The sequence below is a fragment of the Ursus americanus genome, chromosome 15, assembly GCF_024610735.1.
Source record: "Ursus americanus isolate L20-20 chromosome 15, mUrsAme1.1.p, whole genome shotgun sequence".
Taxonomy (NCBI): domain Eukaryota; kingdom Metazoa; phylum Chordata; class Mammalia; order Carnivora; family Ursidae; genus Ursus; species Ursus americanus.
The window spans coordinates 31,259,578-31,403,756 of record NC_142141.1 but is presented as its reverse complement, the minus strand read 5'-3'; the positions used below and the strand labels follow the sequence as shown (position 1 = coordinate 31,403,756).

The following is a 144,179-nucleotide window of genomic DNA, read 5'->3' as shown; positions in this document are numbered from 1 at the left end:
GATAGGCACGATGGATACTTATAGAAGTCTGAACTTTCAAATTGGAGAATTTACATTATTTCAAATACATATGGAACTTTACAAAAATTGACCCTGTGTAGACTACAAAATGGGTTCAGTAAACACAAATAGAAAATATTATACAGACCATGTTTTTTATCATCAATGCTATATAAAATGGAATTAATAACCAACCCTATATATATAGATATATCAATAACCAAAATATATAATCTAATAACCAAACCTATATATATATAAATATAAAATATTTTGGGCACCTGGGTTACTCAGTTGGTTAAGCATCTGCCTTCAGCTCCGGTCATGGTCCCAGGGTCCTGAGATTGAGTCCAGAGTCAGGCTCCCTGCTTGGTAGGGAGCCTGCTTCTCCCTCTGCCCCTCCTCCCACCCATTCTCTCAATCTCTCTCTCTGTCTCAAATAATAAATAAATAAAATCTTTTTAAAAAATTTCAAAATGTATTAGCTATTCTCGAATTTAAGAAGAAATAATCTAATAGAGTTAACACAAATATATTAAAATAAAGAAAATCATAGATGTATTTTAGTGAACTACAAAGCACCAAAATAGTAGAATCAAAAGGTCATTCTTTAAATGTATTGATAAAATATATTTGCTCTACAAAAATGGTGAAGAAATAAAGAAAAAACAAAAAACAAGAAACAAAAGCCCAAACCCAAAGGATTGTTAGGAATGAAACAAGGAAAATTTGAGACCAAAGAGACTGAACAAACCAGTGAATTCTGTGGAAACCTTACAGAAAAATTTTCAAAAACAGGCAATTTTCTAGACAAATATAATGTTATAATGTAACAAATACAATTTACCTACAAACCCACTAAAGTATTCAAATCAGTAGTTTTCAAATGTCTTATCAGAAAAAGCATCCTACCCAGGGAGTTTTAGACATAACGTAGGTCAGAGAGTTCCCGGTCTCTGTTCCTGGAGAACAGGGGAAGCTCTCCAGCTTATTTCATGTGGTTATACTGGGTGCTTCCTTAAAGACCCCCAGCTTCTCCCTTCACTCCCGGCTCCATCTCACATCTCTCTCTCTCTGTCTTTTAATTTGTAATTTGTCTCCTATAACCCTGAATTCCCATATTAAAAATGGCCTGGCAAGTTGGAGTTTTCATTTCAATTAAGCAATATTAATGGGGTGGTGTATTGCATGGTGAGCCCTAGGATTGTCTTTGGAATGGAAAGACATCTACAAAGCAGATTGGCTGCTAGCGAGTTTCAATTAAAGCCTCACTCAGTCTTGGGTGAAAACACAGTTGACAACTTACAAACTCCTAAATCATGAAGTCATCTCTGTATGTTCCTCCTCCTTGCCTTTTCCCAAATATTTTGGACTCTTTTGTGGACAGAGCTTTAAACATAAAACAAATGACAAAGACCCATGAGATAAACAGTGGCAAACTAATTGCAGCTGTGTAGCACGAAGCCGCACAATCCAGAGAAGAAGCAGGGCTGTGATTTAAGTGACCAGGTTTGTGCATGTAGTTTTGCTACTGAGTTACCTGAGGCAAATCGCTTGGCCTCTCTGTGCTTCAGTGTAAACAGAGCTGCTGCTGCTTCTCCTATTGGTTTTGCAATATTGCTGAAAAGTAAAGGGAATAGAATTAAGTAATTGATTTGAAATCCTTTTGCAGAGTATAATATGAACAGAGTGGGGTTACTGGTATCATCGTCAAGATCATTAATGTACAGCGTTTAACATATTTAAGCAGAGGATATTTCTATTTTAAAAACGAAGTTTGAGGCAAATTTCGAATGGAAGATGGGCATAACTCTGCAAGGAAGAGAATTTTGGGGGGCAGTATTACATCTTTTCTGGTTTGCTTGTCTGATAGTGTATAATTCATAACACTGGGCCTTCAAACCTTTAACTGCAATTAACATACATTGTGACCCAGTAAAGACACACAGACATATTGCTATATATGTCTCTCTATATATCAATATCTTATACAATGTATGAATAAAAGCTCTCTCAAGCAGTATTTACCTCTTCTATACTGGGTGCAGTCTGATATTTTCTATTCTACTTTACTATATTCCAGTTAATTCTATTTAATTTTTAAAAGCTGCATTTCACGACCTTAGCTTGAAAACTGGTGTTTTAAATATATCATTTCTCATATCCATATCTTTTTTGAAGACAACTCCAATGAAAACAACCTATTAATGCTAATGGGATGGGCCAAGCAAAAGCCAAATATTTCTTCTGTTGGATTCCAGAACAACAAGTACTAAAAATTTATGTTCTGTAGTTGAGGAGTTCTGATTGTGCTTCATCCAGACTTTTAAAATTGTAGCACAGAAAGTTGGTGAAAAAAAAAAAAAAGCCACTAGACTTTCCAGTTTCCTTCCAGTGACCTTTAGTAGGAAGAATGACTGAAGGGAATTCTTAAGGATGAGCTCTCAACTAAGATGGGAGGGCATTCTACTCTGTTATATTTTAGAGTGTGAGCTTATTAAGTCCAGCTGAAATTTTTGGACTATCATCACTGTCTTTTTTAAAAAGGGAAATTACCAACCAAAACTTAAAATTAGGCCACTGAAAGCCGGGATACCTCCACATTTTTTCTTAGTCACCTTCATCTCCAGTATATACAAGTGGTGAGACTCAGAATAGTTCCTAATAGCAGAAAATATTAACTTTTTATAAAGTGAGAGGATTTCATTTGCTTAGAATTAAATTTTTTATTGTATATTATATTTCACAAGTAATTTTAACATATATTGAGCCAGAAAGCAGTATAATCTGCTTTTTAAAATCTTGAGGAATCACAGTATAAACATACAAAATTATCAAATAATTGAAACGAGAGGTATGTACTCTTCTCTCTTAGAAGAAAAACCCTTATAAAATGCGTTTGATTTGCTTTGAGCATTTTTGAAAGATCATGATAATGTACAATTATTATGTTCCCTTTCTGTGCTAAATACCAGGCTGTTTGTTTTACACGTTGTTTTATCCTTGCAACGGTCATAATGTGAAAGGTAATAACAGGTGGGAAAGTCGAGGCTTTGATAATGAATCAGTTAGAGGTAAGTCCATGATGCGGACTCTGGCCTGCCCCTCTGAAGCCTCAGCCCTTGACTTCAGAGAGCACACAGTTTTCAGAAACCCAAGCATTAGTGTAGCAGATGAGTCCCAAATATTATGATCACAGACATTTTTCCTGAGCTGTAGACCCACAGCCGAGGAGCAGGCATCTACCTCAGCGTGTCCTGAACTAAACGCCTCACTGGCAGCTTGTACTGGCTCCTTCCCCCGCCCCCAAAGTGAGTCTGACCTCCTGGTAACCTCCTTTTTCATCTTCTCCATGAATAGCCCCCCTCAATCCACCTAAGCCGGCAACCTGGGAGACCCCTCAATGCTCATTTCTCTACACATCTCCATTCCACTCACACCCAGTTGTCTCCTGAATTATATTGGCCTCCTTGGTAGCTCTGGACTCCTTCCACTTCTCTCAAGACTACCTGCTCAAACAGGTTCATTCTCATCAGTGAGTTCCTGGCTATTATTCTAGTCTTCTCACTTATTTCTTTTTCTTTTTTTCCTACTTTTTTTTTTTTAATTATGTTCAGTTAGCCAACATATAGTACATCATTAGTTTTTGATGTAGTGTTCAACGATTCATTAGTTGATAAGGGAGGGTGGTGAGGGAATGGGGGTAACCAGATAATGGGTGTTAAGGAGGGCACTGTTGTGATGACCACTGGGTGTTAAATGCAACTGACAAATCGTTGACTTCTTCTCACTTTCTTTCTTTTTTTTTAATAATTTTTTTATTATATTATGTTAGTCACCATACAGCACATCCCCGGTTTCTGATGTAAAGTTCGATGATTCATTAGTTGCGTATAACCAGTGCATCATGCAATACGTGCTCTCCTTACTACCCATCTTCTCACTTTCTGGTTCCAGTTTTCATTCTGCTCCTATTTGCTCTCTACACAGCAGCTAGAGCTCTTCATATTCTTCACATTATCTCCGATCACATCTTTCTTGCTTAACATCCTTCTGCGGCTCCTCATTTTCAGAATAAAGCCTATGATCCTTGACCTGATATGCAAAGCCACTTATCTGTAATTTTATCTCTCTCCATTCCCTCAACTCCCTCTGTACCTAGCCTTTCTAAATTACTACCAATTCCTTGAGCAGAGGCACTCCCTCCTCCAAACCTTTGCTTCTAAGTCAGCTTAAAATGTTCCCCTCCAGAGCGCTCTGCTTTAGGAAATCCTTGCAAGTCCTCTTAAAGTCCTAGCCATACATATATAATAGTTATTCTTATATGTGTTATAATCGTCCATCTTCCTATCTGGATTAGACCAGACCTCCTTTAGGGAAGATGGTATTTTTTATTTATCTTTGCCTCGCTAGAGTTCAGCATAATACCTGGCACATAAAAGAGGCAAACTAATATGTTGTGTGAAGCACAATAATGCAGAGTATTTTTCATGTGTGAGCTTCTCCAGCACACTAAAAAGTAGTGAATGACTTGAAAAGATTAAATTAACTTCCAAAATATGTCTAATTTACTTACAGGACTTTTGATTCTAAGAAAATCACTTATTTTCAAAAGTGGACCTCCTATCCTGGGAAGGAAGATTTGATTTAAAACTAGAATAACTATCATTATTTACCTTGTTTTGAGAAATAGGTGGTAAGAGAAGAAAGGCCAAGGAAAAAGAAATACATTGGGAATTCACTTTAATATGAAGAAAGAATGGAATCTTTATAGAAGGAGTCTGGCAAGATCTCCATGTAGGAAGATATGAAGCAGTAGAACAAGGACAGATCAGGAGTTCACAGAACATGAATGAAACTCTGAGCCCCAGGGGCAACTGGGTGTAACTCTCATCAGTAACATGGGAATGAAAAAGCTGCCCATCTGGCATTATTTGCCTGTGATGAGGCTGAGAGGAAAAAAAAACTATTGGAGGCCATTTTGTAAACTACACAGTGCTATCAAATATAAGATTTGTGACCCTTAGGTTAAAAGATAAACTGTTTTGTGGAGCTTTCCTGAATGCTCACCAGGAGTACAGTATCATTGGGTGAGAGGTTCTCATTACATGTTGTCTTCATCTCTCCCCTCTGCAGAGTTAGCTTCCCAAGCGTAGGGACCACACCTTACCACCTCATAGCTCCAGAGCCCAATATGATATCCGGGATATAGCAAGTGCTCTGTACATGTTTGCTGAATGACTTATCAAAATTACTGTGAGGTGATTGAAGAACATTCATGACAAGTCATCTTTATGGAAAGACTTGGGCATAGTTTTGGTATGACTACAGATGTTTTGACTGTTTTAGTTAACATTTCAGAGAATTAGAGGAAGAAAAATAGTTAAAGGTTAATCAAATTCATGAAAGAACCATGAGATTACTCCAAAGAATTCCCTTTTTCTGTCCTCAGAACCTGATCATTTATTTTCATATTCACCATCACTTCATTCCTCTTTAAAATGATACAGAGCATACTTTTTTAAAAATTAAACTTTTTTATGGAGAATTTTCTTTATAGAAAAGTTGCAAAGATATAATATAAAGAGTTTTCATATATCCGTCACCCTATCTCATGCTTCCCTAATGTTAATATCTGATATAACCCATTTATTTTTTATTTAAAATGAAGTAGAAGGTGATTTGAGCAGTTCTTTGGTGGGAATGTCTGAAGAATTATATGATACTCACTAGAAGCTATAGAAGAGAACATTTTAGTTACAGTGCCAGACTTAGGAATCACTGAGTCAATCATAGATAATTATAGTATATAGAAACATCTGAACTTAGAACTTTGATTCTGTAGATAAATAACAAGTCTGAAAGTAACCTTTCTGGATATGTTGCTTGATTCAAAGTTGTTCTAATAGTAATGGATCAAATAGATATTACTCTTTGGAAAGTGCTGAAGAAAATTTGAATAATTCTATTCACTGTACTTTAGAAAAGAATTGAAACAATTGTATATCTGTATCTAGATGTATATCAGTATGTACACACACATTAAAGATCATGATTAAAATGAAAAGTTGAAATATACAGTTTTATTGATAGGAAAATCTACAAGTTCACACAGTGGCAACTTGTAAGAATATTTAGTTTGGCTGAGTGTATGTAGATTTATACTTATGGCACCGTTAATTTTCTTGAAATATAATAATTTTTTATTTATTGTAAAGTGTTATTTGGCTTCCTTGCAATGAGTGATATAAAACAATAAATTATCCAAGCAAGAATTAGTGTGTGTAAGTAGTTGTTCATAATATATAAAGACCGTAAAATGTTTCGTATGAAATAAATACGTAGGGCTCTGTAAACAGATTTTTCCTAATTTTTTTTTTTTTACCTTTTAGTATACTCCACATATATTCTTTTCTCTTTACTACATTCTTGCTGCATTATACAAGGTATATAATATTACCTGTGGGTTTAATACTCAAATATTTTAGGTTAGGCTGCTTCTAGAGTCAAGACATATAATTTAATAAAGGAGACCTGGTGAATGTATTCAAATTCCCTGGCGTTTTCCCCTTCCTTCTGATACACTTAAAAATATGAAGATGTCAGGTGAGTTACTCAATGAACTAAGGTTTTCGAGTGGCTGTCAGTATGTGTCACAGGCCTGAGAACAGCATCAATTGAGTTTTGTACCAAGATATACATCTACTACTCAAGGGAGAGAGGCTGCTTGCCCTGGATTCACTGTATGATCTTAAGTGAGTCACCTCACATTCTTGAACCTCAGTCAACCCATTTGGAGAATTAGGTGAAAGCTAAGCCTTAGTGAGAAACAGATGCTACATCTGAGATGAGTTTTCTTGTGTAAACAAGTAATTCCAAAGTTTAATTCCAAAGAAAGTCACTGTGTGGATGGCCATGATACATCTGAGGTAGACAGTTGGGTTAAGGCTTTGGAATAAAGGTTTCTGAATAGAAATTATAGCATCATAATTTTGCATTTGGGTTTCTTAAAACCATTTTTATCTAATTTTTATTCCACATTATCCTTTTAAAATACAGACTCCCATGATTTTTTATACAAAATTTATTTAATGCTTTCGGATCATTTTTATATAGTAAATTACACTTCTTACAGGTCAATTAAGTTGTCAAGGTAGGGGGAAATATAACTCAAAATAGTCCAGTTATTACCTAGTAAGAGTCAATGAAAGTTAAGACCTCTTCTCTTTGGGATAAAAATTAACAACCAAGGGATTTAAAGACATGTGGTTTTTAAGGCAACAGCTAAGTGTGCATTTTGGTTTAATTCCCAGTAGGTTACATGTCATTTTGGTAAATTCTTACATTCTAAAACACTTTGCTAAAAATGAGATAGATAACTTAATAAATCGAAGAGAATTCCTCAAAGGAAAGAAAAGTTCTCCAGAGAGTTGCTTGTTGAAGTTGTGTGCGTGCTTTCTTCCCTCTACAATTGCTACTTTTGCTGATTGAAATAGCTGTGAACATCAAAGTAAGATCTGTGGTTCCAGAAACTCTCCAAGCTTGCCATAGCTCTAAACTTATATTTCCTGTGTTGACTTCATGTATTGCTGTCATCCGTACACATTTCAAAGCTTCAGGTTAAATGTGCTGTGGTTTCCCATTGCCTAACTCTTTGTATTTTAGAGTGGGAATAAGTAACATGTGAATCAGCAAGCTAATGGATACTGTTGAGAATTCAGTGTTGGCTAGTTTATGATTCTCTGGTTTGTTTTTTGGCAGCTATGGCAATCTTGCTTGACATTAGCTAAGGGAGCAGTAGCTTGGCCTTTCAGTGGAAAACAATCCAGGAATTTCAGAGGAGAGGAACTAAAGAACAGGAGGCCTGGAGCGATTATCTTCTAAAGAGAGATGAAAGGCCCTGCTGTCCCTGTGCTTTTCCCTGTTGCCTGCACAGAACTCTTTTGACTCCAGTGTGAGAAGAACCTGTGGTAGAATTTGGGCGTGGGTTTCTTTAGTAGCTAAGCCTCATTGAGTGAGACACAGAATCACTGTTGGCTAGAGTGTGATTGTCCACAGAAGACTGAGAATGTGATGGGCATAAATCTAAAAAGCTGAGGGAGGGGAAATGAGGGAAAACCTATATTTAGACTTAATATCTAGAGAAAATATCTACTGGAAACATCCAATTCACTGAACATCTTGGGAAAGCAGGCTAGATGAAAGTAGTAAAAGATCCACTATTTTGACATTTAAAACTATTTTGAATGAGTTCTTGTCATGAATAATCTTATACAGGTCTCCTTTGGAGAAGTTGAATTTACAAATATTTTCCTCTCTAAACTTTTTTTGTGAGTGGTGTGAGAGCTAAATGCCAAAAAAAAAAAAAAAAGAAAAAAAAATTATCTATCATGATTTTCATACATATATGCATATATACATATCTATCTATATACATACATTTTCACGTATCTATATATGTATGTGTATAACACCCTGAAATGTACACACAATATCCTTCTGGACTACTGCCAAAGAATATTATTTCAAAGTGTACGAAGGAGGAGTACCTTTTGTTCCATAAAAGGCCAATTCTAGGAACTGCAACTCTGACCTCTCTGCGTTTCTGGAGTTGAAGGTGAGATTGATGAACATAAAGCAGGACATACACATGGAAGCTTATATGAATTGGACCTAGATGGAAATAGTTTGTTTTGTTTTCATCTGACACAGAGTTCAGATCCTACCAAAGTTTTGTGTGGTAAGCATGTTTAAAGAATAAGGGAATTACATAACAGTAAGAAAAGTTGGGGAGGATAAATTGATGTGCTAACGTAGGCTCTGAAGGATTATAAGATAGGAATTAATATTAAGTGTCTATCATTCAACTCCAGTGAATAAAATTGCTTTTCTCAGGCCACCTTCAGTGGGATTGGTTTTTATACTTGATCAGGGTAAAAGCCGAAGAGTCCAAAAAGTTTGTAGAATATATGATTTGTAAGGGTTGTTCTTGAATAAAATTTTACAGAAAACAAGTCTTTAGAAGGTGTTTATTCAGCTATCTCCTGTTTTAAGGTAGACTGCAAAAAAAATTAAATTTCTACTGGAATTCTTGGCAGAAGCTTAAGATAGTTTCATATAAAGTTTTGAAACATGCCTCCTTAGTTGTGTATCTATTTTTGAGGAAAAACTTTTTGCCTGCACAAAGCTCTAAAGTCAACATTTGGTATGTATATTATTTATGCTCTGATGTTCAGAGTGTATACAAAACTGAGCGTGTAAACTAGAATACATTTTAATTTGATAAAATGCCAATCACAAAGGGGTTGTTGATCTTAAAATAATCAATGAGTTTAATCTGTTAAATGTGACTGAAAAACTTTTTGTTGTGGTGTATAGTACCTAAATAGTTTTATATTTCCAAGTTCTACTATTTTTAATATTGATTTTCATATTTAGAGATTTTCTCTGAAGAATTCAGAGCTCTTTGATTAGTATCTCATCCAGCAATTTCTAAGGTAGAGAATTTCAAGAGAAACATGGGAGGATAAGCTAAGAGATTTGTCCTTTAAGAAAAATAGAATCTTTTAAAATCAATGCCTTACTCTAACTTTTCTTCTTCCTCAGTATTAATAGTGAGCGCCTTTATGCTTCTTGGAGTTAAGAAACAGTAGGAAAAGTGTTTTGCTCATTTAATAACTGCTCCACCTTAGCACTAAATTGAGATGGATTCTTTTACCTCCATTCAGTGGTTCGATGAATATTTCTCTACCTCAGAGAAGAGCTGGGAGCATGAGGTGATTGGTGGTTTAACTGGTATAGTTAATTTCATGATACTGTTTTTCCTTCTACTTTTTTTCAAGGGAATGAACCACTGTGGGCAAGTTGGCCTGGTCTTTATCCACTTCCTCAGCAACTGTCTTATTTTAGATAAAAGGCAGGGGTTTTCTTTAGAAACATAAAGTGTCAGGCATTAACAGGGTTTTTATTATTTACATTCTGAGCTTCATTATGGTTGATGCTGTCTCATTTTTTCCATTATAAACCCCTTCTTCTCAAGGGGCTGTAACTCCCCCAATAAAAAGAATGGCTTCAGGCAAACACTGGAAGCATTTGCTCTCAGCTTAGGAGGACTTTTGTTTTTTCAGGTCTTGAAAATGAAAATCCATTAAATTCTTTTTAAATTATGGGAGTGTTAAAGTGAGGGAAAAAAAAACACCCCAGAAATTACTGCTTTCATATGTGTCTCTTTACTACCTGAGTTCAGAATTTGTTTTGAACAGCTGCAGGCCCCCTCTGATTATATTAACAGCCCTTCCTTTATTATCTGAGATAGTTCAGTAATGTACAGGTGTACCCTGTCCATTGGCTTCCTCAGAGATGTTTGCTGGAGATGGTTTGTTGAGTAGTTTGTGTGGGTCATTTCTCTTTCCCTGATAGATGACCCAGTGTCTCCCAGAAGAAAGCATTTCATTCAGAACATGGTCAGCTTTCCTCAGGGAAACACCACAGTGAGCTGCCATACTGAGGGCAATGCACGAATCGTGGACCATTCACTCTGAAGATGGTGGTGTGTTAAAAACAGTTTAAAAATGTCCCTCAGTTGTGCTCCTAGAGAAGTACTGATCTAGAGACTGTGATGGACTCAGGTTGTGGGCTGTAGATAAATGTAGGCTGAAGGTGAGGTCCTAGAGATACATTTCAGAGACTCACAAGAAACTTAAAGTCTTTCCATGGCATGATTTTGAGACTCCGGTTATGCCAGAATGGTCCTAAGTTTCAGGATATGGCTGGGGCTGACCTCTGTAGCTAAGCTATACCTAAGAGTCTCCAGCATCTTTAATATTCTTTTCTTCCTCTGCTTTCAAGCCCACTACTATCTCATAATGAATATTTTAAAAAAGGATTTCCAGTAGTTCAGTGCTTCTGGAATACACACGCACACACACACACACATGCACGCACACAGAGTAATCCATTAAGTTACCTGTAGCTACTTCTGTCCCAAGATATCTTAAACTATAATTTTTAGTATGTGCTGCATTTTGGAATGTTCTGAAAAGATTGCTTTTGGGAATAGATTAGAGGCAGAATTATAAAGCACCGACAATAGTGTTGTTAAACTTGGTTGTTCATATAGGAAAAAAAGAAATTAGATTCCTATGTTACATCATACAAAGGAAGATACAGATAGAATAAACACTTAATTTTTTTTCTAAAAGTTTTTATAAGCAAATACAGGGGAGAGTATCTTAGAGAAGATATAAGACTACAAAATCATCATGTAAAATGCCAAATTTGTTTCAAAGTGAGCAAATTCTAAAAAAAAAAAAGCACACACCTCACAAAGTTATTATTATTATGCATTTTTTTAGACGCATATAACTAGAAAGATGCTATTACCTAGGATATGTAAATAATTCCTCCAAATCAACATAAAAATAACAAAACAACTGAAAAATATGCAAGGGATATAATAGGCAACTCGTAGGAGAAGAACAAGCAATAAACTTAAGAACTAATGTAGTACTTCACAAATAACCAGAGTAGGCATAAAAGAGAGATACCATTCTAAAACTATTAGATTGTCAAAAATTGAAAAAAAAAATTTTTTTTACTAAATATCAGTGAAGATGGCAGAGATGAGAACTGTCATATGCTACTAATTGGTAAAAAAAAAAACAAATATTTGGACAGATTTTGACAATATCTAGTAGTGCTGAAATGTGCATATCCTTTGAAACCCACACATTTCACTTCTTAACATGCTCTTGAGAAACTCTTGCACTTATGTCTAAGGAGATGTGTACAGGAATGTTTATTGCAATGATGCTTGTGTTGGTGAACAACTGGAATCAATCTAACTGATCATTTGTTGTTTTAAAAATTTATCTGTGTTGGTATTTATTTCTTATAACTGTATTGTAGAGTATTCTGTGGTATGAGTATATCTCAATTAATTTATCCATTCTTCTTTCAATTGATTTATCCAGTGGGGAAGGGGGATAGGATCAAGATCACAGGAATCACCATTGTTTTACTGTTGTTTCTTAAAAAGAAAGGATTTGAGAAAAGTATGAAAGAATGTTAAGATTTAATAAAGCTGGATAATAGGGTGGGTTGAGAGACTTCTTGAGGGCTTCTCATTCCTAAGATATTTATTATCTAATATCATTCAAACTATATCCTCTTCTTGAAAGTCTATCTAAGCGTTTAACTATGACTCTTGGGTAACTTTGTGTGACTTAGTAACTCTCCAATTATACTGTGTCTATTTGCATATACTATAGCAATTTGGACTTGATGATTCATTACTTTCTAAGTCTTTTAGTAAAGAATAATAGAGCTAGAAAAACCTACTTTTTCCTGTTGATACAACGATGAGATTGAGACCTAGAATATTTTCATGCATATGTGCCTTGCCTATCAAGCTAGATAATAACTATTTTCAGAATGAGGGAACTGCTGTTGTTTTTTCTTTCCTTTATGTTCTAGGTCTCTCATGCTTTCCACAGTGTTATGCACATTATGCAACAAAAATGGTTGAATAAGTGGCTAGAGAGGACCAGTTCTGAGAGGCAAAGTCTTGGGTGGTGAGGGTGCGGAGCGCTACCAGAGGAAAACCCTAAGTCAGGCATGATGTCATAGGATTGGGGAAAGGGGAAAAGATATATGAAGAAAGAAGAGCCATGGAATAGAACTTTGACCTGAGGCTTAAAGCATTTTAGGAAAATTAGACAGGGAGACTGTTAAGGGAGACTTTCTCTAATATTAGCTCTTCAGTTTCTGCCATCCATTCAGCCCTGGATTAATCGTTAAGCAAAATATGCAGGTGCACCAAGGGAAGGGGAATACTAGAGTTTCTTCTCACTCCAGCTTTTATGCCCTTTGCTCTTTCACTGCTTCTCTTGACATTAGTCCATTTTTTGTATTACCTTCATCTGCCATATTTTTCTGTAATCTGTTATTATTAAACATTTTCTTTGTCATGGTGAGTGACTAAACGTTTGGGTTGAAGCTGTTATCAGATACCATATTTATTTCTATCTCATGGCTTGAGAGTTTCACTTACATCCAGTGTAAACATAGCTGGTGAGTCTGGCTAGCATTTAACTTACCAGCTGATTCGTATATATGATCCTTAAGCTCTTCATTTTGAGCCATGGCTAAGGGGGCACCGTTGTTGGACTGTGCTGAGGGCCACAGTTGGTGTTAATGGAGATGCATTTATTGATAATTCATCTCAGGTGTTTGGAAAACCAGGCAATTATGCTGGGGCTGGAAATATGTGCTGGAAAAGACTCACCCTTGCTCCTTTCCGAGTTTATTATATCCTAGGAGCCAGACTGATATGAGGAGTCACAGTTTGATATATTCACATTGCTGTAGTCTGTTTAGTCAGTACTCAGTCATGGATCAGGCTACGCGTGGTAGCAATATTGACCCAAATGTCTTCTTTCCACCAGACAGAGTTGATGCCGCAGCACATCAGAAAGTGAAACTTAACAAAAAAAAGTTTTGTTGAGGGAAAAAAAAACCCTACAATATACACTAGGCCACAGTTATTTACAAACATATATATTTCAACTTTTCTATTTGGAGCAGCAGTTCTCAAACCATAATTGTCTAATTCCATTTTCTGTCATGTATGCATCCTCCTTGCAACCGAAGGTAATTATCTCTGAGTACATGAACCTAAAATTTGGATTAGGAGTGCCTAAAATCACTCTGGAAGTGCTGAAACCACAATATAAGAAGGAATGAGCACAATACCAGTGTGGGTTGTTAGGCATAAACACCAAGATCGGAATAGAAACATGAATCAGTAGCTGTAAATAAGATGTTTTAACTTTGTTACAACTGATAAAAGTCCATCAGTTTTCATCTAATTTCATTGTTTGAAAGAACAGTTCAGAATTTTTTATCTTTAAAGCTAGGCCTGGGTTATGATGATGAGTGTGGAGGACAGGTCTTTTTTTGGGGTTTCTTGGAAACCAACATCTTTATTTTTAAATGTAAACACTTTATCCAAATACACAAAGTCTTGGGTTGTAATAAAAGGTCAGTCTGATTGTTTTAAGTCATCCCAAATACTTTCCATTTATCGGGAGAGGTCAGGGTAAGTGTGATCCTTGCAGAATGAGGAAAATGGGGCTCAGAGTTATTCCGTGACTTGCCCAAGATTGCACAGCTTTTTAGTGATAGAGTGAGGAATGAGCCTTACGTTTTTCAGATGTGCCTAAGGAAAACCATATAGGAAGCCTGGGGCCTAGAGGCAGGGCTCTGGGCCATTCACATCTTAGTATTGGTTGGGGCCAGTTATAAATAAAGTCAACAGCAAAAAATTTGATGTAGGGGATTCAATACAGAACATTAGCTATGGGTTAGAAGAACTTGAAATAGCAACTTGAGGAAGTTGAGGCAACTCCAAGGTAAGCACCTGCAGAAATCCACCCTTACACACAGGGCTGGAGGGGAGATGGGAGGAGGAGCTGAGGCCATGTGGTAGGAGTGGGAACCTTGTAGGAGGGAGCCTTTAATGGGGGACAGAAAGCAGGACTACTGAAGATGTTTCTGGGAGATAGAGTGGGGGGAAATATTAGATTCTTCTTCCAATAGCCTACAGAACGAGCTCAGTGGTAAGCCAGTTTGCAAGAAAGTGCAAGTCCATCCCCCTTGGAACATAGCAGAGCATGAAGAGATCAAGGGCTGGGTCTGAGGGAAATGACCCACATGCCTTTTCCAATGGAGTATCTCTGTGTCTAATGTCACATGTGTGCTTTGTATCTTAAGGATGTTTTACTGAAGAAGGGATTCTATATTCAAAAAAACAAGAGTTTAAAATTCGCTAGACTAAACCAACTCACTTTCAAGAAAAATACATCTCTAGTATAGAATTTCTATATACCAAAGTGCTTTTGCTTGTGTTGCTTCTTAGAATGATGAAATTGTTTATATTTTAGAACGAAGAAATTGAAGTTCAGAGTAATTAATAGACTTCCCCGTAAGACATGGCTAGAAAGCTCATCAGCCAGGACCAGAAATCTGAGTCTTGGGCTTCAAATTTGCTAGAGCCACCATTTCTAAATTGTGTACAAAGGTATTTTGGGGTGCTGCAGCAGATATGCGGGGACAAAATTTTTAAATTTCAAGGGAAATACAATAACCTCTTTTGGATACTACATGAACTATTAACAGTTTAAACATTAGATTACTATGTTCCATTTGTTCATGTCATATCTTTGTGAGGCTGAGTTTTCTATGATAAAAAGCAAGGACTGTGTGAAAATCATTTCAGAACAAGAAATGCCATAGCAGTGTTCTCTCTGATTCTAAGGTTTGAGATGTTGTGCTGTGCTCAACAGGCACTGTGTTGTTAGGATATAAGTGCTTATGAATTGTTAGACCCTAACTACCGAATAAATAGAACTGTTAGGTATTTCTTTTAGCTTAGGGTGTGCTGTGAAAAAATTACTGTGTTATTAAGTACACCGTAAACTGAGAAAGCATCTCTGCTGTGGTGATATTATCCCATTAGTACCCCAAAGCATCAACAGTAATAAATTGAGATTGTGGGTGGAGAGAACTCTCAATTGCCTGGACTGTTCTTCCAGAATCTATAGCCTATGACCACCACCTTTGTTTGCTTTTATATGAAGAGTGACATGGGCTAAGGTGGAGTTTAGCAATTAAAGGCCAGGGTCATCCTTATAAAGAAAAGAAAGCTATGTGCATCCTAGACTGCTCTTAACTTGTGCCTCAAATCAGTGAGTGGAAATTCTGGAAGATGACTTACTAGTTTATCAAACTCTCCAAGACCACATGCAATACCAGCATGGCACATCATTTCTAACACCTTCTATCACTGCTTGCTCTTATCTCAACCAGTCTTTGCTGTGTACTCACTTGGGAAGCTTAACTGCGCAATAAGATTGCCATCTCTTTAATTGTCACTCAGATATTAGTTTTTTTTCCTTTCAAAATGTAATTCCTGAAATGATTTTTATATCTTGAACACGTCTTCCTTATCTCTCTGTATAGACCTCTAAAATGTCTGTATATATTATAATGAGAATTACACCTGACAATAAGTTCTCCAAGAACCATAGACATCTTAAAAGGTCAAAGAAAATAGGGATTGAAATTTGTAAGTGATGTTATTTTAACCAAAAATGAGTGAAACTGACATCTCGTGACATTATAGAATAGTGGGATATTTTGTACCTTGGAAACTAGAGAAATGAAAATCTCAAGATCAAAAGATGAGAGATAGAAATCTGAAAGAGTTCAATATTCTACAAATGTATGAAAAAGTTCTCTTGTGGTGAGTTAGGATGGAACTAGAATTCCTAATAATTGCAATGCAAATACTCTGCTTGAAGATATTTAAATGTGTACGGTACAGGTGCTATGACTTTATAAGTTTGAAAACATTGTCAGCCCTCATTATTAATCAGAATCTTTCATGGAACTTTAAAGAAAATGCAGAGGTCAGGGTTCTGCAGCAGACCTACTGAAGTCCCTGAGCTAAGGCTCTTGAATCCATATTTTAAAAAATACTTGATGGACAGCTACTGAATTAAGAGATTACTGAATTAGATGCAGCCTGGTTTAGAACTGAAGACCAGTAGCATTGGTATCACCTGGGAGCTTCTCATTAGAATCTAGGACTCAGCAAGATTCCTAGTGATTTGTTTTCAAGTTGCAGAAGCGTGGTCTGGGTGAGACAAACCGTACTGGGATTCAGAGTTCTTGTAAACCATAGCTCTGTTACTTACCAGCTTATACAAGCCATTTATCCTCTGTGAGTCTATTTCTCCAGCTAAAGGAACAGATAATTATACCTATCCAGCTTACCCTAGGACTGTTGTAAGCATATGAAATGGAATATGGAAAATATGTGGAAGTACTTCAAAAGATTAAAAGTGCACTGTTTATATAAATTGATACTCTAATGTGGTCAATAGAACCACAGATTTATAGAGCTCCTTGGCTCTTCAATTTATTCCACCTCTATATTTTGAGCCACATCCTTGATTGCTACATGGTTAACCCCCACTCACATTTGTTTAGCCTCCTACTAAAAATGCCCAAAGGTAGCATTACTTTTTTGCTTACATTTTTAAGTCATAAGGGAGTAAGAAATTCAAGTGAAAGAATAGCTCGTTTAGTATCCGTGGAGTGTCTGGTAATACGCTGCATGTATGAATGTAGCTCCATGTATGGAATTTTGCAAATTAAGGATTTCAGTAAAGCCACCTTGGCATTATGAGTCCTATAGTCTCTTGTGTCATAGATAATTAATGTTTGAGTCATGGTTTCTTGATTAATGGGTCATCTTGTGATAAGCTGCTCCATGCCATTAGGTGATTTTAGTACGGGAGCTCTGTCATTTGTGTCTAGGAAAATAAGCTAAATAAGCTACAAGAGTATAATCGTTAGAACTTGTCTGGATCCTGTTCTCCAACCTCCTTTGCTCTGTTGTGACACCTGATGCTATTTGGAATCCCCTGACTTTTTGTGCCACGTTTTTACTCCCAGCTCCTCCCAACCTTCACCTATCCCTCCCCCAATACACACCTAGATGTCCTTCTTTATGAGGCCTAGCACTCCCTAAATATAAGCCTAGATTTGTCTCTAACTCCAGTCCTCACTTCCGACTAGTGAGCCAGCTGTGATCCCCAGATTCTCTTCTGTTATGTCCTTGTGTGGGTCAGAGTATCTCTGCTTGTATTTGATGTTCTACAGTATGTTTCTGGGTACCTGCTGTGCTGGATGCTGATTCTAATAAAGCTTTTTTTTTTTTTTTTTTTGTCTTTTCTCCCATACCCTTGTTTTTCTTTTTTCTCTTTCTTCTCTCTCTCTCTCTGGTTTCTTGTTTGTTTTGTTTTTGTATTTTCCCCACCTGAAGTTGTATAGTACATTCCTTCATGTAAACTCAGCTTATCCTTTCTGTGGTTTCTCCCCTCCTTTAGCTTATTCACTTCTAAGTCTTTTTTTTTTTTTCTTCTGTGCTCATTTACCATCTTTTGCGCTTAGGTTCACTGTGTTTCCCTTCCAGCTAATGTCTGTCTCTAATTTAAGGTTGTGTATTTTCTGGTCATCTGTTACTATGGGCAGACATTGAGCAAATAAAGTGTTTGACCTCACCATTGATGAGTTTCTCACTGTCATTTCCTGGATGGTGGGGGGCACGATTGAACTCCATTAAGAGTTTGTTGTCATTCTGGAGGGTATAGGTCCTTGAGAGCAACTAGAAAGTCAGTAATGAGGAAATAAAACCAATCCAGGTTACATGATGTTTTCTTTGAAGATTTCTTGTCAAAAAAGTAGGACCAATGAGTCAGTCATCCTATAGGACTTTGAGAAACTGCAAAACTGTTTTTTGTTTATACCTCCGTATGGTCTTTATTACATGTAGGTTTACATGTAGGATACACATATGGCATTTCTAGCAGAGATTTCATTTATATATGTACAAACTCAGATTATAGTTTACAAATCTTACTTTTTAAGTTACATAGCCATGGGCTGACAGCAACCAGTGGTGTCAGCTTACAACTCAAATGGTAACAAATTATTATTTATATCATTTGATTTAAATTTCTATTGGCAAAATTTCATGAGGTCCTTGTTTTACATGTTATTTTCTGACTTCTTAGTGCTTAGAGGGAGTAGGAAATCCAAGCAACAATCATAATAAGTATCAAGTATTGAAAGACTTGAGAATTGAAATGAAAATAATTGAATAAAAGGCAGGTACATGCCTAGAATCCCACAAGGTTTTGGTCACTTGCATTTGTATTTCATTTTAAAGTGTGAGTACCTTTTGTGCAGCTATTTCCCAGAAATGTTTTAATACTAAAAATGTGCCAACTAGTCATACTCTGAAATTCTTACTGTCTGTCTATGACCTTGCAGGCCATCTTTCATGTGTATGGGGATTTTTCTTTCTGTTGTTGTGTTGTTGTTGTTGTTGTTGTTCTCTTCTTCCTTCTTCCCTTCCTCCTTTTTCTTTTTTTCTTCTCCTTCTCTTTTTCTTCCTTCTTTCTTCTTATTTTCTTGACTCAATTGGTGTAGCTCATTTCAACCATCTCTGTCTCCTGGTAATCATATCCTGGTATAGTTCTCTACCACATGGAACAGAGATAACTTGTGTAACCTATAGAATATTGTGGAAATAATGGAATGTGACTTCTGAAGCTAGGCAATAAGACATTGTGGCTTTCCTCTTCTGAAGCTAGGTGAAAAGACATTGTGGTTTCCTGCTTTCTTATATGACTTGCTTTGGGGGAAGCCAAATTTTGTGAGGACGCTCAAGAAGCCCTACAGAAAAACCTGTGTACAAAGACTTGATGCTTCCTGCTGACAATCAGCAAGGAACTGAGGCCTCTTGCCAGTAAGAATGAAAGAGGGAGCAATTTTGGAAGCCGATCCCCCAGCCCCAGCTAAGCACTCAGAAAACTGCAAACCTGGCTGTCATCTTGCCTGTAATCTCATGAGAGAACTTGAGCCAGAACTGCTCAGTGAAGCCACCCCTGAATTTCTGGCCCACCAAAACTGTAAGAAAATAAATTTCTGTTATTTAAAGCAGACAGGTTTAGGAGTAATTCATTATATGGCAATATATAACTATTGCATATGTACTCTACCACCAATGGGAAGATCTCTGATCCAAATGATATTAAACTAATACAAGTCCCAAATCAACCTGCTAAAGAAATTAGGTTTAGTTTATATTTTTATGTGTCTCAAATAAAATCACTTTTCTTTAATTTTATATTTGAAGATAATTTAAGTTAAAAATAAATGATAATGTTATAAATTGAATAGGGGAAGAATTTAAAAGCCTTAAATACAGAGGCTATTATTTGAAGACTTTAATAATGGAAATAGTTATTCTCTCTCTAAATAACCAGAAATTAATAATCTCCATTTGGGTTGCCAATTTTTATATATATTAAAGAAACTAGAATAACATAATTAAGTGCCACTTGCCAATATTTTCCAGTTCTGTGTAAAGTTAACTGAACATATAAAACATATTTTCTCCTGCTGTTGACTTTTTATTGTCCTGGGCCTGTAGTAAATGTAAGGCTGCTTTGCTTAAGGGTATAATTTTGTGCAGGAAACCACAATAAGGTCTGGGAATAATTGCCACAAAGACTAAGATTAAAAGATAAAGTTAGCAAAAATCTTTTGACATTTCTATCAAAGTCTGTGCTCTAGAAGAAAAATTCCAATGATTTCTTCAATGATGAAATCATTATTAGAGGAAATGCTGTTGCAGATTTCATTTTGTTGTATACTCCAGCAACTTTTCTACCTTCATATTTGTTCTTACATTAGAAAAAAAATAGAATATTAAATGTTTTTGGAGCCAACTCCCATTTAATTTTAAAATGAAGTAGCATGTCCCTAAGAGAGAAAAAAATTTAGATTTCCAGTTTTCTGTAGCTTTAAATATTTTTATCATGCTTGCCCATTCCCCCTGGTCCTCTCACAAAATCAATCACCTCTTTCCAATTTTCTTGATAACATTATGGGAAGTAAAATAAATTTGGTCCAAATAGTGTGTTTTCATTATGGAAAGATTCTGGTTCTTTCCTGGGGTGTCACAGAGTGGCCCTGAAGGCAGCCCTGCATTGTTTTTTTGTGATCCTAGACCTCCCTAAATTGAAGTCCATGGGGTCCAGAGAGAGCATATACATCTCAAGAGTACATCTTTTTGCATTTTACTCTAGAATGCTGAAGTTAGTATAAGGATTTTTGTAATGTACCTAAAAGTGGTCTGTAGTTAATAGCTTTAACTCAACTGTGCTGGAGATCTTTGAGGAATTCTGCTATGATCATTTCCCCATCTGTATCTTCAGCTCAGTATAACCCCTTTGTCAAAGTGGGAAATGTATTCTTCCCGCACTGTTCTAGACAGCTTGCTCCTTACCCCTTATGTGCCTGGTCTTGGGACTTTCCTAGAACACCATCAACACTTTTATTTGGAGGTTTTATTAGAAAGATCCGCAGGGAGGCAAGATCCAAAGACAACTCCTGTGGCTAGTTTCTTATCAGAAAACCGTCCCTGGATATGGCAAAACATGTAAATGTGAGAGAAATAGGAGGGAAGAGAGTCTGATTTCACAATAAAAACAAAGCATTGTTCTTTCCCCCAAATATTTATTGGGCATATTACAGGCATGGAGCTCATGCCACATGCAGAGAGGCATTTTAAGACTTATTTTAAGTAGACCTTCAACTTCCTGAACTAATACAGACACAAATGGTAAATAAGAATGCAGTATATTAAGGCATTTTTTGTTTGTTTTTCCAGAGGAGCCCTCAGCCTTTATTGTGAAATTATTACTAGAAAGATAGCATGCTGTTAGTATGCAAAGTCAATGACAAAGATCCAAATTATTGGGAGGCTTTGATTCATGTGGTTTCTATTTCAACATGTGAATCCATAGTTATTTGAATAGATCTGCAAGTAAATGATGACTTGATCACCATCTTGAAAATTCACTTTCCTTGTTCTGACTTTGTACGGAACGAAGTTGGTGTTGAATAGAGAAATAGCAAACAGTAATTTCAGCTGGTTGAAATCCAAAGCTCTGTTTTCCACAGACACATAAAACTAGTTGCGAGTAGCCAACATTCTGGCCTGTACTGCAGTCTGGGTGTGCTGTGTCGGCTTCTGTTACTACATCCCGTCTGCAAACCAGGTGCACAAAACATCGTAAGGAAGTGAAGTCTGGTTGCTGGTAATTAATGGAGTTATTTGGTGAATGAAAGTCAAAGCAGTAGCAATATATTATGCTGGAAAGTGTTAGAGAAGTTTTCCTGAAGCTAGAACAGAATCTTCCAAATGAAAGCTTCTAATCTCGGCGAACTGGGATATTCTTACACTTATTAAAATTCGATTTCTGATTATCAACTATTGCTTAAAGAAGAAGGGAGGGGGAAAAAAGACTTTTATGGGGTGGAAAAATGTTCTCTATGAAGCAAATATGGCAAAGCTACTCATTGTGATGAGCTGTGAAAATAATGGCCCACTAAACATCTTACTGTGGTTAGGGGCTAAATTTAAGGCTGTGTCACATCTCACTTCTCAAACTGTGTCCTCTGGTTAAGCATGGTTCATGATTGGTGCTGGAATCCAAATTTTATGTTCTCCCATATTTGATACAGTCTCTAGATACAATCATTTAAGTGATGTTTAATTGATGGAAATATGACTGCTTACTTGGAAAAAATAGAAAGGAGCAGTAGTAGAAGTCATAGATGACAGATAATCATGATGTATGCTGAATAACAATAAATAAATAATTTTTATTTTATAATAAAAAGGGAAATATCCTACAAACTAATGAGAATTTTTGGAGGGTTTATAGATCATATGTTCATATAATAACTTTAAGCTCCTTATTTCAAAGAAAATTGAGGAATAATAATCCCATTAATGCAAGAAAGTTATCCTATTTGCATCCAAAGTCAAATTGCTAAAGAGGGAATAAAAGTAAAAGCAAAGCAAAACAACAAAATAACTTTCTTACCTACTAGAAAACTGTCATCTTTTTCTATATATTAAATATGGAGTCAAATTTCCAGCTGTTTTGGATAGACATCAATCAATTAACTAGTACTCACAGTCACTACTAGGTCTTCAACTTTGGACCAGACTGAGCTACTGTGATTTGTAACAGAATCATCTGGGCAGTTTATAAATGCAGATGGTGATAAGGCACTAGAATCTTGTTCTAACCCAGTTTGAGTTTCTCTATTCTGGAAGCGTTATCCTAAAGAAGTGAAATACCTTAGTCTTTCTGCAAAGTGGGAGGAGGTTAGTGTGTAGTTCAGGAGACTAGACCTTTACACAGAAAATAAAAGCAGCAAGTAATTGATGACAATTGTAATTTTCCTCAGATAGCAAATATTACTTGTGTTTGCATTGGAGCAGTATGTTGATGATTAAAATTCGGTTCATCAGTTAGAAATGACATATCACTTGCCTAGACTACTGACACTGATCTTTTTTCTTGGTGGTAGACTCTTTTTGAATTTGATGGGTATTTGAAAATTTTGCAAAAAGAATATGTTTTAAGTTATTGTATGTAATTGAAAAAAAAGATTCCAACTATGTACCTTCAAATTATACATATAAAATATATACAACCAAAATAGTATACATATCTACTTTAAACATATTTTCTTAGAGAAAGTGGAGGCATAGTTCTTTGGTTTCATTGACTGATGACAAGTGAAGCCACAAATGTTGATAAAATTACTCATGGGAAGGGTTTAGAAAACAAAGAAGAATGAAAGAAGGGCAACACTGAAAGACACAAAAAATTAGGGGGGAGAATGGAAGAAGAAAAGCTCATGAGGGAGAATAAGAAGCAATAGCCAAAGAGAAAATATGCCAAGAGTATTATGACAGGAATGGGGGGAATTATCAAGGACAGAGTGAGCAGTATTGCTAAGTGTTATTGAGGTCAGGTAAGGTAAAGAGGGCACCTATGTGGTTGTCTATTTAAGAAAAGTAGAAGTAAACTTCTCAGGACTTTAGGAAGCCATGGATCTATAAGACTAGAATTTATGGTTTTTTATTTTTTGTATGGATTTTGAAGTTCTCTGGGATAATAGCAAGGCTTAGTATGTAAAAGGTGCCTGATCAGGAGTCATCTATCCCAGGTGAGTGAGTTTTTAGGCAGTGATAGGTGATCGTACTAAGTAAAAGTGGCAGATTGGTTCTGACATGCAGGATTAAGCCCAGAGGTGCCACAGTTGTGCTCTCACATTTTACAATGATCATCATAGAAAAATGCTATTAAATAAATATGCCATGTAACATTTGTCAGAAAGAAAATTAAAAAATAGGGTATTTCAAATTATCTGTTATTAAGTGACTTGAATAGTGACTTAATTTAGAAATGTTTTAAGATGTAAAGATCTAAAGAAGTGGCTGTTAATACTGGCTACACATTATAGTCATTCAGGGAAGTGAAAAAAGAAAACCAAAAAACCAAAAAAACCAAATTCCTGGCAACAACCCAATCCAATTGGATTTTAAAAGCCCCCTAAGACTTCTGGCTTCAGCTCTGACATATAAAGAGCTGAGAAGTCATCATTCCTGTCCTTACATCAAGAAAAAATCAGAAAAAAAATTAAAAAATCACTGATTTTTGTTGAACCTGTGAGAAGACTGAAGTCATAGGGAAAACCACTCTCCCCAAATGTAGACAGACTGATGAATCCAGAGAGTTACAGCCAAGCAGGATAAAAAAAACAAAAAACAAAAAAAAAACAAAAAAACCAACAAACAAATATATACCTAGGAATATCCTATTCAAACTGCAGAAAATCAAAGGTTAAGAGAAAATTTTGAGGGAATGAAAAAGTCAGAGGGAATGAAACCCCTTACCTATAGAGAAACAGGATAAGAATTACAGCAGACTTCTCATCAGAAATCATGCAAGCAAAGAGAAAGTGGAATGACTTATTTGAAGTGTTGAAATAAAAACTCACTAACCCAGAATGCTATATCCAGCAAAATTATCCCTCAGTAGTGAAGGAGAAATGAAAATCCCTTAACTATTTTATTTTTTAAATTATTTTTTCAAAAGTTTTATTTATTTGAGAGAGTGAGCATGCACAGAGTGAAGGAGCAGAGGGAGAGGGAGAAGCAGATTCCCGACTGAGCAGGGAGACCAATATGGGGCTCGATCCCAGGACCCGGAGACCACGACCTGAGCTGAAGGCAGGCACTTAACTGACTGAGCTACGCAGGTGCCCCTTACATGTTTTAAATTCATAGCCTCTTAAGTGTTTTTAATTGAGAACCACAGGTTGAAATAAAGGTGGCTTAGATTGGGTGAATATATAGAATGATTCTTAGAGTTTTAGTCAAAAATTATTAACTTAAGATATTCTACAGTCCTTCCTCTTTCACTAACCACTAAGGATGACTCTGGCTTTATGAATCCAGTTTTTTTTTTTTTTCCTTCCCTTCTTGTTTAAAATTTTTTTTTAAATTTTTATTTAAAAATTAAAAAAAAAAATTCCGGGCCTTGTGTCCTCAGGACCTGCAACTGAGAGCCATGAGTCAGTCAGTCCTATGCCACTGGAGCTGCTGTAGTACTGGAATGGAGCCTGTTAGCTACAGCCAGACTAACAAGCCATCAACAGTGCCTCCTCCCCTTTCCTTTAGGAGCTTCCTACCTAACAGAAAGAAAGAGAAGGCGGAGAACAAGGCTGACTGAAGACTCAGAGAAGAATTTTTAACATGTTTTCTTTCTTTCACATTTTTTTGAGAGAAGTTAGAATAAAATTATAGGCAGCATTTGAGGGAAACTTATGGACAAAGAAAGGGGGTTTTAAAATAAATGTTTCTTTGGCATATATCACCTAATGGTGTTTGAATGATGTTAGCACATAAGTTGAGTTACCTTTTATTGCCTTGTGTTTTGTCTCTGCTCTGCACCTAGACTGGTGGGTTATGGATTCAAAAAGTAGTAGAGACATCTCCCACAAGGACTCTCATAAGATTTTCTTCAAGTTTGTTGAAACCATAATAAGCTCATTAAGATTTCTATAATCATACAGTTGATATGGATGGAAGTTTTTTAAGTATGAATTGTGATAGGTTCGGGGGGGGGTTCTACTTGCTTTGACAAGGGCATGGCAAAAATCTCTCTTGGGAATGGCTGCTTCACACTACTTGATATATGGTCTGCAGCATATAGAGTGCTAGATTAATTTGACCACAGAAAGATGTCAATAGATTACTCAAAGTATTTCTAGAAAAATGGACAGTTTTGACAAATTATCTTACAAGAGGGAACATATTATTTTATCTGGATCCACTTTTTGTACAAGTTTTTCTGAAAGCTAAAAATGTGCCTTGAGCTTCAGTGGGTCAAAAATAGAATAATTTCAGCAACCAGTCAAGCATTGTTTCTTTCTGTTCCCTCTTTATTCTCCTTTATTCAAATTTATTTTTCTCCCAATGAGAAGATAGTGGCTGGGTTGTAGGATTATGGAAGGCATTGGACGTATTTACCTTCAGGATTTGTAACTGATTTGGTCTTCTGTTTGCTTCTCGTTTGGAGGAAGAGATCGGGGAGACAAAAAACTGAACTCATTACCTGGTGATAAAGCTTTCTCTTTGGCTTTTTCTTTGCCTTAGCCATAGAATGCAGAAGTCCTGCACAGGCTAGTAAGCCAGTGACAGGCTGAGAGATTGGGTCTTCTGGCAGAGTGGTGTAGTGCTAGAGTGAAATATACTGTGGTCATTGAGCCCTTAATCCAGATGAAACTTCTTTTCCCATCACTCAGTGTGTAGGGTTGGAGGAATTTGGAAAATCTGGCCATTTGCTCATTCCTTCTGCATAGGATTAAATCATGAATATCGATAACAACATTTTAAAAGTACACAACAAACACACACATACACAACCTTATTTAATCTTTAAAAACTGTTAAATTATATAATTGATATAAGCCAAAGGATATCTATGTAAGTCATGTAAATTATAATTATAAAATGCTCAGGTATGAAACCAAAGTCACTGAAGACTTATGTGCCACTCTCTTGTCACAATCCCTTGCTTTCCCAACAACCACTGTGCTGAACATCGTTTATCATTACCTTGTTATAAAAAATAGTTTCCTACTGTGTATGAATCCCTAAACAGTTGAGCTTTATAAAAATGTTATCATATATATAGTCTTCTGGGAATTATTTTATCAATATTAAAATTCTACAATTCATTTGTGGTTTTGCATGTAGTTGTAAATTCATTCTATAGAATTTTACTGAGTATAACATAATTTATTCATTTTTCTGGTGATGCTGAAGCACATTTCAGTTTCTTTTGTTCTGCAATTATAAATAATTCTGCTCTGAAGTTTCTTGTATATATCTTCTGGTGAACTTATGCAAACATTTCTCTAGGAGTGGAGTTACTATGGCATAAAAGGCATAAAAATGTTTAAAGCATAAAAATCTTTCATTTACATGGTAATGCCCAATTATTTTGAAAAATGATCATAACAATTTACTTTCCCACAAGTAATGTATATGAGTTCCTGTTGATCCACATTATCCTCTAATACTTGGTAGTATCAGAATTCTTAGTTTTTCCAAGGTAGTGGATATAAAATGATATCTCACTGTAGTTTTAGTTTGAATTTATGTGATTACTACTGATGCTGTGCATTTTCTTTTTTATTTATTCACATTTATAGTCCCTTTTTTGTGGGATGTCTTTTATTTGCTGATTTTTCTATTGCTTATCTTTTACTTACCAATTTATAGTCTCTTATATTATAACTATACTATTCCTTTGGTGGTTTTGTGCTACAAGTAACTTGTCTCAGTTTAGTCTATATTTTTACTTTATGTTTTTTAACCAAATTTTTCCCCAGTTTCATTGAGAATTAATTACCATACATCAGTGTATAAGTTTAAGTTATACAGCATGATGGTTTGATTCATGTATATTGTGAAATGATTACCACAGTAGGTTCAGCTGATATCCATTTTCTCATGTAGATACAATAAACAGAAAAGGAAGAAGGAAAGAAAAAAATAAAACCATTCTCCTTTTGATGAGAACTCTTAGGATTTACTTTCTCTCTATTTTTAAAGATTTTATTTATTTATTTGAGGGAGAGAAAGTGCACGCAAGCAAGAGAAGAGGCAAGGTCGGGGGGAGGGAGAGGGAGAGAATCTCAAGTAGACTCCATGCTGAGTGCAGAGCCCAACACGGGGCTGGATCTCATCACACTGAGATCATGACCTGAGCTGAAATTGAGCCAGATGCTTAACCTACTGAGCCACCCAGCTATCCCAGGACTTACTCTCTTTAACAACTTTCCTATATGCCATACAACAACATTAGCTATAGTCATCATGTTGTACATTACAACCCTAGCATTTATTTATCTTATAACTACAATGTTGTATCTATGACCACCTTCCTTTAATTCTCCCTCTCCTCACCCTCCACCTCTGGTAACCACAAGTCTGATCTCCTTTTCTGTGAGGATTTTCTTTTTCTCTTTTAGATTTCACATATAAGTGAGATTGTACAGTATTTGCCTCTCTCTAACTTATTTCACTCAGCATAATGTTTTCAGGGTCCCTCCATGCTGTTACAAATGGTAGGTATTCCTTACTTTATATGGCTGAATTGAATTCTATTTATGTATATATATTACAATTTGTTTATCCATTTATCCATCTGTGGACGTTCAGGTTGCTTCCATGTCTTGGCTATTGTAAAATATGCTGCTGTGAACATGGCGGGTGCGGATACCTTTTTGAGTTAGTGTTTTCATTTCCTTTGGATATATTTCCAGAAGGGGAATGGACCATACGGTAGTTCCATTTTTAATTTTTTGAGGATCCTTCATCCTATATTCCATAGTAGCTGTACATTTACAACTGCACCAACAGTACACAGGGTTCTCTCTTCATATCATTTTTTATCTCTTATCTTTTTTTATGATTGCCATTCTAACATGCGTGAGTGATATCTCACTCACTATATTTCCCTAATGAGTAGTGATGTTGAACATCTTACATATACCTGTTGGCCTTTCATGTGTCTTCTTTGGAGAAATGTCAGTTCAGGTCCTTTGCTCATTTTTAAATTGGGTTATTTTTAATTTTAATTTTGTGTGTATGTGTTTTTGGGTTGTATGAGTTCTTTATATATTTTGGATATTAATCCCTTATCAAGTATGTGGTTTGCAAGTATTTTTTTCCCATTCTTTAGGTTCTCTTTTCAGTTTTTGATGGTTTCTTTTGCTGTATTAACAAATTCGTAATTTTAATATAATCTAATTAATCAACCTACTTATTAAAATCATCCTTTTTTCTTGCGCTTAATTTAATACACTCTTTCCTACTTCAAGGTCATGGGTATTCTACTTTGGTTTCTTAAATATTAAAGTTTTCCTTCCGCATGTCTTTAATCCATTAGAAATTTTTATAACTAGCATAAGGTAATAATTAAATTTTAGTCTTCCTTTGTGGTCTTATCATTGGTAGTCCCAGACTTGTTTTGTTTTGTTTTATTTTGTTTTTTTAAAGGCTCAACCTTTCTTCAGGGAGTTATAACCCATTTCTTTCATTTGTCTCATATTCTCATACCCTTATATATCCTTATATGGGTTTGTTTTTGGCCTCTAAGTTTAGTTACATTAGTCAATTGTCTATTCGATGCCCTCTCATACTGTCTTAATTATTACAGCTTTACAATAAGCACTGATGTTTGGGGGCTTATCACACCATCTTCTTATCCTTCTTCAGCAATACTTTGATTATTTTTAGTTCTTCCACATAAACTTAGAATCAACTTACCAAATTCCTTGTAAAACCCTGTTACAATTTAGATTCAAATTAAATAAATCGAAAAAGTCAATTTGAGAAGTGACATCTTTAAAACATTGAGGATTCCTACTTACGGTGTGGATGGTGTTTGTTTACATGAAATTGCTGACTTTAAAGTATGTTCGGTAGAGTGGACTTGATATACCAAACATTCAAGAAAGAAATGTCAATTCTACACAAACTCTTTGAGACCATGGAAGAGGAGTGAAAACTTCTAGTTTCATTTTGTAAAGTCAGAATCTTTTTTTCTTAAATATTTTGTTTATTTATTTGTCAGAGATAGAGCACAAGGCGAAGAAGCAGGCTCCCTGCTGAGCAAGGAGCCCAATGACTCGATCCCAGGACCCTGGGATCATGACCTAAGCTGAAGGCAGATGCTTAACTGACTGGGCCACCCAGGTGCCCAAGTCAGAACCTTATAACAAAACCAGACAAGGACACTACAGGAAAAGAAAACCATAGACTGGTATTTCTCATGAAAACAGATACAAAGATCCTCAGTAAAATATAATCAAATTAGAATCAACAATTTGAAGGAAATGTTGTGACACCAAGGTTGAGTGGAATTTCTCCTGGAAAAGCAAAGCTGGTTCAGTGTGCAAAATCAATGCAATCAGGTTATCAGTAATTAAAGAAGAAAATCCATATGATCATATTTATACAGAAGAAGATTTTGACAAAATTCAACATCCATTCATGATACAATTCTTGACAAACTAGAAATAAAAGATTACTTTCTCAACCCAATAAAAAAGATCTCCCCACCTCCCCACCCTGCAAATAGATTAACATAATACTTTATTGTGAAAGACTGAATTCTTTTCTCTGAAGATTGGGAGAGAGGAAAATATGCTCACTCTCATCTAACTTCAATTTTACATTATGTTGGAGGTCCTAACCAGTGTGAGGGAAGTAAATAGGTAAATAAATAAATGCCATACAAATTGGAGAGAAAGGAGTACAATGTACTCTATTTATAGATGGCATGATTGTCAATGAAGAGTGTGCACAACCTACAAAAAGGTATCAGACGTAAAAATTGAGTTTAAAACTGAGGGCATCAGAGGGAGGGAGGGTGGGGGACTGGGATAGGCCGGTGATGGGTATTAAGGAGGGCACATATTGCATGGAGCACTGGGTGTTATACGCAAATAATGAATCATGGAACATTACATCAAAAACTAAGAATGTACTGTATGGTGACTAACATAACATAATGAAAAATTATTATTAAAAAAATTGAGTTTAGCAAGGTCAGAGGATACTAGGTAAAAATGTAAAAATCAATTGTATTGCTACATACTAGTACAAACAATTTGAAATTTAGCAAAAATCTAGAGTGGAGTTTAATGATTGGATGCTTATTAATTTAGTAAAGTTAACTTATTTTTCCATGTATAGGATGTCATTAAGAAACCTGGTCAGGATTTGATTTGGATTTTCAGAGCCCTTCAAAGAAAATAATTTATTCATTGGTTTGGACTTCTCATGGTTCAACATAGTCTTAGTGTTATTTTAAATCTCTGATGATGCACTCACAACTCAGCAGTTGTTATATGCAACACAGATTGACAAGAACTGTTATTTTCAACGATAGATCTGAAATAGCTTTGGTTGAGTTCAAATAATTTGTGGACAGAAAAGGCATGTGATCTGCATCATGGCATCTCATCACCCAAAAACATATGCTTAATAAGTTATAAGGAAGGGACAAAAAAAAATGAAAGATTTCCTGAACAAGCCTGTTGAAGGTGACAGTTGAAAAGACCTTCAGATCTCTTGGCACCCAACGTGTCACTGTGAATTTCATTTAAAAAATGTCTGTCTTTCTGAATTGCTTACAGGGTGAATTTATTAATAGATAATAACTTGCAAGTGAAGCATAGATGTGGTCTGGATATGGTTCAGCTTTTATTTACTTTTAACTTAAATGTTAAATTTTCTTCAAAACATTGACTCGAAACATGGTGGATTCCTATCTCCTTAATATAGATATTTTGGGCTGTGTTTTACAAGGCACATTATATAATATGGCACTGCTATGTTCATAAGCTGCCAAGGTGTTTCTTCCTAGCTGCCTTGATGATAGAAGTACCATTATGTGTGTCTCCACCAGAGCTACAAGGCATTGAACATTTTTTCTCTGCCACATGTCTGCAAGGCCCTCAAAAGAGGAAATAATTATTTTCAGGCCACCACAGTGACCTAAGTAAAAACATCTGGTATTTCTGCAACCAGTATCGTAGAAAGGTAGACTTACTAAAAGAGACCCATTTGCTGGTTAAGTAGTTATTTTAGAGGGCCATTATATATTCCATAAGGATATGATTTTTATTTTTCCCTATTTTTCTATATAAATTATTCATTTGTTCAAATATTTGTCAAATATTCTTCAGATGTTTGAGAAGGTGGTATGTGTCAGACAGTGAACCAAGATACCTAAATAGTTGTATAGGAAGCAAAGTGAAGCAAAATTATATGGAATTATTTCTAAGAACTAGTCAGTCCAGAAGAAACAAAAATCTTCAAATACAGAGGCAATAAAATACTCAGACTAGCTCTCTGTATACAAGTAAGGTTACCTTTTCATTCTGCTGTCTGAGATAGAATCTATATAAAAAAGACAGTTGTCATCACATGGCCTAAAACTGTCACTGTCCTATGACTGTATGTCATGTACAATTTTATTTCCTCCTACTTTGTTTCAGATAAGAATATATAAAACATTTAAAAAGTGAAATGTTGCCAGAAAAGTGAAAGGATATGTTTGTTAGCTCCTGCTGCTCTGTTCTGTCAAAATAACTTTAAAATGCACTTGAGCTGCAAGAAAGTGAGATTGACCTTAAATGATTGTGTCAGATTGTTGTTACCCTCTGGAGAGGTAGCATCATTTCAGAAACAAGAGAAAGTGAGGATTCAGTAAGTGAAGTCTAAGAACTTTATGTCAGCATTGGTATTCATGTCCTTGAGTTCTATTTACCCAAAGGAAAAACACGGTCAAAAAGCCCAGAAACATTTTGTGGGCAGCTTGTATAGTTCAAAACCAGTTTATTTGCTTTGGTGGCTAATTCTTTGTAAGCAAATTCTCGTGTTTTTCCAGCCACAGTAGCCACACCATTGTTCAGAGAACTACACTTTCTGTATTATGATATTAATAACTAGGAGTGAATAGTTACCACAAATGTGGAAAAGAGGGAAAAACTTAAAACAAACATATTTCTTTTATATGAATGATGCCATTGGAAAAAGAATTTTATAAAATCAGAGGCAAGACTTAGGACACATAAATGGCATCTATTAGGTTTTACAAGCTTGTTTTGAACTCACAATTTAAGTTTGGGGGTCTAGTTAGCAGAGTGCATTTTTTAAAACCTACAATCTGGTGATCTTGGTTCAGATAAAATAGAAATATATATAAGTCCTTATGGGTTTTTACAGATGGATTTAAGTATTTGGACCATCTAGTAGATTTAAGTGAAAATATCACTTTGATATTATTTCTTTAGACTGAAGGCTCTTGTGTGGCCAAAGGGGATGCATCTAAACTTCCCGAAGCCTTGTAATAGCTATGGGAACATATTCATGTTGGGTTCAGTAAAACGGTATTTGAATCAGCTTGAGTGGTGCCTTAGATTTCCCGTAACCCAACACCAGTTTTGCATTTCTTAAAACACAGAATATGAGGTCACTGTATCAAATTATATGGTTTCATTGATAATGAGAAGAAATTTTAGGACTCTAAAAACATCTTACCTAGGCTTATCTTATCTAAGCTTAGATAATTATGTATTTCTTTTACCTCATGCCAGGGAACACTGCAGGGAGTGGAGAAGGAGGGGTAGCAAAGAGACAAACGGGAGAGGCAACACACTATGGGGTAATCAGTATGATGGAGTATAATGGGAGTTTGGGAGTGAGATTCAGCTTGTAGTTATAGGGTGGTCAGCACCCTATACCAGTTCTTGTTTTGGAAAGATACTCTGTCTCTGTGAACACAGAAACCTCAAATTTGACATTAGATATTATGGAATGTAACTTGCAAGATCATGGAAAGCCATAAGGGGGGTTAACCGAAGAGGGAACGAACCATGAGAGACTGTGGACTCTGGGAAACAAACTGAGGGCTCAGAGGGGAGAGGGTGGGGGATTGGGATAGGCCGGTGATGGGTATTAAGGAGGGCACGTATTGCATGGTGCACTGGGTGTTATACGCAAATAATGAATCATGGACCATTACATCAAAAGCTAAGGATATACTGTATGGTGACTAACATAACATAATAAAAAATTATTATAAAATAAAGGATGTTGCTTGATCCTAAGCTTGAAACATAGTTTGTTCCCAATAATGTCTGGCTTCTCTGCTTCCTACTACAGCACTTATTGTTCAGTAGGGGAATTATATATTAAGCATACTGGATTTTGAGGTCCTTGAGGAATGAACCATGTCTCATTCATATTTATACTTTCAGCACCTTATCACCCCTGGTGATGATGGAGTTCAAAAATATTAAATGGAAACAACAGAATTTTTATGTACAGGAAGCCCATGAGGGGGAGATATTTCAAAAATAAGCATGTTAAAAGTTACCTGAATATTATTGGTAGTGCCACAGTAGTAACTAGTGCTGGTGGAAGAAGAAATGGTTTTCACATGTGGTGTAGGATTCGAATTCAGAGGAGTATGGTTCAGAAGAGTCGCTAGAGATGTTCATTAGTTCCCAGTTAACGGCTCTGTAAGAATCAAAGATGCACTTGATTGTTCAGATCCTGCTTGCTCCCTGCAAACGGAGGCAGGCAATGGAGTACCCAGAGGTTTTCCAGCCTTCCTTATAGTTTAGGGCAAGAATTTGAATGTTGGGATTAGGAGGATAGAATTTGAAACATTTCTGCCTCTCGTGTGCAGAACTGATCTTTTATGTCTAGTAAAATGTGTAGAGCATAAAGTTGAAAATACTATATACATACCCTTCCAAAAGAGTTGGTTTCTAATATTAAACTCTGTAGACATAGATGAATAAGAATGTCTAAAACCTGGGAAATGGCACACTATTTCAAGGGGAAGCAAATAGAAAACCAAAACAAAATGGGAAGTTCTAAGAAATAATCTTACACTCTGTGTTTTATGGAGGGGAAGGGCTCACCAAGAAAGTTGCTTTGGCTTCAGGAGAGAAACTTCATTTTCTTATATAGAATGATATGATCATACCTGGATAAGTAAAAATACTTAATTTGGTGTCTGCATAATTCTGTTGACTTGATTCTTTTGTTTCTTTTCTGGAAATTATTTATTTTTTACTACCCTTATTGAAATGGTGAATTAAACATTTTCTTCTTTATTTAAACTATGAAGTGGAAAAACCCAAATGGGATTATCTCAAATAGTTAATATATATTTATGAAAATAGTCATCCTAAAAATATATATAAAATTTATACTGGCAAAAATATAACTGTTCACAAATGTTAAAGGTGTAAAGAACAAACAAAAGATTCTGATGACTGCACCATTAATTTCATTTTAACATAGGTCTTTAATAAGAAAAATACCCATTGGCTTCTTGGACTCTGTGGATATTGTTAAGACATACAAAGATTATATGAAAATATTACCTTTAAATAATTGTTTTCTACATGATTTTTATCTGTTCAAAGAATAATGAGGAAAAGTGGTAAAGTAGAATTATGATTGTGTGAAAAGGGGAAGGAGGAAATGATTGTCAGCATCTGCCATAGTGGGTTAATGTCAATATTAAAAAAGATGATTTTTTGATATGTAGAGTCCAAGAAATCATGGACCCAGAAACTGATGGAGGAATTAATAACAGAACTGCATATTTAAAGACCTGGAGGCACAGAGGTCACGGCACATTCAGGAACCTGAAATAAGTTCACCATGGCCGGAACCTATGTTTAATTTAACAAAACATTAAGGGTGTTTCTATAGTGGATGTAGAGCAGGCAATTATAGCTGATCTGTGGTCATGATTTTTAACTGTTCCTGTGATCTGTAACTACAGATCTGTTAAATAATGATTAGTAAATCTAATTTTAAATTGCCTATCAAACAATTTGAAGAAATTTAAGGGCAAGTTAATGTTATGGGAGCATTACTCTAATTAGAAGCAAATATTCTTATAGATCCAGCTCAAATGATAAGAAAAATTGGAGTTAAATAAGAAACATACCATTCTACTTTGTTTCTACAGAATCAGCTACAATCCTAAAAGATATATAGCAACACTTTCCAAATAACATGGGTTTGGTTTTCAAAATTCTTGGTACCCTCAGAAAAACAGTAGGATCTTGCTGTAATACTCTTCATGATTTGATAGAATTCACATAATGCTATTTGATTATTCTTTATTCATTAATTTAAGAAACAGTTACTGAGGACATATCTTGTGCCAAGAATGACCTACAAACCTATGGAATACTCATCTTTATTAACTAACTTTTACTTTCATGAGTATTAATGGTAACAGTGAGTTACCATTTCACACCACCAGGTCACTAAAATATTCTTTTAAAGTTCTAAAAATACAACGTTTTGGTGAGAATGTGTTGGAATGGGAACATCATGCAAGTGTAACGATTACCATTACTGTGAAAAACCATTTCATATTACCTGGTAAGGTAATAAATGCACACATACCATCAATTCTCCTAGGTTGGTGTGTATACTAGACGAGTGTTATAGGAGCAAAAACTACAAAACAAAAATAAGCAAACAAAACCTAGATTCTTTAATACTAGAATAATTAATTACTGATATCTTTATAAAACTGGAAAAATAAATATGAATTAACTGCAGCCAATTTTCAACATGGATGAGTCTCAAACCCACATATGGGAAATATTTACGAAATACATACAGTTTGGCTTCTTTCATATAAGGTTCAAAAGTAAGCGAAACTAAACAGTAAGTTGTTTAAGAGTTCACCCATATGTGATAAAACTAGTAATGAAAAACCAGGCATTGATTATTCCAGCATCCTCTTCCCTTAGTATCCTTCTTCTCCCTTTGATGGTACTATTTATTTGGCTTTCTGCTTCTCCACTTTTTCTTTACCTAATATCACCTGTTTCAAATCTTACCCTGTTTTGGGTGAATAGCCAAATTTGAATACCTTTTCTCCATAATCCAGAATTTACCCAGTCTTTTCTGTAACATATTACTGTATTATCACATTATATTTTGTGCAAGATAATTTACTTGTCCATGATTCCTTTTATTTTGCTACCATCTCAGAGATTATAAGTCCTTAATTGTTTACAACCTCACGGCCTTTAGTAAAGCACCTAAAATATGTACAATTACACTTTTTAATAGAATTGTGTATTTTGACTAAAGTTCACTTTATTATAAAACCCTTAAAGTCCTATAATGAGGTTATAGGAAGGAAGAACACTTCGCTCTGTATTTTCAAATTTTAAACAAAATATAGAGGAGGATTGTTTTAGGGGCAAAGCTATAAAAATGGATTTAGGAAAAAAGATTCACAATGTGTGTGTGTCTGTGCATGTGTGCACATATGTGTGCACACACGCACAGATACTTGAGTTTTTTGAAGTAATAAATATATCTAATTTTCAGTATAAAATCATGTAACAATAGAAACATGTCCAAGCCTCTGTTTCCAAATTACTCTCACCATGCAATGAGTGTACTTTTTAACAAAGCTTTATTTTCAAGCTCATTGATAAAATTTTACTTTGGAGAAATGGACTGTTTAGATTTTCAACAACTGCATCCCATCTTTCCATGTCAGATTGGGTTGCACAGTTACTGTTTTGAACCTTGTGATGAAGCTAAAGCTTGGTCTAGGAATAGAAGTACTTCTATTATTGTTTGCTTGTGCTTCTGTGAGTAAGGTTATGTTTATTCTGAATATTTATGGAAATCTTTTAAAGTCAGTTGTCCATCTCATCTGTAATCTCATCTGTAATTCCAACACATGAGAAGAAATATCCATATGAAAAGAGGTGAGAAGAAAAACCTCAAGGGCGCCTGGGTGGCACAGCGGTTGAGCATCTGCCTTCGGCGCAGGGCGTGATCCCAGCATTGTGGGATCGAGCCCCACGACGGGCTCCTCTGCTATGAGCCTGCTTCTTCCTCTCCCACTCCCCCTGCTTGTGTTCCCTCTCTCACTGGCTGTCTCTATCTCTGTCAAATAAATAAATAAAATCTTAAAAAAAAAAAAAAGTTCTGTCTAAAAGGGCATGGGCTTCGATGTGCATTCATTAGGAGCTATTCTTAAAAAAAAAAAAAAAATGGGGCACCTGGGTGGCACAGCGGTTGAGCGTCTGCCTTCGGCTCAGGGCGTGATCCCGGCGTTCTGGGATCGAGCCCCACATCAGGCTCCTCTGCTGGGAGCCTGCTTCTTCGTCTCCCACTCCCCCTGCTTGTGTTCCCTCTCTCGCTGGCTGTCTCTATCTCTGTCGAATAAATAAATAAAATCTTTAAAAAAAAAAAAAAAAAGAAAAAGAAAAACCTCAGAAAAATGAAAGTGATCAGTCTTGGAATTGTGAATTTCATTTTTTTAAATGAATTTTTGTTATTACTTTGAAGCCAGGCTTGCAAAATTTAGGGGTCAAGTCAGTTTTTTATTTGAATCAAATACCAGTGAGGACCTTTAAGGTTTTCTTCTCAGAATGCAATTGGTTTTGCATTTATTGAGCATTTTCTGTAATCCAGAAGCTGTGCTAGGAGCTTTGTATGCATTGTTTCAGATCTTTGTAATAGCCTTTGAGGGAAGAATTACAATCCCTGTTTTACCATAAGAAAACTTCCTTCAAATTCAGCTAAATGACTAAGCCAAAATTTGAATGCAGGTTATGTCAGACTCCAATACTCATATTGTATTGACTACACTGAGATTGTCCAGGCCAGTTCTTTAATAAACCTGTGAAATCGTTTATGAAAAAATGTGTTGTTACTATACCTTGGGCATGGAGGGGGTCAGTAATGAGAAGAGGCAGGGAATGATAATGATTTTCATCATTGTCCAGTCAATAATACTACTGGAAGGATTGGAAGGTAGTTCTTTCTCAAACTTGGTAAGTTTGGTTTTAGGCTGACCTGCATAACAACACATGTAAAATATTTTCTACAAGTGTTTATTTTTTATGCTCCTGTATCTTTGAAAACTATTGTATATGTATGCATACACTATCACATATACTTATTGAATCTGTAATTCTGCATAGGTGGCAACAAATCTGTTGCATATTTCATGCTCAATTAAAAAGAAATCTTACAACTTTTCTATGTATTATGGAAAGATCGACATCTGTCCTCCATTTAATTAGGTCCATCCTGATTATGTTAAATGTGTTCTGGCTCCCGTTAAGAAAATTACCTAAATATACATGAAGGAGAACTTTGTTAAAAATGAATTGTCAGCAAGAAACGGGAGATTTAAACAAAGAAACTCCAAGTAAAGCTTAACAAAAAAAATTATCTCAAACCTGAATGCTCAGACTGAATAATAACCCTGCCCCTTCATCTCTCATGACTGATCCATACGAAAATACAAATGCAACTTGAAACCAATAGTTTTGGAGCTTCAAGAGTTTGGTTAATTTTTCCTTCCTGTTACTTTTCACTTTGGAGCACCTTTTGGCTTCTGAAATCTGACTGGAGCCAGGAGGGGAAATGCCAAAATACTATGGGGAAAGGCTTGTTCTTGGGGTAATTTAGACCTGATTTGAGAAAGCCAACTCCTGCTATAAATTTTATGTTAAAAAAGTTCTGTCTGTGAAATTTCTAGTGGGCTGAACAGATGCAAGAATTTCAGATAATAATTAGATAATGTAAAAGTAGAGAATTGTCAGAATTCATGGGAGAGCTTGAGTTTAAGCTTTGGATCCTTAAGCTTGGGTTCTCTTTTTTTGTTTGTTTGTTTTCCTATTAATTGTGTGATTTTTTCCTCAAAATTTTTCTCTGAATTTCTACCTTAAAAATATGCAGCAGTAAGATCTCCCTGTGCCCCATCACTAGGGATATACAAGCATTTGAAGGGGGTGGAAATTCCTTTTATCATTTATTTGTTCATTTGCCCCACAAATGTTTGCTTGCCAACTGTATGTCAGGAGCTAGTCTAAGTTTTGGGGATATAACTGTGAACGAAAGGAATCTGTTCTTATGGACCCTAAGTGCCAGTAGAGAATAAACACAGACATATACAATATGTTAGATTGTATTAAGTGCCATGCATTAGAATGAATCCATGTACAAAAATATTTTATGTAGAATAGTTAGGAATGGACTTTCTGAAAAGTGACCTTTAAGCAGAGACCTGATTGAAATGAGTGAGTTAGCCATATAGGTACCCTGGGGGAAGAGTCCCACAAAGGAGGACCAGCAAGCACAAAGGTCCCCAAGTGCCCTCATGCCTGTGTATTGGAAAAGCAGTGAGAACAATGTGGTAGAGATGAGTGAGTATGGAGGAAATGGTAAAAGGCATGTTCAGAGTTTTAGCAAGAAAAAATTCTCAATTACTGAGTCTAGATCACAGGCTGGCAAGTGAAAGAAATTCACTGAAAATAGTGGCTGTTCCACCATGATTTAGGAGTATACCTGGAAGGGCTCTGCTACATGAGTGTAGAATATCAGACTGTTCCCTTTACCAAATTTGTCAGAAGAGAATTACAAAGGAGGAAACCTAAATGCACGAGAAGAGGTAGAAGCCTGTTGAAACAAGAGAAGGAGGCGATTGAGGGGGGAAAAAAATTCCCCTAATTAGGCTATGCATTTTTAACAGTTCAGTCAAAATCCCAAAATGATGCTTCCTATTTCTCTTCTTCCTTACCCCCTCTCTTGCTTTTCCTTGCTTCCAAAAGTTTACATGCTATATGATTTCATTATATCACATTCTTGAAATGACAAAACCATAGAAATTGAAAACAGATTAATGGTTGCCAGATGTTAAGGACGGGGGTGAGAAGGAAGTGGGTGTGGCCATGAACAGCAATATAAGGGATGCTTGTGGTAATGAGAACGTCCTATATGTTGACTCTCTTCACACCAGTATCCTGGTTGTGATATTGTATTATAGTTTTGCAAGATGTTACCATTGGGGGAAATTAGCTCAAGGATTCACAGGCTCTTGCTCTATTATTTTTTACAACTGCATGTGAAATCTATAAGTATCTCAAAATAAAAGTTTAAGAGTTTAAAAAATAATGACCACCGTGATCATAGAGGACAGCGCGAGGCATCTGAACTCCGTCACTCACATCACAGTTCCCCCCTCATCTTTCCACCACAGCTGTCATGGTGCCATATGTTCTATGCATGTGTAGTCCTTAGTGTAGTAAAGCACATGTATCCCTCGGTGCAATAAAGCAACCTTGTGAATACTTGAAATTCACTGGTACTCACAGCAAAATGTGGTGTGGTTAGTTGAGAGCAGAAAAACTACTCAGATGAAACCAAACAGTTTTTAGAGGAACAAGATGAGTTGATTTGAAAACTCATGTAAAATAAAAAGGGCCATGAAACATTTTGGAACATTTCTGGTAAAGAAGGTAAGTAGATTATTCTCCTTTTTTCCTCTCTGTTTGACAGGACACCAGAGTATGTAAGATTACAAATTCCAGCAAATCTTCTCCAACACTTAGTGTTACCAGAATTTCTAATTTTTCCTAATTTGATGGATGTGAAGTGGTTTCTTTATTTTCATAGAAATTTGTAGGAGTTCTTGATATTTTCTGCATATTAACCTTTCTCAGTATTATGTGCTGAAAATAACAGTTCCCAATCTGAAATTCATTTTTTAAAGATTTTATTTATTTATTTGAGATAGAGTGAGACACAGAGAGAGCGAGCACACTCAAGCAGGGCAGAGGGGCAGAGGGAGGGACAGAGGGAGAAGCAGACTCCCTAGTGATCAGGGAGCCCAATATGGGGCTCAAACTCAGGACCGCAAGAGCATGACCTGAGCCAAAGGCAGACATAACCAGCTGAGCCACCCAGGCACCTCCCCCCCAATCTGAACTTTACATGAAATAGTTTTATACTGTAAGATCATGTCTTTCTTAACATTTTGTTAAAACTGGCCTGAAACTATCTGGCATTATAAACTCATCACTTAAATTGTGTGTTGCAGCTGTAGGAATAGATAAACTTTAACAGAGGAAACCAAGTAGTAAAAAAATAGACCCATACACATATTTGAATTTGGTTTATTAGTAAAGTTACTGTATGTCCCAGTTTGCCTGGGACAGTTTTTGCTTATGCTTATTGTCTGAGCATTATTAGTAACAATTCCCCCTTTAATTTTGAAAGCTTTTTGTTTTGGATGAAAAAATATATATGGTCATCCTATATATATGATAAGGGTGGACCTAAAAATAAATAGGGATACCAATTGCTGTCCATATAAAATTTTATCCATATCTTACACTATAACAAAAATATATTTCACATGAATTTAAAATCTAAATATGAAAGAAATCTTTAAAACTTTTAGAAAAAATTATCAGAAAAGCTTTATAACATTAAGATGGGGAAGAATCTCTTTAAAATGACATGAAAACACAAACCATGTTAAAATGAAAAGTTTTTCTTTTGGAGAGCAACTTGACAATATGTGGGAAAGTTCAAAGATGATAAAACCCTAGAGTCCATCTCTAATTACACACTGAAGAGGACTTTTGACTTTGGGCACCAAGGGACTTGTATGAGATGTTTCACTGCATCAGTGGTTATAAAAATTTAGAAACAATCTCTGTGTGCATCAGTTTGAGGATAGATGAATAAATGAATAGTGTTATTTTCCTAAAATGGAATGCCATTCAGGAGTTAAAACAAATGTACCAAGTTAAAATTCTCAAGAAATCATAGAAAGATCTTGGCCTTTTTCTCTCCAAATTGATGGAGTCACCTCATACCAAGGCTGCTGAAGACAAATGCAAATTTCATCAATGATTATTTTTTGAAAGTAGAAGAAGAGGGACACTATATACTTTTATATTTTAAGATTTACTCACAAACTCAGAATTAAAAAAAAAACCAAACAAACACCCAGCGTATAGTATATTGTGTTTTAGCTGCCCAGGGATATCTTAGATACAATGAACAGTGAGGTTTTTGAAAAAATTGTTCAAGGATACATTCTAGAACTGAAACACTTCCAAAATTGTTATCCTATCCTGTGTTAAACTCATACATATTAATACAAATATACTAGTTTATGTAATACTTTAGAGACTCCAGAAAAGAAACATTGCACATATAAGGTAAATTAAATATATTTTATGTTTTCTTGGGTCAGATTGTTATACCATATGACTATCTCTAAGATTTGTTTTAATCTAAGTTTGTTTTTACACAAAAAGGCTGTATATTCCCTATATCCTATTTCTGACTTGGGTTGTTGAAATATTTTCTTGAATCCATTAAACTAATAAATCCCATAAACTAATATTTAGCCTTGTCTCATGGAGGTTTGGGTGTCTATCTCCACTGGACTTGAAGAATGTTTCTACTTTTCATCTTTGGTTTCACTACTGGCCACCACTTTCCCACAATGTTAAAACAGTATATCAAGAGGCCAAAGGGATATCAGTCCTAAAACAAATCACTTGCTCCCTGAAACTTGCAATTTTATGTTAATGTTAAAGCCAGTCCAAGGACTGAGACTCAGGATCTGGACATAAATAGTACCCAAGGTGGAGGGCAGCGTATTCTTTGGTCCACTCTCATTTTGCTTCTTCATCTCTGAGCTGAACATCTGTCTCCTAAATCCCATTTCTTTTTGCCTCTTCTCTTGCCTCACAAATGGCAAAGTAGTTAATGGGAGAGTGTCAGGGCGGGGATGATGGTGATAAGGATTTTATCTGAATAATTAGGAACCTATTTTTGTCTACTTCATATTTTATCGAGAACCTGGATTTTGTTGATACTATGAGTTGCCCTGTTTGAGACTTCTTCAAGTAATTTCCTTAAAAAAGTCTTTCACAGAAATAACCATATTTTATAATCTGTATTTCTTCAGAGTCATGCAGGGTGTGCTCATCAGAATATAAACTGGCAAATACCGGCATGCCACATAACAATGTGGAAGCCCTCTGACTTGTGAGAAGCACTGTACCTCATTTCTTTGACTGGCTTTTGCTATGTGGTAATTGTTAGGGAAACATCTGGTTACTGTCACATATTTGAGTATCCGATCTCATTGCATGACATTTTGTTCTGTGACATTTAGTTCCCACTTAGGACTTGGAATTGAAACCTAAAATTAAGTTCCATTTCCAACATAATAATAGGGAATTGTCCTGGATAATGATGTTTGAGGCTCTCCGTAATGGAATTTCAACATAGCACATTGGGGAAAAAATAATAGCAAATTGTTATCAGTGATTTTCTTTATAAAAATACAAATACTTAGAAACCATTTGGAGGGGCTGCTTTGGAATTTTTCTTAGTTTTGAAAATAGTATCCTTTGCTTTCTGGACTCATGGTAAACTGAAATGGACTCTCTTACAGTGAAGCTCATATACTTAAACATCTCTCACTTTATACTTTTTTTTTTCCTGTAAGGAAAGATTTAGGAATGTTCCTTTAAAAATGTCTGAATATACTTTTCTGACCTTTAGGTTTTCCACAACAGAACTGCATCTATCATAGGTTCTCCCTTTTGGTTCTTTCATAAAATAAAAAAGGAAAGGTTTTTAGGCAATTGCCATTTTGCTTCTGCACGATTTTGGCACTTAGCCTAGTGCCCAAGGGCCTGTAGTTCATATCCTGGAACTTGATTGGTAAACCCATTCTTAATCACTTATGCTGTTGGCTCTGACCAAGCTAGTCCTAAAAATTGCTGCTTTCCTCATCAATTTGTTCCTAGGAAGTGTTGTGTGTGTGTCCTTAGGTTTCTCCAGTGGACTTATTAAACTCACATGTATTTAAGTTAAAAACTGAAGCAGCCATCATTCAGAAGAAGGGCTAGTTGTTTTGCTACACTTTTTATCAAATAGACCCTACCTTAAAAACAAACAAATTATACTTAACAGGAAGTCTTAGAACTAGTTCCAAAGGAAGCAGAGTCTGTGATGGAGATTTGCATGTAGGAAGTTTATGGGGGAGTGCTCTTAGAAGGAACACCTGTGAGAGGTGAAGTAAACAGCTCTAGGCAGAGGGAGAAAAAAAGTTGATCTGAGATGAAGTCACAACAGATGTCTCAGCTGATGCCACAGGGATGACCCATCAAATAAGTGATAACTCTTATTCCCAACTGAGCAAGGGGACAATGCTTTTATACCTGACATTGAGCTGTCTTTGGATGTGGCTGACACAGCAGGGGCCAGGAGAAGCATGCAGCTTGCCTTTAGCACCTAGGGAATGAGTGCCTGAGTCCTGAAAAGGGGATTTGGGCAGTGTACCACCCGTTAAGTATTCAGGATTCTAAAAGCTAACCAGTTTATGCTTGGAAACAAAGAGGATAGATAGGCATAATTTCCCTCATTTCCCAGTTTATTTGCAAAAGGATTAAACATGTAACAGAAAGCAGGTGGCTACACAGTGAAGAATATGAAAAATATTTTTGTGTGTTTTTTTGTACCCCCTATTCACTGTGGGTTGGATAGTTATCACTTTCACTTTCAAGAAAAGTTAGGCTTTGTATTAGTTTTGAAGAAAAGCTGAAATATTGCTAGAACATAGCTATACTAAAGCATCTGTAATTTTACTGGAAACCCTGTGCTCATAGTGTTTATTCTTCCAAGTGAAGATCTTAAAACATCAGTCCCTCCTGGTTCTCAAACCAGACTTTCCATAGGCGATGGCACCTCCATATCTGAAGTAGGAAAGCTTATGTTCTTTTTATAGAATCTGTGCCTCCTTCATTCTGATGACTCAGAAAGCCCATTTTTTTCAGAGGAGAAAATTACACTTCAAAACCCAAGTATGTTCTCATGAGCTGGTAATCAACAGTGAGCTGAGAGAAGCATGACTTTCATATCCACTGCTGATCTAGTCAGTGGTCAGAAAAAGATTTTCTGGAGAAGAAATAATACATGAATTAAACCTGAAATCTGTGTAATGAAGTGATCTTCTTCAGTAAATGTGGAGATTTTGAAAGTGACCCAGTCATTATTTTAGCACATTAGGAAATGTTGTATAAATATTAACAGTTGACCAATGAAAGGGCAGAAAGTCAACATGGATTGAGCGCTTACTGCTTGCCAGTCACTGTACAAAAGAGGTGACAAATATGAATATTCAGTCCTTACCACTGTCCCAAATGTTAGGAATTATTATTCAGGTGTTTTTTTTTTCGTTCATTTTTATCTTAAATGGGATAACTTTTGTAAATTTACACTGCCGGAGAGTAAGAAAGCTAGGATTAGAAATGACCTCTGATTCAAAAGTATATGCTAATTCTCTCAAAAAAACATCCATTAAGAGCGATGTGTCACTAAAGGAAACCCCTTCACTATCCTTAGAGTACATTGAAGCAAAACAAAACATTGGGCTGTAAATGGTGTGGTTCTCATTTTTCTTTCTTTCTTGGCAAAGTGCCTATATAACGGAGGGAAGAACGAGTTTGAAATCAGGAGACCTGCTTTCGTTACCTCACGCTGAGCTCTGGTAAAGACACTGAACCTTACTTATCATTTATAAAAGTAGGGTATAAAAGCAGAATGAGAGAACTCAACCTTTCAGCTAATTTACTGCATTTGATACAGGAGACAAATCTTGAACAAGATTTCCAGTGATGGAGCTATGTTGTATCCTGGAACCAAACTGTGATATTCTGAATGTTGAGCGCTCCTGTGGTTACATGCAGCACTGACTTAGCAATGGGTTATCCTGTAGTCATTTTATTTCCGTAGCAGATGTCTATTTTGATGCTGGCTTCTTGCTTATTTGATTACTAGTTGTACATAAGATGGAAGTTCAGATGGCAAATGATCAAAGGAGGAGGAATAAACAAATTAGGAGAAACGGTTTGGCAAATGTGACTATATTTACAGAAGATCCTTGTAGTTTTGGGTACATAACACAAACATTTCCTTGTTTTATACATTGTTGGTTCTGGATGGATTTACTAAGGTTTTTGAAGAAGGAGGGACCCTTATTAGCTACCCATTTTATGGTTGCACCACTGTAGGATCATAGGAACCGATTCAGTGATGTATTTGGACTCAAAAGCTAATTGTGTAATTCTACTGGGAAAATTAAGACTACAAAGATGGGAGCTAGGATTGTAAATGAGTGTGAGCACACGTACCTATCTCTGGTGTAAACTGCTATGGATGGGATGGGACAGAAAGTCACTTGCATCAAATCATGCCCTTGAAAGGAGGTAGGAACGGAGAACATTTGATTTCTAAGATGAAGAATATTAATATAAATATGATCTCCTAATGTTCTCCGAAGTGAGCAATATTCATTAGATGTATAAATTTTAATATATTAGCCAATTCCATTATCTTATAGTCATGTCTCTTTTATAGTCTAATTATAAATATTTCACATAAAATAATTGAGGTGTTAATTCCTAAAATTGTCATTAATTATCAGGAATTAATGGGGGCTACCATATGTATATTTATATTTGTATGTCCTAACTTGCTTGTTTTTTGTTCCTCCTCTAGTAAACAAGGAAGGTCAAGATTTAAAAATAGCAGAACTCCCAAAAGCATGTGTGTGCCTCACTAAGTTTGCTGGCTTACATCAGATTCATCTAACGAGCATTTTGAGACTTGGGTCAAGTGTCATTTTTTGGAATCTATCATATTTGGGGGCATTGAGCAAACTACAAAATTTGGGGGGAAAGTATGATATTGTGGGGATATTCCAAAAATCTACAGGTTAAGTAAAAATTTACTGAGCAAAACTGTACTTTAGACTTTGCAGTGACATGGCTTAGGAGTTGGTTAAGGTTGTTTGATATGAACGTTGGTGTCAAATAATTCTGTGTATTAACATGAAAGCATTATGATTGCAGATATGTCAGACATCCTCCTAACTGAGGAGTTCTGTGAGTCTTATGTTACAGACTCTGTATTAGTTTCCCAAGGCTACTGTAACAAAGTCCACAAAGTGGGAGGATTAAACAACAGAATTTCATTGTCTCACTGTACGGAAGTTTAGAGAGTCTGAAATGAAGGCATTGGCAGGGTTGGTTCCTTCTGAGGGCTGTGAGTGCAGAGCTTTTGGTGGTTTGCTGGTGATCATTGGAGTTGCTTTGTTTGTAGATTCCTCATCCCAATCTCTGTCTTTGTGTTCATACAGTGTTCTCCCTGTGTGTATGTCTGCGTCCAGGACACAAGTCATGCTAGATTAGGGGTCCACTCTAGTTTGACGTTGTCTTAACTAATTATATCTACAAAGGCCGTATTTCCTAATAAGACTGCATTCTGAGATACGGAGGGGTCAGGACTACAACCCCTAACTGGTCCTATGTTCCAATTTTGTTTTTCTTTTCTTAAAAGTAGGAGTGAATGATTTCAATGATTAGGAAGCACTAGTTTTATCACTGGGGAATATTTCTAACCGTAGAAATAGAAATGAAAACATAAATAAAACCAGAAAGGTGAAAATAACAATTCCAGGCTCCCAGTATTAGAGGCCTCCAATCTCTACTAACATTACTGTGGAGTCTACTCTTTTGAAGCAGCCGAACGCAGATATGGGTCTAAATAAAGTCTATCATTTCTTGTGAGTTTAATAATGATAAAGATTTCATGTAGTTATTAAATATCACCTGGAGTTAAGAATGAGGAGAAAGAGAAAATGTTGCAGTTGATATGTGGTGATTTGATGATTTCTTAGGAGGTTTTAGAGGATGGAATGCAGAACTTTTCTAAGGTAAGATGAGAAGGAAAATTGTCCAATCTGACTTTAAAAATACTTAAAAAATTCTATTAAAAATACTATTAAATTTCATTTGTTTCCTGCATGAGGGTAAGCTTGCATTATAAAATTCACTTTACACTTTATAGCAATTTATCAGGAAAACAAATAAGATACTATGTATCTTATTTGCAATGTCATTTTTCAGTGTTTTTCTTTTGTTAGTTGGAAAGCTCCCTAAAAACAGATTTTTTCTTCTCATATCAGTTTTACAGATATTGGCTTAAATACTATTAATGTCAGAACATATTGATCATGTCACTGAAAAAAAATTGGTATCAAAAAGTCTGGTGGTTAAATACCAGATGTTAAAATATTTTTTTGTTGTTGTTGAATTGAATTGATAAGCGACCTCTAGCCCGAATGCCTCCTGTAACCATAAAAAGCAGTCTTTTTTTGATTTATAATACCTAGGAAACACTGATTTTAATTTACTGCTCCTTGAAAGACCTGGGAATATTTGCATTGTCAGCAGCTAAAATTGAGCACAGAAATGATAACTAATTTAGAAAATTGTGAGATTATTTAGTCATTTAAGATGTGTATAAGATAATTAAAAACAAACTTGAGGAGGGTTAAGACCTTACTGTAGTTGGTTGATCTACAGCTGGGGTCACCGCCTAAGTTGTATGAAGGCATATGTTCAATTTACAGTTGTAATGAGGAACATGGGATGTTTTGATTCTTCATTTGCTGTGTTCATCTCTAGAGGATGCAATTGCCTATATTAAAAAATGAACATAGGCTCTTTTGTGGAGGCTAATAAAAATGTGTAAGATAATACATGCCACATGCATATATGGTTGACATATGGCTCTTCTCTTTGAGTGTAGAATTGTTGCCCTGAGCTGATATCATGGAGCAGCCACGTGGAAATATTCATTATTGGCCACTTAGGAATGAGACCAATTCCTTTGATCTCACTAGTTCAATCATGATTATTCCATCTTAACTAATACATGGTGTTTGTAAAGGTGTTTTCAGTAGATTATTCACTTGCAGGGGCATTTTGCGTTTTATTCTAATCAGCCAAAAACAGAAATGCATGTTATAAAGTTTTCTTTTGTCTCATAGTGAATGTATACAAGACATAGTAAAAGACATAAAGCAGATTTTTTTTTCTTTCTTTTTATTCTACATTTAAAAAAATGAATGGCATTTGAGTTGCAGATTTTTTCTACTTGTTGATAAACTTGAAAATACTGGTGCATACTTTTGAGGTAAAGAAATACTTTTGATGTCATTATGGTTATAGGTTGATATTTAGTAGGATTACCTTTTGATTTAGTGAAAGCTTGCATTCATCTCAATTATTATTCCATAAAGTTTGCAGAATTATAGTGATCCTGGCTACAGTCAGGGCCCTTCTCTTGGCTTTAAAACAAAATAAAACAGAACAAATGCAATCTTTCCCTTATAAAAAATGCACAAAAGGAAAACATCTTGAGATGTCTCTGATTTGAACAAATTAGGAGTAGGCTAATTAGAATTAGCGAAAAAGGTAAGACTAAATGATATGTGTTTTGAAAAAGGTATGTGTTGAAGTCGGTGGTCTCATTTACATAGGTATAACTAAGAACTGTATCTGTTTTTACATCTGTCCAGCACTGCCCCTCCCTTGGTACACTGTTCTTTCTTCCAGTTGCGTGGGCTGCCAGATTGGGATGCTGTCCAGGTCTGGCCAATAACAGTCACGCCCAGGATGTTTCCATTTGGGGATCTTGAGAGAAAGGTTTTGGGTTTTAGAGTAGGAAAAATGTAAATTGGTAGCAAGCAGTAGCCGTGCAAATAAAGCCAGTGTGAGGTAAGAGGAAATGAGTGCTGGGAGGAGGCGGAGTTTAGTTGCTTCGTGACCCATTTTTGGTGGAACACAGACCTGCCCATTTCTTTCCAGTATCCTTCCAAAATACTCCTCTTTTTTCTTAACTGCTTTGTGTAAGTTGCAAAAGTCCTTTTGAGTGAAATAGTTAAGAATTCTTAATCAACATGGTATTTGCATTAAATGGGTTACTTCTAATGCACTAGGTATTGTAAGTATTTCATGGTTTCCTACAGATATTTTTATTTAAACAAAGTTTGGACCAGCTAGAGCCTTCACTGATAAGGAAAAGGTAAATTTTATTTTTGCTGAATAATCATAAATCCTGAATTAACAGCATCCAAATTATTGGAACTGTGCAACATTAATGCTGATCAGTTTAGATAGTGCCCATAACCTGGCTTGGGCCCTGGACCCAGCTTGCATAACTATATACTTTGCTCTCTCTACTTTTCAAATCAAATTCATTGGACTACTCTCTCCCCTTGAAATCAGAGTTTGCAGCCTCCTGGCTTTCCTCCAAAAGTCTTTCATTGTTTCACAAGCCATCCTTGTTTTCAATTCATCCTTCTTTATCCACTGTGTAAACTAGGTGGACCTGAATACTTAGGAAAAATCTAAAGCATTTGGTTGTTATTAGAGTAAGGATAGCTGACTCACACATGTAAAGCATTAAAGAAAACTTACAAATGTTTGAGTGATTTTTTTCTCTTTTGTTGTTGTTTGGGACTGTGGGGCATTTAACCACATCCTGCCATGCATAGAACACTTGCACTTCTCTTTTTATTACCAGGTATAGTTAGGTATAGGCTAATAAAACAAACAAGGAAAATACTTTTATTTTCTTTTCCCAGCATTTTTATTGATTTATTTAAATGTAACATACTATACACTGTTCAGCCTTTTGGGAGGTAGGAGGAGGGAGAGATTCTATATCTTTATGAGGAGTCTCTTCGGAACCAGCACTCAGATAGACACACATTTGTGGCTGACACACCATGACATCATGGCCAGGGGCCACACTTCCCGCAGAGGTTGAGCTCCCAAAATCGTGATGATTTTTTTTTTAACATACAGTATTCAGGGCTGGAAGTGCTTTTCTTCAGTAGCACAATCCAGCTGCAAAGGGGACCAGAATTCTATCTCAATATCAAGCAAAGATGCTGTTTTTAAATGCAGGAGAATCTCCTTACCAAACTGTTTCTGTCCTTATCTCTGTGTGTGTGTGTGTGTATGGTGTGGGGGGGGGGGCGGTGAAGGAGATGTTTTCTATTTTTGGCTTCTGCAAGCTTTGATATATTTTGCTAGAAGCTGTTTTAGTGTTTGGAGTCCGATAATGATGCCTGTTTACACATAGTCTCCTTGGTAATCTAAATGGCTATGTGAAATACGAATCCAGTTTGTGCCCTGTTTGCTGTTTGTGCAGTCATCTAATCCTGTATTTGTCTCACCAAACATTTAATTTTGGTTTTGGGTGGTCTGTGTTCATGTGTCAGGTGCAATTATTATTTTAAAATAAAAGAACAAAGATAATCTAGTTCTGATAGCAATATGTTACATTATAGGCCTCAGACTCAGTTACCAATTACATTTTCACATACAGATTCCAACCACAAAAATTAAACATTTTTAGAATCTGATTTGTTAAGAAGCAAGTTGGAAGCCAAATGCCATGAAATGCAACTTTAGCCATAAGCCAAAACTCTCTGCCTCAAGTGCATATCTTTTGAAATCCCAACTTTTTTAAGGAATGAAGAAAATAAGACCTTTTATGGGATGACTTTATGGGAAAGTTTCTTAATAAAACTAATTCTTAAATAAGAGATTAACTGGAAGTGCTGGTTAAGCATTGACACAAGTTATAGGAGAAGATCACAAAACACCAGCCTTTCTAGAGGTTAAACTTTAGTAAAAAGACACATTTAGTGAGTCTTTCCCTTATACCAAAATACTGTGTCCAAAAGATAAAAATAAACAGACCTTTTCAAAACAAGAAATATGAAGATAAAACTGCAGCATCAATATAATCTTATAGTTATCACTTAAAGTAGTTAAAACAAATAGTATTTTTCTACACTTTTTAAAAAAATCACTACAGACACTGCAAATAAGGCTTATGTATTTATTTACTGGAATACAATGTGATGATGACTGGTATACTCTTATGTATTGTTTTCTATACCTGCTCTAACAAAATGAATTTTGATATGGTTACATGATGGAATCTTCCAAAGCTCTTTAAATTGACAGAAAATAAGTTTTATTTGGTTTTGTAAAGACTAGATCATACAGCTCGAACAGGTTTCAGTATATGGTTACACATATACCAGGATATATTTGCTCAGTTTAAGCCCCTGGGAGAGTTACACTTCAGAGTCCTTGATAATTCCTTTGGGGGAGATGCACTATGTGGGACTTATAAAGGATTCTTATATATGCAGACAGCCTCTTCATCACTTACCGCTGTGACATATGGCAAAAAATAGTTGGTAAATAATGAGGCTGGGCTACTAAAATTTATTTAACAGTTTTCCTTCTTTTAGTATATTCTTGGAGCCCCATTGGTGTATTGAAAGAGAAGAATTTGGCCTTCTGGTCCCTTTCTTATGAAAGGAAGCCCTAGGAGTGATAGATGTTTTGAAACGATGGCAGGTATCTCTCATCAAGCACTGTCATATTTATTGTTGATGGTTCTTATTGCAAAAGTGATTTTAAGTTAACTGATAGCACATGGGGCTCTCACCCTGCTTCCCTATCTCCTCTCCTGTTCTTGAAGTGTTTGCCAAGTTTTAAAAACACTTTGTCATGAACATGCATGTGGTGTGCTGAAGAAAAAGAAAAGGTAAATCAGAGGGCAGCTGCTGAGGATACTCTTTAAAACCCCAAAAGATATTTAACATCCTATTAAATAAATAACTTAGAACGAAATAGAAAGGGATGAAGGCAGAATGCACAAGCATACCATACAATTTGTTGTGTTAGAACAGTTTTACACTAACATGTTTACATTTTTTAAATCTTATCCAACTCTTCCATGATGCCACGCCCACAGCGCCTTCGGTTGTGCATATGATGTGACCCAAGTGCTTTCCAGTAAATGCTTGCATGTCTTACTGCTCATTGAATCATCAGGCTTGCATGAGCAATGAAAGTCTTTGATATGAGTTCGTATTCCATAAATAACTTTCCCAAAGATCATTCAATAGATTGTTCCATGTCCCTTAAGTTCTATCTCAGAGGTTAGAAAACAAGAATAGAAACAAAAACTTCACCAAAAACCCAGCCACTTGGTTGTTCACTTAGGACTAACTTTCATCCCATTTAATCTGCCTGTATCTCGATTATAAGGCATGACACAACTAATTAAAAGAACATCATATGTCAGCAGTGAGTACAAAACCTTCAAAGACTTCCTTTCTTTCAAGCAAGCAGACGTCTGCAATATGTCTCTGCCTTTGAGCTACTGTCTTCATGAAGAATTCCAACTAGTCCTGGCAAAAGAACCTTTGGTTCTACTGCAGCCACGAGCATTGCCTTCCTCTACGAGTGTACCACCATTGGAAGAAAATGCGCTGAGGTGTTTTTCCTTCGTGTTTTCTGTCCTCTCCTGGGAGCTCCTTTTCCATTCAATGCCACGTACATTTGCCTCCCATTGTGCTGCCAGTTAAAGGATGCATATGTGTTATATCCATTTTCCTCTATCCTCTCCTTCAGCTTACAGTCATTGTTAAATTCTTTCTGCAAGGGAAAAATAAAATCTTTTATTCCTGTGATGATGATACTTACTTCCATTTGACACAAACCATCCAGAGAACTCCAGTTCAAGAGTTTCCTTTGCTGTTGCCATTTGTACGTAAGTTGTGCCCTTCAACAGAAGAGTCAACAACAGAAGAGGAAACTCGTAGCCACAAAATAGATTCTGTGTTTGAGGGCTCATGATTCATTTTAATTGATCATCATAACCACAAGTTAGGGCCCTTTTAAAAAGCTGGTGTGTTTTGAATATGACATGGCTTAAGTGTCTAGATTGATGTCAAGAAGTAAACATTCCACTAACAGTATTTGTGATGATCCAATGATAAAGAATAGTGTTATAATCCTTTTTTTTCCCCCAGAGTAATGACCAGGGGTCTCATGGGAAAAACAGAATTACAGAAAAAAACATGGGCTTATCAAGTTTGCAAACTTTACCTATAAATCCATGATAAATGCACCCATATTGGTAAGAAAGCAGATCATATTGCAAAATCATAATGGTTCTAGATAACCAAGAGGCCAGGGAAGGGTAGGGGGATGTCTTCCTTTTTTACAAATACTAGATTTCTCCATTTTGTAGATTACATACAATTATCCATAACTTTGAATTTTAATAGATTTACTCTGAGGTCTAGAAATGATTGAGAACTAGGACATGGAATGCCTTGCTTTGTGAATTATCATATCAAAGAAATTACAAACATGGTGACTATCAGTGCCTTTATTGTTTAAACCTGAGACTTTGATCCTGGAAAATTCCACTCTATAGCCATAGTCCTTTGGCTTTGTTTCAGGTGGCCATGTGTTTTTAAGGTGGTCTTTGGGACAAGAATTGATGTTTCCTTCCTTCCATAAATCCAGTATCTCACTCTGGAGTTACCGATGAAGAGTAACCGCTAATCTTAAAACTCTGGCTTTAGAAATGTCCCTCTTCTCTTATATCCACACTAAAGCAGATATAAAGCTAAGGAATAGGGGCTTTTGCTCTTCTGGTTCTACCTTTTCCAATCCAAACCAAGGGTATTGTAGGCATCTTTCAGTTGGCCTCTTCTGGGCAGTTCAAATATTTTTCTCACCTTGGGATTTAATTTTTTTTTTTTTTTTTACTGAATTCTCAATATCCTGAAAGTGTGTATTTTTAAGTGTCTCGGTTTCTGTGAACTAGATCATCATTTTGAACATTATCAGAACCATCAAAAACATAGTTTGTCTAAAACTATATGGCTTCAAAGGAGAGATGATTTTTTACATGAATTATATTCATTCTAATAAAGGGGGTACAGTTTAGAGACCATGGGAGGATTGGGGCTTTTTGAGATATTTTATATTTGCAACAGAGCTGTATATAGAAAAGTAGCAGTGGATACTTACTTTTCCTCCCCATAATAAATTTATAGAACAATGTCTCTTTTTTTAAGATGTATTTATTGATTTGAGAGAGAGAGCGTGAGAGCTCATGTATGAGTAGGCATGGGGGCAAAGGGAGGGGATGAGAGAGAGAATCTCAAGCAGACTCCCACTGAGTGCAGAGCCTGATGCCAAGCTTGATCTCATTACCCTGAGATCATGACCTGATTTGAAAACAAGAGTCATTTGCTCAACTGACTGAACCACCCAGGTGCCCCTAGAACAATGTCTCTTAAAGTGAGGTACACCTATAGCAGACTCCTAATCGCAGATATTTTTTTTTATATATATTTACATCTTAGCTCAAATGTATCAGAATCTCTGGAGGAGGGACCTAGAAATCTATGTGTTTACAGCATTTAGGTGAATCACAAGTAAGAAAGTTTAAAAAAAAAAAAAGGTCTTGGGGCTCTGCTCTGGATGGATCTGAGTGCTGAGTATATAGTGTGGGACAAGGCAGCCCCTGTCCAGCTTAAGCTCACAATATATTGGGGGAAGACAGTCAACAATAAACACATTCATGAGAGAATTTCTGATAAATCTCATCACAGGTAACTAAAAGGGGGGTGTTATGATAGAAAGCAATGGGCATCTAGTTTAGATACAGAAATGGGATGAAATAATTCACGCATTGTAGAGTTCAACAAGAAGCATAGGCTCAGTGTTTGAGCTGTTTTGGGATAGAAGAAAAAGCTTATTAAATATTTGTATGACGCTGTTCATTTCAGAATTCTCCATTTCTTCCTGATGTCACTTTTTTTAAAGAGTATTCTTTATCAATTAAAAGTTATTTCAATTTTTTTGCAATTAAAATTGTTTACCTTTTTTCTCTCATTCTAAATTTGTGTGATCTGGCTTTACTTTAAAGCTTTAGTTTTGACTAAGTGTATTAGTATTTCTGCAAAGAATATGAATCGGGTCCTCTTACCCAGTGATTCTGGTAATAGTAGATTAAGGAGAGATTCAGGCATGTTTGTTCAAGTAAATAAATAAAAAATGCCTCAAAAGTGATTATGCTGTAAACCTCTGAATGGTACCACTTTTTAAAATGGCCCATTACTCTTCTGGGCTCATGAGCAGAACTGTGCATAATGGAAAATTTTAAATTCCTTTAACTACCTCCCTCCTCCTGACACGCAAAAGGCAGTTACCCTAGACAAAGGAATTGGCCCACAGTGCGCGTGCCCAGCTCCCCAGTTAGGAGTGGACCTGATACAATGAAATACAAAACTATTCTGTAATCAGACCAGTGGCTCCTTATTTATTTATTTATTTTTATTATGTTATGTTAGTCATACAGTACATCATTAACTTTTGATATAGTATTCCATGATTCATTGTTTGCTTAAGTTTGGTTATCAAAGTGTTGGATCAGGAACACCTGGAACCTTGTTAGAAATGCAAATTCTTAGATCTTGTCACAGCTTTAATGTATCAAAAAATTTAGAAGTGTGTTTTAATCTTCCCAGTGATTGTGATCAAGTTTGAGAGCTGTTGGCTCTAGGCAGGCAGTGCAATTGTTCTTATGCTAATCAACAAAATAAGGTTATTTACACATGTTGAAGTGATATTCCTCAATACTTGCTATGAAACATAGAGAAGTATGTACCCAAAGCATTGGCTGGATACCAGCTGCATCAATGAATTAATGACTATTGTCTAGGTAAATAAAATTATGAAATTGACTGAAGGCACAGAAATGGTGGATTTCTTAATCTGCCTCCCCATCTCATATTTTAACAGAATACAAAATACCAAGCCCCTGTTTTATCTTCAGCTCTAAAACACACACAGTGTATGGTTTCCTACTCAATTTAAGATCTTTGTTTTCAATGATTCTTCTCCAAGTTGTCTGTAGCACCCGTGCCAATCTGACCAGATGCTTCCGTGAGAGTCTGACCCGTTAACAGTTCATAACATTGACTGACGAATGCCAGCAACAGCCTGTGTGGTAGACTGATGGGTGAACAACAGAGGAAATTACTGAGTTCCAAGAGCTGCTTTGCCAGCCCTGAAACTCTGGTGACCAGTCCACTGTGGCTCTGTTTACTAGCAATAGAATGATAACAAAGCTCTTCAATGTCTGAGGGAAACATTCCAAAACTCTGGTAATGATTTACTGCAGTGGACTTGGAAAACTAAAGCAGAATACTTACTGAGCCATAGAGTTTCCCCTTCTTGTTCATGGCTAAATAATAGTTGCTGTTAATGGCTTTGACGGCAACAACTCCGATTTCCACTGAAGTTATCTCTAGGATACCTAAAACATACAATAAAAAATTTTTTTAAAAAAAGCTAAACTTAAAGGGTCACATACATTAAGGTGAAAGAAAAAAACAGAAGAACTATTGAGTTTTAATTTCTGACAGTTCTAAAATTAGTAGGTTTAAAAAACTGGGGGCACCTGGGTGGCTCAGTCAGTTAAGCAGCGACTCTTGATTTCAGCTAAGGTCATGATCTCAGGGTGGTGAGATCGAGCCCCATGTCAGGCTCTGCACTCAGTGGGGAGTTTGCTTGAGAGTTTCTTTCTCCTTCTCCCTCTTCCCCTTCCCCCCATTCTCTCTCTCTCTTTCAAATAAGTAAATCTTTAAAAAAATTCTAAAAAATTAAAAATTGGAAAAAAAAAAAAAAGCAAATCTCTTTCGATGTGCCTAAAAACCCAGCAAGTATATTGAAACAAGTAATAAGTCTTGAAAAGAATTCTCTTATATTTTACTCTGAGCATATAAGGAAAAATATTGTTTTAATTAAAACGCTTCCTTTGCTAACTCTGCATTTTCAACCCCATAAATATTGAAATAACTCTGTCTTAGCCTAGATTACACAAAAACTTATCAGAGCACACATCTGTACTATGGTACTAAATTAAATCCATAGCATATGTCAATAATATGTCAGATTTGCCTCAATCTGTAAAAACAGTGGTAAACTATTTCTCCTTTGTAGGACACTTAGATAAACTAAATCTCTTGGCTACATTTAACTGATAAATTCGGTTTTGGAAAATGTGTTGACATTCTGCGATACAGAAAGACTAATCCCAACATCCACATTGTCTTTAAAATAGCAAAATCACTGCTCTGGGTTGGGAGAATATCCAGTATCCATCAGCATTTTTAAAGCCTTTTTTTCCCTAGAAAAAATGGAAACCTGAGGGAATTTGTAACTGATAGACAAGAGAACTGTTTCCCTAATGCACATGTTTTTGTTGGTACATCTAAAGGTAATTTTCTCTGAAAGGTCTGTAGGTAACTCTAGGGAAAGCATTCAGTACTTTACCTTGTCTTCAAGATACAAACAAATACATCTATTTATTTACATATTTAAAAATACTTTCTTGAGTTTATTTCTTTAATTCTCACAACAGTCCTCGAAGAAGGTATTGCTATTCTTAATTACAGATGAAAAACAGAGGATATGAGATTATATAACTCACACATAAGATGCTAAAGTGACAGAGGCCAGTAATGATGGATCCAACACCTAAGCTTCCAGCTTTCAGACTGTTCTGCTCTCTATCTCTGACTATTTGCCTCTCCATCCTATCTCCCCACCCTTTCCCATTCTCCCAATGGGATCCTGTTGGAAAACTATCTGACAAAATGACACATCAAGATAATAGTCTTTAACAGGCATGCCACAGAGGAAAATGTCAAAGTATCAAGGAGGGGAATCTAATATGTTTTATGTCACAAGCAGAAGGTACAGAGCAAGTCAGGAGGTTGAAATCTTGGACAAAATATTTAGGACAGTATTTACTTTGCCTAAGAAACAAGCACTGTCAGTAAATTGCAAGCTGTTACCTATGTATGCTTTTGTAACCAAAAATTGTTAGGATGAAAAGATTGAAGGATGATTTTAGCAAAAAATAAAGCAGGATTTTTGAAGGTAACAAAAGGAAAAACATGATACAAATGTTGCTAAATCTTTGACCAATCATTTCTGAGAGTGCATTGCACATGATATATCATATTTAGGTTGAAAACTCCTGGGTTTTTCTGCTTTGCACAAAATAGGAACTCAAGATTCAAAGAATTCATCAATCAATTAACCATTTTCCCACCCAGCAACCAGTTAAGACTAGTGTGAAAAAGTTCACTATGCTTCAAAATAGAAAGTGGGAAGACCTAGATGATTTTAGGTTTTTTCAGATTCTGAAAAGAATTTTTTGGGTATGTCAGTAAAGTATAATATGATAATTTCGTGGTAATGAACAATGACTGTCTTTATTATAAACATCTGTTACTGTGAAAGTAACTTTCTGAGGGGCTCAGTGTAGAGGACTTGTTCATTTTTTTTTATAAAGAATCTCTCCTGTGTTCTCTGTTATTTGGGTTAGGGTTACTGTAAAGATGATCAAGTTTGCTTATAAAAGTATTTTTGAAAAAGAGGACCAGAATTTTACTTGATGTTTGTTGGACTAATAACTTAGCATTCTATATTTGTGTATTTTGATGCAAAATTAAATTCCAACTGAAAGATGACCTAGGGGAAAGTAAGTGAAAGGAATACAGATTTCTCTGTATTTCTTACAGTTTTTGTGAATCTACAATTATATCAAAAGTTATAAAGTACTGTTTTGTTACTCGAAGAAACTAACACCTGAAGATTATATCATTAATGAAAGGGAACATAAATTCTATTTCTCTTTCATGTAAGTCAGATTTTTTTCTAAATTTGAAAACGTATTCTTGTAGTGAAATTCTATTACTTACATGAGGTTTTAACCACATCAGTTTTGATGTCTCTTAAAAGATGAATATGCCAGCTGGTATTCTAAATCTATTTAAGAGCTTTTGGACAGTTTAATTCAAACACATAGGAAGACCTATGGGGAAAAGGGCACTCTTTTAGGAAATGGAAACATAAAGCCAAGTAAGTTACGGCTTTCCTTGAGCAAAATCTATGCTGTATTGGGAGTAAAAGACAAATACACAGAGAATTACAATAAAACATATTAAGTGATAGTAAGAGCTAAAATAGAAAACAAAAGAGGCAAAAATAAAAGTAGTTCATATTGGCTGGGGCTCCAAGGTGGAGTTACTATTTGGACATGAGACTTGAATTGGGTTTTGAAGGTTGAATAAGAAGCATCTAGGGGAGAGATGAACAAAAGCATTAAGGTGAAACAGTCCGTGTTTTCAGAAAAATCATGTTTGATTTACCAACTAGGGAACAAGGAACAAGGCCGGAAATCATGAGAAGTGAGGTTAGGGAGTTAAGTAAGACTCAAAGTATCGACCATCTTGTATGGACTCCTAGAATTTTGACAAATAGGAAGTATTTTATCTAAAAATATATAACTTTAAAAAAATATGAGAAAAGGCCAATGTTTGGCAAATTTATTTTAAGTAAATAATAGCAATCTGTAAAATTTATTTTGAATTATCTTTGACATTACAAGTGATTGCAAAATAAATCAGCTCCTGTTAATGGGCACATTCCACCATAGTAATGGGGAGGATTTTGCAAACTGATGAAATCCAAGTGGAAATAACCTAGAAGTCACAATTTTCATGTAAATCATCTTTTCTTTTAACTTGCCAAGGCATGAGTTATGTTTTGATGAATCATTGAGTAGTTAATCTGAGGAGGGCCATTCACAAGTTTCTTTCCCAGTTTATGCTTCTCATCCTTCTCCAGAAGAGAAGCATCTGACCCATTTTCTCCCTAGCAATCACACTGGATCAAGAATACTTCTCTTTTTGGGCTAGTAGAATAAACCTATTGGCCAGCATGATAACTTTTTCCTTAAACATTTTTTAATGGATACAACATGAGAAAGTAAAAGGCAAGTAAAATTTTAATACAATGGACATAAACAAGGGGAAAACTAGATGTAAAAAACAAATGCAAAATCCCATCATCCTCTCCTAAATAAATAGAACATGAATATATAAAGAAATCCCACAGATTCTTTGAGTAAATTAATTTGACTAATATGTATTAAGCACCAATGTGTAGGGTTTGTGTTAGATCTTACTACAGAGGATGCGAAGACAAAGAAGACTTAGTCCTTGAAGGAGTTTTAAAACTGGGTAGAATAAGGACATATATAATTAAAGTAATTACAATACAAAGAAAATATTTTAAGAGGTACATGAGAGATAAAATACATTGTCTTGGTTTTAAATAGTAAAGTTGTTGTCCTGAAGAAGATGGTTGATGTTTGAGGTGAATCTTTCAGGGGTAGGATTTTAGTAGGTCAGAATTTGAAAAGTTGAGAGGAATAGTCTATGCAGAGAAAAATGAACAAGTAAAGAAAGGCATGGAGAGAAAAGGATTCGGTGTGTATTTGAGCTGTGGTTGGCTCTCCCCACCAATCGTACTTCGTGGGGACCGCTCAGTAAAAGTACAGACTGTACTTCATTGAGCAGCAGTGGTGCTGTCCTGGGTGAGGAATGTACTTTTCAAAAACTTTGTTGTGAAACTTGGAAGGAGCTCAATAAAGGTCAGAGCCTCTTGAATTCAGAATCAGTCACGTCTATTATTTTGCTCTAAATATTTTACTCAAAATTATAATGGTATATAGTTTGATAGTTTTAGTTGGTGTCCTGAAACATATTATGATTAGTATAATGTAATACACAAATCCTAACTTCTCTAAACTAAACCTCTTTCTCATGAGTTGTTGTCAAGTGTCCCACATAGGTTATGTTATATTATATCCTAACATAAAAAAGCCTGTAGAACTCCCCAGAGTTGTTATCACATTTACACTGTACACCTCAGAGATTATGTGGCCATACTCTAGAGTGTGGGGCTAAATGGCTCCAAATGTGGTCTTGAAAATCACCATAGATCATACCTCTTTAAGGGTGTATCTTTCTCAAAGAGCCATACCAATGTGGTCTTCTTCTTCTACATACATACATAGTTCATAATATGTGCTCAATATATTTTTATTGGATAAATTATTTTATTGAATGAATCAATAAGTGATCAGTCCAAGAAAACTCAGTATTATTTAAATATAGAATTTTTATAATTCTTTTTTTTTTAAAGATTTTTACTTTATTTGAGAGTGAGAGAGACCGAACACAAGCAGGCAGAGGGGCAGAGGGATAGGGAGAAGTAGGCTCCCTGCTGAGCAGGGAGCCCAACATGGGGCTTGATCCCAGGACCCCGGGATCATGACCTGAGCTGAAGGCAGATGCTTAACTGACTGAGCCACGCAGGCACCCCCAGAATTTTTTTTCTTTTGATAGTATGGTCAAATTTGTAAAAGCTTGAGATAATAATTGTACATTCAAATAAAATGAAAATGAAAGTAAAAGGAAATGCCCAAATGAACATACTTTAAAGGAAAAGTCAGTGAATTACAAAATATAAAGATTTGTTATTGATAGGCAATTATAAATCTGAAACTCCTTTAAATTTTCTAAATAATATATGTATATCTCTTCAACTATTCATTATTAAAATTGTGAGAAAAGAGATCTCAAACATGGATCAGAAAGCCTATCTAGAGTGTGAGGTCTCAAGGCAACATTCTTGGTTAAGGAAGGAAAGCACCATCTGGGGTAAGTCGAATTTAAAGACAGTAATAGCACAAAAATAAAGAATGACACAGAGTGACTGTCATGTATCATATACTTTAATATTCATATCTGAGCCTCACAAACTATATTAGGCAAGCATTATGCTCTACACATGTTGAAATTGGGCCTTGGAGAAAGTAAATAAATTGGTGAACATACATTCACCTAGGGTATGGTAGATTTGGTATATGGATTCAAGGCCTATTCTCTTTCCACTAAATCAGGCTTTGTTGAACAAAGTTGAATATAGCAAAATAAAAAAAGGCAATGATAAAGACTGTTTTACCTATTTTGAATACTTCTCCATATTATAGCAAGCACTTGATTTTTAGATTTCAAAAGTATTTTAGAGAAGCATACTGATTAATCAACACAAAGCAATTAATTTCCATATAGATTAATTTTCTAGGTGACTAAAGTTTTAGAGCTCTTGGACGTTATTTATTTAAAAAATAGTTTGGCACCTTCGTCTCCAAGTTCATTCACTTCCTTGTTCATATCTGGAGATTACTAATAAGAATTTAATGTTTTTCTTGATGACTCACGGACATCAACATTATCTCTAATGACTTTCTCTACTGTGAAGTAGAATGCTCTGAAGAGCTTCTGAGTACCTCCATTAAAATAAGCTGATGAGTTAATATGAAATCTGGTTAGAATTGAGTCAAAATTATGGACAAGGCTTGGCGGTGTTTTTTCCTGAGTATAGGATATAAGGCTTTGTGTAGAAATCTTAGCTCTTTTTGATAGGTTCTCCAGAGAGTGACATTCTACACAAATGTAGTGCAAAATTCTGGGGAAACAAAAATATTTAGGTTTTTGTCTAGAACAAGCTACATTAGTTTTATCTTTTATATCTCTAGTAAAACCTGTTGTAATTCTCCTATGTTGTAAAAATTGTGATAACTTGCAAACGATCTAATGGGATATAATTTTCCTTCATAAATACTGGTATGGAAAAAATTACACAGCAATTATTATTTCAGCTGGTAGTTCACTGATACCCTTGAATTTGTTGAAAACATGATTCCACTCATGATTTTTGACAGTGAAATGCTACTTTACATCTAGGAAGTCCAATAGATTGTAGGTTTATAAGATCATGTCCAGAAAAAGTATATAGCAGTTTTCAATACCTAAATAATAATTAAGAATATTTCAAATAATGTTTTCATTTCTCTTTAATGTGAAACAGTTAAATTAATCAAAGCCTCAACACATTATGTGAACTGCTGAACTCTCACAGAGCACAAAGGATCTCCCTGAACACTATGCTAAGAGTCTTTACCAAACTTAAACTATCTTCTACCTGCACTAGGCTGTGTCCCTAAAGGTGACCTTAGGTCCCATGCTGAGTCTTAAGAAAATGCAATCCTGTCCAATTGCAAATTATACATTGTCCCAACCCACCTTCCCAAACCATTTTCAGTAATTCCCTACCTACTCCCTTCTGTAAATTTCACTTCCACAGTCTCTCATCTCTTTTTTTAAAATCACCTTTTCCATTTTCCAGTAATCCCTCTTTGTTTTCCCTTAATAGCCTCAGTCACCGTTGTCTTAGTTGGAGTTGAGCTCAATTAATATTGTAGTTTCTCTCCCTTACTGCAATAGTTTGTCTTATCACCTTTAAGAAGCATCTGGTGCTGTTTGTTTGCTGGACAATTACATGAGCTCAAAAAATATCACAGAGATTTTGAAGTAGAAAACTGTCACCAAATTCATAGGTAGCATGTGCCCAGCAAAATAGTCCATGAGTGGTGAAAGCAAAAAAAGGAAGAAGAGAATGGGTTTTTGAAGACTGACTGCAAGAGGAGAGCACATTGCTGAGGGGTAACAGAACTATGGTAGTATCTCTTAGCTTAAGCAGACCTGTTATGGATTGCATATTTGCTTGACCTTCAACAATTTCAAAAAACTTTAAGTTCACTGTCTTGAAAGATGTCAAAATGTATCTAATTGCTGTATATTGGTAGTGACTGGACGCAGCATTTGTGATATTAATTTTTTGTATTATCTACTTATTTTCCCATTTCATTTCTCTCCACCCTGCCCCCCAGCATCTGTCTCCCAGGCATGCGTGCACACGTGCGTGTGCAAATACACACATACACACACAAGGCAGCTAATAATTTCATGGACACATATGCACACACAAATTTTTAAAGGGAACATCAAAGTCATATTTTATGTGACAAAATTAATGGAGGAGTTTAGATGTAAATGAGAAGGAAATAGCTCGAGAAGAGCAGAAGAACTTGGTTTAACGTGTCAGCTCTGTTACTTAACCAGCTGTATGACCTTGAAAAGGTCATTTATAATTCCTGAGTCTTGGTTTCCTCGTTTGCAGATTGGGGCTATTTGTCTACAGCTCACAGGATTGCGTAGAATCTGGAACAGTGGCTACCAATAGGTATTTACTGTCTGCTGAATCAGGATGGTAGGGAGTTAGCCAATTTTTCATACCAGTGATTCTCAAACTTGAGCCTGTATCACAATCATCTGGAAGGTTTGTTTAAACACAGATTGCTGAGATTTTTGATTTAGGAGATCTGGGGTGGGGCCAGAGAATTTGAACTTCTAGCCATTTCCCAGGAAGTGCTGATTCTGCTGGTCCAGGGACCACACAGTGTTCTATACACTGTGATTCAGAGACGGAGCAGGACTTTGATATGAAAAAGCATCGACAGAAACATGTGCAGAGAACCAGAGCCACAAACAGGAATAGACACAAATAATGGTGGTAGCAGCTTAACATTAATGAGAAAATTTTAAAGAATGTGGAAAGAAGTGCTAGGTTTTTCTTTTGTCTATTTTTGATAGGTGTGGCACTCAACATCTGCCTAACTATAATTATGTGGATTTGGAATTTGTGTACAAATATACCTCATTTTTGTCTATAGGCAGTTTTTTTTTAAAGATTTGCAATAAGATTATCATAATCTTTATTTTCTTCCCCTCACTAAGAGTGTGGAATTGTTGTTTGAAACTTAAGTGCCTTCAGTTACTCCCTTAAGTACTTTACATGCTGGGGCTCCCGGGTGGCTCAGCCGTTAAGCGTCTGCCTTCGGCTCAGGTCATGATCCCAGGGTCCTGGGATCGAGCCCCTGCATCCGGCCCCCTACTCGGCAGGAAGCCTGATTCTCCCTCTCACACTCCCCTTGCTTGTGTTCCTTCTCTCGCTGTCTCTCTCTGTCAAACAAGTAAATTAAAAAAAGTATTTTATTTGCATTCTCAAGGGCAAATTGTGTTAACACTCTAAAATTAAGGGACCATGTGGTCCCTTTGGAGTTACACTCGATGGCCAAGAAATTGCTACAAATCAGTAGGGATAGTCACTTGATCCCATATTCTCCACCCAGAGTTAATGGCATATACTTGCTCTAGAACGATCTCACCACCTTTAAAAAGAGGACACCAGAGTGGGTAATCATTAATCTAGTTCTGGCCCACCTTGTACTATGTCAGACTCCAGATGCCCATTCACCATAATGCAACAGAGTGATTTAGTTTCTCCATCATCCCCAGTTCTTTCAGATACCCTTGACATTTAGAATTGCAGACAGAAACAGGACCTACATACGTTAGCAGAAAATTCTTACCATCTCTATATAAGAAGATAGATAATTTTCTCAATTTGCTAAAGACCAGAGTGACCTTTAACATTTTCAACTGGTGCTTCAAGGATAAATGCAGTCATTAGCTTGCCTTATTGAGGAATATAGTGGCAAATTCTAAAACATTTGTCAATTTAAGGCTATATTTAATTGACTGGTATTGTAATTTAACCATTGTCAATGACCTACCATGAAAAGTATCAGAAGCTAACAACACAATTTTCGGGACAGTAGTCTCAGTTGTAAATTAATTATTTAAGTGTGTTAAAGATTAATTTTCTACTGTATTTTTAATTGTAAATGGGATGTGACTCTGGAGTCTTCCATGTTGATCATTAGTCAACAAATATTTGCAGATGGTCATTTAATGTGTCTCTTCATGGCACTGTGCTAGATCAATAGATTTAGTAAACGTGACAATTTCTATTTTTTTCCCTCTCCAGAGATAGTCTTTTGTCCACTTTTTGAATTATTTCAGGAAATAGTTATCAACATTTTAATAGTGCCACATTTTCAAACATTACCTTCTGTGTTCTTAGGATATATTCACAATGAGACTTAGATTAGATGAGCTCGGGCATGTTCAGGGTGGCATGCCCATAGACAAGACATAAATTAAATGTAAGGATGAGGGTTTATTTGGAATTTTTGAGAATTGTCCACAGTGAGTGTTGATATAAATTTAACTAACTTGCGAATCAAGAAAAGATTGTATGGCTCACTTTGCATGAAGTAAAAACTTAGAAAAGCTTGTATGCCCCTAGAAATGGGAATCATACCCCTACTCCCAACCACCATCTATCTGAAAACAAACCAGAATGCTTATACGTTGAGTCATTTGCTGTGACCCAGGATAACTGACATTGGATCCCATTTGCAATGGGATAAATGGTAGGGAATAGCATAAAACAGAGGAGTTTAGAAAAGGAGGCTGAAGATACCCTCAGAAAAGCCCACTACAATTCATTTGAATGGTAAGAAGGCCATGGGTAAGGCTGAGAGTAGTTACTGAAATTATTTCTTCCTGAAAAGTAAACTTCGGTACCAGAAAATGTATTTGTATATATAGTCATAAAGCTATTTATAGTTTTGCCCATCTTTTCTCTATTTTTTTAGTAAAACCAATTCTTCAGGAAAAATTTTAGAAAATTAGAAATCCTAGTTTCTTGCCAGGGTGTCCTAGCCACACCCAACTTTGGTCCTATGTTATTATGCCTCCTGCATTTCACATTTGGGGAAAAAGCCTGATGGAATCCTCATGTGGCTTGTGTCTTCATTTGAGCCTTGGAGAAAAGGAAAGTCTGCCATTCTGTATAGGAAGGGTGTTAAATACTAACCATGTAAAAGTAAGGGACAATCACTGCAATGTTTTTGCTCTTGGAAAAATCTATGGAGAATACAAAATAGTGCTAGAAATGTGTTATGTTCTATTAAAGTCCACCAGCTTTCTCAAGTAGATCTACTATGATAAGGAGGTGTTGGCAGGAGTGTCAGTTGTAATACTTCCTCACCTCCCACCAAAAAAACCCTAAGTTATTATAGATTATTTTGAGAAATGTTCTGTGTTCAGTTAAAACTTCTGATCAGTCTAATTTAAAGCACAGACTTCAAAGCCTCAAAATCAACTAAAATTACTAAATAGGAAAACCTGGTCTCATTTTTTTTTTAATGATAAAAGTTTAGATCATTTAAGGCTTAAGAAAAATTTAGGGTTTAGTAAAATAGAGTCAGAGAAGAGCTTGGCAAAATCTAACCATTTTCTGGTTCATCTCTGATTCTCTTCTGTAGCTGATGACACTAGGAGATCTAGGGACGTCGAGGAACTTACCGGGCACCTCTAGGAGATTACTTAGGACTGAAATAGTCCGTGTTCTTTCTACCACACCATGAGGCTCCTGTAAACATTTACAAACTGTTGGCAGCCAGGCAAAAATTTCATATCTACTTAATGTTTTATAGACTAATTTATCTTGTTCATTACTCAGAAATAATTCATTCTAGTTGAGCTTGACCACTACATTTTATTTATAAAGAAAGAAAAACTTAAAAGCCAACAGAAAGGGTTGGAGAAATTACTTCATGGCATATTTCACTAAATGAGCACCATGTCAGTATAGATACTTCCCTTAAAGACATTCCTATAAAATGCCTACCACATTTACTAATGTTTTTATGAATTTCTATAATATAATTACATATAATTTAGACTATCTTTTCTCCTCAATTTAATGAAAAGAATAAAGTGGGTCAGTAGAACACATCTTGATGTTGGGTTTCTGGCAAGAAATAGTCTTTGTTGATGCATTGAAATGTTCACAAATTAGCTAAGCATGAACAGCCCTAAATAGTTTAAAATACTTAATGTAGAACAAGTTTTAGGATTCAAACTCAGGCTCATTTTGAACACATGTATGGTAAATTTTCTAAACTTTCAACATGGTATGAAATAATTTATAATTAGCTTCTTAACTCAAAGATTCTTTCCATCATTACTTAGATAGTGGGTAATTATAATACTAAGAAATATAAATACTACTATCAGTATATATATTTCTATTTAACGTGTGGAAAGACAATTCACCTGTATATATATACTGGCCAAACCAAAACATTTACCATATATGAAACTATATATTTCTGTAACTCATGATATTGGCAACGAGGAATTCTGGCTTCTGCTGAAAAGGGGGCTTAATCAAGATGGGAAGCTCATGGCCCTCTGGACTGAAGATTGCCAACTTTTGGCCGTACATCAAGGTTGAAGTGATTCTGTATCCCCAGAGTCCCTGGAACTGCCCTGCAATTGCCACAACACACAGCTGGCAAAGAAAACAGATCACTTGGGCTGGAAATAGAAGACAGCATCACACATTCATTTCAGATCACAAAGTAAAGGACATAGCCAGTATTTTGCAGAGCATATTGGAAGGAATACTTTCATAGAAATTAATGTAAAAGGTTTTCTTGGTGCTTAAAATTGGTATTTGGAGACAGCATAAAACCAAAGATTAAACCTCCATGTAAGAGTCTGACATTATAGCATAGACAACAACGGCAACAATAGAAAAGCAACATGGGAGAAGAGGAGATGTTCTAAGAACAGATGCTGTTACCTTAACTACATGTGGGATGGTGGAGGGTTGGGGGGGGATATTATTCCTTCTCTAGTGAGATGCAACTAAGGATTGATATTAGAACCCAGCACATATCCGTTATTGCTCTTTGTCATTATACATGAGAAATGGGATGCTATGTATGATTTTTAAACTCTTATTCAATAATTTTATTGTTCTCATTATATCTCGAGTTAATAGCTATCTATAAAGAAAATATTAGACAAGAAGAATTCTATTTGGCACGTTATATCTCTTTCCTCATGGTGGATGATGACCAAGAGTTATCTCAATATCACATCTTATTTAAAAACCAATGCTTAGTTTGGTTTAAAATAATATGCTCTTGGGGCACCTGGATGGTGCAGTGGGTTAAGCAACCAACTCTTGGTTTCCACCTGGGTTGTGATCTCAGGATCAGGAGACTGAGTCCTGCATGGAGCTCCACGCTCAGCATGGAGTCTGCTTAGGATTCTCTCTCCCTCTGCCTCCCCACTTGTGCTCTCTCTCTCAAATAAATAAATAAATCTTAAAAAAATTAAATAGTATGCTCTTGAGAAAGTGCACATATCTTTTAGGAGAAAACATTATCTATGTGATCCAAGTTTGAAAATAAAAACTTATGGATAAGGGAAGGTTATATGTAGGTGGTGGTCCCGAGTGATCAACAGGGACACTTTGAAAAGCTTAAAAAATGCAGAGAGTCAATTAAGTGGAGAAATATATATGTATATCTTAGACAAGTGTTATTTTATACTCATCTTCGTGCAAGTCTTAGTAAACTTCTGAATAAAACATGCTGAAAGTTTAGCATTTAAGACTAGAAGATAGGTTTCAACTACTATATACTTGAGTTCTTAAGTATATATAATTTCTGGGATCCAGATTATAGAAAAAAAATAAAGAGAAAACCAAAACCTAAAAGTTAACAGAGGAGAAACACTGAGAGAAGTAAAATGATTGGACTGATTAGATCCAAACCATATGAACTGCAGATGTTTCACTTTACTCAATTCAAATTTTAACCCAAATTGTTAAAACCTTTAAAAATTTTGGGGAAAAAATAATATTCAAGGAAAAGCTATCTTAAACTTCTTGGTAGTATACTTCAGTTATGCTGGATAAAACTCCACAAAATTATGTTTTGAAGAAATGTTTCCATTTATGTTTATTTATCAAAATCCGAAAACATTCCCCCAGAAACTCAATTAATATGATTTAATTCATATAATCAGCTACAAGAATTTGACTTGACTTGTTCAATTCAGACTAATTTATACAGTATTGTCAAATAATTATTAAATTCAAGTGAAATAAGATAATTTATTATAATTTATGGGGATTAAAATTTTAGTGCATGGATATGATATAGGGGAAAACAGAAGCCAGAAATTTGAAAATAATTTGTCAAATTGCCACTAAAATGGCAAAATACAATTCTAGGTAAAGTGGTTGGCTTTTTAACAAGTCAGATTAGTAAATTAATTGAAACATCTGTAAAAAAAAAAAAAAAACAGGTAACATTCAGTAGTTTCACACCATTCGATTTCTATTAAAAATATTTCCTCCTCTCCTACTAATTCTAGATGACCAAAAGAAAACTCTGGTTGTAACATACTTTAATTTAGTACAAACATTGAAATATTTCGGTGTAGATTTTTCTTGGGTAAGATTCAAAGTAAACCCTGTTTGTTTTCATATAAGAAGCTTTACAAATGATGTCCAAAGAGATTCAAATCTAGTGTCATAATTTAATTTTAGAAGGAGATATAAAGTCTCCATATTTTACTAAAACAGACCCAGAAATTCAGGACCCATAATACAGTATACATTTCTTGGTCAGTGCTATTAAATAGATAGAGGAATAGAAATATGCACGTCTTATACAAATAAACTAGTTAAAATACAATTGTAAACATTAAAAAATTAGTCAAATAAATAAAAATAGACATGCCCTGAATAAGCTCATAAAGCTTGATTAACTATGGCAGCATGGAAATGGGGCTCAGGAATGGAACTCCATTAAGCAATTTTTATTTATGGATAGGTTACAGCTCCTCTGTAGCTGAGCTTAATTCTTGATGCATTGATCAAAGAACTGGGCTTATTTTCTTTCAAGGAGAAATGTTCAGTACGCAGATTTCAGATTCTTTCAAAACTCTGATCTTGGATCATTTGGCTGAAGTGAGAACTGTGGTGAAGAACGAGAAGTGTGAATTTGGCTAGAGGTAGGAAGAGTCTCCATTTGCTCTGAGTTTGTTGAAAGTGTGACTCTTCTGTTTCTCTCTGTGGACCACATCTGTACTACCAGCACCTTACCCACAGCAGATGCCCAGTATATAACCATGAAACAATTAATTAATTTATCTCAATAAATTCATGTGCAAAGTACTTGTTTCAACTTTGGCAAACTTATTTTCCTCTGGAAAGAGGAAAGCAGGGAAAGGTATTAGCAGGTATTCCTTCTTGAGGGTGCCATTGCAACCCTAGGTACTTGGGTAAAGCCTGAAGCCAATTCATTTTCACCTTCCAGGGCAGACAGGAATGTAGAGTGTCCCCCCTCCACTGCCCAATTTGTCTTCCATTCTCAGCCCAGTCTCTGACTGACCCAGAGACTGATCCCTCACGTTCATCTTGTGTATATATATTTTCCACTCAAAGTAATGAGTCGTTACCTCAAGGGACTGATTACCAAATATAATCCTATGAAAATATTTTTAAAAATATTCCATGTTTACTGTGTAAAGCCACCTTCCGAGCATAAAAAGCACCACTGTGACTTGCATGGTATAGGGAGAAAAAGAATAAAATGAAGTCCCAAGCCTAAGTGCAGAATTATTCTGCACAACAGGACCACTTTATTCCCTCTCCTCACATAGGTGCACAGTCATAAGAACCTATTTGAAAAGCTTAAAAAAAAAAAAAAAAGTTCCCTAACCGTAAAGTCTAGTATTCCTGTCCATACCCTGGATGTCCTTTGCCTCAGAAACTTGGTCAAGGATGTTAAGGTAATGAGGTCTGCTGCAAATGTCCAAATACAAACAGTTACTTGTTGACTCTAAAACCCTGATGGGTGTTTTCACCTTGAGTGCTTAACAGCTTTCTGACTTGGTGGAGATCCTATCTTTATTCCTCCAGCCTACAAACATCCCTCTTTGCTTTCTCAGTCAACACTTTAAGTTCAGAGAGGATGACAGACTCTTTTCTTTATGTCTAGACTTAAAAGCTCCTATCAGAGTACAGTCATTTCATGCCCTTCCTCTTTCATCATCATCAACTCCTCTTTTTATTGTTTCTCTAACCTGCCATTCAACAAAAACAGCCGCTAATAATTATGTTTGTGGTACTAGGCTCTCTGATCTAATTGCACAGACTTGTGCCACATGTCTTGTCCAGTTACACAAACTTGATTTCCAAAAAGAGAGCTTCAGAGACATTTGCTTAGCTCTCTTCCCACTCACAAACTTCAAGGGATGTGCACATGATCCTGTTAAATGCCTGTACCTGACCATTGTGTTCATGTTTTATTTTCTTTCACCTTCATTCAACTCTTCCAAAAATACTGGCATCCCTGTAGAGTGAGGAGTGTACTACTTATTGGAATCTGATAGTTTCCTTTATTCAGTTGCCTGCTAGCTAGCTACGATGTAAGGTAATCACCTGGGAAAGTCAGAGGTATTTTCGACTTTTAAATTGAAGCAAAGTATTGACTTGGTGTCAGTTTTTGGGCCAAATTTATTAAAAGCAGAAAAAATATATAGTTATATATATAGTTATTGTCTTTGCAAGATACTTTCTCAGACAGATTCTGTGTATTTCTCCTAATTCTAACTATAGCCTGACAATCTTACCTATGTTAATAAATACTTTTTAAAAAGTTTAAGGAGAAGAAAACCGTATAAGGAAAATTATTGCAAGTAGATTCTTATCCAGAATAATTTGTTGATATATTTGAAGAATTGATATTGCAGATAAATATTTTGCTCTTACTTTTAGCAAATAGGTATATCTCATTGATTTCTTCTGACTTTACCAAGTCTAGGTTTTATTATGTTTGTTGAAGCTTTTCTCTTCCTAATTGGTTGGCATATTTTGATGTTAGGCTTTTATTTTTTATTTATTTTTTTTTAATTTTTATTTATTTATTCGACAGAGATAGAGACAGCCAGCTGGAGAGGGAACACAAGCAGGGGGAGTGGGAGACGAAGAAGCAGGCTCACAGCGGAGGAGCCTGATGTGGGGCTCGATCCCATAACGCTGGGATCACGCCCTGAGCCGAAGGCAGAGGCTTAACCATTATGCCACCCAGGCGCCCCTGATGTTAGGCTTTTAACCTGACATCGCTGTCTTCTTCATCAACACCTCCAACCTCAAACAGCACCCATACTCACATGATAAGTGAAAAATATCACAAAATGAGCATACACTCAGTATCAGAAACATTTGTTTTGACATCTATGGCTCAGACTTTCTAAGTAGTCCTGGCACAATCACCATCTAGTCTCCAACACAAAACAGCTGTTTTAGGTGGCAAAATCTTGTCAAGCTGAAGAACCCAACCCTTCAGAATGGATAACTGGCAAGGTCTTGTTCCAATTCGTCTTTAGTCTCTACTGAATCTAGACAAACAACTGTGAATTTGTGCCAAATTTCTCTTCCTGAAATAGGCAGCCTGGCTTCCCATGGAGACATAGAGTTTTTAGAGCCTTAGTGTCCCCAGGGTATCTGCTAGTACAAAGCTGGCCTCGGATAAGCCACATTAATAGCAGTTTCCTCTTGTCATTCTTAAGCTGTCCTTTTATATTTATGAGCTCATCCACAGGAGTTAAATGTTTTGCATATATTTTTACTACTTCAATAGCTGACACTTACTGAAAAACTGCAAGTTCTTTAATCCTTTAGTAAATAGCTTTTCAACATTTCCAAAAGTATTGGATTTTCAAAAGAAAGTTGACTAAAAAGGCATTATAAACAAGGTGCAAGGAGACAGTGGTAGTTGATACTTCTCTTTCTCAACATATGGCTTATGTTACAACTGAGCAGGTCCTCAGCTTTTATCTCTGGAAGCTGTGAGGTTGACTGCTTATGAAGTCTCATTGTCTAATTAATCCTTACTTAAAATTCACCTAAGTAGGTCTAACATGAATAGGAAGTTGGTTTCTGTTAGTTGTTCCACCTTTCACCCTACCACACATCTGGGAGATATTCAGTTTAAGATCAGGTCCAAGCCTTTTGGCATTAACTACCTCTAAACATTAAGATATCACCAGCAATTTGCCTCTGCTTCAGAAAATTAAAAGCATATTTGAGATATAAACATGAGTATGCCACTAATATTACTGGTAATATTTGAGAGCTGTTTTTTTATTATGATGAGGAAAAAAAGAAAGAATATTCTCAGATGAAATAGATAGCATGAAGTCCAAATGGTAATATTCTAAAATAACTGCATACACATTTTTATGTGAATGCTAAAAATAAACTTTATTAAATGCTACTGTTTTCCTTTATGGTTGTTATAACCATTGTTATGGTAGGGAACACACAGACCCTATATAAATAGTATTATAACCTGGTCTATCAGAAAAATATCAAAATAATTTAAATTGCTTATAGGTTAGGGATTATTAGTTCAGTTGATTAGACATTGCCATTTTTTTGCTAAGATTATTGTCTATTTAGTTTAAAATAGCAAAAACCGTACTTGGATCTTTTATTCAAACTGATTTGATCCTAGTGGTTATATTTTGCATTCATATTCTGATCATAAAAAATTATATTGCGGGTAACACCGTAAATAGTTATGACCGGTAAAATTATTACTGTTGGTTATGACATCATTTATACAGGATAGTTAAAGGTAAAAAGAGACATGGGTGAATGGGAAGTGACTCAAAAATATATCTGGGAGCTAGATTTATATTTTTTTGTCAAAATAGAAATTAAACAAGATTAGATCTTTCCCTAAAAATGTATGCACTTATTTTGGAGCTCCTTTCTTGCTGGGGTCTCCCACTAAGACTTTGTTTCACCACATCTTTTTTTTATCTTGGAGCTTTGCCCAGTAACTGAGACTCTAAGAAAATGCTTGCATTATATCCATCAACATCCAAATGCTTATGTCTACTAACTTTACGTGATTTTAGTTTTTATTAAATAATTGCTCTGATAAGAGAAAAAGGAAGAGGAAATTGAAAATGTAGCTTTGTGCCTTTAATTAGAGACTCAGAAATTTTTCTCATGTTTGGTTCAGTGTTTTCTAAAAAAGCACTGACATTTAAAACATTCTTTAAAAGGTCATTTTGAAGACATGTGAGCAAGTTGTACTGAGGGTGTTGTATGTGCAATTAGGGTTCCTTTCTCTGTAAAGCCTTGCCAGAGTCTTAGATGAATGAGGATCTACCAGCTCAGTTTTCAACACCTTCTGTATCTTTGGTCCTGACACAATGTTGTTGATCCCATTTTGCATGCAAAAAACCATATGGGACTGAGAATTAGAAACAGTTACCAGCCAAGCTACTATAACACATATAACCAAAGACCCCCAAGGGCAGAAATCATACTAGCATCATGCCAAAAGGAATGTGAAACAGTGCCATGACTATTATGGTTACTCAATACTTATGATTGGCTGATATTTACATGTGGATGTTTGGGGGCTATACCTGGAGACATCTAGGTTTTGTTTCTGATGGTAGTGCTGTTGAATATAAGTAACTAAAGGAAAAAAAAGTACAAATGCTTTCTTTTCTGTCTTCACTCTTGAGAAGCAGCAACTAACAGGGTTAAACACATCATATGTGTAAAACACAAGTATGAACTCCATTTTACCACGGAATACTACAGAAATATGCTCAGTGTTTTGTTAAAAACTTTATAGTCTTGGTAGGGAGTCTGTTGATAGTAGTTCCAGCTTTGTCTTGGTAAATCGTGAGCTGTATGAATTTGGAAGAGCCATTTAACCCGTCAGAGTCTCCTTCCTCATCTGTAAAATAAGGAGGTTGCTCCAGAGGTGATTATCAAAGTCTTTTCCAGCTTTACAATTCTATGATCTATGAACAAGAGCCAAAAATACAATTTAGGATTTGGCACCTGATTTTATACTACGCTGGGGCCATGAAACTGCTTCCTTCATTAATCTCACATGTTGAATTTCTCTGTGTAACCCGGTTTGACTTTGTGGTTTTTTTCCTTTAAAGGAACTAAGTATACTATCCCTTTGGCAACTGCAGGTGATTCTTAAAAGAACTTTTAATCATACTTGGAAAATAAACGTAGTGTTTAGTGGTGCAACACATCCTACTGCCCTCTAGTGGGTGAAACCATATTTTCCCTAGCTTACCCGCAGAATAGGTTAAGATAGCACTTCTCAAACTAATCACGTGGCGGGGTGTGTGTGTGTGTGTGTGTGTGTGTGTGTCTCATTTTCTGCATTACAGATTTCCAGGTGATTTCATTGCTGCTTGTCCTAGGACCGTACTTTGACTAGCAGGAGTTTAAGTGATGAGTGTTCTTTGGCACATAACTGGTTCAAGGAAGGAAGGAAACCCATTTGGCATGTGCTGAGAAGTAAGTTTCTAGTTAGTAAAAGATGAAAAGGAAGGAGAAGAAAGGGGGAGGAGGAAGAAGGATGATTGGAGGGTAAGAAGGAGGAGGAATAGAGGGAAGTAAGTCCATCAGATTGAAAGGGCTCATTTGGCAAAGCCACATTGCTCTCGATCACTAGCCATCTCTAGAAAGTTTCCAAGTCTAGGCTTAATATGGCAGTATATACATTAGGACTTAGGGCCCCACAAAATTTTATTACATTTTAGTAAATTTTAATTAAAAGATAGGGAGGCCTACCAAAAAATTAGAATTAATTGAGCCTAATTTGGGAGACAATTCTACAATTATGTAAAAACACATTAAAATCAGTCTAGACAGAAAATATTCCCCATATTTGTATAATTTATTACAGAAGGAAGCTGTGTTGATGGAACACTGAGTACATATGTCCAGATGCACTGAACTCTTGCAGAGCGGGATTACTTTCCAGACAGAAGAGTAGTCTAAGTTTAGCAGCAAAGAATTCGATCTATGTCCAAAGCACTTGTACTTGACCCTCTGCTAAGCACACTGCGGTCCTCACCTTGATGGCCCCAGTGTATACATATGGAAGCTGAAATTGGAAAAGATCAGAGTCAAGGTCCAAATTCTAATGAGACATCAAATATGTAGGCTCTTCACTGCTAGATTATGTTGCATTTCATTCATTTTCAAAATGTTAACTCCAGTTGACTAACCCATGAAGTGAGTCCTTTCCCTCTGTGATTTGATTTCCATATCCTCCACAGCCGCCTCTGTAGTGCATTGGAGGGTAATGCTGAGACTGCCAGTTGGAATGATAAATGATGTGTGTCTGGATCCCACTATCTCTACATTTGTATTTTATGTGTGGGGAGTTGACTGTAGGAAGAGGGAGGAGCTGGCAGGAGGAGAGAAGGCAGAGCCTGACCCTCTCATCTGTTTTTAGGTCTGACTTCCTATTCGCTCATCCCATTCTCTAACTAACTCTTCTGGGCCTCACTTTCTTTTCAGAAGCAAATGGTCACATAGTGATTAGGTGATTATCATTTCTTTTGCTCCTACATCTAGGAAGGACACCACACACTAATGGTGTTATTCCAAATTTATCTTCCTAGTTTTGCTTCCAGTAAGCCTCATTGTCTTGAAGCTTTGTGATGCCCCATATCATGTTTCTGAATTACGATATAAGTGCTTTCTCATTTTGTCTATAACTTTGGGCTCTCCATCTTCTCCCATTTTGCCATATTATCCCTGCACTCTAGAATGAGAATCTCTGAAAAATACTGCTTTCTCCAGCCCTTTCTCAAGTGTGTTTTGAATATTCCCGGGAATCATCTGTGAAGATTTCTTGAAACCCCATACCAACATAAGTTTTCTTCTGATTCACTGAAAAGAAATGCTTGCCGTATTATCATCCCAACTACAAAGGCAAATATAGTCAATTCACACAAAAACTATACTCAGAAATGCCTTCGATGCTTATCAATAGAAGTGCCTTTAGAGGTTATATTGAAGAATGTCAGTAATTTGGATTGGACAGATTGGATGTATACAGTAGTTAAATGAATTACCTCACTTCATACAGCAGTGGTTAACTAGGTTTTTCCAACCCTAGCCTAATGTTCTTTCTACTAGTTCTAGAAAAATGATGCTATGCAAAGTAGCTTCTACCCAGGATGGTAATGACTGGAGAACAAGAAAGCTGATGCCTGATACTGTTCAATCAGCTGGCAAATAAATATCCTGGTCATAAACCAGCCTCAGGAAGGCTCAGTGGAAATTAATTACAAACACTGAGAGGAAATAACTGAGTGTAAGAAAATTTCTATAGCACAGGACTTTTCTCCTTCTTCCTACTCTTTTTCACTTGAATGGTTTCCCCTAGTAATGTTATAGGATTTTTGAAGATCTGATATTGTATGTAGTCTAATCTCTTTCACATAGTGCCAGACTCAGAGTTTAACTTCAACATAAGGAAGGGTGAATAACAGCAAGAGAATAGCTAAAGATCAGAATAGCTTGTCTTTTTCTAACCACCAGTTGTAAGGGCCTATACAGACAGGTGGGATTATGTGGGTCACAACAAAACAATGATCAGTCGTCACTCACCAAGAGACACTCATGCATCCTCATGAGAAGAAATGACCTACTCCACTTTCCCCTCAAGCAAGCACTGTTAGATTGGAAAAGTCTCCAGATCTCTTTTTTGCATCAAGAAGTTTTGATGCAAAACTTCGGTATCCTTAGTCCTGTTCACAGCAAGTATTCTACTTAGTATGTATCTTGGTATAGCATAAAAAAAAATCTTTCATATTAAGTATACCTTATCAAAAGAAAACTTAAAGTCTTCTTGGGAATTCTCCTGGGAGGAAACATTCAGATTTTATGATTCCAAAGCTACATGCCAAATATAACTTACGGCCTGCTCAATTTACTTGTTCATTTACAACTTGAGCATCGTTAATGGAAATCGATGTAGTTCTATTTATTTTGTGTTACTTTGTTGTTTAATACATGGAAGCTAATCATAGAAAACAAATCCTTCATACAAATTCACTAGTAGTTAAACTATATGCTTAGATGTTGCCTATATATCAAGCTTTAATTTACTGTTTTCCTCCCTGTTGACTATACATGTTGGAAAAGTACAGATTGTGAAAAGGGAAAAAAATAGTTCTGTAAACACACTACAGAATATGCTGTATTATATACGCAGACCCACCTTAATAACTCATAATTTATTTATATTCTTTAATATTAAAAATATTGGGACATAATTAGTGACTGTTAATAATGATAATGATCTCAACAGTAGAGGTGACCTTCAAATATTCTTAGAACCTGTGTTCTTTATCACCTGACCCAAAGTGAGAAAAGAATCTCTCTTAGATAAGATAGAATTACCACCTTTACTACCACTACTGTTGTAAACAATTTCTCCAATCCTAACAAAGAATCTAGGATTTAATGATTGTAATTGTGAATGTTATTTAATTTTCTAAAACAGGTAAGCCCATGCTATATTAATGATCCCTGCACTCTAGAATATTTTATTTTGGAAAAGAAAAAGCATGCCACTGACCCTGAAATATGATAAAGATAACATAAAGAGAAAGCTACCATTGCACCTTAAAAAAATACTAATTAATCAGATTCAATAATACACTATAGGAAGATGCCATTGTGGTTAAATAAGATTTATCTAGAAATTCAAATGTAGTTTAATATTAACTACACCCTTTGATACAACTAGTATTTAATATTAACCAAGGGGGTGCCTGGCTGGCTCAGTCGGTGGATTGTGCGACTCTTGGTCTCAGGGTTGTGGATTCAAGCCCCATATTGGGTGTGGAGATTACTTAAAAATTTTAAAAAATGAAAAAAAAAATTAACCAAGAAGTTCAGGTCAATGAAATACAACATTGAATAGAAATTGGAAGGATAGGTATTGAAAAGAAGAAGCCATACTATCATTACCTTTGGGTAAATAGGATTACCTAACTACAATACCCAAATAATCTACTGAAAACCTTAGTAGTTCTTTAAGTTGGTTCAATACAAGATATTTAAAATTAATAGTTTTTCTGTATGCCAACCACTATTTGAAAATAATCCCTTTATAAATCATAAGAAATAAAAAATAAGAAACAATCATGAGCAAAATATGCAGGACTTACAGGAAGAAACTTATATTGAGAGACACAAAAAAGATGAATATAAAGAGTTATGAGTATTATAAACATTTCAGATTTTCATTTATTGTGTACTGGATACAATTTTGATGTTTTAACTTGGTAAAGGGGTCCTTCTATCCCATTGGGAAAAATAGTTAAATTTTACCTTTAAAAATATATAATTTTGAGGAAAGCATTTTGTATGTATCAGATAATGCATTATACAGATATAATAACTTCAGTGTGACAGTGGCACAAAGGTTAATGGATGGGAGGACAGCTGGGACACTAGTTATCCTACATATAAACATTTCCATCAAGCAGAGGGAGTGTGGACTTCTGTTGGAAATATGACATGACTTTTTATCACTTCTTAGTTTACTCATGAAAATGTCATTTCTATCCTGACTCTTCAAATTGTTAATCCTTGTTCTGCCCTCAACTGTTTGCATACATTAGAGGCACTGCAAAGACTTCTCAGGTTGAATATTTTTGAATTTATGACTACACGATATCTTTAAAAAATTGTAGCAGTATCAAAAATTTTGAGGGATATGGGATGCATTCTTATAAGTATGATTTTTAAAACTATATTTAAACTAATCAGAAAGCCAAAACAAGGGGCTTGAAAATAGCATGTTAGTAAAAAATAGATTTCTTTTTTAGTGTTGCTCCATTGTTACAAAAATATAATTAAGAATACATTTTCCCATGTAACAGTGTCCTTTATTATGGTTTCATCAAGCAGATAATTTATAATTTTTAAGAGCATTAGTTTTTTATACTTGTGAGTCCTGAATCTTGTAACATACTAAACTTGTCTATTCTTACTAGCTGCTTGAAAACCTAAGGGACACTATTTACAGTCCATTCCTAGCATAATTATGTTTGAAGGTAAAAAATTTGTGTTAACTCATTCTTGACTACATCTACAATTTCAACTTGTATTTTGTCTATTATCTTTACATGCCTTTTAAATAAATGAGAATTAGACATAGTGTAAGAAAATTATAAATAATTAATAGTCAAATACAATTTATGATTCAGATAGCATGAAAAACAGAAGATTCATTGTAGGATGCTGGACAATTACCTAAATATTTATATAATGGGGAGTGATTAGATCCTGTCCTCAAATTGATGTTATACTCTGAGTTAATGAAAGCATTAACTTTGAAAAACAATACCATCATGTAATCAGACGTAAAAATATAGGGAAATAATCTGGTCTTGGGGCATGAGAAAACATAAAACACAAGGACATACTCTCAAAGTGAAAATGATAGATTTGAATATAAAAAATTAATGATTCTGTATATTATTCTATACATAATAAAAAGATTTTTTTAAAGATTTTATTTATTTATTCGACAGAGATAGAGACAGCCAGCGAGAGAGGGAACACAAGCAGGGGAGAGGAAGAAGCAGGCTCATAGCAGAGGAGCCTGATGTGGGGCTCGATCCCATGATGCCGGGATCACGCCCTGAGCCGAAGGCAGCCGCTTAACCGCTGTGCCACCCAGGCACCCCTATACATAATAAAAAGATTTAAAAAGAGAACATTTCTACTACAGATTTGACAAGGAAACTAACCCCAATCCATTAAGAGCTCGCGTTAATCAATGAAAAAGAAGAACTAAAATGCAACAGAAAATTAGGCAAATGACATAAAAAATACATCTCAAAAGAAAAATACAGGTTTTAAACATGCAAAATATTTAACCCCTAAATTAATAAGAGAAATTCAAATTAAAATAAGATAAAATGTTTTGCTTATCAAATTAGCTAAAATAAAAAGAACCAATGATAGCCAATGTTGGTATGGGTTTGGTAAACTCATGACAGGTGTGTAAATTAAAACATTTTAAAGCAATTAAGCAACTTACTGGAATAACCTTAAAACTGTTAAACCCTTTAACCAAATAATTTCACTTTTAGAAATCTGTACAAAAAAAAGTTAGGAATGACAGAAACAGATTGTTGTACTAAATAGTACACTGAAATCATTATGTGTATAAACAACAACGGAAAATAATCCAAATGTCCAACTAAACGTGTGAGAAATAAATTATTATTCTATTCTGTTATTGTTATATTTCCATTGACAATCATAGAAAATATGTTAGAAAAATGTTAGAAATAGCATCATTTAGTAATGTAAGCTCTAAATATGATACTGTATGATCACAATTCTCTAAGCTACTATTCAGTGCATGTCTTATATATTACTTATAAATATCAGAAAGGAAGAAGATAATCTAAAATAACTGATTATTTCTGAGTGATAGCCTTATTGGTGATTTTCCTTTTCCTTTTTAATCTTCTCTATTTTCCACAGCCAGTACTTTGAACATTTTTTTCTGAGTGCAAAATAGTCAGAAAAGAAGACTTGATAATCAAAGTGGAGAGATACTAAAAGACACAGAAATTACGAAGCTCTGTGTAGACCTCCTAGAGTCCCTGAAGTGATGGGAGCTCCTGTTTGCCATTGAGAGGAGATAAATGTCATAACTCCATAGGAAGATGGGGGCAGATACCATTCAGATTAACAAAAGCACCTGTCCAGCATGTTTGGCTTCCTAAGCTTTGGTGTGTTTAAAAGATCAGCAGAGCTTTCCCCTTGCCTTCTCTCATTGCAGCACAAGCTCAAAGAAGCATTTATTATGAAGAGGCTAAATTGTAACAAAAGCCTCTCCTAGCTTTGAATTAAAATGTAAAGTTTATCTGTAACTTTATTTATCAGAAATGCCCCAACAGATGAGTTACCCTATTAATTCTCATTAGCTTTTTGTGACTTCAAGTATCAAAGACAAATAATAGAGAAATTTTATTATTTTTTTCAGTGAGGAATGTTATAAGGTAGAAAATTAATTTAGAATAGCAAACTATATTTAGATTTAGATTGTCAACCAGCTACTTAATTTGAAAGGGTGTGTTACAAATATCAGAGTGTGGATAGAAGTGCATGTAAAGCCAAATCAATGAATCTCATTTTCTGTTCATTTAGCACCAAGTATATTTAATTTTAAAAAGTCCCTTTCCTTTTACCATTTTCCTTTCTATAAGTGATCAAAGCGAACAATGAATATGATTTAAGGAGGGTATTTTTTGAAAACTTCTAACATATTTAATCTGTCTCAAAACAGATTAAAATCCAAGCACAAAGGACATTTAAAATTTTTGTTTACTTACTCTCATCTGAAGTCTGTACATCTTAGGTTCTAAGCGTTGCAGTGTGATGATCAGAATAGTTAGGTCGTTTTAGAATTCGGTAATACAAGCAAGTGTAAATTAACCCACCCCTCAAAAATGTTACACATACTGTAATCTAACTGGTGTTTAACTTTTAAATGTAGAAATATTTCTGTTCTTACAATATATTAAAGAAATGTGGGTTTGAGGAAAATAGAAAAAACACAAAATAAAAATAAAAGTTTAGTATAAGGCATCCTGTAAGAGAAATTATCCTTCTTTATATGAACGGGCTATGTTCTGTCCTAGCCAGAGAATTTTTCATGTTGTGTATTTGCTAATTATCTGAAATGCAGTGATAACCTCCTATCAACACACTACATGTGAAACAGAGACCTGTTAGGCCCATGCTGAGAAATTTCCACTTATTTATTCTTTTCCCACTTTGAGATTCTTTGAACGGTGTCCTCTTATCTTAAAGTTCTCCTCTTGCCATTTGACCCCTATCTTTAACATCTTGCTTTCTGCTCTTTGCTCTTAAGCTTCTCACCTTCTCACTTTTGACTGAATTCTCCCCTCTTCTTCAGGCTTTTTATTATCTTGAACAAAGAACTACCAGCCATCTGCCCCCATTCTTTTTATTCTCCTATCAACACCTATCTCTTGCCTCTGAAGGCTTAGATCTCCATTCTTATATTTCTTTAAAGTAAGTGCAACCTTATTCATTTCTCTTAACTTTACATATGTTTCTTCACTATTAGGTTAATAGGACAGAAAATGGTAAGAAATCGGAATTTATGGAATACTGGGAATGAAGAATTTTAGAATATAGTCATGATCTTTTCCCACTTACCAATTGCCACTACTGCCAAAGTGACCAGGAACTTTCCACTTCACATGCATTTACTACTTTAGATAGTCAAGGAGGAGTGGCAATAAAGAAAAGAGGAATATATAAAAAATGATAGTAGCAGATGAAGCTGAATTAGTAGGTGGAGGGAAAAAGCAAGAGTATGTATCAACATAGAATTTGAAAGGTGACACGAAAATGGCCCAAAGAACAGGAATACCATTCTTTGGGCTTCTTCTTTCCCAATCCTTTCAAGGATTGCCTAAGAGCTATAAACTTAAGTTAGAGCCATAAGCCTGTGAAATCTACCCTTGTACCCATAAAGTGCCTCTTTTTTCAGCTTCTTGATACTTTCCTTTAACTCTTTAAAAAACACCCAGCATTGACTTAATAACAAAATATTATGAGACATAATAAAAGTTTGAAAGTTTAAGAACATGGCTTATGCAGGCTTTAAGACACAGTTAATCCCAGGACACAGTTAATTATTTCTGTAGAATGATGGCATTAGGTATTGTCTTTTGCCAGTGTAATAGTTTTACTTTTTTTTATTCTAAGGATATTAACATAAATGATTGCTAGCCCGTATCTTTCACTTTATGACTGAAAAGTGTGAGCAAACATTAAATTCTGAAAGAGAATGCCTTTTGAGAATTTAGGCTCCAGTGGGATAGCTGTTTTTGATAAACAGCTATTCTCTTTCTAAGATTTAGAATCTACCACATTGGGTAAATTAAAAAGAAAAAAACAGGAGAAAAGAGAATTAGGATTTTCTATATTCTCCTCCACTCAAAGAAAAAGAAAAAGGTGAAGTCAAAGGTAGAATCATCCCAGGAAGAAAAGAATCCACTTCCCTATAAATATCCTAGTAATTAACATGAGAAGTACTCTAAATTAAGATGGATTTATGTGATGATCTGATTTATATCATTGTCTATCTAATAAGAGAAAAATTTATTCTAACCAATTCTTTCTTTGTTTCTATTTTTTTACCATCTCTGGGGTCTGTCTGATGTCTAGGTTCCAGAGTGAAAGTTTGCACATGAGTTGTTAGTGAAATAAATGGCAATATATGTGTATTTAATAAATATGCTAGTGTAAGGTTTTATTTTTTTATTTTTATAAAAAATATTTATTTGAGAGAGAAAAGGAGAGAACGAGTGAGAGAGCACAAGCAGGGGCAGCGGCAGGAGGAGAGGGAAGGTCAGAAGCAGGCTCCCCATGGAGCAGTAGCCGAGAGCCCCAAGTGGCCTGATCCCAGGGTCCTGGGATCATGACCTGAGCCTAAGGCAGACGCTTAACCAACTGAGCCACCCAGGTGCCCAATAGTGTAAGGTTTTATAATGGAATTTGCTTCTTTCCTATTTATATTATGCAGAATCTTTGAACATGTCTTACTGGAATGTGATGTCTATAGTAAATACTGGGCTAAATAAATATTGGTTAGATTTAGCTTTTAAGGAATTCTTAGAAAGGAACAAGAGTTCAAAGTAAAACTCCATCACTCAGTTCTACCTATTAGGTCATGAATCTGATCTATTGATTACAGTGAAAGACCAACACAATATGGTCCATTATTTTACATATTCAGGTAGATAGATGATACAGAAAGAGAAGGAGGGAAGGAGGGAAAGAAAGAAAGAGAGAGAGGGAGGGAGGGAAGACATAAAATGACAAGACATTGGGCAAAACAATAAAAGCTCTACAGTGTCCACGTTACAGACCACTCCCATGATAAGGGGATTGTCTGAGAAGATACTTCACACCATCGTTTGAAGACCTAAATCAATCAGAGAACTATCAAGGTTGCTCAGCACTGCTACTGTAGGACCCAGTTGTTAGAACAGGAACATGACTGCATTTTATCGCAAGTGATGGGGAAGAAATTACAGGACAGTGGATTGTTCATAGAATTTAAAATCAGACAGACTTGAACCCAGTTCTACCTTTTATTATTTTAGGTGGTACTAAACAACCCTATTTCATAAAGTTCATGTAAGGAATAAATTATTTAATACATGGAAAATGTTTAGCAAATAATGGCTACTTTTATTTTTGTTTTCTAACCCAGTAGGCTTTGCAAAAATACCATTTGGTGACTATAGAGGCAGAGTTGGGAAGGCAGCCCTGTCTTTTCTAACATAAGCTTTAAAAACTAGGTATGTATCCCTTAATAACTCCATTGTTCCTTTGATATGTGTGAAGTTAATCCTATTTGGAAGCTAGTAGATGTATATTTTCAGTCTGTACCACCTATTGCTATGTATTCCTTAGTTGTCTCCTCTATAAAATTATATTCTTTTAGTTTTAAATTTGATCTTCATCAGCATCACAGACAAATCAATGACTGCTTGTGAAGTACCATCTGTATCATTTACTGCAGGAAGTAGCAGTCACACTCTCGCATCTGGACCTTGCTCTTAGTTCAGCCACAAAAATTCAGTGAATACTGTGTCAGGCACATCATGTCAAGGGGCAAAACAATTTATGAAAAGTTAATAAATGTCCAATGTAGTGGACAAATCCATCTGTAAATATATAGGTCATAGTACAAACAATAACTTCAACCGAGGCATCTGGGTGGCTCAGTTGGTTAAGCGTCTGCCTTTGGCTCAGGCCAAGATCCCAGGGTCCTGGGATCGAGTCCCGCATCAGGCTTCCTGCTCAGTGGGGAGCCTGTTTCTCCCTCTCCCTCTGCCTGCTGCTCTGCCTACTTGTGCTCTCTCTCTCTCTCTCTCTGCCACATAAACAAACAAACAAAGTCTTTAAAAAAATAACTTCAACAGAAGTTCAAGGGAATGAGTATTTTGGATTAGGAAAACGACAGAAGGTTTTATGGAAAAAGCAGAATGCATTATTCAAAATATTTACTGACTGCCAGCTCTAGGTCAAGCAGTCTAGAACAACATAGGTAGGAGGAGGGAGCTAAGGGACCCTTAGAATAAAGGAAATGAAAATTCTTTTTAACATTGCCCACATTAAAGTTCATCTACATTTTAAAACAGTTATACACTTAGAGATATTTCAGTAATTTAGGCTGAGGACTCTCTCAGAGTTCAGTGTTGTCTGTAAACTTAAGGGTATCACTTTTTACTCTGTAAGAGTAAAAAATCCTGCATGCAGACAGTTCAGGGAAAAGCTATGATTAAGGAACAGGGGAGTTGGACAGATGAGGATCCAGACATAGGGACCAAGAGGACAAGCCAAGAGGACAAGATTTCTGTTGGGAATCTGGGCAGAGAGTGAACAAAGGGGCGTCCATAGAGAACAATGAGAAGGGCGCGTGCATGACAACACGGTAAGGTGTCTGCTCCTCCGTCGTCACAGTCCAGTTTTGGGGTTTACGCAGACTGTATCCCTGCGTGAGGATACATTCAGGTAGATGACGGTACCATGTTCCATTAAAGACAAACTGTTAGCAAAAGAGCATTTGGAGCAATTCTACTTTTCATTAAGTTGCTATAAAACCATTTGAAAATTTTAAAAAGATTGAATGAATGTTTTTGTTCCCTAAATGTAAATCAAACAGAGTAAAAATGCCAGATTAAAGTGGAATTGTAATTGGGCAATAATTTTTCTTTTTACCAAAATAGGGTTTTCCTAATTTTTTTTTCCCAATTCCCTGACCCACTTCTGCTTCCAGGAATAAAAAATTTTGTATTTCCAATACTTAGTATTGAGAGAATGCAAGTTTTCCTTCGAGATGATTTTCTGTGAAACATTTGCTAATAATAACAGTTTCAGCATTTTTCTGATTTTGGTATGTACTGGGTCAGTGGTTTCTAGGGGTCAGTAAAGGGAAGGAAGTGTTTGGACTTTCAAAGGATCTCATTTGAAAAATAACTTTTTGAATTTGGATAAAAGCACTGTACACTCCTAGCAACTTCCCTGATTCAGGCTACAGTAGTAATTACAATTACTTGCTGGCTCCCTTCTTTTCATATTTTATGGGGATCTTCAATCTATGGCCTTGGGTGCCTTAAAGATTTCAGTTGTTGTGATCAGTGGTCAGATTACACTTGGCCTATAACCTGAATATGCATCATTTCCCATGCATGTGAATATTTTATAGTGATAAAAGGATCAAATTTATTTTAAAGCATTCATACTAGCTTTTTATCATTATGTAATTATAATGATTCCATGTAAGAGTCTACAGAATATCTTAACCTTAAAAATGGTCTTCAAGTGCCAAAAGATTGGGAATTACTGACAGTATATTGTTTGTTTTATTGAAAAATAATGAATGATAGAATGAGAAAACAAAAAGATTCAATTTGAAGGTACATTGGGGAAAAATAAGTAAAATAAAACTGAACTAGGATCAGTTCCCAAGACATCAAATTTCAACCATATTTTTTATTCTTCTGTTTCTAAGAATATTAATACATTAAAATTCCCATTATTATTGAAATTCTGTTTATATTAGCTCAAGCAAATGGCCATTACCATCATCAATTTCAACCCAAATGCAGGATTATTCTCTGCAATATGTTTGGGTATCTCTCATCTTAAAAACAACCTACCTTTCCCCCCAGATTTCAAATATTTTTAAAAATTTTATTAAGCTTTTAATTTTAATTCCAGTATAGTTAGCATACAATGTTAGTTTCAGATGTACAACAGTGATTCAACAATTCTATAGATTGCTCAGTGCTCATCATGATAAGTTTATTCTTTAATCCCCACCACCTCTTTACCCCATCCCCTACCCACCATCAGTTTGCCCTCTATAGTTAAGAGTTTTCCTTTGTTTGTTTTGTTTCTTAAATTCCACATACGAGTGAAATCATATGGTATTTGTCTTTCTTTCACTTATTTCTCTTAGCCTTATGCTCTCTAGCTCCATCCATGTTGTTGCAAATGGCAAGATTTCGTTCTTTTTTATGGCTGAATAATATTCCATTGCATATATATACCACTCCTTCTTTATCCACTCATCTATCAATGGACACCTGGGCTGCTTCCATAATTTGGCTATTGTAAATGATTCTGCAATAAACATAATGGTGCATATATCCTCTCAAATTAATGTTTTTGTATTCTTTGGGTAAATACCCAGTAGTGTGATTACTGGATCATAGGGTAGTTCTATTTTTAATTTTTTGAGGAACTTCCATACTGTTTTCCACAGTGGCTGCACCAGTTTGCAGTCCCACCAGCAGTGCATGAGGGTTCCTTTTTTCTCCACATCCTTGCCAACACTTTTTGTTTCTTATCTTTTTGATTTTAGTCATTCTGACAGGTGTGAGAATAAACAACCTACATTTGACCATGGGTTTTGCCCAAGTTCCTTTCCATTTTTTTCCTCCCTGTCTCAGCAAAACATAAATTATCTATACGTCTCACTTTTTATCCTCTTCCTCAGCTCAATAGGACTGGGCTTCCCCTCGGCACCTTTCATTAGGCACCAACAATTCCCATGTTGCCAAATTCTGATGGACTCTTCTCATCTAAGTCTTTTGTCAGTGGCATTGGAAGTAACTATTCTTCCATACTTCTGGAAACAGTTTTCTTCTTTGTCTTCTGAGATATCACACTCTCTGGATTTTGTTCCTATTCTTTTGGGCACTCTTTGTAATACAGTCATTCTTGTAATTTCTCCTTTTGATCTACTCAATAAGGAGATATTGTGTTGACTTTGGAGTCAGACCCAGGTACTATAAATGTTTGAAGGAAAAAAAAAGGATAGATGGATGAATCCATCCCCTCTGCTTCTTGCTGAAGTTAGTCCCGTGTCATGTCTGGTTTATCCCCCCTGAGACTCCCTTGGACTACTTCTGCCTCACTTAAATCTCTCGTTCATGTCACCATCTAAGAGATCATTTTGGGTTACATATGTGTTCAAGTCACACACTACTGCTTAAAACACGGTATATGTCATGAGAATCCCTTAATGATGTGGTGGTTTCTGCCTCGCTGGCCTTTCTTACCTCCTATCTTACACTCAAGTAATAGTGAAGTACTTGCAGTGTTCACTTATCTCAGGCTGGTTTAAACAATACTTCCCTTTCATGTTTGGTAAACCCTATGTATCCTTCAAAAACCTGGAGGTATGCTCTGTATGATGCTTCACCCTTGGCAAATCTTCCTTCTCTCGCTGAGAATCACTCCTTTTTTGGTCTACCTTTTTATATCTTATCCATACCTTGATTGCCATATGAATATGTGGTACTTGGTTTCAGGGACTGTGACTTACTTTGTAACCTTATCACAGAGCAAAAGTTCTAGCGGTAGCACATAGTAAGTGCTCATCAATAATTGTTAATTAATTGTTAATTAAACTTGTGCCCTTATAGCAGGATTCCATTGTACTGATGAACAGAACCCAATGTCTCTGGTTCAAGACTTTTATTGTTCCTATGGAAGAACAATTTTTTTCTTCCATTTTTCTTCTTACAACAATTACTTTTAGTGTCTGGTAATATGATTTTATTTTTGTTGGGACCATATTTTTATTAAATTTAGAACATAAACACAGGAGTCTTCCATACAACCGTTCTGTAATAAGTCGTTTTTCTTAGGGTTGTCATAATGTGGTATAAAATGTAAATAGAACCTGTCTGAGTGAAAATATTTCACAAATATGAGGATAGTTAATAGATCCCAAGGATTCTACCCATCTTCTGACTGAACCATGGGTGAAGTAGTTACCAAGGCACTGCTAGGCTCACAGAATTTCTTTAAAGAAATATCTTAGCTATTCTAAAGAGTTGTGCATTTAGAGGTGAGCGAGCAGCAAGTTATTAAAAGTGTAATTTTCTTTTATGAAACCAATAGTAGGATGGCAATAGTATGTATTAAAGATAATATTAATAAAACTTGGTAATGGAATGTCCTATCCTAATGGAAGCAGAACTAGGGACAGAAACAGGGTCCTGTCTTGACCTGCTCACCTGTTGGAACCAAATACAACATCAGGTGGCTTATAAACAGAAATTTGTTGCTCATGGTTCTGGAAAATGGAAGTCCGAGATTAGGGTGCTGGAATAGAGGTGAGAGTCTTTTTCTGGGTTATAGACTTCTTGTGTTCTCACATGGTGGAGAAGGGAGCTCTGTGAATCTGTTTTATAAGAACACTACTTCCATTCCTGAGGACTCCACCTTCATGACCTAATCACCTCCCAAAAGGTCCCACCTGCTAATACCATGAGCTTCGGAATTTAAGATTTCATTATATGAATCTTGACAGCACACAAGCATTCAGACTATAGCATGTACTTAACATGGGATTTTGGTTTTACAGTCATTCTGACACTATGCATATTAGGGTTTGCACTGTCCTCTGAGATATAAAGAAAATTCATATTTAACTGGAAGTCCTGTATTTTATCTGGCAACCCTGCTTGGGATGCTGGAAAGTGGTGAGTTTTGCTTTTCTTCATCACCTCTGGCTCTAAATTCTTGCTTGTACTAAACCCTCAATCTTATGTGTCAATTTCAATCTCACTTTCCATGAATCTTCTCTTCCTGATGCTCTACACTGATTGCATTGTGAAACTGGGTTCCTTTCCTGTAATGTTTTCCTCTAAACTCATTAAAGTCATCATGTATATAGTGGGCTTCCCTTTACATTTGCAACTAGGGAGGGGATATAGGTCATAGCAGTGTAAATAATTTAAGATTAAAAAAAGATGGTCTTGTTTTCCAGGATACTTCGATCCCACTCTGCCCTCCTCCTACTTTCCACTATGAGCAAATTTCTCACTATCCACTTATCTCAGTAATCTTTTGCCTCCTCCTATTTTGTTTCACCTCCTCTGCATTTCTTCAAGCTTCTTGCTTCTCTTGCTACTTACCCTAGCAGCCAGATTTCTATTAAAAGCAATTTAGCTATTTTGTCTTTTTTAGCATTGTTTTAGAGACCATGTCTTCATGGCCTTAATTTTTTTAAATGGCAGTTCTTCCCTAAGAAAAATCATAAGTGTGTGTGCATGTGTGTGTGTGTGTGTGTGTGTGTATTTGTGCTTATATGTATCTATATCTCACTACCTTTGGTGAGGTTCTGTTATTTCTCTTGCTAGAATGTAGCCTCTATTTTTGAATCAAGTTAGACTTTGTCTAGGTGGATATGTTGTATCATTTTGATTCATATTTGGTTTTGAAAATAGTTTGGTATTCTAATTTTGCTCTGGTTATGTATCTTTAGAAAACATTAAAAAGCTATTTGGGAATATGTGTCAGTAACTTTAAAAATTTGAGTACTCTTTGACCTAAAAGTTGGCTTCTAGGAGATCATTTGAAGATGGTGAAGTTGAGTCACTGAGAGCATAGGGTTTGGAATCATACAAGCCATCCTAGTTTTGCCATTGATTAGCTGTGCGAAAACTAAGTTTCATTTGTTTATCTGGAAGATTGGAAGAAGAAGAATATTAAGATAATATGATTATTTTGAGTATTTTAAGTAATGATATATATGTATTTCCTAAGTATGTATAATAAATATATATTATATGTAAGTGGTTAAGTAAATTATGATATAGCTACAAATCAGTCTTACAGGAGTCTTAAGCTACTATTTATAAGTATTTTTAACAATATGAAAAAGTATCCATGAGAAAAATAAAACTATAACCAAGATAAAATGTACTATGTGTAGCATGCTATCCACCAAGAATATCCACATAATATAGAATTATGTAATCTGTAGATACAGAGAAAAGAATAAAAGGAAATTGACCATAGAAGAGCAGTCACCTCTGGGTAGTGAAATTTTGAATAATTGTTATTTTAATACCTCTTTATCTTAACATATTTCTAACAGTGGACATACAATACTATTAGCAATGAGAAAATTATGTGTGCATAAACATATGGATAACATATACACATATGTAATGCATTATATATCATATAATTTAAGAAATATATTCAGTTTAAAATGTTCAGTAAGAGTTTTTTTAAATGAAGAGTACTTTATTATATTCATGGTTCATTACAAGGAAAAAAAATTAGTGTCTGGCTTTAGCAAAGAAGCTTCTAAAATCACCACGGTCATTCTTGGTTTTGATTCATGCTTTAGATGGCAGTGCAGTTATTTTTTCAGAGGAATACTGATTTTTAGTAACTTCCATGTTGAGAAAATTGTTTATATTTGCATCATGAAGCAGCTTAGAAAGTAATGCTCAATGAAAACTTACACATATTATATTGCAGCTAAGAATTTAGGAAGTACTTAAAATAGGTAAATATCCATTGGTTAGAATTAATCTTCTCAGGTCATGTCAGAGTGCTTTTTCTGGCATTGTTAAATTGATAAACACAAGCTAATTCAGTTTAGCCCATGTTAAAATTTAAATTCTCTTGGGTTTTAAATACTTTTATTGTCTCTCTTTTGAGGGAAGATAATAATCCATGATAGGAATTTCTTATTTATCTTTCTCAAAATACACTAATCAGCTGCACGAGGCATGCTTTAAAGACATGACAGTGGCTTCCAATTTTCTTACATAAAGAAGTGCTTTATCATTCAACAATAGATAAATGAACAAATAGATACTAGATAAAATGAGTCAGTGATTCATTCTCATATTATTTATGCTTCGGGGCTGTGCTTGATAAAAGACAGGTCATGTTCTCTGATTTATCTTATTTAATATAATCTACTTTGTTTTTAAAGTTACGTTGTTTTCCAAATATTTACAGAAAAATCTCTGAGGATTTGAGAATTACAAGTAAAACTTGAGTCAGATGATCACAAACACTGTGTTTGCTTAATTAAGGAGAAACATGCTACAATGTGCATTTTCTTTGAAAACCGTAAGTAGGTGTTTTTCAGGGCAGCTCATTATTGGAATCACCCTTTTTCTTTCTTTCTTTGAGAGAGAGAGAGAGAGCGCGCGCGCACGTATGCGTAAATTGGAGGGGCATAGGGAGAGGGAGAAAGAATCTCAAACAGACTCTTCACTGAGCATGGAGCCTGATGTGGGGCTTGACCTCATGACCCTGAGGTTATGACCTGAGCCAAAACCAAGAGTCAGTCGCTTAACCCACTATGCTACCCAGGCTCTCCTGGAATCACCTTCTTAAGGAAGGAAGACTTCCAGGTCACCACTGACTAATTTCTGTGCTAACATTTTTATTGCTACTTTGCTATTACTAATAGTTTGTTATTTGGAGGTACTGGACTGAACCGTGCAAATCAATTTTTATAGATAAGATTTAGAGGAATAGTTAAAAGCACACGATTCAGCCTAATAATTTGAGCTAAAAGATGCACAATGGGCATGGTCCTTTCATCAAATTAAACACATACACACATACAGATACACAATCTATAGTTAAATATTTATTGATTTATGCCTTATTATTTTGTGAATTTTCTAACAACTGAGAACTGTGTTTAATTTGACTTCAGTGGTAAAATTTAGAAGCTAGTGGATATTTGTAGAATCAATCAATCATTCTATTATTAGTGATTCCCCTCAGGCTAAGAAGGGCCAAAAATAATCAGAATCCTACTTCATGAGGGGCGCCTGGGTGGCTCAGTCTGTTGAGCATCTGCCTTCAGCTCTGGTCGTGATCCTGGAGTCCTGGGATCGAGTCCCACATTGGGCTCCCTGCTCAGCGGGGCGTCTGCTTCTCCCTCTGCCCTTTACCCTGCTTGTGTTCTCTCTCGCTCACTCTATCTCTCTCTCAAATAAATAAATAAAAACTTAAAAAAAAAAAAAAACAAGAATCCTACTCCATGAAAGAGGAGCACATTTGGAGATACAGTGACATGTGAGCGGGCGACTGTCATTTAGCACTGGTCACAGCATTGGGGCTGATGAACAAACACAACACCATGCCACTGACCTAGTTTATGGGGTGAGGGCTTTGGCTCTGAGGGACTTTTCTGAAGCTTTTGATACACAAGTACAGGGTGTATTGAAATCCATTGTCAGAACTCAAGGGTTCTGTAAAAAAGCTGCTTGTACACAATGCAAAAGCTGCCACAGAGGGAACTCGTGCCTGACCTTCAATGTCTCTAAAAGGCAGCACTAACGCAGAGTTGGCATGACCCTTATCTGGGCTACGGTGCGAGCCAGGCTCTTACATTTTGGGAACAAAATACAACTGTGCATTTCAGAAGCTTTGCCTGACTCCTTCCCAGCTCCTGTCAGAACTTCGAGATAACTGATTTTTGAGAATTGGCAATTGAAAGCCCAAGAATATTAAAGTATTCTAAGATGCGCACCTGTGTTAATTTAGATCTCCAAGAGTACCTGATTTAGATATTACCCTGGGAGAATTCTAGGTTCTGTAATTATGGGGACCGGGGAAGTTGATCTATGGCTCTTTTTCCTCATCAGTAAAATACAGACGTTAAGGTACCCAACAAGCAATTTTCTAGGTTTAAGTGAGTCGATGTATAGTGTGTGCTCAATAAATGCTAACCAAAATTGTTTTGTTACTATTAAAAATAAACTTTCAGGCTTCTTATTATTATATCCTAGGTTTGTCACAAGAATGGATGAGATACTTAGAAAACATGGTTTGGAATTTAAAAAATAAATTCCTTTAATGTGACATAGTACCATGTGTAGGTAGAAATAAATCACATAGCTTCGGTGTACTCATCTTTCCTATAGAGTTAGTACTGTTCATTTCACAGAGATCTTGTAATGTTTATGAATTAAATCATGTAGGTGCCTGAAACAGTGTCTGGTCGGTACACTCTTCTTTGTTAATATTAGTTGCCATTTCTGTAAGTTGTTCTCTCTCTAGTATCCACCAAAGAATCCAATGCCAAGGTTATATTTTTGACTGTCCAGATGATCTCACTGTTGTTGTTTGCTTTACTTTTTTGTTGCTGTTGAGAACTATTTTATTGTTCTAATTTTCTCTTTACATTCAATAAGCTTAGAGCTAAATGTTATGCTTAATAGCAACCTCTAGCATAGTTTCTAATAAAACTATTGCAACAAAAACCCTTTTTATGTAATTCCTATTCTTATTTCCCTATTTTAGTGGTGGTGGTTTGCATTTGTATTTTTTTAATTGCCTCAAATCCTTTGGTAATTATGTAGAAATAATAAAGAAGAGAAATCCTGAGGGTACTTTCCAAATGTCACAAGAGCTTCTCAGATACCCTCTAAATAGGAAGATTCTGTTAGTAAAATTGGATGTATCTGGAAAATTGTTCTTCAGCAAAAGAATCTGGGAAGTAAGGAAATTTGTGGGGGCTTTACAGTCTCTTGTTATTAGCTTTAAGAATAAGTGAACTGTCTGCTAAGTCATCGTTAGGGACAGAAAACTCAGCCACTTATCATAAAAACCGGCTCTTATTTTCCTTGCTAGAAAGCAGCTACGCTTGAAAGAGTACTTCTAGTTTACCCAGCTGGCTCATATATTTCCATTTCTGAAATGAAATGAATTTATAACAAATGCACCTATTTCATAAGTAATTTGAATATTTTGTCTATTTTTGTCTCTTGCACTGGAAGTAATACAACTAAGTAATATAGCAAAGCACAGAGTAAGGTGGTGAATAAGAAGCGTAACTCTGGGATTCTTCTTAGTTTAGGTGAATTAGAGTATGTTAGATCTACCTTACCTTTTCAATGTTAGAAAGTCCCCCTCCTTTTTTTTAAGAATACAAACATACTGCTTAACAAAGAATGTATAAGATTCTTAAATTGCAGCTCTCATAACATTTAAATTTCCTTTTCAAGTTAAACTTAAATGAAAATTAGACAGTGGGTGACATGTTCAGTGTCAACCTTCTCAGTTACTAAAATGTTTTTGTCTAGCATGTATGTTGCCTTAGTATTGTAATTGATGACATTTCTCATTTTGATTAGGAGGAAGGTATATTTTTAATTAGAAGTGCTTATTAAACATATAATATGTACTATATTGTATTTAAAATAATATGTCTTCCCTGACTCTCCAGCTACCTCATATTAAAGGGCAATTACATTGGCTTTAAGTCAAATAGCCACTTTACTCTTACATCTAATTGCTTATGAAGAACTTGAGAGCCCTCAAGTTTTGTTCATTTTCATGGCAAAGTTTAAACATCCCCTAACATGCATATCTAAACTTCCTATCCTGTTGAGGTGTCCAAACGGACCCTAGTCCTCATATAAATGTTAAAATCTCTGAAAGTGGTAGGATGTTTGGTTACACGCCAGGGGACGTCAGGGAATTTGTTCTGTTAGAAAACTGATAATGCAGCTAGTGTTTTAATACTAAAGCTGTGGTAGATAAAACCGAGGGCTACTGGTTCAGCTACTGCCTACCCTGAGTCACACTATCTCTTCTCCAAAACACATGTAACATATTAACAATCCGATAATTAGTGCACATTCCTGCCTGCTCCTTAAACCTCACTCCCATATGCGGCTTTGGTTGGATCTTGGTTTTATTAGATTTTATGATTCACTGCCGTTGTAATACCAGTTCCCTTTTCCTTCATTAGGCTTTCTCTCTGGACAGGCATTGTTGATGTAAACTCAGATCTTAAAAAGGCAGGGACTTTATCCTCTTTATCCTCTTTACCCAGTCTCTAAAGTATATACGTCCATACACTACAGAACTATAGTCGGAACGGCATGAACAGGAAAATACGGTTGACAAGAACTCTTAGTTCACTTGTATTAGCATTGAGAAAATGGGGTAGGGAAAAAGACAATTGATTCAGGAAGTGTGGTCATTGGCTTCTGGATTCTTCAGCATCTGCCAAAACATTCGATTAAACGCAGCCTCAACCTAATATTATAAATGAGCTTCTAAAGGGAGTATTTATAGAAAAGTCAAAGTATATTCCCTTTCTACATGGAATAATGTCTTTGTTGTGGACATGTTAAAAGACGGAACAGAAAGAGAAAACAGCTTACAAGGCTCTGATATGAATAGTCTTGAGTAGCACAGGGAAGCTTGCTGAGGACTCAAAAGTATGAATACATCCTGCTTAGTATTTACAATCTACACTAAAATGGTATCCTTTACTAAGAAAGTAGAGAACTAATCAGCATCTCAGGTTTCTGAGCTTCCAAGTGAAGGATGACTAATTGTTAGTTTACAAAGGTATCATAAAAACAAAGAGATTCCAATGGCCATGTTCTTCTGGAATACTTGAGCAACACTCAAATAACAGAAAGTACGACACAGCATAGAAGACTTCTTATGTATGACTCCGCACAGCTATTTTAAGAGCAGGGTGCATTTATTTTAAAGCATCATGATTCAGTTTTCCTAATCTGCATTTTATAAGTAGAATAAATTGAGATGAATTATCCCGAGTGGTACTTTGGGTCAAATATTCAAAGCACATCAGTGGTTTTCCCAAGAGGCCTGATCCACTAATGCCTTAACAAGGGAATGCTGATCATACAACTCTCAGTGTCAGGAAAGGGTGGGAGGTGAAGTTGTTACAGTCTCCCCTAGGAAATTAATGATGGGAATCTAAGGACGTAATTTCAGTTCCATTCCTAAACTTTTACCAACTCCATTCCAGCTTAGAGTCCATAGGTCAGCCAAGAGGGACAATAAAGAATATTCTTTGCCAACTTCGTTTTAACAAATTTGAGAATCAAAATCAATTAGAAAGATGACCATTAGCAATTCAGTTGAGATTGGCCAACTTCTCCCACTGAAAAAGAGTGGTTCCCAAGGGCAATATCTAGATAAGGGATCTCACCCCTTATTATCAACAAAAAGTTGGGTATGTTTCAGTTTATCAAAAAATCAACTCTCTCTATTCCCTTTGGGGAAGAGAATTAGACCCAGATTCAACTTAGATTTAAGTCTAAAATAACTAATTTTATTAGCTGATCTACCTAACACTTTATTTCACAATGCAGTCAATGTTGTAAACATGATTTTTGGCAATCTTTTACTTTAGCTCAGGAACTGAGTTGGAAAACACTGGACAACATTTGGATAATGACAATCTCATCTTGTCTTCTTTGGAGAGTAATAATGTAAACAAAACGAGCTCTTTACTGGCAGCCAAATGTAGTGGAGCTTGCGTCTGTTCCTCTTCTAATATCAATGTCCCAGGGTTATTTCCTAAATGTGTTTCTGGAGGCCGAAATGTTCCATGTCTTTATTCAGTGTAAGGATCTTATACAGCATTATCAACTCTTTCTTAGTCAGATTCTTCTCATGAAAAATATTTCTCAAGAAAATCATTAATTTATCTGCTATTTTTAAAAGCAGTTCTAAAGTTCTCTGATACTTTAATGGAGGGAGTGTCCATGAAAAGGTGTCCAGGATGGTTTTAGTTGTTAGGAAGGGCAAGGGAGCCTTATCAAACTGATACAATATTACTCAACTGCTACTCTGAAGAACCAAGAATGAGGTGAGAGAGAAAAGAATTACACACTTCAGACTAACCAGGTGACCTTATAACCCTTCCCCTGCAATATACTTCGCTTTCAAAAATCTAATGTTTCACTTCTTCCTGCTCCAACTGCCAAAACTTTTAGAAGGATTGTTACAAAGAAAAAATATATGTGTGTGTGTGTAGGTAAGGGATGCCATTTAGATCACTAACACTACCTGTAATTTCCTACGGTTTGGTGAAAAACAAACACTCTAATGCAATTTGGAAACATGATGAGTTATTTTGTCTTGGCAACAACAAAACTCTAGGGTTGGAGTAATTAGACATTAGACCTGAAAGGGGCCATGGAAGTAATCTACTTCAACGTCCTCATGTTACAGCTGAGGAAACCCGAACCCCAAAAGATCAAGCAATCTCACAGTTCACTAGTACTGGGATACAGAATTTAGATATCTTGTAATCTGTGTGTGTTTCTTTTGCCATTAGTTTCCAGATCTAAAAATTTATGTGCAAATGGCTACCAGTGAACTTGATGTCAGAGAAATGGATGCGATTGATCATTTCCAGTTGAAATTTGAACACTTACCAGGTGACACAACATCTCAAGTCATTTAACCATCGAATAGTCTTATAAATGAGATCCTTGGTATCCTATTTGACTGAGAGGTAACAGGCACCTGAGGTTTAGTCAATGTGCCTGAGGTCACATGCTAAGTGGTGAAGCCATGATTCAAACAGAACGGATCCAGTGTCCTTGATCTTAGCCATTGTGCTCTTGGGCCTCTCTTTGTAAGGTGCTTAGGCAGTGTAATGACAAAGATGCCAATTGAAGGCAAATTTCTCCTCCTTCCTCCACATCTTGGTGAATATAGGATTCTTTTTATGAGCACAGTACCTTTTTACTTACAAGGTCTTCAGGACCAGCAATCTTCCTGACCTTTTCTGCTACGGAGGTCATCCAGAAGACCTGTAGGAATTCTACATTTCCTTCTATCTCCTCCAGAATGTGCCATATCCACCAGCTGATAAGATGATGAAGCAGAGCCCGTGTGTGAGGAAATGTGGACCTGGTGTACTCCAAAGGCTGAGTCACTGCAAAATCAGGAGACTTGATGGAAGACAAAAGCATTTCCAGGCCAGCCTAGACTATTGGGCCCCCAGTGTGTTTCTGCCCTTTTGTTGTTGTTGTTTAAGAACTGAAAGAGTGTCACAGATAAGAGGATTGTGACTCCTTGAGGATTAGGAGACGTCTACCTGGTAGAAGTTTCAATAGATAAGACACAACATACCCAAGGGAGGAGACCTTTAACCTATGCTTGTTGGCTACCTTCTTTATAAAACTTCTGCAGGTAAAGAAGGCTCCCAGCAGTACTCCAGCACAGACTGTGGAGTTCTGGATCAACACTGGGATGCTTTCCCTGTGGTGCACTGGACTGCTGTCCTGGGGACACGATCTTAAATTAAGAACTCTTTGACACTGAGATGTAGATGCAATATTTTGATCCTCTTGGCTCTTCGTTATTAGGCTTAATAAGTATAGATTTGAATAAACATAGATTAAGCAAACAGAGGGCTATTTGAGTCAAAATCTCTAAAAACCAAAACGATATTACAGAACACGGACAGCTAGCTAGTTTCTTGCTCTGCTAATAAAGGACTCCCTCCAGATTGTTTATGTAGTGTGCACGGACTGTCAACTGATGTGGATTGTACAGGAAACTTTCAGACATAATTAACCTCAGTAGCCTTGTAATGCAGTTTCACCTATAATCCACAGCTCAGCCTGTACCCCAGAAGAATCTCACAGCTAGCTCACCCCAGGATTGCAACATTTCATGAAGATCTGTGATTAAAGCCAGACATATAGACAGTAAGAAACCATGTGGTGCATATTATCTCCACACATCAGTTTTAATGGTACATGCTCTACTCATGAGAACACCAAAAGCTAGTACATTGTATTTTAAATTGATATATCTGTTTTAAAAGCCAAGAAAAAAAATGGAAATTATGTAATTAAGAGGATTTGTTTCCCAAAATAGAAGATTTCAGAATGATATTCACCAAGAAAGACTCTGTGGTACATTTTTTCTTTTTGTGTGATGCAATGTACACAGGCCCAAGCCTCCAAACCTCAGTATGCACAAAGGCTCAAGTCTTCCAGCTGTTGATTTTACCCCAATGAGAGCCCCCTAGCAAGATTCGAAGTCTTGTAAAGGTGGGGTACCATCCTGTACTTCTTTTGAACTGTCCAGAATGCATTGCAGAATGCTTAGATTTAGTTTTGTGCTAGTGAAGTCTTCAGGGTTTTCTTCCTGCTTTTAGGTATGCTCTAAACTGGCACATTTTCACATCATGGATTTTGTAAGGAAAAATTATATTGATACACATTGGATGTATGTATGGCAAAAATCAGATGCATATTCAAAGACACTGACATGACATTTTCGATCTCCTAGGGAAAGTGATCCTTAGTTATTTTACCTGGCATTTGTCATTATACAGCTTTCCGGGGAAATCACAAAACCTTCCACTTTACTGGGGAGAGGAGAAGTCTCAATTAGACATACCTTCTTTGGGCCAATTGTACAGACTGCATCAGAAGGAGGGTGTTGTTCATTGGCCGTTTCAGTAGGGACCTATACAACAGCACACGTAAATCAGTTGCATATGGCAGATACTCTTTAATGGTTGATTACCTTGTCCCTTAGTTAAGGTAGCTTGTGTTGGCTAGGTAATTGTGGTCTAATCCGACTGGACTGGAAAACCTCATTCTGACTTTAAAATATGGGATCTATATTTAGCCTTGTGGTTGTTTAGAAGATGGTACTTCCCTGGAATAAATTATCTTTTTGGAGTACCTGTATCCTTTTATGAACGCTTTGAGTTGGCCTTAAAATCATCCTAAATCCTCACAGTCTTAGAAACCACAAAACGGCTTTGTATTGACCAATGTTCATTCAACATTTTGGCTCATAATGGCATATTATGATTTCATGGGATAACATTTGCCAAGACACATTTGGAGGATTTTGAAGTCCAAATGTTGCAATTCATTATTCCACTACAAAATGATGTTATCTTAACTACATAAGACCCATCTTTAATTAAAATAGACTTTGTTGTTTAAAATATACTTCATCAAGAAAAGTAGTTTTGAAGGGTAAGACATTTAATGTATTAATTGGACTTTCTTATTGGGACTGACATTTAAGATATTCTGATGGCTTTTGATAGGTCAGTATAGCTTTTCCTGCTGATATCTCACATTCTCTTCCCTGTGGCAGTCATTTATTCTGCCACAAGCATCTGGTCCTAGATCCCTGAACATACTATACTAGTCATAGTTCTATCTGAAGCCATGGCCACCATCTTGAATTCCTTGCCACCTCAGCCACTTTTCTAGATTGAACTCTTCCTTTAAAGAGCATCTCTCAAGTGTTTACCCCCTCAGCTTCTTCATGCCTGCCTCTGTATTGACTTTACATACCATTCCATTTGTATTCAAAAATTAGGAAATTTTATACATTCTTATAACTATACTACCAACCTTGTCTCCTAAATTAGACTGTAAGACTCTTAAGCTTGGGGCCTGAAATCTTATGTCACTTTGTGTTGTGCCTGCAGGTACTTAATGTTTGCAGCACATGATAACAATCATTATCACTACCACTAAAAGTAGCAAGACACCTCTAGCAACCCATCGCCAACTGACTGTCAAAGAATATATTTAAGATTCTATTTATTTATTTGACAGAGAGAGAGAGAGGGAGAGAGCACAAGCAGGGAGAGCAACAGACAGAGGGAGAGGGAGCCCCACGTGGGGCTCTATCCCAGGATCCTGGGATCATGACCTAAGCTGAAGGCAGATGCTTAACCAACTAAGCCACCCAGGTGCCCCTGATCGTCAAAGAATATTAAGGGCATAACTTTATCTAGAAAATATTCTGTCGTCGTCTTCTTCTTTTTCTTCTTCTTCTTTTCCTTCTTCTTCTTCTTCTTCTTCTTCTTCTTCTTCTTCTTCTTCTTCTTCTTCTTCTTCTTCTTCACAATGTATAATATATCATTTGTTTCAGGGATACAGGTCTGATACAGGATATCAGTCTTACACAATACACAGCGCTCACCACAACATATACCCTCCCCAGTGTCCATTGCCCAACCACCCCATCCCTCCCAGCCCCCTCCACAACAGCAACCCTCGGTTTGTTTCCTGAGATTGAGAGTGTCTTATGGTTTGTCTCCTTCTCTGCTTTCTTCTTGTTTCATTTTTTCCTCTCTTCCCCTATGATCCTCTGCCTTGTTTCTGAAATTCCACATATCAGTGAGATCATATGATAATTGTCTTTCTCTGATTGACTTATTTCGCCTAGCATTAATACCTTCTAGTTCTATCCATGTTGTTGCAAATGGTATGATTTCATTTTTGATGGCTGCATAATATTCCTCTGTGTGTGTGTGTGTGTGTCTGTGTGTGTGTCTGTGTGTGTCTGTGTGTGTGTGTCTGTGTGTGTGTGTCTGTGTGTCTGTGTATATATATCACACCTTCTCTACCCTATGACCCAGCAATTGTACTACTGGGTATTTACCAAAGATAGAAATATAGTGATCCAAAGGGGCACTTGCACTGCAATGTTTATAGCAGAAAATATTCTGTCTTAATGGTATTTCAAGATTTGGATCTTCTAAGGAGGCCTGATGCTGATGAAAGCATGGGTGAATTCCTAATTTTCCAAACTGAAACTTCTTTTTCTGAATGAAATGTCCTCCTAGTTATCTCATTGAACCAATATAGAATACAAACCAAAGTGCCCTGAAATGTCTATATTGAAAGGTATTGCACTTACAAGAGTAATAAAAATTTTTAAATAGAAAGAGTTACCTTGCAGAGGCAACTGTCTCAAGATTATTCTTCAGTGTTGAAATCTTGACTGGAATGATGACAATCAGAGTTTGCTAGTTCAGCTAAAAACGGCTTCTGCTGTCCCACAGAAGCTCTCTGGGCCTTCTTAGTTTATAGTTTATTGCTTTCTGAGTTCAAAATTTTTTTAAGTTGGAGGAATAACAGCTGAGATTTTTCAGACACTCATGAGAGACTTCTATTTTAATGCTGAGGCATCTGAAGGCCACTCAAGGGGTCCACCCATCCCACTCCTTCCCAGGGGCAGTGTCATAGATTTGAGAATTCTGACAGTCTCCAAGAACTACTGGGTGCATGGAGATGACCCATAGTGTTAATTAGGAGAGCAGAGCTTGGTGTATCACTCTGAAAACCCATTGGAGAGTAAGAGTTCCACTCCAGATGACTGATCATCAAATAAGAATTTGGAAGGGGTCAGAGCATCTGGAATTATCTCTCCAGATAATAGCTCTGTTTAGGAGCTGAGCCAGGGAGGAGAGAGAAGTCTGTCTTGCATAGTCTGGCAAAACTTAGAAATATTGGGCTTCTACAGATTCTTTGTGCCTTACAAACTCATTATTATGTTGCACTTAATAAATCTGCATTTGATATTTTCCGTAAGTTTACTTGAATTTTCACTGATTCCAGTTTGTCTGCTCAGCGGTTTTGTGGTTTCATTTCCTGAACACCTCAATGTCATTTTTCACTTATATCTGCATTTGCAAAAAGTCTTCCTCTCAAATACACACACCCAAAACTACCTCCTACCACTATCTCAGTTGCTCCCTTTACCAGAAAGGTGATCTATGTTTATTTTGTCCAAGCAAATTCTGTGCCTTTATGCCTTCTGCTGCCATTTCTGAAAGTCTTTAGAGGAGACTGTACTCTCTAAAATGTCTTACTTGCCCAGATAACACACACACATAGAAGAGGGACAGTAGTCCATGATTGGATCTAAGCAAGCCTAACTTGGTATCAGGACTTTGCTATTCACTGTCCTTATCATCTTCAATAAATTATCTTTTAATTCTGAAAAATGAAAAAAAAAACCCATCTGTTCCATACTATTTTTGATAGAATTAACCAGGACATTTGTAAAGCTCCTATAACCCAGCATATAGCATAGCAACTACTCTAATGTTTCCTCATATTTGACAACATTAACACTCACAGCAGCTGGTCCTATATCCATTTTGTTATAATGTCTCTCCCATATAGAGTTATCCTAGAGTAAAAATAGATGCTATGTGCTAGAGAATAAATCTGCATTATATTCCTCTTTGCCTTGTATGTGCTACTGTCCCTCTAGTCACAATGTCCCTAATCTCTTAGAGATATTCTATATATCCTGTCTTCTCTGCTGAAGAGATTCTTTCCTGGAGAAACATGAATTGTCATCACACATCTCTGCATGTTCCTGACCGCGGCAAGCTTAACTCTTCCGTCTTTTTGTGCCTCCACTACACTGTTCTTTTGCTCTAAATGTACTGTATAATCATGTCTGTGTCTGTCTCTGGTTCTAGACTGTGAGCTCCCTGTGGGAGACAGCAATGACTAATTTTGTTGTCCCCAAAATATTTCACAGGGCCTAGAATGTAGTAGGTACTCAGTGTTTGTTAAATAATTAATATACCCCTGAGTAAATATGCTCTGGAACTTCTCTGGTATTCCACAACAATATCAATTTTCCTGGAGTTCAGTTTGGGCAGAAATAAGAGAAAAAGATAATTTACCTAAAAATGACATGTTAATTAAATAATTTGTTTCACTTACTTCAGATCTCTAAATGCCCATCATTTAATGCACTATTAATATAGTTTTCAGCTTGTAATAGAAAAGATATGGCTCTTTAGGTAAAAACTTGCATTGGAATAACTATTGAATCTCAGTTAAATATAATTCTCTTTTAATAGCTAATTGTGAATGTTACCAGGAAAGTTAGATAAATAGTAGTAATGAAGTATATACTTAAGCTTTCATAAGGAAAGAAAATTATTAGGAACCAGCAAGATTCAGCCATTAGGTATTCTTGGAATCAATAGCAATTAAACAATCTATAGATCGTAAGGTTTAAAGACATTTCAAGTAAAGCTTGACTGCCATAAATTTTCCCTGAGAATTTGAACCGAGCAAATTTCAGAGTATGAAGTTTGACACGAATTTTCTTAGACACCCAAGAAACACCAAAGAAGTTATGTTTGTTAAAAAGTGAAAATAAAGTGTGAAGGATTTGTTCACTTTATTTAATTTATTTATTTATTTATTTATTTATTTATTTATTTATTTATTTATTTTTAAGATTTTATGTGTTTATTTGACAGAGAGAGACAGCAAGAAGGGGAACACAAGCAAGGGAAGTGTGAGAGGGAGAAGCAGGCTTCCTGCCGAGCAGGCAGCCCGATGTGGGGCTCGATCCCAGGACCCTGGGATCATGACCTGAGCCGAAGGCAGACACTTAACGGCTGAGCCACCTAGGTGCCCCAGATTTGTTCACTTTAAATGTGACTTTCCAGTAAGGTCACTGACAATATCTTTCTTCACTGATTAATGAGACCCTCTTTACAACATGAAGAAAGTGATTTTTAGCAACTTATATGTTCTATGTCATTAGGAAATTTATTAAATTAGAAAGTAGAATATCACTGTCTATGTATCTACTTGCAATCACTCATAATTTTGCATACACTTTTGGTCTATGGAAAATCTTATTCATTCTTTTTGTTCTCACTAGTTATTTTCTTGGTTTCCCCAGATAAATGTTTCTTCCATAATTTGTCTCTCCAACTCTTTCATGTGCCTCTGACTACACAAATAAGATAGCCCTGGATCACATGGCAATGAGGCAACAACTTGACAAGTAATAACATGATTTCTTTATATTTGAATCACATTGTAAAATTCACTATGTATTTCAGAAGTTCTCAGCTTCAGAGAATACTATAAAAAATAAGACTTCAAAAAGAAAACAAAACAAAATAAATAAAAAATAAAGAAGACTTCAGGGCTCAGATCTTAACTATAGACCAGGGTTTAGGTGGCTAAGAGATTTCCAAGCTTATCTAAGGTACATTTTCTTCTTTTGCAATTTAAACTTTTAAGAGAAAAGAAAAAAGAAAAAAACATTTTGGAAATATGGGAAAAATTACCTTATGATGGGAAGCTAAAGGCCTTAGAAGGATGAAGGAAAGGTAGTAGATTCGATCCTCTGTGAGTGAATAGACACCCTTGTGATCAAAATGTGACAACTCAGCAATGCCATGTATATTAATAGGAAAATACACATCTTACATTAGGAAATTTCAGGATACCTAATAGGAATTGAATATTATTATTCTCCAGATATGATCTGGTTGTCAACCTCTCAGCCCATGGCCTGTGACAATGACAATATTTTGTTGTTACAACTGGGACAGGAGTATTACTGGCATCTAGTGGAGAGAGACCATGGACACTGCTAACCACCCTATAAGGCACAGGACAGCCTCCCACAGAGCATTATCCGACCCAAAATGTCAATAGTGCTGTGGCTAAGAAAACCTGATCTAGGAGAAGTAGAATAGTGCAGCAGAAAAATTATTAATTAGAAATCAGAAGAAGAGAATTCTAGTGCAATATGATTAGCTTTTTTCATACATGTAATGAAGATATTATCACCTACCCTTCCTAATTAAAAGAGCTGTTGCAAAAATCAAATAAGATCATCTATGTGGAAGTGTCCTCTAAGCCAAATAAAGTATCCAAGTAAATTCAACCATTATGTGAATCCTTTTGATTTAAGGAAGTCAAGGTAGAAATATGGCAGTATAATCTCTGTGGATGGTTTTCTTTTCTTTTCTTTTTTTAAGATTTTATTTATTTATTTGACAGAGAGAGAGAGAGAGAGAGAGACAGCCAGTGAGAGAGGGAACACAAGCAGGGGGAGTGGGAGAGGAAGAAGCAGGCTCCCAGCGGGAGAGCCCGACGTGGGGCTCGATCCCAGAACTCTGGGATCACGCCCTGAGCCGAAGGCAGACGCTTAAGGACTGAGCCACCCAGGCGCCCCTGTGGATGGTTTTCTATAGAGATGGTGGAAAAAGTGACGTTGCAGGATACAAAATCAACATAAGCAGTTGTGTTTCTACACACTAACAACTAATTATTTGAGAAAGAAATAAAAGAGAACAATCCCATTAACAATAGCATCAAAACCAATAAGATACTTAGGAATACATTTAACCAAGGAAATGAATGACCTGTACAATGAAAACTGTTAAGGCATGAACAAAAAAATTAAAAAAGACAGAAATAAATGGAAAATGTAAGGATTTTAATTAGGTTACTTAGACTCAGTTATTTCTCAGGAGAAACCAAGACAAAATGAACTAAGATGAGCGGATCAGAGGCTTAAGTTAAAATTTTTCATATATATATATTATATGTATATACGTATTATATATTATATATAAGTATAATATATAATATATATATATATATCTCCAGATAATATATTCAAAACTAGAATTGGCTATTAGTGAGAACTGTAGATTCTCCAATTATAATGATTTTTAAATATCAGTGTGGGTGTGAGATATCTAAAATGACAAAGAGTGTGGTTTGTGGAGAGAGAGGGGACGTGACCTAAATGACCTCTGAAAGCTCCTTCCCTTCTACAACCTCCACTCAGACTTTAGGCCCCAAGATTAGCGTCAGCAGGCTCTCACAGGTTGTCTTGTGGGATTCCAGACATTGCCACATCAGGAGCCCTTCAATTGTCTTCTTTCGGTCTCTTCACACCCCTTTACTGGTGGTCAATTTGGTTCTCAGATAATTTGCCAAAGAAAAAGCTTCCTTTTTGTTATTTTCTTCCTTTTTTTCATAAATCCTGATTCTGTAATGCTCTTTTAAAAATACATTTGAAGGAAACTCAAAACCTTCTTCTTGCACCTCCCCCTTCTTGCTCCATAAAATTTCTACTCCACTGAGCCATGACTAACATGTACAGTATGCTTGCAATGAAAATTGTTTTTCCCTTTAAATGTCCTAACTCCAGACTTTCACTCTTATGACTGTAAGCTTGATTAGGACGTATGTTAAAAGTAAAGATCTGTTTTCATCCCAGTCCCAGGTCCCTTCCTTTGTCACTAAGGTACTTGATAGAAAAATCTCACCTTACCATGTGTTGTAGTTAGTTTCAGCATGGAGAACCACCAATAGATAATGCTATTAAAAGAGGAAAATACCCAACTTTGGAAGGGGGAAGCTAACTACAGGCATAATTACCCAAAAGAGTGAGAGTTGTGTGGGTTTAGGCAAAAAGAGTCAGAGAATATTTGGCTCTTCTTTCAAAGTATAAAAAATTGTAAAAATGAGAAATGTTGAAAAATAACATAGCTTAATTGGACAGTTTCAGGGTGCATAGAATTAAGAGAAATTCTTTCCCTCCCTTCTATCAGCATTATACCAATCACCTATGGTTTGGTGCTTTTGTAAACCACTCTTCCATCATTCGGATCATATTTCCAGATTTTAGCCAATCCACTGCAAAAGTTCATTCTCATACCTCTGTATCAATTAGTTCCTATTTTGTACTATTTTATTTTTTCCTCCCTCCCCCAATGGAAGCCAACTAGAATAATGAGGGCAAAAGGTTATATATACATCTGGTCCCTCCATTTAACATCCTGGTTTATCTTTTAAGCTTTGTGGAGAACAATGGTGAAAGGTGGGCAGGGGTACCTTCTTATATGTACTTTCAATGAGGAAAAAAAAAGCAATATTTTGTACATATGTGACATCTGAAATAACTCAGACATGGCAACATTGAGGAAATCATTGCTTCTTAGTTTCATGTTTAATTGTGGGAGCCAGGAAAGAAGGAGGTGAAGAAAGAAGGCAGGACTTGCATGGGCTGACACTGAGGGACTGGGCTGGAGCAGGCATGGCTTTCATTAGATTTAAGTGAATTAGTCTGTTTCCTTTAAACAGGAGAGATTAACAAGCCACCAAGGGCCTGCTGTGGGATTCTGACACTTTTAGTGGCTTGTGACATATGATTTGTGAATATCAATTCGCCTTCAAAAACAGAAAGCACATCTACCATTTGCATGAGGTATGCCAAGAGCTGAGTCTAGGTTAGTTTGGTTGAAATTCATTAGGAAAGACATTTGCTAAGATAGGGGAATAAATCTTTTATTTGATTCAATATTTGGATCATTTTTAAGTTCTCCTTTGGATTTAAAAGTGGCTACATGTAGACGTAGGGGTTTAATATGAATGGCTTTCTTTAGTTAAAGAGAATACTTCAAGTCTTAAACTTGGAAACTATAGGGACATTAAATAAAAAGGGAAAAGTAAACTTTTAAAATTTTGCTTTCTTAGTGAAAGAATATATCTTTGGGCAGTTTGGCTTCAAGATAAATATTTCCCAAACTGCATGAAAATGAAATATTTTCTCCTCATAGGCGATTATGTCCAAAGTATCATCTTTGATAATAAGTAAATTACATAAAGAATTTAGAGCTGAAAGAACTGACAGAAAAATAAATTCATACTATAAAACTTTATTTTTTAAAACATTTCCAGTTTATCATTCTTTAAAAAGTTTACTACTGGAAAATATATTTTTTTGTCCTGTGTCTATTTCAGTCATGCTAAGTATCAAGACATAAGCGATCAGGAGCCAGCCTTTTGAAGCTGCAGGTACAAATCGGTAGATAGCAAGAAGAGATCTTCTCTGGTCTTTAGGAGGCAGAGTCGAGTCAAGAAAGCACAGAACACTTGATAAAACTCCCCCAGCTATACAGTTTAATTTCCTACGGTCCCATACTGACAGTTTGCCTCTACTTGACAAAAGGTTTTCAAATCAGACCAGTTGTATGTTGCATCCTGTGGAAGGGCGCAGTAGCATACTGGTTAAGGGCATATGCACTGGGGCCGCTCTACCTGGGTTCAAGTCCTTGCTCCACCTCTTATCAACTATTAAGACTACAGTGAAATTACTCAGTCTCCTAGCTCCTTTAGATCTCCCCATCTGTGAGTTGGGGACACTATTAGTATCCACACCTTAGGGTTGTTTGAAGCTTAAATAAGTACAAATGTAAAGTATTTAGGACTAACTGAGCATTTCATGCCTTAGCTGTTTATTCTTTTATCCCATTCTAAAAACAGAACTGAAACAGTATCTACAACTCTGGAGCTAGGCAACCCTAGTTAAGACCATTGCCCCAGTTTACATCAATCATTCAGTGTTGCCTAATAAAATCTTTGTTATATTGGTTTTTAAATAAAACTTTACCTGTATATTCAGTGGATTCTGTTGATACGCCAAATGATAAAACAAACAATCAGTGGGACATGCAGAACCCATACGTCGATTAAAATTGAACTGCCTTCAGACATTTTCAGTGATCAACATAGGAAAACAAGGATTTTCTATCCAGTTAATCTAAGAGATTGTAGGAATATTACTGAGTATTTATTATGTTTGAGGTAAAATAAGAATGAATTTAAGAATACAATATTTTCTAAGTTATTTTTCTTTTTCTAGTATCTTTTTAGTTTTACTATATGACAAAATGTTACTATTACTGGTTGAAAACTTTAATTCAATTAAAATGTCAGTCACCAAATAAGGCCATAGGATGGTAGGAAGGTCCAGAACAGGATGCTTTTCTTCTATAATCCTTGTCATCAAAAGGGAAAATAACATGACAATTTATGGAAGGCATTTTTCTGGTGAAAAGCAGTGTTCAATTTGAGATTTTTTTTAAAAAAGTTGAAAAAATTTGATGCCTTCTTTGGAGCACAAGACATTAGGGCAAAAACACCTTTGGCTAAGTACCTCATAGAGCACAGCAGGATATAACAAATAATTTAAAACCCCATGAAGTCTTTTTGGATGGTGAAAAACCCAACCACACTCCTTGAGGTTGGTCAGTTGAGTAACCATCTCAGATTAATAAAATATGGCCAGTGTCAGTGACTACACGTAGCTCAACTCAGATGAACGTATTCTGGCCAATCTTATTAAATGACTTCGAAGCTTTCAGTACAAAGAAAAAATATATAAGAAGAAATAAACATGGGAAAAAAGATGCAGAGGGTGTGTTAATTGTTGATTCTTTTATTAATATTTCCAGATTCATATTCCCTCTGACTTTGCAGGAGACATCCTGTAAGTTATTTGGGCTGTAAATCTGGTCCAAGATGTCTTTTGTAGGAATAAAGAAATATCACTGACCCGGAAGGGAACCTATCGTGTGCATACTCAGGGAACACCCAAGGTGAACATATCACACAGCCTTTTCTGTAGTGCCTGCCAGTCCGAATCACCTGAAAAAAGGGTCATATCTGGGAATGGATGCTCAAATAATTTCCACAACTGAAAGAAAGCAAGCCTCACAACAGAGAGGAATTCCTCTCAGTGATGCCTCAGCCATTAAAGAGCTGTGGAGTTTGAAAGATCATTTCCGGGAAACTCTAGAATCTCCTCAGTATTCTTTTTTCATGATTCTAGCTTTAGAAGGTGCACGGCAAACTCAAGTCATCACTTGGAGGTTCCTGTTCCTGCTAACACTCTTGGGATTAGGGGCGCTTGTACATAGATTCCTGTGGCTTCACAATAACAACAACAATAACAAAACAAGTGGGGAGGAGCCCTGAATCGCTGAGTTTGTCTACACAGTTGTCATGTGGTGTAGCACCCCCAGCTCTGGCTCAGAAATAGCAGTGGCAGGGCGCTCTGACATGGGGCAGAAATGGCCAGCTTCACACAGGTGTCGTCGTCTCTCCCCTCACCCCAGACTTGGCACATGCGACTCGTGCCTTTACACATTGAGCGTAAAACTAACCTCATCACAGATTTATCAATAACTTCCACCCACGAAAGAGTATTTACACGTCAGCATGTGTTTTAACTCACTTTTAAAATTACTTCCTCTTTACAAAATATACTGGCACTTTCTCCATTCCCAGAATATGTGGAAAAATGGAAAATATGCAAGCACGCAGTATGTGTATGACATTCATTCTGCCAAGTTTTTTCGATTATTCCAAGCTCAAGACACCTTTGGCCTTTTGTTTCCTCACCTCCACACCTAACTTAGTGTCATCCTTAATTTGATTGCTTCTTAGAGATTAGTTGGCATTAAGAATCACTTGAGTATTTATTCTAGTTCAGACACCTGTGTGTGTACCTCTTACCAGTCTCCCCTCCCCCCGTGCAGTCCTTCCAGAATAGGACTCATCATTCACATTTTGAGTCAGCACTCTAGTTCATTCTGATCACGTGGTCCAGTGGCCCAACTCTGAGAAGCACTTAACATTGCCTAGTATTACTAGCTATTTCAAATCTGGCCTCTCTTGCTCTTTTGCTCCAGTTGTCTTTTCTATGTACTTATTAGAAGTAATCTTATTTTTATTAAGAGAAATAGGTAGGGGCTGCCTCTCAAACCAGAGCTCACAGCCAGCATTGTATTGCTAAGCATGTTCCCAGAAGCCGCCTGTGGATTCGTATTTGCTTGGTCTCAGAGACTACAAGTAAAAATCTTTGAATGCCACCAGGGATGGGAAGACTGATCCTCACCACCAGCATGCTCATTGTGCTCAAGATAATTGTAGATCGGATCTTCTACCCAGTTCCCTTGCATGAGAGCCCTATTCCTAATTGCACCCATTTCCCAATATCACCACCATTCCCTCTCTTCTCAAATCACAATAGTCCCAACACTCCGTTAACAGTGAGTGTGAAGGAGAAAAAGGAGTGAGCTCCATCACACTCCAGCTTAGGAGATGTCACCGTGAGCCTCAGCTTGGAAAAAAGCCCCATTATCCTAAGACATGACAGGAAAACATGTTTCTACTGTCTGCAACTTCATAGCGCCTATTCAGTGAGAGAGACCAATTTTCTATAAGAGGAAATACCAGTTTTAGAATCATGCTTTTTTCCAGGCTTTAAAAATTTAAGTGATGTAAACAGTCAGTCATGATAATAAATTTTAGGAGAGTTGCACCATTATGGAAACATTTTTGTGATGTGAAAATCTTGAACTAGGATGTTACGTGAATTTTATGCACAGGGACAGAGGATAGAGGATGCAGGGTATAGTTTCAAAGAGAGCAAATGTGGCTTCAACATATTGAGACATTGAAATACTTTGGAAAGTACGACTTGGTTACATTTTAATTATGTTAATTATCCATTTATTAAATAGATCTTCTACCACCTTTAACTCTAAAAGGGCCTCTTTAAGTTGGAAAGGTTCCCATGGGCTTGGCATGTACCTTCAGCAGTGTGGCTCTTGGACCAGTGAGGAGGAAGAGAACAGATACTCTCTAATCCACACTGAATTCATCACCCAGTGGAAAACCAGACCACAGTTCTGCATCAAACAATCAAAGCCCTTCCTCTGCCCTGGTAGTGCCCAGCAATCAAGATACGATGTGCAAATAAACTATATTTTTAAAACAATGGTTTACAGATATATGGTCGTTTAAACTCATCGTCAATTTAGATTCAACTAAAATTTGAGGTTCTATTATAAGCTTTTTACAGAAATTATTTTAATCTTCATTGATCAGATGAAGAATCTAGACCTGTATCTCATTCACACAATTCAGAGGTGGGTAAAGCGTTCACACTTACATCTGAATTCATGCTTAGTACTTTCCATGATAAGATACTGTTTTTGTCAAATTATCTTTAGTTTGGGCCACATAAAATGGTCATAGGTGACTGTATTAGTTTCTTAGGGCTGCTATAACAAGTTACAACAAAGTTGGTGGCTTAAAGCAACAGAAGTTTATTTTCTAACAGTTCTGGGGACCAGAAGTCCAATATCAGTTTCACTGGGCTGAAATAAAAATGTTGGCAGGGTCACATTCCTTCTGAAAGCTCTCTAGGTAAGAAACCATTGATTGCCTCTTCAAGGCTCTGGGTATGCTCCATCCATCCTGGGGCAAAATTCCTCTATATCTCTGAATCTGTAAAGCTAGAAAATAAAGTATCTCTTCCCAAAATACAGTGGTGGGACAGACATAGCATAGCAGTTACAGACCTTTCCATTACAAAAAAGGGAAAGTGGAAGGAAGAAAAGTGTCAACAGTCTCAACCAATTTCAAAGCCTAGCAGGGCAAATTTCTGTGGATTTCAGCGCCTTAGAAGAGTCCTTCGTAGCTTGTGGGTCTGGCCTCCGGGCCTGTGGTTAGGGTTTCCCCCTCGACACCTGTGGTTCTGCCTTCTGTGCCTAAGGCCCTGCCCTCGTGGTGATCCTGGTGAGCTTTCCTTTTTGTTTTTTTAAAGCTAGCATGTATTTGTAGCCCAATAGTTTTATCAGCCTGTTTCCTGCCTGTACAATTGTGGGAATCTGACAGCCTTCTTTCATTTTATCCAACTCTGTCTCTTTGAGTCTAAGACTGGAGTGTATCTGCTGATACAACATTCTCAAAAACTTTGTGGGTCTTCTGTGTATGTCATAGGCACCCATGTCAGTAGTCGGAGGGTCCTCCTCAGATCCTCCTTTTATACTTTCTTTTTCTTTTTTTTAAAGATTTTTATTGATTTATTTGAGAGAGAGAGACAGAGATTGCAAGAGAGAGCACATGAGCAGGGAGGAGAGGGAGAAGCAGGCTCCCCAGTGAGCAGGGAGCCCGGCGTGGGGCTCGATCCCAGGACCTTGGGATCATGACCTGAGCCGAAGGCAGACGTTTAGCCGACTGAGCCACCCAGGTGCCCCCTCCTTTTATAATTTCTATTCCTAGCTTCTGTTGAGATGGCTGAGGGAACCTATCAGTCAGGTGCCTAATCTCTCCAGCACTAGATTAAGGCTGTCCGGCCTCACCCCAGGCCTTTTCTGTAGAGCACACTTCCTTAACAGTGTACCTCCTAATTTAGCCATCTTTTGCCATCTGGATAGGCTGAGGATTTCCCAAATCATCGAGTGCTGGTTCTGTTTTGCTTAACAATTCTTTCTTCACTTTATCTCTTTTCTCTCACATTTTACTAAAAGCAGCAAGAAATCAGGCTATACCTTCTTGGAATTCCCTGCAGTTATATTTCCGAGTTCACCACGTACAAGTTCTACTTCCCACATGACTATAATACACAGCTCAGCTAAGTGTCTGCCCCTATATGACAGTCCTGCCACAAGGACTGTCTTTCCTCCAGTTTCCGATAACATGCCCCCTATTTCCTCTAGTTGTCATCAGAATCACTTTTAATATTCATATTCTACCAATATTCTGCTTATGAAGAGATAGGTATTCTCTAAGATAACATAGGCTTTAGTCTCTACTGTGCTCTTTACATCCTTCTGAGCCCTTAACAGAATGCATTTAATGCCTGTATGTCTACAGAAGTCTGTTTAAGACAATCTAGGCTTTCTCCACCATGTGTCTCGAAATTCTTCCCGCCTATGCCCATTACCCAGTTCAAAATCACTTCCACACTTTTAGGTGTTATCGCAGCACCCACTCTGAGGTATCAAAATCGGTATTCGTTTCCTTTGGCTGCTGTAAAAAATTACCACAAAGTTGGTGTCTTAAGGCAATAGAAGTTGATTCTTTCACAGTCTGGAGGCCAGAAGCCCAAGATCCATTTGACTGGGCTCAGATGAAGGTGTCAGAATGGCCAAGCTCCTTCCACAGGCTCTGGGGGAGACTCTGTCTCCTCTTCCAGCTGCTACAGCAACATCCCTTGGTTCACATCGCCTTCATTCATCTTCACAACCAAAGCATCACATCTTTAAGTCTCTCTTTCTCTGTTTCCATCACCGAACTGCCTTCTGTGTGTATCTAATCTCCCTTTGTCTGTCTTTTGTAATAAGAACAAGTGACAGCATTTAAGGCCCATCTGGATAGTGTAGGATAATCTCTCCATAGAAAAACCCTTAACTTAATCACACCTGCAAAATTTTATCGTAAAAACAGGTTCCAGGGATTAGGACTTAATATCTTTGGGTGGCTATTATTCATCATATCATAGTTGTTATCTCCTAATATTGGTATGCTTGCAGAATCTGGTCCTTAACCTAGGAAATGAGTGTATTGAGTAAAAATATTTTAATAATAATTTAGTTCAGTGCACTCATTTCGTAGATTAGATGTCTGAGGTCAAGTTAAAGTAAATGGCATGCATAAGATTGCACAGCAAATGTTTTGACATGACCAAGACTATGAACCATATGCTTTTACTCCCATTCTTTGTAGTACATTCTTCTTCTCTAAATGAATTACCAAGAATTGCTCATTTCTTAATTGTTACCAAATTATTCCAGTATCCAGCTAACTCTGAAACAAAAGTATCTCACAGCCAGCATCAATTTTAAAAGAGAATAAAGTCATCATTTATATCCACTGACCATAGTCAATAGTAACTTTAGGAAAACTGGAAAAATATGGGAAAGAATCCATTTCAATATTTCCATTCAGAAGTTTGTGCGAATTTAAGTACTTAACATTCAGTTAAGTAATGATGGGCCTAACATTTTCTAAGTTCTCAGAACTGTAGAACTTAGAACCTAATGTAATTTTAAAAGATAATTTACTTCAACCGCATTTTTTTGGGTAGGTGGTATATTAATCATGCTTTCCAGACCAAGTGACTAAACCAAAGATTCTAAGTGACTTGCTTCCAGGACATACAGTTAAAAACAAAAATTTCCCTAGAAAATATATAGAAAGGGCCCATCATATGCCAGACTCTGTATTGAGGGTTCGCATGTGAAGGTAATGAGATATGTACAGTCCTTACCCTCAACAGGTTTTCTGTGTATGAGGAAACTAGATGGGTAAACTAATCAAGTGTGAGAGTGTGTTAAAATACTAGAGACAAAGTATGTAGGGAGTATTCAGGAAGGCCTCCTAGAGATGACGTCTAACAAGATTTTGAAAGGAAGGAGTGCTAGGGGCAAGGGGAGAAACATCACTCCAGCTAGACCTAATTGTGTGTGCAGGGTCTGGACATAAGGGGAAAGGCATTTTCTGGAACTAACATCTACTCAGTATGTCTATAATGGGGAGTATAGTAAGATATGGGGTGGGGAATCAGTAGGGAACAAATCCCGAGGGCCTTACAGGACATGTTAAGGAATACAGATCTTGTTCTAAGGACATTGTGAAGAAATTAAAGTAATTAATAGCGAACTGGCTTGTGTAGATTTGTGCCTTACACAGACCAAACTGGCTAAGGGTGATTTTGTAATGTGGGCCTTCAAGAGTAAATAGGGTGCCATTAATACTATGCTGGTATAAGAGGTGCATACTGAGACTTTCCCTGCACTCCAAGGCAGAAGGTCACCCCTTCTGAGCCTGGCCTAGGTTTGAATCCTGACTCACTTATGCTAACTATCTAACTTGAGCCTGACACCATAACTTTTAGACTCAGTTTTCTCCTCTAAATATAGTATGGGAGTAACAGTGACTATTTAATCCATTTTATAGAATTTTTCTGAGAATCAACTTATGACACATAAAAATGCCTTATGAACTATGAAATAAAGTAGTATGATAATCAATTTTCTGTTTAATCTTATATTAGGCCATGACTTAGGGATTCATTCAGAAAATGAGATAATTAAAAACAACACAGTAGTCCTAGCATAAAATGGTAATGAGAGTTAATATTTTGAGCTCTTAAAATGTGCCAAACCCTGTATAGAGAATTTTACATTTATAATCTCAGTTGTAAGTTTACAGACTCATCCTGCCAACACTGATGAGGTGGGTGATGTCATTATCTTCACTTAATAGTTGCAAAGATCATAGCCCAGTAATTTGTCCAAAGCCACAAAGCTACCGAGCATTAGAACCCTGAGTCTATATCAAGAAGTTGGTGTCATCTTGGGTATAGCTGCATATTTGCTGTCTGTGTCTTACACCTTGTTGGTTTTAAAAGTATTTAAGTATATTCTTCTGCAAGAAAAGGAGCTGTATTGACTTTCTTTTCCTAATCACCCAAACCGGTAAGTCTGAGCTAATTTAGAACAGGAATGATAAGAAATACACAACGGGAGCAAGTACCACTGAGGCCTCAGTAATTGGCTTTGGGAATCTGCTGAGAAATGATAAAGCCCTTCCCGGTGCTGTGTATATTTTAAGAACTTCTGCAGTAGGGACTATTTTAAATTTTTTAGGTAATCATGAGTGCTAAGGAAGATGCCACTTGGGGTAGATCAGAACTACTTTTTTTGTGTCCCTAGTATATAATCAGTTTTGGGTTTTGGTTTGTTTTGCTGATCAAGCTAGAATTTCAATATGTTTAGGTTATGTCTATTATACCATCATTTATATAGCCTTGTAAACCATTGCTCTGCTTTCTCTTTGTTTTTCCTTTACTTCAAAAAGTAACACAAATAAAGAAGGCCAATTTTAAATGAAAACTGTGTTAATGTAGTAGTTTAGCAGAAAAGTGAAGTCCTCCAATACAAGGGTATTTATATATCCTCCCCCCCCCCCACATGACAACACTTTCCAGTGTATTTTACTTGGTGTTTCATAAGGTAGCCCCAACCTGCAAACTCTGCTCCACCCCCTTCGCCTGCCTGTTATTGCCTGGAAGCTTCATGTAAGGTTCTGTGCTGTCTTTTAGGACGTTCTTTCTCTTCTCTTTCTATCGGTGTGCAGCTGGAGTCCTTGTTCTTAGCGTGACCCTGCCCGTGTCATTCATGCGTCCTGTGGGTTGCTCTTCACTTAGTTTCTTCCCTGCCTCTTTGGTGGTTAGTATAAATGTCTTATATTATCTTCCAACCCCTTGTGAAGATCTCCTGTCTCTATCTCTAGATTGTAAACCCTTTGAGGCTACAGAATTTATTGAGAGCTGAGCATCTGTGATAATCCTGGCCCAAAACCATATCACAACTTGAAGCATAGTTTGTCTTGAAATATCTCACAGAGTCACTTTTCTCTTTTTTGCCGTTTCTGCAGTCATCTGCCTTCGTCCAGTCTCCACAGTTACCTGTTTCATCCCTGTTTTTTCCCTTTGTTCTTTTACAATATGTCCTTGAATGCGTTATCTTCTATTCTTTATTTTTAACTCTTCTCTCTTTCCTCAAATTATCTTCAATTTTCAAATATCTGCTACTAGTGTCTTAATAAACCAGACCTTTACTCTTTTCCCTCAAACTTTAGAGCATTACAAACACTACAATTGCAAATCTTAAATAATTTGAGATGTTCTAATATTTCCTTTTCCTAAAAATGCCAGTTGTCGTCCTCATTCCTGCCTCTTTCTTCCATTCCAATATTTTTACTTCCCGCTTCAGCAAATAATCTGCTAGCTGCTTTCCTGATCCTTTCCCTTAAAACAAAGGGAAGCATCATCTTTACATTTTCTTTATATAATACCCATTTGCTGAGGCCTTATTAGGCACCAGGCACCATTAAGCTATTCCATGCATTAAATCTGACTTCCCCAAACTTCTTACCAAGCCCCAGGCTCAGGGTGCCAATTTTGTACTTCTTGGAGGAGGCATCAGTCCCCCTGCTCTTGCTACCTCCCACCTCCCATCTTCAAATGCTTCCTAGCCATGAGGTTTAGAATAGTTCCCAACTGTTTTCTTTTAGAGTACACTACTTGTTCCTTCCATAGCATTTATCCCAATTTTTCATCACATCTTTGTTTACTTGATTTTTCTATCTTTTTTTTTTTGTCACTGTCTTTAGAGTGAAGCTCTGTGAAAGCAAAACCAGCATTGTTTTTCAGTACTGTACGTACGTGTCACACAGTATCCAACACCAAGCAGGCACTCAAGTTTCTGTCGAATGAATGAATGATCTCATTTAATCGTTACCATAGAGGAAAGAGGAAGATGTTGTTAATGTCATTGTTTTACTGATAACAACTTGTCCAAGTCATACACTATTACTGTATGGCAGTTCAAAGCCTCAGCCACACCCACTTCTGTGTCTACAAAGTGCATTTTCAATCCAGGGCCATACCTGTAATCACTTTTAGCAAAGCCCACACTTTTAATCCCTCCATCCTACTGCTTCTTTAGCAGGAGCTCTGGACTTAGCCTTTCTTACTTTGATACCGTGGCTGCGATTACTTCTGTAGGATTCCTTTTAGATCACAGGTTCTCATTTCAGTTAATTTAACATGCAGTCAAATGCCAGGGCTTGGGTTATATTTCCCTCACACCTTTCTTGTCATGTCAGCCTTTTTGCAGCACTACTCATTAGTGTGATCTCTTTCCTGGGAGTTCAAAACCCTTGTCTCCATCACTCTAGCAAAGCATGTCCTCCTCCTTCCACATTCTGTGTCTAAATGCTCTCTGTCTTCTTCTGCTTTTCCTCTGGCTTCGAACATTCTAATTATATGTTCTTTACCATCTCTCTTGCTTCAGCATTAAAGCACTTCTGTAGTTTTGTTTATCAAGTTTTTATTCCATAATCTGATCAATATGCTTAGCACTTTTTTTTTCATATGTGTGGAATCATACCCTTCTACAGAGATGTTCCAAAAAATGCCCTAGAAATCTGGTTTACTACATTGGTAATTACTTTTATTAATAACATTGTAAATATAGCTCACTTTAGATGAGAAATAGTTTGTAAATTAATATCATGTGTCCCCATTTTCCCCATGTTACAAAATATTATTTTTCTTTTAATAATTCTATCAGTAAATCAAAGCAATTTAGGCTTTGGAAATATATCTACATCTATACAGCTATATAATTTGAAAGCGATTGTATTTTTTTAATTTGAAATCAATTGTAAAAAGAAGCTTGACTTTTAATTATTATGGTAACGGAGCAATCTATATAGTCAGATTCTGTATATAATAAAAATAAATTTAATTCAACAATCAGTACAAAAAGGCTCTTCCCTGAGAGAAATGTGAACACGCATATCTATTAATCAAAATTCTAACTCCTGTTGGTGTCTTAATATTTTTCCAACAAAGATATGTGCATTTCTATATTTGGTCAGTCTGGAGTATATATATGCATATGTATTTTATATGTTTTTCCCTTTGACAACCATTATTAATGAGAAAATGGGTTTTATTTTTAAAAGCTACCTTTGGCAGGGATGTACAGAGAATCTTTGTAATTTAAGGGAAATCATGGAAGCTGGAAATAGTGAAGACCTTTATGATTACCATTCATCTTCTTCGAAATAAATGATGGCTAAAATAGAGAATTAGTTATTTGATTCCCTGAGTCATCACTTTCTCTCAGAGGAGTCCAAAGACAAAAATGTACGGAAATTGACAAAGCAGCTAATAAGTGTTACATGTACTAAAACAGTTAAAAGAAAAGTAAAATGAACCTGCAAAGAGAGTTATTGGAAAAAGAATATTTAATCTGGGGTAAATTGCAGGATGATGATTTAGTAACCAGTCAGCATTCATTCGCAAAAGGTCTTATCTGTGGCTTGCCTATTTCACTAAAGGCAAAGCTATAAGAAATTGACCTGAGTGCTGGGATAAGGGAGAATTCACTGGAGATTCAAAATGAGAAGAGACTACTGATGAAGTATGTGGAATTTACATTGTTGAAGACTTTGATGCTCAGAATATAAGCTGTCTGTCTTGGATGTTGCACATCCAAAAATTTTGAGGCTGCTGGCTCCAAATATAATATGACACGCTAAGCAATGATAATGGATGATTTTCCCTGGCCTAAATGGTATGGAAAAGGTTTGGAAACCAGGGAAAGCGGGAGGGGGGAGAACAAGAAAAAGAGGAGGACAATAGTGAAGTGGTCAGGGACTGAAAAAGTATCATGGATTCACATGGCCTCAGAGGCAGGGCTATCACAGATATCTAATAGTTCAGGTGTCTAAATGCCTCAAGACAGAACTATTAGAAGTTGACGAGCCTTGAATTGTAGAGACTCTATGAATATGTCAGGTTATCCTCAAGTAGGGGCAATGCATCAAAAAAGGTTAAGGATGACCTAACACGTATGTTTTTCAGTAAAGCATGTTAACACCAGGTGCTTGAAAGAAAATAATGATTATAGAAAAATGCCTTTTAAAAAAAGTTCTCAATTTTGCAGTTAACCATTGCTACTTGGAATTAAGTTGCAGTTAACCCACACTATTCATAATTAAGTGATAGTTGTGGTGTAATTATGAGATTATATTTAGTTGACAATTTACCTGAAGTTGGGGATATATTGATTTAATCAATACTTTGCCTCTTCTATTATGGTTAATTAAATGGTTCATTAATCGCTCAATGTCATCATTCACTGTAGGAAGCATGCCAAACATTTGAAAATTCCTCATTAATGATAACACACATACTGACAGATTAGATATAGGTAAAGGTGGACAGATTTAGGCTGAAGAATTATTAGGTGAACTATAAAATGAGGCAATGCTTTACTGCCAGCACTATGAATCTTTCCAATGGTAATTGGATGCACGTGTTAGCAGCAGTAAAAAGTCACTGTCCAGTTGTCCACCTTACATGGGAATCTACTCTGAGTGTCGTCTTTGATTTATTGTTCCAATTAGAACACAGTGTTCAAAGAAAGAACACAACTGACCTGATTTAAAGGCAGGAGAGCATTTAAGGCCATTATTTGGTGGATGACCTGGCTCCCTTTTAGATATCTTGAAACTTTCTATTTGTGTCAACTCTGTACTGATTAAATATTTGGTTTTAAACTGATTCTATATATAAAGCATCGACGCTTTGTATTCATTAATTCTTGATCAGAGTGTCACTGATGACTTCCCAAGATGCAGGTACATTTTCTTTCACTAATTTTAAAGGCCTGTTTCTAGGCTGTCACTTATCGTCCTGACTGACAGGCACAGGTAAAGGTAACAGGCACTGAAAAAAAAAAAAAAGAGTGCCAGTTATGAAAAGTAAGTATCTTTGATTGGCAAAACCAAGTAACAAACACCACTGGTCAAATGGTAAATGCAAATGATCTTAAATCATTGCAATATACCATGAAAAATGAAGATATTTCTGCAAAGAGGACTTGAGACAAAATGAGGTTCATTATCTTTTAGACTGTGATAAAGCTGTATTAAAATTACATAAACATAAATCTTATATCCAATCTTACTGGAAAATTAAAAGAGAACTTTAATTTCTGGGAGGGAAATGCTAATATTTTACTTACTTACATTAAGCAAGTATCAACTGTTAATGCTAACAAATGTTGGAACAGTAATACTAAAAACGTCATCTGAATTACTCTTCATTGCAAAGTTCACAGAATTAATGTTAAGATAGATTAAAATCACTTTGAACTAATACACATGTATTACTCTTCCTGCTGAAGCATAATGAAGAAATATCATTTGTACTACAATTTTGGATAAGCATACAGACATTTAAGGCTTAGGAAAGATGTAGATATTCACAGGCAGCTCATAAATGTGAGGAACATTAGCTCCATTTCAAATGAGCTGTCAACTTTTTCCCAACATTTTGGCTTGTGGAAAGTTGGACGTTTGGATAATAAATGGGGTTTGCCTCTGCACATTAAGGTAACTGTGCAGGAATTGAAAGTGCTCATTCATATTCTATAAGTTCATTAAACACTAAAAGAAAAAAAAATGAACTGGTATTCCAGCCTTTTTGCTCTAAACCAGACAGTAAAAATATAGAAGAAAATATGCATGCAGTGGGGTTTCCTTCATTCTATAAGACACAAATTTTTCTTTTAAATTCTGTGCTTAAACATCATTTTGAAAATATGTGTTTTTAAAGAGTGATCCATACCTTTGCCTAATAGAGTCCTAAAATACCCAAGATCTACCTAGAGACTGGCGTTTCTGACTTCTCATACTCTAATGTTGGCATGTGATTTCTGCCAACTGTTTTCTTGGGTTTCTTCTAGTAGGTTATAAATCAGATTCACGAAGAGGAAACTCTGTAATTGTGCATTTTTTAATGGATTTATGATAAAGCCATCAAAGTGGAGGGTCCATATGGTAGGAATGCAGTAAAGGTAACAGGACAGTGTCATATAAACATTATATACAGTGTCTTCCACCTTCATAAATCCTCAACGCGCATGATTAAATGCTGCCTGTTATAAATTATGCAAGCAAACTGTAGAAATGACCTCAACTTTAGTAAGACAGGAGGGGAAGCCATAAGTTGTATATAGGTTTTCTTTCCAAAAATCCATTGTATATTTATTAGATGATATTCAAGTCCCTATTTTCCTCAACAATTACTTTTCTTCTGTTATTTAACTTCCTACAATAAGTCCTAGTATTAGTTTAAAAGTAAGGATGCAAACCTTTAATCCTAGACAGTAATTTGTCATTTATATGTGGTGAAGTACCTTGTTGATTTGCAGACTCATTTTAAAGCTTTCTTAACATAAATATAGCTTGAGGTCTCTAAGATTTTGCCCTTTTTAGAGTCATATATCAGAAGTTTCTGCAACAGCCCAATTTCACACTGGTATTTAAATCAAATTATTTTATTACATGTGGGAACAATTAAACATTTTGCCCTCAGCTGTAAACAATTACTATATACAATGACATTCATGGATTTTTCTTAAATGGTCATGTATTTCTAATGCTCTTTGTTAAAAAGGTGAGATCTGTGTATATGCATTTTGTGTTTCCATAATCAAATATATTCCCAAACAAAATATCAAGAGATATTTCACTTAGAGAATGCACTAAACTTGTCTGATACCATGTAGCCACCTGCAGTGAGGATACCTTGAACATGTTTCATCTGTGTTCCTCTCTCAATTTACTACTGTTCCAGTTTGAACCTGAAGAACTGTTGGTGTTCATAGCAAGAAGTGGTCATGATTTTGGATAATTTGTTTTTTAGAGTTTTGAGGTGTCTAATCCAAATATATTGGCATCAATGTTGCCAGTAGTGGAGGTAAAAGAAATAATACAACCAAATAGATCTGGTCTTGACCTGACTCTGCCAATTTACAGTTGAATGACCTTGGCCAATTTCCTTTTTTCAGCTTCATCTTTGAAAAAATGTGGATAGTTATACCTAAATTATAGGACCATTATGTGTTAAATGATCTATATATTTGAAAAAATAGGCACATGCTGCACAGTACATACTGATTTCTCTATTGTTTCCCGAACTCCTTTCCCACAAAGACTCATAAGCACTGTGGCTTTCCATTTTGAGAATAGCCGTTCTTGGCTCTCCCAAGTTTAGGGATACATTTTCTTTTCACGAGATGCCCCTTTTCTATAAGTGACAACCATGGGAGAAGCCCACAGTCCACTCACATCCAGAAATAAGTCTACCAGTCCCAGTTGCAAGGTACCTAACAGCTGTATCCAGCCTTTCTACGAGGCCAGAACTGGAGCTGAGTGGTAATGTTTCAAGGGCAAAGCTCTAGATGTAAAGAATGATAAAACAAACTTAAATGAGCCCAAGCATATCTAGTGACAGATACACTACAGCTATTCTAAATTATTCAAGCCTTCTTAGACATCTAGCAGAAGAACCATAATTCATCTCTGCTTCCTTTATTCTGTTTTCATACGATGGCATAGAAGCAAACCAAAAACCACCCCCCTTCCACTGGGAAAAAAAAAGTTATAATCACCCAAATTGAAGAGTTTCTTTAGCACATATAATATTTTTAGAACCATCCAATTTCTGGGAACCAGCTTTGGAGGTAGAAGTTAAAAATGATTTTGCAACGTTTATGGGTGATTTCCTTACTTCCCTTTTGTTAGTATTTTGCTGGCAAAAAGCCAGTAAAGCAGTTGTTTAATTACCCAGGACATCCCAAACATGTAACCCCCTAGATAAGCTGTTACTGTATTTTAGCAGCAATAATACTAGGGTCAAAAGTAACAAAGAAAATTAAGCTTCAAATAAGCAAACCTCAAAAGAACAGCTTTGTATATTGAGAGTAATTAATAACTTGTTTAGGAAAATGTTACTGAAAAGTGGTTTTTGGACAAGGAACTGACACTCTTCAGAAACCCTAATATTTAACAGGCTACCATTTGGTGGGCTGGCTGGCAGGTTACCCTGTAGGCATGGCAAAAGTTTGTTCACATGTAATTATGCAACATTTAGACAATATCTTAATGATACCATGTAGTTCAGCTGAATCAGTCCAGCTGGAAATTGTAGCAGAGTTCTGATTACCCAGCCACATGTGAAATTAAGGTTTTTTTCAACCTCTACTTTTCACTTGCTGTGTCTCGATACAGATGTTCTTGGAAAGCCTAAATTATTTATGGTTTGACATTATTTAACAGAGTAAGCCCCACCCCCTTTCATTTTCAACCACTGATTAAATTGCATTACTATATAAGATATGGTATTTTAACAAGGGCTATTGCTCTACTTTATTATATGGAAGAGATATTATTATATTTTGGACAGTTAGAATGGAAATTGTCCACACTAGTTTTTATGCAGTAAAAATTGTATACTCTTTTCTTCAGCAACGATTCTTACTGTAAAAATATAATTCAGTGTATACTCGTGGCAATCATTTTATTTAATAAGCACACATGATTATCTTAGAAAATATTAATTTCAGTTGCATAAACAAACTAGTATAGATTGGTCCTTGTATCACTTCGTAAAGACACTTAAAATATACCAATAGCAAAATCAAGTTAGTGTCCAGGAAAAAAAAAAAAGATTTTTGCTCAAGGTTAACACTTTGAAAATATATTTATCTCCATGAACTAAAATACAAAGAACAGTTTCAACCAAAGGGGATTTTCTTTCCTTTTCTTTCTTTTCTTTTTTTTTTAACTCCCAGCTCTCTCTTCAGCAAGTGTTTGGCTTACTTCTTCCCCATCGTCCTACCTGGATGACACCACAACTATTTTGTTTTAGAAGTGAACAAAGGTATTACATTTTAATCAACAGCTATATCTATACACAGTATCCAATGAATTCAGGTAACAAATGACTTTCAAACAAAAAAGTCATAAGTGACATCATTTCAGTCACGTTCTATGAATCAGAATGGAAAAAAAATAGGCAATGGACTATTTCACATCTCTATATTAAACACAAGACGGAATACTTTAAAATACTTTCACAAGTGTTTTTATTACTTAACCTATAGCTAATTTTAGTAAATGGAAGCAGCAGCTGCAGAGGAACAGAAGTTAATGTTGAATATATGTGGATCCCCAAATAAGAAATCTAAGTCTTAATGCCTGTCAATCTTTATTTAAAAAAGAAAATGCTAAATTCTGATTGTCTTTCCCCTTAGTACCAGATACTTTTTTGGGCCAAGGTATCTTGGAATGTCCGACCCATGTATTTAAGTTTGTTGACAAGAAAATTCCCAAACAACTGACACGTAAAGGTCCCTTTAAAACGTAACTTGGAAGGACCATTGAGATAATGCTAAATGGTCATTAAAGAAGTTTAAATGTCATTGTTCTACTGTCTTCAGTGTGCCATTACATAGCCTCGGGATCCTTTCAAATAGCAATCAATAGAGGGTGAATAAGTCTCACCACTTGAAAGTAACTAGGAGAGGAAGCCAACAGAGTAATCTGGCTTTCCTGGACTGATTCAAGAGGAGACACAATATCCACCCCTCCTCTTCTAGTTCTCCCTCCCCCTACCCATTCCACACCCCTGCAAGAAAGAAAGAAGAGAAAGAGCTAACGAAAGCAAGAAAGAGAGAAAGGAAAACGGAAAAACGTCCAGGGATGGGGCGGAGGGCATAATTTATCCTGAATAGAAAACCTCATCCAATGGGACAAACTATAGCCATGGAAACAGACTTATGACTTTTACTTTGAAAATAAAAGAATGACAATGAAATTTGTGTGAGGTCTGTGTGAATCCAGTCCCAGATGTTTACAATGCTGTAGTAGTATGGCTCTGCAATATGAGAGGTTTCAGAAGAAACCAGTACAACAGGACACCACAAAGCAGCGCATATGCCATTGACAATGCAGACATGAGCATCATGTTACCAAGAGAGAAGGCAGGCAGAAGACAAATAGCAGCGGTGGTGCCTGAAAAGCTGACTTCATGGACTGCAATCACTCAAACCAACAAGAGGGGCCAAAAAAAAAAAAATCAAAACCAGAAAAATGTTTGCACTCCTGTCTAGATAGGTAGTGGGGTAAAGACATGGGGGTGGGGAGCCAACGGAATTGACTTTTCTTTCTTAAATAAAGCTCCCATAAAGCCCCTATAATTGACAGCGGATAATTATTTTCAGCTTGAGGAAACTGTCCCAAAACTCTTAATAAGATTGCCAGCGAAAAGAAACCAAATGTGTTTACTTGAGCCATTTACAGAAGGGAGAGAAAGGGGACCTTGAGATGAGGTGCGGAAGGGCTATGGAGAGGGAGAGGGGGCGTCTAGGCACAGCAACAACTCTACATCGCCCAGCGCGGTCCGGGAATGACAAGCTGGAGAGATGGGGCAGATGGGGTGGCAAGGAGTGGGGGGTGTGGAGGGAGCCGCGCCAAGGGGAGGGGGTGCGGCAGCACAATGTATGGGGGGGGGAGTGATTTAGTGTTAAAGTATTCCACTTAATCATTTTACAGGGGTTGGGGACGTAAATATTTAGCTGGCCACATCTGGAACAGATTTTCCCCCCCTTGTGGGGTGGGGGGGTGGATAATTGGAAGGAGGGGAGCGCACATTTGTTACTTACTGTACGGGCAGTTCTCCTTCTTGGTACCGCTGACCTTCCCGTTCTTCTCAATCTTGAGAAAGTACTTGGTAAAAGAGAATAGCTTTCTCCAGCGGACATCTCCTTGGAGGTGATTGTAGCTCCGCACATGCCTCCCCGCACTGGAAGGAGAGGAGAAGGAGGAAGAGGACGAGGAGGAGGAGGAAGAAGAGGAGTTGGTGGCCTCTGGTGACACCATGTCCTGACCAAGGGCTTGGCAGGTGACAGGGATGGAAGACACCAAGAACAGCAACAAGAAGCAGCAGCAGCAGCCAGGCAGGTGGGGAAAGGCTGAGGCACAATGTGTCAGTATCCATTTCCACATTGTACTGAAACTCTCGGCACTGGAAATTGTCTCATCAGAAGGAACATACTGGAAGGGTAAGACCTGGTGCGAGGCAAGGAGACAGCTGGAGGTGGCGGCCGCTGGTTAGCTCCCTCTGGGCGCAGATCTGGCCAGAAGTGAATGCACCAACATCCATAACTCCTCGGAAGGGCCGGCTGCCTCTCCTCGCTCCTTTCTCGGATCCGCTGCCTTGTGCCTCTCAAGTCTCCCGGTGAATGGTGGACGTGGGTGGCCGCAGTAGCAGGAGCTGGTGGTGGCGGTGGTGGTGTTGGTTACCAGCGATCTTCACTCCCCTAGGAGTTACTTTGTTCTCTTCTTCACTCCTTTCTTCACCATGTTAGATGCAAAAAAAGGTCTGAAAAACAGATGACAGCACGGTGAACAAAACCCACAGAGGTTGGGGTGGGAGGCTGGGGGAGATATCTGCGCCTCTCTGGGGTTGGCACCTTCTGGTCCCTCTCCGCAGAGCCCCAGCCTGCTAGCCAGTTCTAAGAGTGCGTCCCTTTGGAGTTGTCAGAACTGGAGGCAAGCTGACGGTCGCCGTTGTTTCCTTCCCCCTCTTGCTTTCTCTTTTTGGTGGTGCCTGTTGATTTGAAGCCTCCAGAAAGTCACTTCTTGTTTGGGGGAGATGGCGGTTGGTGTTTTGTTTGGCCCTATTTCCCTCCCCCCCCCACCCCCTTCCTTTGGAAAGCCCGCTTGTAAACAGGTTGAAGCCTGGAGTCTAAATGTCAGTGATTCTAAGCCAGAGGTGGGCTCTGCCTCTGCTGGTCAAACCTCATTTGCAGGGGTGGAGAAGCGGGGGGAGGGGGTCAAACGGCGGTGGGACATCTGAAACCCTTGGCTGCTGGGAACGCCAGGGAGAGGGAGGGGGAGGGGGCCGAGGGGGGGTAGAGTAGGGGAGCAAGGAGGAGAGAGCGCGATGCCTCCGCGCGGAGCTGGGGGCTGCCGGGTCCCTTCCTTGTGGCTCCGCGGCCGCAGCCTCCGCCCCGCGCCTCCAGCTCCGGGGAAGCGCTGTAGAGTGTCCGAGTGCTGGCGGCACTGGCCACCGGCGTGAGCTGGCTGCTCGGGCTTCCCGAAGTTTGCTGTCTTCCAGCCTGAACCAGTCCCCTCTGGGGAGCCCCTTTCTCACTTGTTTTCCAGCGTAGGATGTCCCCCCCCCCTTGTTTTGGCAGTGAAGTACTTCAGAGCCACCTGGAGCTTGGTGCTTGGCTGACTGTTTTTCTCCCCCCTCTGGCTCCCAGAAGGAAGGGAGGGCGGGGGGAGAGAGCAGAAGATGCTGTGGATAAACCCTCTAAAGCAGCGGATTATAGACTGGTCGGAGTGAGCACAGAAAACGGAGACATAATTAGCTTCTTTTCCTCCTCTTCTGCCAGCTTCCAAGGAGATCTCTGCTTTAATGAATCACTTGATTTCTCGCTTCCGTTGCTGAAGTAAAAAGTTCACACTTTGGCCCTCTCTGCCTTTTAAGCTCAGGGAGATTTATCGTTACCCTTAAAAGTCGCCTCTCTCTTGGCGCAAATGAAATGGGGGACCGAAAAGACCAATTTCTAATTGCTAGCATGAGTCCTTTACTGAATCACCGTGCACTTCAAAGCGGACGCACTTTACTGAGATGGCGAAGATTTACCCATAGGATTTGGCCGAATGTTCTGCTGTTCTCTATGCAATTTTCTTTGCACTTTGCCATAAAAGGGGCGTCTTCTTTTTTCTCTCTTTGCATTTAATGATAAGAGGGCTCTATTTTACGATACAACTGCACTACCAGCTCTCCCTCTTGCTCACATGCAGTACATGTCACAACACCCTCATTGCTAGCAATGCTCACAACCCAGGTATAGACAGAACCAAACCCCTGGCTAGGACGTCTTGCCAAGAATTAAGAGGCACCAGAGGCAAATAACTGTGATAATCGGTTCTGATCAGAGTAAGAGACAGTTCCTAGAGGATCACTAAAAGAATTACTCTGTACTAGGGAAGGCTTGATTGAGAGGGATAACTGAAGATGTAATGGTGTAAAATATTTATGGTCTGTGAGGCAGTTAGATATTAGTGTTATGTTGAAGCATATGAAATCGCCACTATTTTATATTTTTTGACCTTCCAAAGTGGCAGTTTCACATGGTTCAACTTAATAGTTAGACTGCTATTCTAAGATGGAGAATCACTTCAAGGTGAACTTGGAAGTTTGACCTCTGTAACTGTAATTCAAAGGGAGCTAATCAGGAGAGCTGGTGTATCTACAACAAGCCAGAATCCCTATAATGTGCATTTGACCTCATTTTTCATTGTGAACAGGAGAAAACACGGAGAGACAAAAAAAAATCTAGCTTTAGAGATGGGCATTAGGAATAATTGCCCAATTATGTTGTTTAGTGTCTTGAAAAAATGACTTTATATGCATGCACTTACATTTTCCTACTCATTCAGAGCCTTTGAAATAGAGCCACGTAATGTTAGAATCAGGATTTTAATTGCATTTGTTTATAACCAATTACAATGCTTACTGAAAAGATTTTGACAATGTGGTGAACAGCACAGTAGGTCTTTTAATTTAATACAATTCTGATTTCTGTAGCCATTAATTGGAAAGCTAAACAAATAAAGAACATACATCATTTGCTCAAAGTTTTATTCTTTCATTAAAGCATGGATGTTTAAAAATGAAATCACTGTGCTAATTTTAATTTTCTAAGAAAGTTCACAGTTTTATACCTGAGCTAACAAATGTCTGAGAGAAAGTGTAGTGGTTCTAAGGGACTTGAGTTTCAGTCCAATTGTTCAGTAGAATCCAAATGTTTGAATTGACAACTAATTAAAACTGCATTTTTAAAGTGTTTGATGAAACAATACAGTAAAGGTTCTGCTGTGAAAAGTTACAAAATATAGGAAGTTATAATTTTGAGGTTTCTCTACACTGGGCATCGACACTATTGATGCCAGCTTGAAATCCCTTTAATTTTTTTTAAAACTCACAATAGACACTCCCTCCTACCCCGAAGGTAGTCTCCCCTCTACCCCCCTAGCCCCACATCTACCGACTTTCTACTCCAGCAGAGAGAGCTATTCAGATCTTCGTAAGAAGTTTTGTGTTTTTATTCTTGAAATAGGGAAAAAACACATTGTCAAGGTTCCACATTAAAATCTGTTGCAGCAGGTGCAGTGTTTAAAACTTCTAGAGTCCTTTCGCCGTTCTTCTGTACAGCGTGATGACAGGAAGGGCATTTACAAAACAGCCCAAAGGAAAAGCTGACATAGCTTTTTAGATTATATCTCATTCTTCTTTTTCTTTTCTGTACAGCCTTTCTTTTACAGCACAGCTGAATCCCTAAATACTCCATGGCTTTGCATTGTTAGGTCACCTCTTGGGTTAGCCCGAGAAAGCCTGAGAAAAGTTCCACAGGAAAGATGCACTATTTAACGGAATTCAATCTCTCCCAATAGATTTGAATCACTAACATAAATGTATGAATGTAGATTATATCTCTGTAATGAGGCCTGAATCATTCTCAGTTACTTCAAAGGACTGAAATTCTACCTTCCTTTTTTAGCAGCAATAATCAGGTCTTAATGGGTTCCTTTATTAATTGTTTCTCTGCAACGATTGAAAAGGACAGTGCAAGCTTCAGATCCGAGTGGTACCTACTCATTCTAAAAGGCTGTTTTTCTTTTTTTCTAACTTCTGGAAGGCATGCTTTATTTCTGTGTCCTAAACATATCCAGTAATATTAGGCTAGCTCTTTATTGGAGGAAATAGATGTGGCCTTTTGTTTAATGTGATGTCTTAAGAAGTTACTGAAGCTTTTAAAAGCAAGTCAGTGGCAGCAGCCACTGAAGAATCCTAAACTGTGACTATTTAACCTCAGAGAAGCAGTTTGCATATGTACTTCCAGATCCTTCAGTAGCTGTTCTGTTTGAGCAGTTTACATTTTAAGTATGTATTTCCTGGATTCTTTATGTTGCTTGGCACTATCTGTGGTTCAATTACAAGATGTGTGTTCTATTATGTGTGATGTAATTGGCAGTGTCAGTAAGCTGCTTCAAATAATAATAAGTCAGGTCAAAAGTCAGCCAGGCTGTTCTACTAAGTAGACATGTGCAGGCCTCATTTTTGAAGTCTGCAGTGGTAGTCCTCGTGACTGTGTGTTCCAGCCCATGTTCCCTTTCGGATATCAAGATGCCAGGTTTTTTTGTTTTTGTTTTTTGTTAAAATTTTATGTATTCAGTGGAGAGAGAGAGAGAGAGAGAGAGAGCACAAGCGGGAGGAGGAGCAGAGGGAGAGGGAGAGGCAGACTCCCTACTGAGCAGGGAGCCCAACGTGAGGCTCAACCCCAGGACCCTGGGATCATGACCTGAGCCAAAGGCAGATGCTTGATGAACTGAGCCACCCAGGCGCCCTGGGAAGATGCCACTTTTAAGACATTGTTGAGGCTTCTGGTCTTCCCAGGATGTAGCTAGAGATGATGCTTATGGTCAGTGACATTTGGGCCAAATCAAATAGTGATATCTTATTTTTTTTTTAAGAAGGCGTTTCAATTGAAAGGAAATGAGGTCTTAAATCACAGAGAGCATTGCAGTACTTGAGAGCCAGGGGGAACCTTAGCAATAGTTGAATCCAACTCATGTACTTTATAGCTGAGTGAACTGAGGCCCAAGTCACTCAGTGGTAGAACAGAGTTTAGAACTCAGGTGCTGAGTCCTAATTTTAACAACCCTAGGCTGCTGTCCTAATATTTTTGGTAACACCTGCCTTGTCTGTTTTCTCTTTTCCCCCTCTCAGCTCCTCTTCTCCTTATCACTGACCACTCATGGCTCTAATGTCTGAGATGCCAGGGTGGAAATGATAAGGGGTTAGGAGGCTTTAGTTATGCAAAACCAATATATCTGTGCTGTAATAGAGTAGCCAGAGAAAAGTAATAAAATAGCTTGGTGCCGAATTATTGGGTACCGGTTGATTAACTGAATAAATATTGATGTATATATTTGGCAGAGGGGGCGATGTTATCAAAACTTGTGAAATGAACACAATTAGAAACCAATGCACGCCATGCGTTTTCAGAATAATCAAGAATTTTTTTTTTTAATAATCTGAACTTGTAAGTTCTCCTCCAGGAAATTCATGGCATCTTCTAAAAAAGTAGATTGATAGTTCGATTCTGCTTTCTCTATTCTGAGATTAAATTTCCAATAAAGGCAATGTGATATTTCAAAGCATAGGTATTGGCTTAAATAATTTTTTTTCCAAAGCTTGAAACTAAATTAAATCTTCTATTCCCAAGCTTTCAAACAGACTTAATGATCTATTGTTGAGAATGAAAAATGGCCAAGGTAGTGAAGGAAAAAAAAAACCCACAACCATATAAGAATGTTTAAATTATACAATAACTCACAAAAATTCTTGGAAACTCAGCTCTGCCTGTTGGCACCAAACACACCAAACATATTTCCAGAAAGCTGCTATTTGTCTCCTCCCAGCTGATGGTAAACAGAACCTTCCCTTGACAAAGCTGTGAAGTATGAAGAGTTCTGTTTGTTTTCTGTGTTTCCAGCTGTCCCTTTGTAGAGCTGTGCCTCCTTCCACTTCAAGCCCTCTAGGTTTCCTAGCTCTGTATCCTTGATCAGAATTTTAAATACGCTGATACCAGTCATTTATGTTTATGATTCAATTGGCAGGTCATCATGTTTTCTTTAAAGTTGCAGTGTCTTACAACAGACATAATTTATCGTAAATTTCTTTCTTCATCCATTCACTTAACTGATTTTTATTTAACTAATGTTTATGGATACCTATTATGTGCCAGCTGGGCATTGTGCATGGTGCAGGATTTTACAAATAAATAAGACAGGGCAACATTCCTTGTAAAAAACATGAATGGATGAATGAATGACTTCAGGTACTTTATTATTAATTATGAACAAAATAAAGTTATCTTAGGACTCAGAAAGCAAATGGAGAGATTTGGGAGGAGAAAAAAGAGCCCCCGATTTATTTATTTATTTATTTTTTTCTGGTTGTCCTACTGTCTAAAAAGAGCTGAAGGAAACTGACTTCTGTTTCCTGGCATCACACAGGATCAGGACTCAGTCTTTTCTTATGTGTCGACATAATCCGTCACAGGTTCACCTGCAGACTGGGCATTTGGGCTGCGTCCTTTCTGCCAACTCAACCTGATTTTCTCTCCTTACCTTCTGCTCTCAGATGTCTGGATGCATATTTTATGCTTTCCAGCTTATTTTAGTTACTTCCCAGTAAGAGTTCCCTAATCTATACACTGTTCTGTGTGCCTCCTATTAAACATACATATTATCAAATATAATTTGACCTGAAACCCATTCTCCCTACTTGACCAATTTTGCCTCTGTTAATTAGCCTTCAACAGAGAAGATTAATTATCTAGTAATTACTATTAGAAATATTATTGTGTTGGGAGAATGCAGTATTCATGATGTTGGATTTTTCTTGGATTTGGTCCCCAGATCCATTTCCTGCCCTTTTCTGCTCAGCTCTGTGCTGACGCCTGTGCATCAGCAGTGTCCCTTGGACAGTGACTTGCTGTTGGTTTTGCTGGTGGGAGGATGGGATCTTCAGAAGATCAGAGTCCAGGAGAGAGAAAACTCTGGGTGTTTCTTCCTCTCCTCCTCTTGTTTGATTGACCGTAACTTTTCTGGCAGTGGCCATGTTCTTCCAGATCCATGTTTCCTGCTGGATGACCCCTCCTGCAAGGCTCCAACTTTCACTGGAGTCCCTGCAGTATTATTTCCTTCCCTTGATCTTTAAGCTCAAGGAGTGGTAACATTTCCTCTCCATTGCTGGTCTACCCTCATTTTTCCTTGCTTGTTTATTTCCCTGGCCTATACCTCTGTAACTGGTAACTTTGTTCAAGTCTCTTCATCTGAATCAACTGGGATAAATTCTGTGCTATATATAGTTAGGACAGTGACTAGAATGCACATTTTTTGCAGTGAGTGACTAGTGTGTAGTGATATGTCTTGTATGTGTACAGGGTAACAGAGGAGTGTAATTTAATACAAAGTGTGTTGTGGAACACCTAGTGCTTGCTTGATGTGCTGTATTCATTGAAATCGACAAAAGTTAATGACACATGGCATTTGTCCTCAAGAAATATTTAATTTAGTATTGAGTTTTGATTGATTATTGCAGAGATTTTTTTTTAATTTAGTGAATGACTTTGAGGTCCAAAATCAAAGAGTAGAACATTTTGATTGCTAAATGTTCAACAAAATACTTTCACACCAATAACTTTAGAAAATGAATTCAGTAAAGTGGAAATTATGTTCATAAATAACATGCATTTGTGGAAGGCTGTAGTAAAAGCTCCATATTAAAATTACCTTTCTTCTTTTGAATTTACTATGAAAAATGTAAATGTTTCCTAATCTTTAAAGTCATTAATTTTTTGTGAGTGAACTTGTTACATTGAACTTTACTGATTGTTTAGTTAGAAAGGAAAGAGGGAAATAAATAGTATTATTTTCTAGCCTACTAGTTTTTCTCTAAAGACAATTCTTTAAAACTGGAGATGCAGCTAGCCTTAGGCATAAAAGCTGAGTATGGTACAAAAACTCCCAAGACAAACTATATATACAGGTAGTTTTGTGGATTGAACGCTGTCCAGATAATTCCGTAAATTTCACAGACAAATAACTTCTTACAGAAATGAATATAACCCAGGATTTATTGAGCTCAGACCAAGCCTTTGTCTTTTATTCTCTCCCTTATCAGCCTGAACAATGATAAAATTGTGAACCTTTATAGCTTGAAAAGACTTTAACTTCCTCAGTCCTGCTGCCCTTCACAGGTTGGGGGGGGGGGGGGAGGGAGAAAGAGGAGGAGGAGGAGCAGGAGGAGGAGGAGGAACAGGAGGAGGAGGGGGAGGAGGAACAGGGGGAGCTGGAGGCCGTGGCCTGGGAAGATGAAGCCAGCTGCCCAGGATGACAGGCTAGTAGTGATGAGTTACTGCTACGCCTGCACTGAACTAGCAAATTGCAGGAAAGCTTCACATGCTTAGAAGATGTAATACACTTGCAAGAACAACAGTGGCCCCTGCTGAAGCTGTGGGACAGGGAGGGAGAACACTTCATAATCTCCAGGGCATTTAGCATGTTGTTTGGAAAATTCAGAGTTTATTCCAACTTGTGCCTTTAGAAGAGCACATCCTTGTGATTGAGAACATACTAGACTATCCCTAAATTAGGAGAGCGTTTGGATAAGTTGCTTGCATCCTAGCTAAGGGATAAAGAGGCTGCCCTCAGGATAAGAGTTCAAAAATACATCATAAAATGAATTTTCTGCTCCAGTACCTATAATGGCTTCTCCTAGTCTCTATCATTCTGGCTTTCACGTTCCTGTTTCAGTTGTCAGTGGGGTTTGGATATTTGGGTTTGATACATTTAAATTTTATGGGCAGAGGGAGAAAGGACTTAGAAATTTTTTTGGCTAACTCGTGAGAAATACATACTGTTTTGCCTTTAACCAAAGTTGTGCTCATTTGTGGGTGGATTAGGGTAATTTTTCCTACTTTATAGCAGTGGATAGCAATGTTTTCTGGATTTATTTATGTAGCCAGTGTTGTTTTTACTGTTTTATCTATATTTTCTGTGGTAAAAATAGGGAAGTGTATGTGACAAGTGGTTTAATCTTGTGTTTTCTACAATTAGAAACATAACTGTGAAGTTACCTTGCCCATTTCTTAAACACACACACACATGCACACACCTTCAAGTACCTCTTGTAGACATCTAGTCTTTTTTTTTTTTGAATTTTGAAAAACAAATCCTGTCAGATTATTTGGAATTGATTGAAAAATAATTTTTTTAACTCCAAAGCATCAATCAGGAAGATGACCAAGAGCTAAAATGACCCATTTTCATTCTTTTCTCTTTTCCCCCTTAGTTTTATTGAGAAATAATCAACATGCATCCCTGTATAAGTGTAAGGTATACGGCATGATGGTTTGACCTACATATATGGTGGAATGCTCACCACAATAGGGTTAGTTAACATCCATCATCTCATACAGATACAAAAAGAAGAAAAGAAAAAAATACGTCCTTGTGAGAGAAGTCCTAGGATCTGTTCTCGTAACAACTTTCCTATATTATCATATAGCAGTGTGAACTGTAGTCATCGAGTTGTTCATTATATCCCTAGTAACTATTTATAACAGGAAATGTGTACCTTTTGACTACTTTCCTCCAAATATATAAACAGCTTTTGCATTAGTTCGATATTTACTTGTAACAGATTAATGTTATTTGTATGAATTGGTGCTGGATTCTCTCTGTTTTAGAGGTCAGCTTCTAGATTGACAGAAATAACCCCAGTAAAAGAATTGCTTAGTGCCGCAGAGAAGGTAGGCCATTGTAATTGGGAGGCAACTTTGAATACTTGATTTATCAAAGAAACTTCAGTGCTACGAGAGTAGACGTGTGAGTCCTCTGTCATTGACAAATAAGAGAGGGACACAGAGAGGAGTATTGACCTTAGATGTAGGTATTGAAGTCCAAGAAAGTGAAGTAACCTGCTCAAGAGGCAGAGCCCAGGACTCCTCTTCAGCCACCACCCTGTGAATAGAAGAGTGCGGGGGTAGGTACCCAGGTGGAGTCCTTTGAACTTCAGAGATGCCAGTGTCAAAGTTTGGGGATATCTGTGTTGGAAGGATCTAAGAAGCAAGGACAGTGGCTCTTTACACTGATGTTTTTGTATTTTTCTCTTTCAGGTGCCTGATTTTATTCTTCTAGAAAGTTCTGGGTTTTGAAAACGTACTCAAAAACATATCCACTGTTTCTTTATTCCTTTCCTGAATGCAGACACTTGTTCTGCACAACTGCCTCTTCCCTTTGATTGTGATCGTACTACAGGAGCAGTAAAGAGAGCCTTTTCCCCTAACTGGGGGACTGTGCTCTATGTGTCAAGTTACTCTTCCCCTACTTTCGCCTGGGGCAGAGACCTGACTCCTCAGCTAGATTTGCGCAAAGATCAAATGTGATTTGGTTATTTTGCATAGAAACCTAGGGCTGGATGGCTACTCCTAGTTTCTATAATGAGTGGAGAAAAAAACCTTTTGAGCTACTTGAGGACGCTCCCAGTGAGCATTCAGAGCTTCCTTAGGTTCGACTGGCTTTGGTTCTTTACACCAGATCCCAAAGTGCACACTAAAGACCTGGGGGATGATGCCAAATCAGTTTTTAGAGAACAAAGGGGGTGTCAACAGAAAAAAATTCCCTATTTACTCATTGCTTAAGAGTTAGAATTTGGGGAACAAACTCTGCTGCCATTTGCAACTCTGTTTTTGTATTTTGAATTTGTCAGTTGAATTTCTGCTAATGCATTTTTAAATTGGGTAAAATTTTAAATTAGAACAAACACAGTAAAACCTAAGGACAGGATCGCCCATTCTCAAAGTCCAAAATAAAATAAAGTCTGTGAGGTTAAAAAAATTGTAACTAAGCAAAGCCAGGGGGAAAATGTGACTAGTTTATCTTTTGGTAAATAAGCAAGGGAAATGAAATACAGACAGCAAGGAAGCCACATATTTGGTAAAGATAGAAACCTCAGATTTTTTTTAAAAATAAAGCAACTTCCAGATTTAGCAATATAAAGTATAATTAGTTTTAGTCCTTAGGAACATTTTATTGATAAACATTACCCTTTTAGGCCTACTGAAAAATACACAAGGCTGTATCCCCATGACCGCAGACAAATGTTTTAGGAAGAAATTAATTGTGTAAAGTTTTGGGAGCCAGTTTCATTTACATAATTTTTTTGTCTTAAAAATATTTGCTTCTGTCATTTGGAGGGAATCTTTTTTTTTCTCCTTCCTATTTGACTTGTCTTATTACCAAGTGAATTTTTCAAAGCCACCCCACTAAGTGACTATTAGGGAAAATTGGAAATTTGTGGTTGACGTTATGTTGGTGGAAGATAAAGAGAAAGCTATGTATCCCTCAACTCCCATCAGGGAAGAATAGGAGCTGTATGTAAATTACAGTTGAGAAGGGATGAGGTTAAGGTGAGATATTTTGTCACAGAGGCCATTCCCTACAGGGGCCCAGTGGAGAGAGGGAGGGTGATGTACAGATGGAGGGGCTTCCATCTAGATCCCTTTCATCAAAGCAATTGTAAGACTGAGAGCCGAGCCCAGGAACTTTCCTCTTTGGTGGAGAGAAGTGGGTGAGGCACTGTGCTCCATTCTAAGAGTGTGTGAGGTTCCTGTGGAGGGGGCTGGAAGATTAGACAGGAGCAGGACAGACGGAGTTGTTTTCCCCCTGTTACACAGTTTGCAGAAGAGACACCATTTAAGACCCCTTACATAAATCATCACTATTTTCTGATAATGTTTTAATTTCATCACTATGTTGGAGATTATTAAAGTTAATAAAAAGTAACATGTTTTTGTTTGGGAGGGAGGTAATCTTTAACCAGTAGATTTTTAGTGATTTTTCATTTAAAAAGGTCTTAAAGTATATAGAAAGGAAAGGTAATGTGTTTTAAATTGAGCAATATTTTGAAACTCAAATCAGTTTTTGCCTTAGCAGATGTGTATGCTATGTGCTGTTGAATGTTATTCTGAGTTTATTTTCTGACAAAGGTGTATTTCCTGGAGCTGTTTCTTATAGGAAAATATACAAATTCTCAGCCTTTACTTTCAAGACTTTCATACTGTTGGATGTTGAGTCCGTCCAGATACAAATAAGATGTAGAATGACAAATGTTTGATAACCTGTGTTTTAATTATCTCACTGATAATATCATCTACAGTGTTCACATAGGGAGGAAAGAACAATTCAGAATATTTGTCAGGCTCTCATAGTGTGTAATTATTACATTTTCAGGTGAAAAAAGAGGGACGTGCAAGAGACCTGGAAGTTAGAATATCTAGATTATATTTCTGATTCTGACACAAACAGTTGTGAGGTCTAGGGCTAACATTTAGGAAAAGGGATAAATAACTTTTGGCTTTAAAATTCTCTAACATAGGGTACCTCAGTCAGTTAAGCGTCTGCCTTCGGCTCAGGTCATGATCTCAGGGTCCTGGGATTGAGCCCCACCCACATCTGGCTCTCTGCTCAGCGGGGAGTCTGCTTCTCCCTCTCACTTTCCCTCTGTGCTCTCCCTCTCTCTCTGTCTCAAATAAATAAATAAAATCTTTAAAAAAATTCTTTAACATATGAGACCCAGTATCTATTTTATCAGTACTGCACCATGGCAAGAGAAAAATGGATGATACTTAACATTGGAAGTGGGATCTTGTCACTCAAGTTATTTTCTAGAATCATGGAATAATGGAACAGAAATGTCCATCTAATACCAAGCTCTCTTTCATTTTTTCCCATCGTTGCACACGAGGCAACTGTGGTCCATGAAGGAAAAATTACTTGCCCAACATTATCCACCTAATTAGTGACAGAACCTTTAGAAGCTGTGCACCCCACCTTCCCATTATTCTTCTCACTATATCCATCTTTGGCAGCAAAAACAATGTAAAACAGTTTTTTTTTTTTTTTAGAAAGATAGTAATAGAGTAAGAAATATAGTGAGTAAATGCAAATGTGAATTAAGGGGGAACTCTGACTAAATAGATATAAAAAAATCTTATATAACTTAACTATAAAAAGACTGGCAAAAATCTAGGTACTTTAGGATGGGAAGGGGTTAGAAGTTAGGTGCCTGATATTTGATTCAAGATAAGAAATCAAGAGTAACCAGAGGCATCCCTGGTGAGCCCTCTGTTTGATTATTTATATTTTTAATATTTTAGAGTCCCCAAAGACACTGGAATGATCAACAGTTGAAAGTTCTGGGTCAGTAAGAAATTTTGAAAAGAAATTGTCAAAAAATTGCATGAGTGAGCAGAACAATGATATACTATTTCATCAGGTGATTTCTAGGAATTTATCCCAAGGAAATAATCCTTGGCCTTCCCTTTCATCTGTGTGGAAAGATGACTTAATTTTTAATATCAGTTGTTCTCTTGAACTAACTAGATTTCATCCCTAACTATTTTGGTCATGTCTTCTCTAGGGTACTTCTTTAAACAGAGAAGATTGCTTTCATTATTACTAGGCGTTTCTTGTTTTTAATATACTTTCTTTACTTTCTTTCTTTCTTTTTTTTTTTGAGAAAACTTACCATAGATTTTTTTAGAAAATCTTAGTCTAATATCCTTTTATCCATATATTTTCTCAGTATGATTATATATCACTCCATATACTTTCCCAGCTATAGTGTTGTCCTTTTTCCTTGTATATCCATACTTAGAGTGTTCATACCTTGAATTCTTAACCAACACTAATCTC

The 144,179-nt window shown here is 36.6% G+C and overlaps 1 protein-coding gene and 1 non-coding gene across 2 annotated transcripts; both read right to left on the bottom strand.

Annotated features, from left to right (window-relative positions):
- Positions 1-25,043: 25,043 nt before the first annotated feature.
- On the bottom strand, positions 25,044-25,166 carry LOC123785585 (small nucleolar RNA SNORA54). Its single transcript, XR_006777680.1, has one exon. It is a non-coding gene; the product is annotated as a small nucleolar RNA SNORA54 (small nucleolar RNA).
- A 25,727-nt stretch (positions 25,167-50,893) lies between these two features.
- Positions 50,894-131,756, bottom strand: FGF10 (fibroblast growth factor 10). The gene is made up of 4 exons (XM_087867901.1): positions 131,309-131,756; positions 130,499-131,217; positions 57,378-57,481; positions 50,894-53,796 (listed from the first exon to the last, which is right to left on the bottom strand). Exons 2-4 carry the CDS (start codon positions 130,839-130,841, stop codon positions 53,599-53,601), a joined length of 645 nt encoding a protein of 214 aa, XP_087724027.1. The 5' UTR covers positions 130,842-131,217; positions 131,309-131,756; the 3' UTR covers positions 50,894-53,598.
- Positions 131,757-144,179: the final 12,423 nt, after the last annotated feature.

Excerpts from the sequence above, each read along its gene's own strand:
- FGF10 (XM_087867901.1), bottom strand. The coding sequence starts at position 130,841 with ATGTGGAAATGGATACTGACACATTGTGCCTCAGCCTTTCCCCACCTG. Across the intron at positions 57,482-130,498 it reads GAAGGAGAACTGCCCGTACA|GTATCCTAGAGATAACTTCA; the intron begins GTAAGTAACAAA and ends TGTATGTTTTAG. Across the intron at positions 53,797-57,377 it reads AGGGGAAACTCTATGGCTCA|AAAGAATTTAACAATGACTG; the intron begins GTAAGTATTCTG and ends TTTCCCTTGCAG.